The sequence below is a fragment of the Malaclemys terrapin genome, chromosome 16 (genome assembly GCF_027887155.1).
Source record: "Malaclemys terrapin pileata isolate rMalTer1 chromosome 16, rMalTer1.hap1, whole genome shotgun sequence".
In the NCBI taxonomy this organism is placed as follows: domain Eukaryota; kingdom Metazoa; phylum Chordata; order Testudines; family Emydidae; genus Malaclemys; species Malaclemys terrapin.
This window is the reverse complement of record NC_071520.1, coordinates 20,025,325-20,147,220: the sequence shown is the minus strand read 5'-3', so window position 1 is coordinate 20,147,220 and position 121,896 is coordinate 20,025,325. Positions and strand designations below refer to the sequence as shown.

Genomic DNA, 121,896 nt, shown 5'->3' with positions numbered 1-121,896 from the left:
ATTTTTTTCTACTTGTTCCTTGCATGAGACTGGTGTGTGCATGTGACCCCCAGCCTGTGGGGAACACAATGTTTTAGCTGCCCCTAGTGGACTATCCTGAAGTAGGTCTACAATCTCAATATGCCAAGTACTGGAGCGGCCACTGCTCCCTTTAAGAATCTGTTCCACCGCCTAATGGACCCAATAGTCAATAGACTTTTTGTGATATTCAACCTAAACATTCCCCTTCTTAATTATGGGCCCACACCCCCCCTCATTATGTACTTGTTTAATGCTAGAAATTCTCTCCTTCCTGGCTATTTTACATTCTTCATAGCCATTTACCTATGCAGAAACTAGGGATGGAAAAGATTTATTGGCTCACTGAATGCCCCAGAGGAACATGGTGAGGGATTGCCTTGCGACACTCCAAATACTGCAGTATTTTGCAGTAATCACCCAAAACACAGCAGTATTGCTATTGTAAACAACAGTGTCTGGGACAATTACTAAAGAATGCTGCTGTGCTTTCTTACATTTAAAAAAAAAAACTTCACACAGTGAAGGGGGAAGCACTTGGATTTACTAGCACTTGTTTTGTAGCCTCTCTCTCCCCATTAAGCCAAACTGAGAAGACGAGCCCAAAGCCTGCTGAGTAGGTGGATGACCTTGAAAGCTGACAAGAAAGCCACTGTCACTATGCTCATATGCACTGATAGTTGGCTGTGTGCACAGCTACCCCTGTCTCCTTCCAGGGATGGAGCGGAAGCACTGCATTCATAACATTCAGAGTGAGATATCTGCTTAAAACATCTGCGTCGGGGATGTGATAGTCCCCTCTTTAAAAAGCCAAGTGTCTTGGCTCTACAGTCTCCCTGCAGAAAGGAAGAGGTGTGGTTGTTTTTAAAAGTTTGGGCCCTCCTGTGGCTTTCTTCTGAAAGTGGGTTGGTGGAAATTCAAGAGGGGAGCTGGGTGAGGTAATACATTTTATTGGCCCCAACTTCTGGCGGTGAGAGAGACAAGCCTTCCTACACAGAGCTCTTCCTCAGGTCTGGGAAATGACACACTTCTCACCACTGATTTATAGCAGCAGGTATCTGATTGAAAAGAAGGCCAGTGCAGACTGCCCTAAGGAGCCACTCCTGTTTAGAATATTTTCCAGCCTCCATGCAATGTTTTGCTGTCACAAGGCCCCATTTCAGCAGTCATTGGACATGGAAGGAGATAGTTATGGTTTCAAGGTCCTCCCAAGCTTCTCTGCAGAACACTTTCATGGGCTGAGGAACAGTTTGTGCCAATGTTCTGCAACTGTCTCATGAGGAAGGAGACAACCACTGGTCATAGAAGCTTTGTCTAAACGAGTCACCCCACCTCCCACTAGGCAGCCAGGTCTGACATTATCTGAAGCTAAAGAGAAGCCCAGGTCAAACATTGACTAGTCCTCCTATGAGCTCACACACATGACCTGAAGAGCTGAAGCATGACGGTCACTATGGCACTTGCCACCCTGCCATGAGGCAATCAGTTATTTTTAAGCTGGCTGCAGCCTGTAACAACATCCCCATGAACACACAGGTCAGCGATGGGGCTAGAGCCTGGGACCTTCAGCACAAAAGGGCCTGATCCAGTGCCCACTGAAGTCAACAGAAAGACTCCCACTGACTTCATTGGGCTTTGGATCAGGCCTCTGAAACCCAGGCCTCAACCATTTGGGCTTAAGGACTGCCATTAACTCTTCCTCACATCTCTGAGATCCCCCACGGGCTTTGCATGGGGATGAGAGGGGGACAGTGATTGGCCCCTAAGGATGAAATGGACTCTACTGTATTTATTAGCAACCAGTACTTAGCAGCCCTGTAATGAAGACAGGCTGGTGACAGACAGGTCTATTCTCCTCAGGAACGTATACTGCGCCCTTCCATCAGGAATCTCACAACAAAACCCTCAGATCTGAGGAGAAACTGTGTTCATTTCTGCAACATTTAGTCACAAATTATCCAGAAAGTTCACTGCTTAAAGTCAAAGCTTTTCACTGTCTCTCCTTTTTGTCTGCAGACCTTATGGTAACAATCGGCTGTTTGAGGACAGGTTAGGTAATGTGCATGTTAAGAGATTTGAACACCAAGCAAAGCCTAGTGCCTGGAGCCCTCGGACAGCAACTGGAAAGCATCTGACACTGAAATGCAAAAGGAACACAGGAAACCCTCTGCCAGGACACCTCCCTGACTAAAAACACTGCCTTCAATCATTCCTAAAGCCTAATTGTGTTCACTGAAGGGGAGGGGGAAATTATACAGCTCAGACCTACCCGAGCCGGCTCATTGATTCGCCATTTAAATCTGTCCACAGAATTGATCAATAAAGGGGCCCACAGCATAAGTAAATCCAGGGTGTATTATATGACGGTGCTGTGGAGGTACATAGGGAGCATCAGCCGCTCTTTTATGTGTAAATAACACTATGTAGCATAACCCTCTAACCACTATTAAAGTAATCAGTACCTGAGAGTAATCAATACCCAAGTTGCTGCAGGCTTAAGTTCACATACTCTGTTCTCTGGTATTGTTATCCCACATTTAAATCAAGATATTTCAGGGAAAAAACAAAACCTCATTTAGCTGTAGGATGGGAGCCTAATTCTCTACTCTGTTACGCCATTGAAGGCCCTCAAGTTCAGTGGCCAAAAACTGGTGTACCAGAGTCTCGACTCAGGGCCTGTATGTTTAAGATAAAGGCATTTTGTGGGCGTTATGAAATGTTATTTTTTCAAGTCTCAAGAAGGCCATGAACAAACAAGACAGCATGCACCACTAAAGCAAGCATACAATGGTAACCTGTTCCCAAAGATCCAGATGCGTTTGCTAATTCAAAATTCTCCAGGAACAACACACGAGATCAGAGAGCTGTGATATGATCTTGTGTACTTTGGTGTGCAATTCTACTAAAGTCTGGGCTTCATCCTGATGTAACTTGGATCAGAATCTAGCCTTATCATCAATACCTGAGATAGACAAGACTAATACATTTCACTTTCAGGAAGTTATTAATGAAATTCAACATAAAATTGGCTTTCATCCCATTACTTTTAGCTGCCCTCCCTTCTACCTTCCTCTTCCTTTTTGGTGTTTACAGACTCCAGATATTGTAGGCTTATCTCCCTTCCCTCTGCTAAATTGATGCTCAGCCAAGTTCTGCATGTTCAGCCTTTTTACTCCTTCCTTCTAAATTTGGCAAATGTTCCAGCATTCAGATTTAATACTGGCTTTGTTAACATTTAAATTAGGATTAAAATTTGTATTAGAAAGAGACAATAATTGGAGTTCCAATAGGTTCAGGGATGGTAAATCCCCCTGACAGTTTGCTTACAACTGTTCCTAAGGTCAGCCTTCACTTTTTTAAGTTTTGAAGACAAGTGCTGGTCATTTAATGTTGATAGATGTTAAGCTCTTAGGGTAGGGACTGAGGCTTGATTTGTGTGCATACAATGGTTGAGTGCTAACACAATTTAAATGATAATACATTGAAACTGTTATCATCAGGTAGGAAACAACTTAATGATTCCCAAGTAGGGTGACCAGATGTCCCGATTTTATAGGAACAGTCCTGATTTTTGGGTCTTTTTCATATATAGGCTCCTATTACCCCCCTGTCCTGATTTTTCACACTTGCTGTCTGGTCACCCTATTCCCAAGGCTTGTTTTAAAATTAAATCCACTGTTGCTGAGAATCTACAAAAAATCAATGTTGCTGGTTTCTCTCTGGGCTGCATTAAAAAAGCTTGTTCTGAAAGGATTTATCAAACCCAGAGTGAGAAGAGAGGCCAATTAAAGTTTAAACCTATTTCAAGAGCACCAGCAAAGAAAGACACAAGCGGACACACACAGTACAGATTTACTCTAGCCACTAAAACATTTCTTGTCTCCGTTTATATATAGAACTTTTATTAAGTTCTTAATTTTCTTTGTAGTGTAACTGTATGAATCTTTTCAATGCACCATAAAACTAAAGACCTAACCACCTGTGGTAATTAGAGATCCTACCATACTTTTTTTTTTCAACAGCAGACATGTTAATTGTGATGTGCTGACTAATTTCCAGTTTGGGTAATTTAAAAATTCTCTATGTAGCTTCAAATTGATAAAGAATTCTCCACTTCCTGATTGAAACTTTTGCATAGTGCTTCTGGGCATTGTTAAACTGCTGCTATGTTCTGCAACAGAGATGGTTTCATTTTAGTGGTAAATGAAGACATTCCTATCTATATTGTCTGTAAATCACATTGTTGCCAACTCTCATAATTTTATTGGGAGTCTTATGATATTTGTTGTTTTCTTTTAAAGCCCTATCTGCTGGAATCAAGCAATTGGATAAGAATCTCAGTGTGCTTGGTTGCTTGCTTTCTTTCAAGTAAGTTTCTCATGGTGGCAGAGGAAAGCTTAAAAATGTGAACCCTGTGCACTCTACAGATTCAGAAACCAGAAAGCAAATAAAAAGAATCCCAAATGTATTATTATTAAGTAGGGCTGTCAAGTGATTAAAAAAATTAATTGCGATTAATCTCACTGTTAAACAATAATAGAATACCATTTATTTAAATATTTTTGGATGTTTTCTACATTTTCAAATATATTGATTTCAATTACAACACAGAATACAAAGTGTACAGTGCTCACTTTATATTTATTTTTGATTACAAGTATTTGCACTGTAAAAAAAAAAAGTATATTTCAATTCAGCTAATACAAGTACTATAGTGCAATCTCTTTATCATTAAAGTTGAACTTACAAATGTAGAATTATGTACAAAAAAAACTGCATTGAAAAATAAGACAATGTAAAATGTTAGAGCCTGCAAGTCCACTCAGTCCTACTTCTTGTTCAGCCAATCACTCAGACAAGCAAGTTTGTTTACATTTGCAGGAGATAATGCTGCCCACTTCTTGTTTACAATGTCACCTGAAAGTGAGAACAGGTGTTCTCATGGCACTGTTGTAGCTGGAGTTGCAAGATATTTACTTGCCAGATGTGCTAAAGATTCATATGTCCCTTCATGCTTCAATCACCATTCCAGGGGACATGCATCCATGCTCATGACTTGTTCTGCTCAATAACCGTCCAAAGCCATGCAGACCTACGCATGTTCATTTTAGTTATCTGAGTCAAATGCCAACAGCAGAAGGTTGATTTTCTCTTTTGGTGATTCGGGTTCTGTGAGTTTCTGCATTGGAGTGTTGCTCTTTTAAGACTTCTAAAAGCATGCGCCACACTTCATCCCCCTCAGATTTTGGAAGACACTTCAGATTCTTAAACCTTGGGTCAAGTGCTGTAGTTATCTTTAGAAATCTCACATTGGTACCTTCTTTGTGTTTTGTCAAATCTGCAGTGAAAGTGTTCTTAAAATGAACATGTGCTGGGTCATCATCCGAGACTCCTATAACATGAAATATATGGCAGAATATAGGTAAAACAGAGCAGGGGACATACAATTCTCCCCCAAGGGCTTCAGTCACAAATTTAATTAACGCATTATTTTTTTAACGAGCGTCATCAGCATGGAAGCATGTCCTCTGGAATGGTGGCCAAAGCATGAAGGGGCATACGAATGTTTAGCCTATCTGGCACGTAAATAACATGCAATGTCCGCTACAAAAGTGCCATGCAAATGCCTTTTCTCACTTTCTGGTGACATTGTAAATAAGAAGAGGGCAGCATTATCACCTGCAAATGTAAACATATTTGTGTGTCTTAGCGATTGGCTGAATAGGAAGTAGGACTGAGTGGACTTGTAGGCTCTGAAGTTTAATATTGTTTTGTTTTGGAGTGCAGTTATGTAACAAAAAAAATCTACATTTTTAAGTTGCACTTTCACGATAAAGAGATTGCACTACAGTACTTGTATGAGGTGAACTGAAAAATATTATTTCTTTTGTTTATCATTTTACAGTGCAAATATTTATAATAAAAAAACCACTTTGATTTCACTTACAACACAGAATACAATATATACAAAAATGTAGAAAGACATCCAAAATATTTAATTAATTTCAACTGGTATTCTATTGTTTAACTGTGCGATTAAAACGGTGATTAATCGCGATTAATTTTTTTTTAGTTAATTGCGTGAGTTAACTGTGATTAATCAACAGCCCTATTATTAAGCCAATCTCATGATTTTGGGGCCTGATTCCTGATTTTGAATGCTCGGGTTTGGCAATCCTGAAATCTCTCTGTAACATACATTCTGGCTTGAAGGCTGTATCAGTGCAAGTCATTACCCCGATTACACTTTAAAAGAATATTATTGTTGCCCTTGTAATCCCCATTAAACATTTAATAACATTCCTAGATGTCCAGAAACAAGTTATAAATGAAAACCTAGGCTTAGCATATGCTTTCATTTTCCCAGTGATTTATATACAATAAAACACCTGAATTGTCTATTAGAAGTCGAATTCAGTAGAAAGAATGCCTTTGAATCATATATAGGGCCTGATGCGCCAAGGTACTGAGAGTTCTCAACTTCCACTGACTACATTGGCAGTTGAAGGTGCTCAACGACATGACTGCATGTTGACACAGGATTCTGAGAACAGTGTTTGCATAATATCACAAATCTACCCTCAGGAGCAATGAAACCATCATGTTATCAGTTTGTGTCATGACAGAATGAAATATTAACTGGACCAATGACCTCTTCATGCACCATCCTTAAAACAGTTACTTATGGAACATTTCTTTATCCCTGAAAACACATACAAGGCCTTGGAACAACATTGCATCCCCTTTCACAATCAAAATTGAAAGAAGTGTTTGTGGGGTATAATCATGGGATATTATTATTGTGTTTGGAATATGTGTATGATTGTTATTGAGGTTCTGATTATTATTAATATAGCACCGAAAGTGTGCTGAGTGTTTTATAGACAACTAAGAGCTGATATCCTGTAATTGACAGTGGAGGGGTAGACCGGTATGCCTTGCCACAGTGAGTAGACACAGCTGGCTGAAACTTTTTTGGGGGGGGGGGTGAATTTTCAAAACTTTCCTGGAGTTAATCCATTTTGAATGATTGAAATATATAATCTGGTTTCATAAACGAATTGGTTCGAATAGCAAAAATCACCGTGCGGGGGGGGAGGAATCTCATCTGTGTTTTGACCGTTGCAAGCAGTGAAACTTGGAGCCATTGATGGAATATCCTGTGACAAGGTGATCACTGTAGTGTAAATCCTGTTACCAGGCGAATGCGTGCTGTAGTAGGGGTTTTATTGTCTGGTTCCATGGAATCACTGTTCACATGTCTCCTCAGGTGATGTGCTGCTAACTCCCAGAACTGAATGGACCAGAGTGCGCCCTGTGCAGGGTGACTCACAGCTGGCGGCTGCTACAGGCTGTGTCTTTAAATGTGTCAGCTCAGCCCCTTCGCCTTAGGTTGCCGCCGCCGCCGATCTATCTCCCTCTACCTCCCCCACCGTGCTCACCGCGCCTGCGCCACGGCTGCCGGAGCTAGGACTCTCCTCTCCTGCGCTCCGGACTCTGCAGATCTTTTGTCTGAGGCTGGGCAGCGGCGGCTGCTCCCCGGATCGCTCCCGGCCAGCGAAGAAGGAGCCGGAGAACCCGTGCAGAGCATCGGATCCCAGGCGCCGGGCGATTCTAGGGGTGACCCTAGCACTGCTGGCTCCTGTATATAAACAAATGGGGGGAGGAAGGCAACTCTTAAGGTGGACTTGCTCTTAAGGTGGATTTTTTTTTAAGGTGGACTTGCTCTTAAGGTGGATTTTTTTTAAGGTGGAATTCTTTTTGTTGTTTTTAAAGTGGACTTGCTCTTGCATCAGCAGCTTTGGGGTGGGAAGGGCTGGGATTTCATCATGGGTAGAGGTTCTTAGCACAAAGTCGGCAGGACAACTCCTCTTGATATCACTAGGCTGGTAGCAGGGGATGGGAAAGGCCTGTTGTTAGGGAACAGACGTCTCTCCAGCCTCTAACAATGACTAAACCCCAACCCTTCTCCAGGAAAAGGCAGCCCATGGAAGAAGAAGAGGTGGGAGTGAAAAGCCAGATGTGTAGCTGCCGAGAGGTTGATAGAAGAGAGACTTTACTTTTCCAACAAGTCTCCAGCTCCTGATTGTTCTTAAGGAGGGGGGTGGGTGGGTTGTTTTTTGTTTGTCATTCATTTTGGTTTTTAAACTCTATCAAATATTATTATTTACTACCAACCCCCTCTCTCGGATATATACTGGAAATCCAAAAGGATAAAGACATGGAGACAGTAGGAAAGTTTGAGTTCAGCAGGAAAGATCTGATCGGACATGGAGCTTTTGCTGTTGTTTTCAAAGGGAGACACAAAGAGGTAAATAGGTTTTGCTCTTTTGTCTGGGGAGGGTTTACCCCCTTTGTCTCTGGTTGTCCCTATGGTTTAGTACTGTTGTCTCGAATCTTAGTCTATGTATTGTTTTGTTTATTACAAAGCTCCCCAGACAGGTTAGTAGCGAGGTGCCATGTAAATGCATATGCATTATTATATGCTATTGAGGGACATGTATGTGAGCAGAACCCTTGAAAAAGTCTTTGTTTGTGGCTGGCCAAAATAAATAGAGTTTTAAAGTCAGCAACATACGCAGCAGTGAACTATCAATATTGGGTTGTGCTCTGGTGTCCCATAGAAACATAATAGATCAAAATAATCTGCCCCCAAACCAATTCAATTTCTGAAGTGTATTTGTGTTTTTTAAATGTGTGGCTTTTAGAGGAGGGCTGTTGTGGGTTTTGTTTTGTTTTTGTTTTTTTGGATCGGTTACGGTTAAATAAGAGGATAAAATCAATCTGTGGATTTTTCATCATTAAAGCTCAGGATAAGCCCTGGTTCCCAGAATCCATTTATTTGCATTGCTTAAATAAGAGGATAACTGTAGTATAAAATACTGTAATAAGAAAAACCAAAACCTTGGGGCTTTTCTTTTTTGAGCTGACCAGTCTAATTCAGCAAAGGGCAAGTCTGAACAAGTACAGGGTATGTACTGGGATAGTGAATTAGGGCCCTTTACCAATGCTCTGTAACCCCTTTGTCAGACATAATTGTAATCTGGGAGAGACCCTGGTTTCTTAATGTCATTTAATACTGAAATTGACATTTATCTTTTAAACTATACATACACATTTAACTTTCAGAAACCTGGGCTGGAGGTAGCTGTAAAGTGTATTAACAAGAAAAACCTTGCAAAATCTCAAACGCTGCTGGGGAAGGAAATCAAAATACTTAAGGTAAAGGCAGAAACTACTTTTTCCTCTCAGAATCTCAGTTATATGTACGCTGTTATTCCTAGTTTAGCATTCCTGTCTTGTTTTTTCTAGGAGCTGAAACATGAAAATATCGTTGCCTTGTATGACTTCCAGGTAATATATCTGATTACTTGAAGTATTTGAGGGTGGGGGGAAGTTGGGTAAAAAGTGTAGATCTTAGAATGTTTGGACAGATGTTCCACTTAGAGCCTACTTATATTAGGAAAAGTCTCCCCTTTGCAAGACAGGGAAATGTACTAACATGTCCGAACAGATCACTTGTGTTTAATTGTATTCCAGACCACAACACTCTGATATAATTGCTGGGGAGGGGGGACCTACTTTGCTAATGTTCTTAAATGTTGTGCAGTGAAGTTTAATTCATGGTGAATATGTTAATGTCTCATGGTGGCATTATAAACCCAAAAATACAGTAATTCTTTTTGGCACTCCTGCCCCCCCCTTTTTTTTCCTGAGGGGGCACACACATTCCCTATTCTACAATAGTTTGAACGTATATAGGGTATAGAAGAGGGGTGAGGTTGACTTTGTGGGCTATGTTTTGTTCAGTGGATCCTATAAATTGCAGTAGACTTATCTGTAGAAGGTTTCTGCTTCCTGTAAAGTTGCTTTTTTCCCTCAGAGGTCAGCTCTAAGGACTGCTTCTAACAGGCAAGCCCTGATCCTAAGAGACCATAAAAACCAACTCTGTTAGGCTAAAAACCCTCCCTTCTTACTGTTCTTTGGGACAGGTTTTATTGCACACATGATGATGATGATTTTTTTTTTTTTTTAGTGACAGATTCTCAATAGACTGGAATCCTTTTGTATACATATGCAGTTAGATCCCAGCATGGGAGAAGTCGGAATGTGTATTTCCAGCCTAACCTTTCGTGTTTGGGAATGACGGCTTTAGTTGGTGCAATCAGACCACGCAGCACCAGGGTTGCTGTTTTTGTTGCTTATCTGTGGTTCAGTGTGTGTCACGTGGCCTGCAGGCCTCCTTGTTTGTTGACATTCGTCCTGCCCTCCTCCATTGGTGCAGCCAGCCTTTTGCATCACTGTGCAACGAGATCCCCAGCTGGGTGGTAGAGGCTGCCAGCAATGCCTTCTGGGAGCTATAGTCTGCATTCCTCACTTGGTATTAGTGCTCTTTTAGGCAGGACTACATTACCCACCATGCATCTCTCCTTGCTGGGAGATGGGGTAGATGCTGCATAGGGGAGGTTATGCTGGGTCAGGTACAGTACTCGGGAAGGGAAGAGTTTAATGCTTGCATTTTTTTTTAAGGCAGATGAGCATGGATTTTTCAGACCCTGTTTTTTGGGGTGAGGTGGGGGAGTTGGGAATAGGATTAGTTCATGGCAGCATGTCTTGTTAGGGTGACCAGATGTCCTGATTTTATAGGGATAGTCCCAATATTTGGGACTTTTTCTTATATAGGATCTATTTCCCCTCCTCCCCCCGTCCCAATTTTTCACACTTGCTGTCTGGTGACCCTATGTCTTGTGCCAAGAGCCCCACTGTCCTGAAAAGCCTGTTTCTTAAACCTGTACAGGATGTGGAGATGGTTGCAAAAAAGTCTTGCACAGTCACGGGGTGTGTGAGCTCTTTCGGTCTGTAAAGCTGCAGACTTGGAGATGCAGAGATACTAAAGGAAGCAGAATTGGGGGTGGGGGAGAGGTTGCCATGGGGAAGTGGGATCCCTGATTTCGTGTGTGTGCAGTTCTCCATTTGCACTCCCTGCACCCCAATTACTGGTCCTGCCTCTAAATGTTCATTGCTGCAGTTCTCATTTCCTTAAATCGTTACATTGCAGGGTTGACACTGTCAGCACATTCAAAACGTTTTTGTTTAGCTCCTGCTCTCCCTAACTCTCTGGTGTGATAGAAGTGGGGGTCCTAAATAAATGTCTTTGAAAGGAGAAATTGGAGTGTGGTGGTTCTACACCCCACCTTGTTTTGTGGAATGGGAACATTTCTGACTGGTTGTATTTCTCTGAGAGCAAACTTGACGCTTTATTTTTATTTCCCCATGAAAACAGCCAACTGCAATTACTTGCACTTTTATTTCCCTGAAGCATAAAACTGAAGATACTTTTCCCTCACTTTAGTATTTTTGGCCTTCGCTACTGTGAAGCTATAAATAGTTTTTGCTAATCTTCCTGTAGCTCTGTGGCTTTTGTTTCAGTTGCATTGTTGTAGTATTGGGTTTGTTTTTTTTATTATTTCTCCTCTCCGCCACCCCTGTCACCAGTGGCTTCTTTAATTCTTACTCCTGTAAACTCAAGGAAATGGTTGAGAAAATCACAGAGGGTGTAAAGTTAGTGATTGCACCCAAAGCGGATATTTTTGGTGGTTTTTTTTGCATGTGAAAATAAAGCCTGTTGTAATAGTAGATTTCTTCTACAATAACATTGAGTAACTCCATCAGGCTTGCTGCAGCAATGCCACTTACGCCTATTCCCTGGCGCCATTATTTACCCCCTTTCCACCTTCACCCCAGAAAACTGCTGCATTCAGTCCTTTTTGCACAGAGCTTTATGATATTGGATCATGAATAATAATAAAATAAGAGGTTTACTGGCATGATATTTGACATAGGTGAATATTTAATGATGTATAAGAAGACCATAGCTGGGCTTTTAGGAGCTTTGAGGGGAGTGTCTAACCGTAACTTATGAGCCCATTCCAATTTAATGAAAATGAAAAATATGTTCCAATTATTATGTGCTCAACTATCATTGATGTGCTCAGCATGGTCCAGGGATCCCAACGAGACAGTCTCTGCACAAGGAAGGGATGGAATCGGGTTTTATCGAGTTTTGCCTTAAAAATACTCCTTTGTGAGCATGTGCAGAATAGATCTGAGCTGCAAACCTGTCCTTGGAGCAATAAACAGTTGGAGATGTTGAATTTTGGGTTTGCCCTAACTCAAAGTGTGTTACTCCCATTGAATGATCACAGATTCTTAGCCCATCTTTTGGAGAGAGGTGTTTTGGGCACTAGCTCTTGGGAGACCTGGATTCAAGTTCCAACCTGTCACAAACTTCCTGTGTGACCTTGGACAAGTTGCTTAGCATCTCGGTGCTCCAGCTCCCTATATGTAAAATGGGGATAACAGAACTTCCTGTCCTCCCAGGAGTGTTGAGGATAAATGCCTTTGAGGTGTTGAGGCACTCAGAAAGTACTATAATGAGTGCAATATAAATACGTGGATGGGGAGAGACAGAGAGAGCTTTTACAGTGGAGAAAGTACTGTAGTTTGTCTCAATGATCTTTCAAGACACACAGATTTTTGCTCCTGTTTAAAACCCCCAGGGGAGAGCATCCCTTTCATTATCTTTCCGCTCTTTCCAAAAGCCACTCATTTTATTGACCACCATTTCCTGACTCCAGCTGCTTTCAGAAAACATAGCTTGTGTCTCCGTGCTTAAGCCATGGATAGACCTTTTGTGCTGTTACCCTTTTACCTTTGTCCAATGCAATTCGAACAGAGGTGCCTAGTGGCACGTGTGGTTTATAGCATATGGTGCCAATTTGCTGATCTATCCTAAAAGTCTCACCAGATAGGAAATATAGAAAATAGAGGTCTTCAGGCTCTTTTTAAAGAGGGTGGAACGGGGTGTCTCTCCTCAGGGCTGGAGGGAAGAGCAGTCTAAAGAGACAAGGATTTGGAGATAATGATGGCTTAGCAACATAAGGATCAGGATTGGAAATAACTAGGCTCCTTAGAACCAGGTTCGGCACCTGTGTGTGGATCAACTCAACTTCCTCTGTTTGACGCTAATAAATTGAAATCCACGTAACTTGCTGGATGGGGGGACCTGTGTGATGAGACCTTAGAAACCGGGATGAATATTCAGCTGTGGTGAAGGAGTAGTTGAGAGGAGTGGGAGTGGTAAGGTGCCTTTGAGTCTGCCTGATCTTGGGAGTGCTCCATCCTGGGTTGCTTCCTGCCAGCACTAGTTTAAAGGTGCCTGCAGGCTGTTGTTGGTGGCTGGGGTCACTAGGACACAGGGAAGCGTAGGTTGTGCCTTGTTTCTCACGGTTGTGTCCCCTGTGCCAGTTGCTCGGAGCGGTGGTGATGTAGGTGTTATGTCACCTGAAGATTTCACTGTGCTGGGGTGATTTCCTTGTGAGCAGCTCTGCTGGCTTCAGGGCAGCTTGTGCCGGTAACAAAGTGCAAAGTTGCCCTAACACAGCTACCCCAATGTCCTATACCCGTCCGGTCTGCGTAGATGCTAATGATCTTGATAAATATCAGAGGGTAGCCGTGTTAGTCTGTATCCACAAAAAAAATGAGGAGTCTGGTGGAACCTTAAAGACTAACAGATTTATTTGGGCATAAGCTTTCGTGGGTAAAAAAACCCACTTCTTCCGATGATCTTGTCCTTTATTGCAAAGAGAAGGGTTGCTATATAAATACAATTACTAATTGCATTCAGGACATACACCTAATCATGCTGTTACTTCCACCGGGGACCTACTTAAGTAAGGGGGTTATTAATATTTTCAGTAATTCGGTGTGTCCATCACTGCAGCATCAGGCACATTGCAGGGAAAGCAAATGTACCCCACACACCTCCTGGGTGTGGTGTTCTGTCCCATCTAGTGGCATCGAGACCACTTAGAGAGAGAGATTAATGAGTTTGCGCTACAGCCTTAGCTAACAGCCAGTTGGCTTTTAGCTCATGCGGTAGAGGCTCATGCACTAAGCTCCAGAAGTCCCAGGTTTGATCCCACCTGCCCATGACCAGGGTCTGTCGGCGTTATACCAACATCGCCCACTAACTAGGAATTGGAAAAGAGACCCCGCCTCAGTTCCCCACACTACCACAGAGGCTTGGCCGAAAAACTTCACCTCACATTGGTTTCTGGAAAAGCAAGGAAATTCCACCACCTGGATCGAATGAAGAGGAGACAAAGAGCTGAACGGCATCAGCCATCCTGATGGCCCTGCAGGACCAAACTTCCTTGCGGGACTCATGCACATTGAACAGACCATGGTGCAACGGGATGAAAGGCTGCATGAGAGAAGGCCATTGGGCTAGATGATCAGATATCCAGTGCCAGACTCAGAAAGGAACAAAGCCAGCAAAGAATGACCTCATTCTCTTCTTCTGGAGCCTGCTTGTCGGGCAGCAATGCCTCATAGTCAGTGGGATCAAAGGCTAAAATTAGTGTGGGTGCTTGAATGGTGTCCTTTGCTAGAAGGAGATTGGCCAAGTGTGCAGCTTTGGCAGTTTGCCCACATCTTGTGTGTGATTCCCCCCATATAGTCTCTATCCTTTTGACTTGAAAATTGTTTTGTGTGATCTTGTTGTCCTTGGGCTTATCCTCATGCACTACAGGGACCTTCTGCATTGCTCTGGCATCCTTTATGGTGTTGGCCGAGTCCTGTATCACCAGCCGCAAAGCCACCGCTGTGCCTGGCAGCCTCAGATGCCAGCTAATGTTGGGTCTTTTGCTCTTGAGGAATTACTTTTTGACACTGGTATCTCAGGACACAGGACTCCGGTATGCCATTTGAAATCACTGAAAAAAAACCTTGCTTTGTCTGAGAGGTGACACTTCTGAGGTCATTCAGGCCCATCTAAACCCTTCTCTTATTCTGTCCCGAAGTGAAGTTTGGCATATCGCCTTGTGAGTTGGGTGTTTCATGCAGGCATATCTGGATGGCCAAACAATCTTCTCTGTGCCTCGGTTGTGGATGTTAATGGCGGGAATCCCTGCTATGCATGGCCACCCTCTCCTTCCACATGCGGGAAATACCCTGTTGACTGAAGATTGGGTCGGGCTTAATTGTGAAAACCTGGTGAAGATTCCATAGTCTTGTGGAGGAAGGTCTGAGAGTCTAGTGAATCATCTTTTCTGAATTCAGAGGGGTTTAACTGGTGCATAGGTAACTGTTTTTTATAATCTTGTGGAACCAACAAAAATAAATAAATAAATAAATAAATAAAAGGTCTCCCAGATGTCCACTCTCTTCTAAAGGCCAAGGAAACCTCTGGCAAATGTTTCCACTAATTATAACCCTCTGAATAGTGAGGTGATATTTTTTTAGATGGAGTGGCCTTCTTGCAATTTTGAAATTATGATCACTATTTTACTCACCATGTTCTTAAAGTCCCGTGGCTGGGCCTTCTACCTGTGTTTTCCTCACATGATGCCGTGTCTCACATGAGCTGGTGACAGGGAGAGTTAATAGTCTCTGTAGCTTCCTTCTAGAAAAGGCAGCATTACTCAGCCTGTAACGAGGGAGATTAAGGGATGTCTCCAAAGAGTAATCGGAAACTGGAGTGTGGTTGTGTTTTGAATTGGACAGTGAAGCTCCAGTTACTGTTGAGGTGCTGTTCGTGCTGCTGGTGTTTAGGCTGTGTCAGCATTTCCATTATGACAACTTGCACTATGAAATCTTCGTGATTGGACTGTAAAAACATTTAGTCTGAATGGGAAGAGAAGGGGAGTTTGGAGGGCAGCCAGTAGCCTATATGGTATTAGAGTCCCAGGGATGGAGAGAAGAGGGGAGAGAAGACCCCCGACCCCCACCCTACCGGCTCATCTATGGTGTCACCTAATGGTGGTGGGGTAAAATCCTTACACCCAAGAGGAAGGGTTTGGAAAAGGAAGATGTGGCCTATGGAGAACAAAGTGCTTGTTACTCCCTGGAGAAGGGAGAAGTGGGACCCTGTAAAAAGGCTGGGTAGAGACAGATTTGGTGTCTCGTTTATTTTTGTTTGGGGCTTCTGAGGAGATTTGGCCAGTGAATCAAGTGTCCAGCTCACAAATTAACCAAGCAGGTCACAACCATTATCCTTATTTTACAGATGGGAGAAACTGAGTCACAGAGTGCTAGTGGTAGAGCTGGAAAAAGAACCCAGGTCTCCTGAATCCCAGTCCATGCATTATCCTCTAAGCCACTCATGCTTGAAATGTTGTGTCTGGACAGTTTGAGCATCTAGCTGCATTGTAAAGAAAAGAAATTTAGCCTTAGGACAACAGGAGGAATTACATTACATGAGCTAGCATCTTAGTAATCAATTAGACATTAAATATCACTTGTATGGAATGAAAGACGCTGAATTTAAAGCCATTATAGATCCTATTTAGCAAAGCATCTTACATCTACAAGAAAGGAAAACCTTCCTGCCCGTTCCAGTCCATCTTTGTATTCCCAGATGGTGGCAAGTGGGGGCTGCTGGTGAGATGAGAAATCACATTGCAGGTACTGAGAGGTGAAGCAGCATGTCCGCAGAGACAAAAAGATGTAGCGCCAATTTGCAGAGTCTCTAATCCCTTCTTAACGTACACGTCACCAGCAAGTGGGGAATCGTACTGACTGGAGGCTTTTTCAGGCTGGTCCGAATGTGTTTTCCTGTGAAAATCTAGTCGGCACATGATGTATCTTGTAACACAGCAGCAGACAGCAAAGGAACATTGAGACAAGTTATTTCTTCTCTCCCCTTCCTTGCTGTTAAACTGCTGGACGTTTAAGGCTCTGCTTCTCTCTGGCTTCTGACTGTCCGTTTTCTCGTCTACAAGGCCCAGACTTGTTCTAAGGGAGAATCTTGTTTCTCTGTTATAATCTGTATTTTGCAATGACATGAAATCCATTTGATTTCCAGAAACAGACATTTGAAAACTAGGGATGTAGTAAATAGGCATAAAAAGGGAAATTTACAAAGGTCAGTTAGTCAACCAATTCTCATTGACAGTTCAGTAGGAGTTGGGCAAATTACTCCCAGTAGTGCCTTTGAAAATCTTCCCCAAACGTCTATGATTGATTAGATTAAATTAGTTTAGGCCCAAGGTTTAAGATTTGCCATTTAAGTCAAAAAATTTTTTTACAGAACCTATTAACAGAACTGTGCTTATGAGATCTAAAACCAAACCTTCGAGGAAAACAGCTCTTTGTTTGGATTTAAATATACCTCCAGGATGTTTGCAATGGCAAGGATTCAGTATTGTGCTAGTGCAGGAGAACCAGAAGGAGAAACTGACAAGTGTAGTCTCACCACCTGATTACCCAGTGCCCTGTGCCTTGCCTAGACACTTACGCCAGTGCCAAATAGTACCAGCCTGACTTGGTAGCATTTCACACACGTTGCCCCAGCGTGAATCACTGCTCCAGGTGGAGAGGAGTGGGCTCGATCTCTATAACCTGAGTGATATCCAGAAAGGAAATACGGAATAAATAGAGAAAAGCAAATTAGATTTTCTGGTTTTTAGCCTCACTGTTTTGAAAATTTTGCTCTAACGCAGGGATTTCAATCTACACATTGCTTGGTTTGAACGGGACAGATTTCTTTTTACAAATATTGAATGCACCATATTAAGTAACATCTGTTTGTATTAGCTAACAGACAGCTCCCTTTCCCACCCTAATATCAGAGCATTGGAAAGTCCCAGCTGGTTCAGGGTGCTCCTACTTTTTCCTTAGCCAAACTTCCTGCCCTTTCACAGCAGCTGCAATGATCATATCACATGCTCTCGGACATTAGTGCCACTCTAATAACCGGCCAGCTGAGGGCACCAACTGGTATAGTTGGCATCTCAGCAAGCCCCTGACATGATGAAACGTAGCTCCTATAAAAAGCCACTGTCCCAGGAAGTGGGAGTCTTGAACACACTCGGACCCGCGTTTTCTCCTGTAAGCAGTAACTTAATGTCATCTACATCTCGGCAGGACTGCGGCATCCTGTCAAAGTTTGCCACTTTGTCTGTGGGTTCTTGCTGCGACACATTACACGGGTTTTTTTTTGTTTTTTTGTTTGTTTTGTTCCTGTGGTTTGTGTCATAGAAGTGTCTCCGATGCAGCTTCCAGTGGTTGCTTTAGGCGCTTGTTCCATAAAGGCCCAGGCTTGTTCTGAGGGAGAGTCTTGTTTTAATGTTTGGGGCTCTTTTTGAGTGACTGACATGAAGTCTTCAATCACTGAACAAGGTTTACCCAGGGCTTGAAATCTCAGGAATTTGTTAGAAGTACTGCTTAAAACTTCTGTCAGGCCAGGGGCTAAGTGTCTCTTCAAGATCTACAGCGCAATGTGACCCCTGGGTTCAAACTCAGGCTCAGGCCTAATCCCCCTTCCATCTAAACACAAATTGCTGTAACCCACAGCTCGGACCCCAGACACCCTGGAGGAAAAGGGTCTGAGCCTGAGTCCAGCCGGGACCCAGGGTTCAAGCCCTATTGCTTTGCAGTGTAGACACAGCACCACTGGACTTGTGCTGTGGGAGTCCATCGAAAGTATCCCACATGCCAGTTTTCTTTGTCCTCTGGACAATCAAGTTTGGTGGACAGTCAAGTTTTCCCACGCTGCACTACCAACAAAGGACTAGAGTGGCCACATATTGGGAGGGTGCTAGTGGGTGGTTGGACTCAGGTCTGCATGGTGCAGTGTAGATGCTGGAGGCCCTGGTTGGGACCCAGGGTTCAACAATTCCTAAACTGCGGTTGCAAATGAGTGTAGACGCTCAAGCCCTACGTTAACAAATCCCGGGTCTGCTAACTCGAGTTCTACTAACTCTGGGCTTGCATTGCAGGTTAGATATACCCTTACAGGCTACTAGGGCCTGGAGAAGGCGAGACTCTTGTTTGAAGGGATGGCTACATTTTGGAAGACTTGTGTCGGTCAGAAGATGATGGATGGTATCCTTTAGGTGAACGGAGGTTTCATCTGGTTGGGGGCCACCAGGAAACCAGAATGGTGTTGCTTTCATTTGGCTAAGCTGGTTATTATGTCATCTTCTGAATAATAATTAAATGGACATTACGCTATTTATCTTGAGGGGTTTTCAACCAACATGCAACCAGATACTGAGGAGAGCTGCCTAGGGAGTTATTTATACGTGGAGCACTTTCCTTCTCTTCATGAAATCCACTTAGAAACTTGAGAATTGTTTTTCCTATTGACTTCGGGTCACATTGTCCCATCGATTTCGCAAGCAGACGGTACATGGTGTGTGGAAGGGACACCACTGCTTTATACTCCTGCTGATCCCACAGAAGCCCATCTACATGGGTTCCCTGAGATCTGCAGGGGCAAGTGGAGGTGGCACTGTTCCTTTTTCTGATTACCTCCATGCTTCAGGACCTTCCTTCCGCTAAGAAGTGTTCTGGGTCCTGCTGTCACTGAGGGAGACGGGAACGTGCGGGCAAAGTGTGGCCAAGAGTCAGCATGGAAGTGTACTGCGGACAGATCCTGGTCGTCGGCGGGTGGGATCGAACCTAGGACCTCTGGCGCTTAGTGCATGAGCCTCTACCGCATGAGCTAAAAGCCTCTTAGCTAAGGCTATAGAACAGACTCATTTTAATTTTCTCTAAGTGGTCTTGGTGCCACTCGATGGGACGGAACACCACACCCAGAAGGTGTGTGGGTTACAGAAGCACAACCCCTCTTTGTGTGTGGTTGCAGGTCTCTCACAACCCAATATGATCTGGCACTGAGGTATTTGGTTTAATGCCCTGATTCTTTTGCAAACCAAAGCTCTGGATCTGGATACCCCTGAAGTTTGGATCCGAACTCTTGTACCTTGGTCGGGCGAAGGCTTTTCTAGTTGGCTAGTGTAGGTCTTAATTAGGGCTAATTTGGAGTATGCTGGGCCTGGATCCATCAAAACACTGGAAAATGCGCTCCAGGATGGCGAGTGGAGTCTGTTATGTGACTCCCAGCTACTCTCTGCTTTCAACCCCCCACATAAGCTCTTTTGCTTCCTGGAGTATATGAGGTGATATGGGTGTGTCTCCTCCTCCTCCCAGTGTAGGACTTCTGCCAGAAGCAGGTGGCAGCCATACTGCCTGCTGCATGCTTGGTGGTGCATTGCTGGTCCACTCCAGCTGCAGAGCCTGGGTCACAAAGGTCCTTCCTGAAACTTGCCCCTGTTGATATGTCTTTAAAGCTGTCTGTGGGTGCAGTGGCACAGCCGTGTTACCATATATCTGTGCAGAGAGAATGTTACATTCTTGTAAACCAGTTAACATTAACTTGGTGATTTCTCCGCTTTGTCACCCCCCCCACCCACGTTTGTTTGTTTTGCATCCAAATGAATGTTTGCCTTCCCAATAGCTTGTCTAAAAATAGTCCTCAATTCTTTACTGCCAGGGAAATGAAGGAGGTGCGTGGTAGGAACCAGGTGTGGGTGGGAGCCATGTGGACCAACGGGATAGCATGGGGACAGCATTGGGGACACTCTCCATGGTGTTGCCGCATGTTAGGCCAAAAGACATGTGAATGTTTTCCAGCTGTGTTTATTTTACAGCTACTTAGAGAAAGGCGGTTATTGATAAGTGCTCCTGCTATTCAGATCAACGTGGCTATTGTCTCTTATCTTGCTTCAGTCCAAATGCTTGCATCAGGACAGAGCAATCCTTCCATAATACCAACCTTCCCTCCTCTTTGTAGAGGGTAGTCTATTCAGTCTGAGCTCAGAAGGTGGGAGGAGCGAGGTTTAACCATTTAGAGACATTCCCTCCTGTCTAAGGTTGTAGCAGGTGCTGTTGCCAGGTTCCATCACCCAAATCCATCCAGCTGGCAACAGGGACCTACATACTAGCTTCAGGCTTTTCAGGCAGCAAAGGGACAGGACCTGCTAAGTGGGGGTTCCTTTCTCTATCCACAGATGATCTAGAATCCACTCCCACGATCTTTCTGACACTGAGCCAGCTGCTGAGTGGAATGAGAGAGATGAAAAGACTATGGGTTTGTCTGCGCTACAGTTAACCCCCTGCGGCTGGCCCATGTCAGGTGACTTGGGCTCGTGGGGCTGCAGGGCTGTAATACTGCAGTGTAGACGCTCGGGCTGGAGCCTGACTCTGTGACCCTGCCCCCATTGCATCTGCACGGCACTTTCACAGGCTGACACAGGCCAGCCATGGGTGTTTATTTGCAATGTAGACATACCCACCGTGTTCCAGAGGCAGCCAGGGCACCAGAGTCCACTGATTACACCAACAAAAAAAAAAGGGTGCGGTGTGGTGCAGGGCCCATCCACAGGGCCCCTACAGAGAGCCGGGGGTGGGTGGTGGGTAGGGTGGCAGGTAACATTAGGTGGTGGTTTTTTGTTTTTAAGTTCAGCTTGTATCGAACGTTATCTTTCCCCACACCCATTTAGTAACCCTCAGGCTGGGCTCTGAACTATATTGTAGTCTTCTCCTTTTGTTGGTGCAGTCAGTGGGCCCGCATATGAATCTCATTCATAACAGATGGCCTATATATCCCTGGCTATCTTTACTCAGCAGCTGTCTCCAGGTAGCTTGGGAGGCCAGGGTAAGCAGCGCATTCTGCCTCTGTTGTAAGAGGCAGGAGCCTTCGCCGCCAGAGGAAAAGCTCCCAAGCCAGGAGGTCCTTTGCATCTGGGTTTGTCTGTTGGAGCTGATGGGGTGTTGGCTGCATGATCCATCTCCATAAGATTCCTTTCCACACATGAGCGGAAGTATTCCTGTTAGCAAGGCTACCTTCAGCCCTCTGGGGTGACTATGGAACTGTATTTGTCCTGTAAGAGAAACTGTATCAATAGGAAAAGTTTCCAAAAACTATACTTCATGGCCAATAAAGTGACAACCTCTCAGTGACTGTTTTATTAGCTAGAAGGTTTTTGGTGTGGACAGTGCTTTGTCATTCATCGATTTCTAGGCCTAGTCTATGGGAACTGCTTTGTTGAACATTTGGTTATGTACAGTAATCGTAGCTGTTCTGGCTGTGTGATCTTTTCTAGGCAGAGGTGGGTGGTTCGGGTAATCTCCAGGATAGGTTGTCTCCATTTGTTACTGACTGCATCCTGAATAGACTATCTCTGTAAATATAGGCCCCGATGGAAAGGGACTCATTGACTTCAGTGGAAGTTGGATCAGGTGCTTAATGCTTTTGTGAGGTACCTGATTGACAGCTCTGGAAGCTGACGTCTTCTAGGTCATCTCCACCAGCCTACATAAATGTCTTGCCTAGAGGCTTTGTTGTTTTGTAGCGTGAAGTTAGTTTACAATGGAATCATATCATAAGGTTGTTTTGAACGTGAAGGCCTTTGTAGTCCACATTTAGTGACAACATTCAGGTGTGAATTTTATATAGTGGGGTCGGTTATGAGACCCCTACCGGTCTGGGCCAGACTGGTGTAGAGTTCTGTAAGCTGTTACTATTTTGGTGGTCTCCATGGAATGATTTAGAGTCTGTGCACATCTGAGTTGACTGTTGTCCACATTGTCAAACCATCCTCACGATGGGCCACTGGTGAGTGTGTTTCTGGTCTCCACTTTGTGCCTGATTCACCGAGGATGCGAGTCTGTTAAGGCTCCAGCCACCAGCAGGGATGCCTTGGCTGTCTAGCTCAAACTGAAGCATCTCCTGCTATTAGCTCTGGAGGTCCTGAGTTCTGTCCCTGCTGTGTGAACCAAGATGCCGGCCATCATGCTGGGCATCTCTGAGAAGAGACCAAGGATGTGCTCGGCATCAGTCTGACCTACCCCCTCACTTCCCACAGGAGTCTGTTCAGGTCAGTGCTGAGACCCATTAATGGCAGATTTTTCTCTCCCTTGACTTCTAGTTTGTGTCTGGGAATGAGGGAATTTTAACAATAGGCCCCATACAGCAATCCCTGGTGACTTTCAAGATCTGGATTTTGTAGCTGTCAAATGTTTTAAATTCCTGATGGCAAAGTTTTAATACAGGCTTAAAAAGCCATTTACACAAAGGCACTGAGCGTGTGAACTTCCTTGTCCATGCTGCTGCTTTGTATTTCTTTTCTACTCTGTTCAAACTTACTAAGGTCTTTCTATGAAAGGAAAGGTGGGCTATCTATTTTTTCTGGTCTCCTGTTATCACCAGTCCCATACAGACCAGTGGAAATAGTGCATTATTGAATGGGGTTGTCATAGTTGTAAGAAAAATGACCCCTCTACCTTTTGTCTCCTAACCATTTTGTTAAATTTGGCTGTAGGCCAGGCCCTAGGATAGAGACAGGAGAATGATGGCATTGTGAGAGCAAACATCCTTGATGGGTTTTTTTAAAGCAGTGGAATGAGGATGACAAACTAAGTCAGGAAAAACTAATTTTGGTATGTCTGCTTCACTTCTGATATGCCACCTTCCAGTCTGTCTGGAAGGGGAATGTAAAGGGTCACAATATTGTTAGGCCTTAGATGTTGTAACAAATTGAACCATCCTTGATAGTTTCCACAACTGTAGGACATTACTTCAAGGATTCCAGCACAGTGCTGGTCTACAGCAACTTCTGCTGCACAGCTTAATTAAAATCATATTTCCTTCACTATTGGTTTATTTCTCCCAGTGCATGTGTGTTGGTTTGCAGACAATAGATTGTCAGTAACTATTTCCCTCCCCTTTCCTTATTTTTAACACCCAATTAAAGAGAAACTTCACTGCTAGAGTCTCTAATGGCAGAACTACAAATTGGGCAACAATCCAGGGTGATTCATAGTCCTGCTGAACGCCTTTGGTGGTGTCCCTCTGACACTACACCTGGACGCGTATTGCATGTAAGTGGATTGCAGTCAGTGGGCTGCTGTTGCCTGAGAAGAGGACAGAAGTGAAGGTGCTGTCTCCATGTATTTTTTCCCTCAACTAGTGGCAAAATTAGCGGCTGCTACAGAAACTGGCAAACACGAGCCAGGGGCCCTAAGTAGAACCTCAATGGCTTTTATACATCAGCTCTGCAATGGACTAATGACCTGGAATAGTATTCTCGGGATTAACGTGCAAGTGAATGTTCTGGGCACTTCAGTTTGCCTCAAAGGGCCCAAAGCGGTTGGGAGGCCCAAGGTCTGGTCTGCCATATTTTTCTTTCTTTTGTTTCTTAATGAACAAAACCCACCTGCACTGGAGGGATCACAAGTGAAAGGAAACCGGTTTCGGTTCTGGACTTTCGTAAATGAGTTTTCAAGGGGAGAATATTAAGAGTCTTGTTAAACTACTCAATGTATTCCAATCCCAGTGAGCTTTCCCCAAGCAAACTGTATGACTGAAGTTTGGCGTTGGGGATCTTCAGCATGATACCCCACACCTGCCTGACGTAAATAATGCTCTCTAAGGTGGCTAAAAGTAAGGAAAGCCTCCCAGTGTGTACTTGCAAACCCCCTCTAGATAACTACATTTCAAATGCAGCCCTGCCCCAAGCCCCATTCAGTTTGTTCCCTGACCCCAGACGCAGCCCTACTACAGAGGAGCTGGGAGCTATGCATCATAAATGGAAGAGTAACACACACACAGCATATTTTGGATTATGAATCTGTAGCTTTTTAAAAAAATGGGAACGAGGGGAGACAATTTCACTTTCCATCAGAAATGATGGATAACTGCGCACAATCTTGGCATGAATTTGCCTCAAACCTGATCTACAGCAGAAGTGTCCTACTGCTTCCTAACGAGGTTGGAAACACACTGACAATGCTGTCGCTGGAGGAGGGACACTGTATCTCTTAATTAGAGCAGCGAGAAGCTTGCTGTCTGACGAGTGACTTTCAGGTATTTCTTTGCTTCTTCTGCGTCCTAGGCTGGAATGGTGAAACCTGAAGCATAAAGGTCACACTCTGTTGCTAGGCAGGTTGATTGGAGTCTTTCTCATATCTATCCAGGCACTTATATAGCATCTGAGCTGTATTTAAGTGTTGTGTATACACACCAACTACCGAACCAAATCCCTTTCTGTTACATTTCCACTGACTTCAAAACAAATTACAAAGGTGGAAGACCAAACTATACAATAACCTGACAGATCTGTCCCATCCATACTAGCTCCTGTCTCATCAATTATAAGAGGGTTTTGCAAGCATGTATGGTGCTTAACTTGCATAAACTAGAATATGCCTCCATCAGAGGATCTTGGTGTGCTACACTGGTAAAGAATTAATCCTCCCAACACCCTTGCTAGTTAAGTAAGCAGCGTTGTTTTACAGGCAGAGAGATTAAGTCACAAAGAGGTTAAAGGGCCTTGATTCTTTTTTTTCAGATGTTCTGATCTCTCACGGTTCCAGCTGAAGTTCATGACTGTTGCTGGGTGTTCAGCATTTCTGAAAATTGGGTGCTGAGTGACTTGTCTCTGGCTATTCAGGAAGCTTGTGTTACATCTGGGAATAATCCCCAGACCTTCTGACTCCCAGTCAGTGCTGGAAGCACAGACGGTTTTGAATAGAATGTGAAAGCAGGTTGGGTCGAAGCGTGCACTTCTTTTAAATGCAGGGGTTGGAATCCAAGCCCTGTCTCATGCAGTTCTTGTCCTACACAGAAATGCAACAAAGACGCTCTTAAAAATATCACAGTAAATTGCTCATGGGCCGAACACAAGAGACCTTTTAAAATTCAGCTTAGCCTGGTAACTGGAACAGCTGTGAAAGCCGCAAACTGCCAGCCCTTGGGTCTGGGGAGCACTTTGAACCTGGGGAGCCTTTGGAACACACACTACCAGGCTGCTGATCATTTGCATCCCCTCTTAATGCATTGTTGGGGGAAGGCCGCTTACTTTGCATGCGTCTGTTTCTTGGCTTCTATGCACTCCAGGTAGTTAAAGGTCAACAAAAATATATTTAACTCTTGCTTGCAACCCTTGAAACTCTAAATGTCATTTCCACTACACCTCTGAACCGGAACTACAAGAGGTGGGCGAGGCCTTGACAGAAGGAGCTGTTATGACACAGACTTGACAGACTGCAGAGTCCTTTGAGTAGGCAAGGATGAAAGGAGCAATGGGGAGGGGCTGGAGCTGCTTTTAAAGCTCACATTTGGGGGCGGGGGGAGGGGTGAAGATTGATGCCTTTTGAAGTGGAAGCCCTGCAGAGAGAGGGGAACAGTATAGCAGATGCTGAATGATTTGGTAGCTAAGGCATTGGCCTGGGACAAGGTAGAGGGGCTCAGTTCCTTGCCCTGCCCCAGATGTCAAAGCACTTCCGGGTCGATAAGTGGTTGTTTTCAGTGCCTGTTCTTACTTGAGCTGAGAGTGGCTTTTAGGATGTGGACAGATATGTCCTCCGCTTGATTTAAGAGATACTAGCAAGACCCATTTAAGGAGTCTGTAAATAGACTAGAGATGGGGACCCTGAGGCTTTGAGGGCGCAGAAGAGCCTCTGGTTGATGATTATTTAAGGTAACTTTCAGAAGTGACTTTGGTGCCTAAGGCTAATTGAAAGTCAGTGGGACTGACGCCCCTAAATTAGGCAGTTCTGAACAATGTTACCCTTAAATTAATAACATTTTTGGGTGTGTTCTTGTACAGGTGCCCAGAGCTTAAAATAGGCATGTTTTTAGCAATTGAATGCCACTGACTACTGAGTTTTGCAAATACTCTCATAGTTAGTTAGCTTGTCCTGTCCCCACCCTGTGCTGTGTCTTGTCATAGTCCTAGACTGAGAGTTCTCAGGGGCAGGGACAGTCTGTGTTTTATTTGTTTGTACAGTTTCTAGCACAGTGGAACTCTGATTGGGGTCTAGAGGCAGTACCTCAATAATCATATGTTAAAGGAGACACAGGAGTGACGAGGAAAAACTAGGGCCATTGTTAAAGAATGAATGTCACATCTACCTTGATCATTGTCCCATTTTTGAAGACCACATTGCTGGTTCCATAGAGGCCTGAGCAGGATTTGAACTCCTCCAGGAATTTGGAAGAGCTTGTATCTTTGATTCAGTCTAGGTTGCCCGACTCTGATAGAAAATAGTAGTGTAGTTACTATTATCATGGTTCTACTGAATCTGTTACTTCCTTCATAATGCCTGTCTGGCTTTTGCTGGGGCAAGGAGGTTGAGAATAACCCTACTTTCTCATGATAATTCCATGTAGTTAGGAGTAAAAAGCTGCTAGCACTGAATTACTGTGTAATAGCTGCTCCCTTCAATGTATTCTTCTAAATAGCCTTCTCCATTCTTAACCCTGTTCCATAGGGCCGCATACTTGTATGCAGTGTACAAAGCCAAGACGGGGGACCAATGAAGAAGGCATTTTTAAGGCGGGAGAGAGCATTCCAAGGCAGTGCACATAACAAACTCTAGAAGAACAGCTGTCCATTTGGGATTTGATGCCTGACTTGGCTCTCACAAAGTTCCGCATTTGGAGAGAACCAAAGCCACATGCTGACATCAAGCGTTTTAATGTGTTGGTGTCTTTAAATATTGCTCTATGTTCATGTTTATTTAGAACTAAGGCAAAAAAGCTACACTGCTAAACCAAGATTTCAATTTGAACTTGCAATCTGTGTGAACCAGGATTCCCTGGTGCCTTGCTTACATTGTGAGGCCTCAGAGGAAAGGCCAAACGCCATCAGCAGTCTGGGAAGTGTTGGTTTTCTGTATGTCCTTGATTACTGAGTCATGTTATCCAGGATGGGAAATTAGCCAGGATGGGAAAGGAATGGTGTCCCTAGCCTGTTTGTCAGAGGGTGGTGCTGGATGGCAGGAGAGAGATCACTTGATTATTACCTGTTAGGTTCACTCCCTCTGGGGCACCTGGCATTGGTCACTGTCAGAAGACAGGATACTGGGCTGGATGGACCTTTGGTCTGACCCAGTATGGCCATTTGTATGTTCTTATGTTAATGTTAGAATGAAATGTGTCCCAGAACCTTACCTGCATCTTAGCTAGTAGTTCAGGAACTGATTCTTCAGGAGCTCCTGGATTCCTTGATCTTTTTTTCCACCAACCAACTCCTTTAAGATAAATTTTAATTAGAACTGTCTCCAACCAAAAGCCCAAGATTTGAACACTTTGAACTGGATAGGAGTTTAGATCAACATTTGTGTTCTGCCCTCAACCTCCACAGTGGGCAAAACCAAGACTTTCCCTCCAAACACACCTGAGCTGGGGGGGTTGAAATGCAGATCCCAATTCTGTGTCTCAGCACCACCTCCAATTCTGAGCTAAGTGCACGTTTCCTTCCCCTTCCCTCACATAGGTGCTCCTTGTATGGAAATAGCTGCTGGTAATACCTGGGAGCCCTAAAGGAGTACCAAGACCAAAGTCAGAAGAAGGGATAGGCTCTCAGAAATGGATAACTTGCTCAACTCTGTGTGAAGTACTTGGCGCTTACATAGAATTTTCATCATCCCACATCATCTTCATGAATTAATCCTCATAATGCCCATTGCAAGGAAGATATATGATAGTTTCCCATCCCCGGTTTGGGGATAATGAGATGAGGTTTTACCCCCCAAAACTACTAACTTACTTTTTTCTTTCAGGTGCACAATGGCTTTAACTTTTCTGATCTTCAAATGCTTAAATCTTCTTTTGTTTTTTTTCCTTTTCCCCAGGAACTGGCGAACTCTGTCTACTTGGTTATGGAGGTGAGTTATTCTGATACACTGACAAAGCGGATAGACCTTTTATTTGGATAGGGCTTTCCTGTTTCATGGTCTAGTTGGAGCTCCTCTTGCTATCGAATTTGCAGGTGCACGTCCGTGAGGCTGAAGGGGGTATGTGAAGCGCACTAAATGTGACGGGTTGGATCACAGAAACCCCCTTGGGGCTGCCAACTGATGTGCCAAGACTACTTCTGCCTCTGCTTTCCCTGCCAGCTTGGGATGCAGCACTCTGTCTTGTTGAGCCAGACACGCCAGTCTGCTCCAACACAGACCCAGGGTCTGAACCACGTGCCCCAAGGCTGCAGACTTAACTGAAAGCAGCTTAAGAAGTGTACCTATCTTTAACACTCAGATGCCCAACTCCCAGTGGGGTCCAAACCCTAAATAAATCCGTTTTACCCTGTATACGTTTATACAGGGTAAACTCATAAATTGTTCGCTCTCTATAACACCGATAGAGAGAGATGCACAGCTGTTTGCTCCCCTCCCCCAGGTATTAATACATACTCTGGGTTAATTAATAAGTAAAAAGTGATTTTATTAAATACAGAAAGTAGGATTTAAGTGGTTCCAAGTAATAGCAGACAGAACAAAGTGAATTACCAAGCAAAATAAAATAAAAAGCTTCTTTTTACAGACAAGTCTCCTTCTAGTCTGGGTCCAGCAATCACTCACACCCCCAGTAGTTACTGTCCTTTGTTCCAGTTTCTTTCAGGTATCTTTGGGGGGTGGAGAGGCTATCTCTTTAGCCAGCCGAAGACAAAATGGAGGGGTCTTCCAGGGGTCTAAATAGACTTTCTCTTGGGGGTGGAGACCCCCTCCTCTCTCCTATTCAAAGTCCAGCTCCAAGATGGAGTTTTGGAGTCACGTGGACAAGTCGCATGTGCATGCATGACTCAGTTTTTACAGGCATCAGACATTGTTTACGTGCTACCCTGAACGTCCTCAGGTAGACTTCTTATGTGGATTGGAGCCTTCCAAGATTCATTGTCCTTTAAGTGTTTCTTGATTGGGCACTAATTTGCACATTCCTTTCTCGAGAAGCTGACCAAATGCTTTACTAAGGCTACTTAGAAATCAAGCAAGTACACAGCCAATATTCATAACTTCGAATACAACCATGACACATGCGTACAAATAGGATGAATAGATTCAGTAGATCATAACCTTTGCAGAGATATGTTACATGGCATATGTAGCATAAAACATATTCCAGTTATGTCATATATACATTCATAAGCATATTTCCATGAAGCCTTATGGGGTGCACTGTCACACGAAGTTCAAGCACAACAGAGCTCAAGCACTAGGCTGTTTTTAATCTCTCTATTGCTGGAATGCCTGTTTAGCGCAGGCTTGACCTGGAAGACTTTTTATCTTGAAGGGGAATATATGTTACTACCTACTATTCACTAATGAGCAATTTCATGGAAAGAACTACAACACGTTATAGTTGTAGAGCTGCCAAACCTTATATATACTCTTATGTTCTCTTCAAACTGAGCTCTCATTGGATGTTTCCATACTAGCAGGGGAGCATAATTGAGTGAGCTTTGAATACTTATTCGTAGACACTCCCGGTTCCTTTCCTGATCCCATGATGTAAACATCATTATGGAGGGCTGGTCTACACTGGGGGTGGGAGGTGGAGGGGCATCGATCTAAGGTACGCAACTTCAGCTACGAGAATTACGTAGCTGAAGTCGACATATCTTAGATTGATGTACCTTGGGTCCTCACGGCGCGGGATCGACGGCCACGGCTCCCCCGTTGACTCCACTTCCGCCTCTCGCTCTGGTGGAGTTCCGGAGTCAATGGGGAGCGCGTTCGGGGATCGATTTATCGCGTCTAAATGAGACGCGATAAATCGATCCCTGATAGATTGATGATTACCCGCCGATCTGGCGGGTAGTGAAGACGTACCCAGAGTTCCCATCTTACTTAATTTGCTTCCTCTGTTTGTTAAATCTTTGCCACCCTGCCCAATGCTAACTTAAACTTTTGTTGTTCTCTTCTATTTCCAGTACTGCAATGGTGGTGACCTGGCTGATTACCTGCACAGTAAGTAGACCAAAGGAGAGGACATCCTTTATGTTTCAAAGGAAACGTTTTGAATTTTTATTTGTTAGAGTAGTTGGAATTTGTGAAAGATAAGAACATAAGAATGACCATACCAGGTCACACCAATGGTCCATCTAGTCCAGTACCTGTCTTCCAACAGTAGCCAACACCAGACATTTCAGAGGAAGGAACAGAACAGGGCAATCATCAAGTGATCCATCCCCTGTCGTCCAGTCCCAGCATCTGGAACCCAGAGTGTGGTTTTGCATCCCTGACCATCTTGGCTAATAGCCATTGATGGACCTATCCTCCATGAAGTTATCTAATTCGTTTTTGAATCCAGTTATAGTTTTGGCCTTCACAACATCCCCTGGCAGTGAGTTCCACAGGTTGACTGTGCATTGTGTGAAGAAGTACTTCCTTATGTTTGTTTTAAACCTGCTGCAAATTAATTTCATTAGGTGACCCCTGGTTCTTGTGTTATGTGAAGAGTGTGGATTTGATCTTTTCCCCATGAAACAAATATACTATCATTGCTCTTCTTTTCCCTTTGCCAAGTGCTTCTTCATTGGTGAATGTACATGTGCTTTGCAAATAGTAAGTCCATGGAAGCCAACTAGGATTGCTTGTATGCTCTGCAATTTAGGTCAATAATGACTATTGGGAATGGGCTGCTGTCCGCAGTTACCCTGCTTAATCTATAAGGTCATTGTAATTAGACTGTTTATTTGAATTCCACCAATGACTACAAGCTGCTTTAGGCGCAACAGGCATCTTGCTCATCAGCTGGAAAAAAAAATTGCAAACTTGTTTATACTGATGCCTTGCCTTTGCATAGTGTTTCATCTTCCAGGATCCCAAAGAAAGTTGGGTGTTCCTTTTTTAAACAAACATAGGCAAAATGCAGCCACCTCTGGGATGTAACACCCCATGTATTTAACAGCATATGGAACTACTACCCAACAGTACAGAAGTTAAGAACAGTGTGCATCCAATTGAAATGCCAGGGGAAATTTCGAGCCTGCACAGTGTAGAGTGATAAGTACAAACATTTAGAAACTGTTGTACAGCACAATAGTCAGATGTTTTTGACCTGTATGTGTTAATTAGCTTCAGGTTAGTGGTAGCGGCTGTATGTCCTCTTCTTTCCTTACTTTAAGCTGAAAGTAACTTGTGATGCAGGGACTAAGACCCTGATCCTACAAGCTGCTCTGCCAGTCCAGAGACCCACTGAGCAGCTTGCAGGATCATGATTTAAATGAACAACCCCAAGAACTCAAGGCTCCTATTGAAAGACAGACTGGAATGGGGTCTGAATGGAGAGTATGTTTCCTGGATGCTTAACTTGGAGCTTTGCTGGAGCTATGCTGGACTTAAAACTTATTGTCGTTTTTTAAGTATTTTGTTTTTGTCTTGCAGGCTGACTGAAAGATTAAAGCTGTCTCTTGGCTCTCTATGAGCTAAGATCAAGCGTAGTACCTGTTCTTATCAGTTTATTAATCTCTCTTTCTGTGTGGCTTTTGGGTCACGTTTAAACAAACAGTGCCAATCCAGGGTGGCTTCTGCATTTGTTGTTAACATTATGAGATGGTATTAAAATAATAGTAATAATAATTTTACTGGAGGCTTTTTATTTAAATGAGATGATGACTGGACACTGTGGAACTTGAAGGACTAAAAGCTAAATTCACATTTGCCTTGGAGCTAACTTCAGTGTCTCATGAATGATGAATTCAGGACTCATGCTAATGTGCTCCAGCCCATTCATATGGGATAGCAAATGACATTTAACTGTTGATTTTAGTCTATGGAAGGGCATTGGTAGCTGAAGAAATGTGAAGAATCATTTTACTCTTCACATAATTTTGGTAGAGATGAGTCAGAGGGGACCTAGACTTGCATTTTAATTCCGAGTTTTGCATGCTTGGTGTTAGTTCTGTTGTGATGCTTTCACATCCATTAGGTGATGGTGTGCAGAAATGGAACCCCTTTTCTGGAGCAGGGACAGTTTCATGAGTGCCAAATTAATGTGTTTGTACTTAACAGCTTTTTTGCTGAATATAATTGGAACTTTTAATAATGGAGCACTTTAAAAATAGCCAAACCTTAGTTGATTTACTATGGCATTAAAATTGTTGAACTAGACTAACAACGAGCTGTGATCGGTAGCAATGAAATGGGGGTGCAGTTGGGGAGACAAGAGGTGAGGAGTGGCATAAAAATTTAGGAGTCCATGGTTTCAAGCAGTGTCCTGAGCTATGTGCACAAGGCTTTGCTTGTATGCACAATTGCAAAGTGTTGTACGCACAGATGGCTGCTTCTGCCCATTTTGAAAATTTGACTTGTAGGGTGGGATTTTTTTGCAGCAACCTGGGTGAGTTAGGAGCACAAGTCCCACTGAAAGCCAGTGGGATTTGCGCTTCTACATCAGTAGGCAAATTGCACCCATGGTAGCTAACTTTTTTCAGCGTAGCTGACCTGAGCTCTAGAGCAATGGTTCTCCACCTCTGTGGACCCAGTTGTAAACCTTGATGGCCTGTTGCGACTTAGTAAATAGCTTTAGCACAAAAAACATCTGGCTTACTAAATATTTCTTACCCATGATGCATAATATACACCATCCTGGCAGCTCCTGTGGTTCCAGTTCCACAGGGCTGGCTGGGCTCGGCTCAGATCCTTGCACCAGGCATTGCAGCCTGGTGTATGGGGTTGCAGCGCCACTCAGATTTGGCCCAGCCATGCCCCTTCCCTTCCCTTTCCCCCCCGGGCCTTCCACACAACCCTTTGACACGTTCTGGTGACCCAGTTTTGGGTCACGACCCATGGGCTGAGAAACCCTGCTCTAGAGGGTAAACCACTGAGCTATGCGTCCGTGACTCAGAACCGCGCACGTGTATACAGACACCCCCCCCCCCCATTTGAACGTTAAGCTTCCAGCAGCGGTTTATAGAACATGCACCTACTTGTATCGCCACTCGTACGTGCAGACCATGGCAGCACAAAAGTGGAGCACTCTATGCAATTAGGTTAGGCTGCTAATTAAACTCATTTGCTTGCTATCATGACTTGCTTGCTTTGCATCCAAAACTGACTATAATAAGGAGATTGGTAGTCACTTCTAGAAGGTGACGATTAATTTTAGTTGCCATTCAACCTCTTTGTTTTGGGGGCTTTAATGTCCAATGGGCTACTGGTTGCTGCTTTGATCCCTGGGTTACTCAAAGGTGGTTACGTTAGGCTTTTTCCTTCCCTAAAATTACTTTACTTTTTGCAGTTGTGAGGAGCAGCTACCAGGTAAGAATAAATTGAAGGACGTGTGTAGTCTTGCTTCTGACTCTTAAAACCTAGGTGACAATTATGAATAACAGTGGCTAATAAAACCTAAGTGAGCTGTGTGCACCAAAGGGAAAACCTCATCACATGAACTCCATATGTTGAAAAAACTCCACTGATCCTTATCAGAACCTATTTTTAGAGAAATTTCTACCAGCCGATCCCGTCTCCAAATCACATAGGAGACATCTTTTAGGGATGTATTCACGCAATGCCATGCTCGTACCTCAGCATCAGCAGACAGACGTTTCAGATGAGTAGTTTTGCTCTTGAGATTATTCAGGCTGCTTTAGCCTTTTTTAAAACCTCTCTACCTCCTGCCCCCTTCTCCCAAGCTTCTCTGCTTGGTTTGGCATCCAGCCTTCAACAAACTTCCAGAATGTGTTTGCTAACAAGGAAATGAGGCACGGAATGTTCATATCTGTTGCCTCAGCAACATCTGACCGGGCCCCCGTCCTATATCATGCTGGTTTGCCTGTTCCCTGCGAGGCTGTTTGACTGGGTGTTCTCTTATTGCCCGGGTACAGTCACCTGTCATTGTGTGCAGACCCTTCACTGCCCTTCGTAGATGTAGAATTTCTTTTTTTTTTTTTAAAGCTGTCCCCTTATTAAACATTTCTGAACGTTCATGTTTCTTCCAGGGCGTTTCACTGAAGTGCAAAAACCCAAACAAACTTCTGCTCTATAGCCTGAATTTCCTGTTGTACGGAGCTGTTGTTTGACCGCTCTTTAATTGTGGCATCTCTTTTTCCCATCCATTCATGGAGTATTTCGGCAGGTAATTCCTGTTAATGCTAACGTGAGCTACACATGCAAATCCCCTTATCATTGGGAGAATAGGCTCTTAAACCTACTGATCCATTCTGCCCTCTAATTAAAAATGTTGGGAGATATTTTAATTCTCCATTGCATCCAAAGCAACTCTAATTCTCTACCATAAATCAAAAGACGTATGTGTGTTCTTCACTGTGAAATGCGTTGGTTTTGGTTTCCCCCTCATCTTCAGTCCTATCCCTTGGATACGTGGCCTGCTACGACTGCACTGCCTGCAGTGAACAGGAATTTGATTTCACTGTCCGATGTGTCTTTCCTTTTGACAGCTCTGTGGACTTTGTCTTCAGTTGTAGCTCAGCAGGTGTCATGTATCGAAGTGAGAGAGTACAATACAGCTTTACATTGCGTGGTAGGTTAGCAGAGCAGTGGAAAGTGTCACACGAGTGATTGGTCTCAACTCAGGAGTAACTGGATGAAATTTTATGGCCTTTGTTATGCAGAATGTCAGACTAGGTGATCTAATGGTCTCTTTTGGCCTCCAGCTCTGGGCATCTATTGGTAGTGAGGCAGGTAGATGGAGGAGCCAACTTTGTGAAGAGAATTTCTCACCAGAGCAACATGTATCTTTTTTTTTTTTTTTTAGATAGACCATGTTGTGTGAGAGCATGCGGGTTGAAAGGGGCGTGTAATAACTACTATAGGTTGAATTCTAACAAGTTAGGAAAGCTGCAAGAAGGACGCCCCTGAGTTCTTGGGCACCCCTTTGCAAAAGGAGTGAGGCATTTCTCACCCGGGATTGAGAGCGGGGCCCCCACTGTCGGCCTTCCGTGGCTCCCACTGACAAAATTGCGGTGGAAGAGCATTGACTTTAATGGCCTTTGGATCAGGCCTGTATTGAGGACAGACCCAGCTGATACTTGTGGGTAAGATGAGATGTTACTCTTCCCTCCCCTCCCCCAATCCCAAATATCCTGTCCATAAAGTTGTCATGTTTAATTCAGTATGTCTGTGCTAGGGTCATCTGATCCAGGCCCCCTGTGTTTGCTCTAGCTCACCTTGCAGCCTCAGGGCAGGTAAAGCCCTGTCCACAGAGTGCTGACCAGGGTGCTTCTAGATGCTTTCAGCTTTTTCCAGCAGTCTGTGAGCTTGGAGCCATGCGGGCCTCTGACTGACCTGCTGTAAATATTTGCTCTGTTCTACTGACCTGTCTAGCAGTCCCCGAGGCAGTCAGCGGAGTGCCTTATTGCTTGTCGAGCCCACAAAAATAAACGCATGGATATTGTTACTACTTAGATATGGCAGAGCAAGGCTTGTGAAACAGTAGCATGGCCTTGCAGAGAACGCAGGCTAACGACAGGCTCAGGTTGGGGGGTGCCCAATCCCCGTTGCATGTTTTAATACTTTGCCAGCTATGCTATGGTTAGGGCCCTACCAAATTCAAGGCCATGAAAAACACGTCACGGACCATGAAATCTGGCCTTTTGTGTGCTTTTCCCTACACTATACAGATTTCACAGAGGAGACCAGAGTTTCTCAAATTGGGGGTCCTGACCCAAAAGGGAGTTGCAGGGGGGGGTCACAAGGGTATTTTAGGGGGGTCACAGTATTGCCACCCTTACTTCTCTGCTGACTTCAGAGCTGGGCAGCCGGAGAGCGGCGGCTGTTGTCCAGGTGCCCAGTTCTGAAGACAGCACCCCACCAGCAGCAGCGCAGAAATAAGGGAGGCAATACATATCATGCCACCCTTACTTCTGCGCTGCTGCCTTCGGAGCTGGGAGGCCGGAGAGTGGCAGCTGTTGACTGAGTGCCCAGCTCTGCAGGCAGCAGCACAGATGTAAGGGTGGCAATACCATACCAGGCCATCCTGACTTCTACACTGCTGCTGGCGGTGGCTCTGCCTTCAGAGCTGGACTCCTGGCCAGCAGCTGCTGCTCTCCAGTTGCCCAGCTCTGAAGGCAGCGCTGCCACCAGCAGCAGCGCAGAAGTAAGGGTAGCAGTACTGCAACCCCACCTACAATAACCTTCTGACCAAAAAGGAGTTGTGGGGTGGGCACGACCCCTACAATTACAACACCATCAAATTTCAGATTAAAATAGCGGAAATCATGAGATTTATTATTTTAAAAATCCCGTGACTGTGAAATTGACCAAAATGGACCGTGAATTTGGTAGGGCCCTAGCTATGGTGAAGATGAGCTAATGCTCCCTCTGTTTATAGGGACGCTGGCACAAGTTCCTTGCTCAGGATGAGGATTTAACAGCAGAGAAATGTTAAATTGGATCATGCTCTACTTTGCTTGAATGGCCCATGCACTGGACATGTCTGCTGTGCTGTATCTTCTCCCTCCCTCTGCTTATGGGATACTGCCCTGGAGATCAGCCACTGGCTAACCTCCGCACATGACTGCCCTTCAGAAACCTTTCTGGTGGAATAGGGACAGTCCCAGTTTCCCTGATCTGTTAGCCCAGTAGGGCAAGAAAATCTTGCTAGACAGCTAGCGTGGGGACTAAACCAACTAGCCAGAGGGTAAATAGGGAAGTTACAACTGGGAAAACTACCAGCGAAGGGGTATCAACCATAGCTGCTGGGAGGTGGGAAGTTGCCAGGACTTAGGCCGTGTGTTGTTTCTGCCTCTGGCTAGTGGGGTTCTGGAGACCCCTGCTGTAAGGGAAAAGGAGCTCTCTCTTCCCTCCTTCCAGCGACTCCTAAGAGAAGAATGGAGCCAGCAGTGCAGCAAAAAGGGCCTTTGCCACTCTACCCCTCCAGAGCCTGCTGGCTGTTGCGTGGCGGGATGGGGGTGAGAGGTAAACGAGAGCTAGGAAAACTCAGTTTTTCTTTTCTCTCGTGTTTTTTTGCAGTGAGGAAAGCAGTTTTTTCCTTCCCAGCACTCCCCATATTGCAACACGTTCCCAACTGAGAGCGGCCGCGTGAAACTGACGTGACCCTTTTGTTTCATTGCTGCCCACGGTAGCAGCATCTGTGCAGCGGACCTCAGTCTTGTATCAGTTTTATTCTGCTGCTGCTTCGTGGCTCTGCAGCGTGGCAGCAGATGCATTGGAGCAGCCTGTCTGCCAGTTCAAGGCCACAGCCATGATTGGTTTACATACTTCCCATGTTTGGGAGGTTATATCTTCACAAGCTTAGGAACTTGGCACTTAACTTTTGTTTAAGTGAAAGCTTGAATTCTGCACTGCTTTCTCCAAAATGAGTGGATGCTTGTAAATCCCCATCTTGATCTATTTTTGCAGTGTAAAGCAGTAAAAGACCAGCTCCAGGTTATGCACTCTTAACATGTCCAGGGCGGGGAGATGGCTTATAATGCATTTAACTCTCTTAGCTGGTAAATTGTACGGAAACAGCTCAGAGAGGCTAATGCCTTGAAAATGTTGTGGCTTGCTGGCAGAACTGCAGGTCAGAACAAGACTTTTACAAGACTGTTTAACTGCTAGAGGCAAAGGGTATTTAGCTAAAGGAATCTATAATAGCCTGCTAGCTTGACAGCATAAATACTGCTGAGCTTAGAGTCCTACTTTTTTTGTTAGACGGATATTGAGACAGTGGGGCCCATTAGATTTGTGGGTCCAAAATGAATCTTGAAAGAGATTATTTGTGGAGAGGGGAGGGGCTGTCCTACTCTTTTAGTGATGATGGTCCCTGTTCCAAAAGTTCTGTTGTAGATTATTGGGGTCAATGTTGCCTGTTCAGAAGACCTGATGCTGTGGTTGTAGACATGATAATCATGACTTCTAATCAGCTAAGGTGTTGGGAGGAAGGATGGTCCAGTGATTAGGACACTAACCTGGCCCTCGGGAGACCTGGGTTGAACTCTCGGCTCCACCACAGACGTTCTGTGTGATCCTGGGCAAGTCACCTAGTTTCTTTGGGTCTGTTCCCTCATCTGTTAAACTGAGGTAATAGCACAGGATGTTGTGTTCATTAAAGATTGTGAGGTGATCAGATACTGTGGTGATGGGAGCCATATCAAAGTACCATGGATGGATGGATAGATACCGTGAGGAACAGTCTATTCAAGAGAACTGGCATGGAGGAGAATGTAGCCAGTCTTGCTGGACATACTAGACCTGTCTTTTCGCTAGTGTAAATCAACATTGAAATAAATGGAGTATTACCCTAATGTACACCAGGTGCGAATCTCCCCCTTCATGCTCCTGAGAGTATGTGATGTTAAAGATGAGACCATGCTTTTCATGTAAGATACTGTCAGGATTAGTTGGACTAAAATTTCAAGATGCCTTTGTAACAATTGGTATATTCCATTCACCAAGACTCCACGACAAGAGCAGGTGTCTTGTAAATTCCTGTAGAGTGCTGGCTCATGAGAACAGAACCTAGTGGGGGAAGAGAAGCTCTGCATATCTGTACGTTGGCGTTACATGTATGAAGCAATGAGGAGCTGGTTGACTGAGTGACATTTTAGGTCTGCTAGTTGTGAGTCTCCCTGTGAAGATTTGGGAGTTGGGATGTGAGTTTGTTTTCTATTCTAAATGCAGTTCAGTCAGCCCACATTTCATGCTGTCTTAAAGTAAAATATTTAATTTCCTGTGTTGGGCTAAAACTGCTTGTGCCCTGCTCTGTGTTTTCTTAAGGATTCCTCCAGTTTAGCTGAGAAGGTAGAATAGTGTTTTGATGCTCTTGCCAATATGGTTTAAGGCCTTACCAGAGAACAGCTGGAGCAACATGAAAATGGAGCCCCCAATAATTACTGGGGCATTTACGAGAGAGATGATTTTATTCAAGTGAAATGTATTTCTTTGAACCTTATTTGTTCTTGAATGTTAGCATCCACCCAGGAAGGCGTCACACAGTATTGCTATTGAGATTGGTTCTGTGTTCAGTGGGCCAGATCCCGCCTTTGGTAGGTGTGTCTTACAGATGTGCTTGTAAAGCTGTGGGGAAAGAGGATTCATAAACTAGCTGGGGTTAATTTTGGATCAACCTCATTGGATGTGGGATTCCGTTTAGCTTCTTGATCCTTTCAGTATTTCTTTGTTTTAAAATCAAAAGGTCCCAGAAAGCCTGCCTCCCAGCAGAATGCAGTTAGCTGCATGCACATTTAAAGAACTGGATTCATTTTTTAAAAAAACATTGTTGATGAGAGCTATTTATAGTCAGTCTCCTCCCTGTTGGTACATACTGTTGCAGGGACAGATCCTCCGCTGGTGTAAATTGGTGGATCTTCACCATAGTCAGTGGAGCTGCCACTGAAGTCAGTGATGTTATGCTGATTTATAGTAGCTGAGGATCAGGCGCACCGTTCTTTGCATCATTTCAGATATGGAGGAGAATGCAGTTTAGTCACCAATACTTTAAGGGATGCTCTTCAAGAACCAATTTAAAAACAAGCCCCATGTAGTTCCTTTCTCACTGAGTAGCTTGAGGGAGCGTTGGAGGTGCTCGACCCAGAGTTATCCTTGTTCATCTCTGTGGAGAAGCTGCCTTCTGCTTTGCTTAGTGATGGCTGGTGTTACAATCGTTCTGTCTGTTTCTCCTTCCAGCTATGCGGACGCTTAGCGAAGATACCATCAGGCTCTTTCTCCAGCAGATAGCAGGTGCCATGAAAATGCTACACAGCAAAGGTATCATCCACCGGGATTTGAAACCACAGAATATCCTCCTTTCTTATGCTGGAGGCAAGAAGTCAAATCCTAACAACATTCGTATAAAGATTGGTAAGAACCTTTCCTTATATCCTGCTTTCAGAAACGCTTTCCTGGGAACGATCAACATGGCTTTGGAAATGGCTAACTAGCCAATCCAGACTGCTGCAACTGGATAAGAAACAAATGAACTGATCATGGGGGAATTAGGATTAGTTTTTCACTATTGCAGTGGAATGTCTTGAAAGCTCTCCAGGTCAGATCCTCAGCTGGTGTGCATCAGTGTAGTGCTGTTGACGTCAGTGGAGCTGTGCTAGCTCACACCAACTGAATGTCTGTCTCTCCCTCCCACCCCCCGTATCCATTTGTTTTGTTTCTTTCCCTTGTTCCAAAAGAAGCGGATGCTGATCAGCACTGTGCTCCACTGGATAACTATTGTGGTTAAGTCTTAGGGTACGTCTATACTACCCGCCGGATCGGCGGGTAGCGATCAGTCTATCGGGGATCGATTTATCACGTGTAGTGTAGACGCGATAAATTGATCCCCGATCGCTCTCCTGTCGACTGCTGAACTCCAGCTTGGTGAGAGGCAGAAGCAAAGTCGACAGGGGGGGCGGCGGCCGTCGATCCCGCGCCGCGAGGACACAAAGTAAGCGATTCTAAGTTGATCTAAGATACGATGACTTCAGCTACGCTATTCTCGTAGTTGGGATTTAGTTGGGAATTGGTCCTGCTTTGAGCAGGGGGTTGGACTAGATGACATCTTGAGGTCCCTTCCAACCCTGATATTCTATGATTCTATGATTCTTGCAGCTAAAGTTGCATATCTTAGATCGATTTCCCCCTCCGCCCCCCAGTGTAGATCAGGCCTTAAATTCTAGTGCATCAGCTGCCTCCACCCAAGCTCCCCAGGATGTTTAAATGAAATCGTGGGTAGTCATGTGGATTATATATAGTTTGACTTCCTGGCCTAAGGATGGGTGTTCAGATATGGAGCCTTTCATCTCTCAGGCTCTGTCTAGATTAGGAGAATAGCTAGCACATTTTTAAACATGACCTAACCTGTTTTAACTAGCAAGTCTTTTGTTTTTATATATGACCTATTTTGCTACTCTAGTGATGACCTGGATCGTTAGTTCCAATCCATCCCTGGTAGTTAGTGAGTGACAGAGTTCTTATGCTCTGGCTGTTCTGTGACATATGCAAAATGAATTGGGTGGACTCAGTCCAGTTACAAGTTGAGAGGTGTCTTTCTCAGAAAAAACAGTCATTCAGTTTCCTCCCTGGACAACAGTTGTCTAGGCAGTGATCTTGATTTGTCCTGGCCTTTTAAAACATAGATGGGGCATGCTGGCAGAGTGGGGTGGGAGAGGTAGGGAATTTTGGTGTCCCAAGACTGCGATCCTTACATACTTCGTGAACGCTGAGCTCTGATTTAAAAAACAGCACATGTGATGGTTGCCATCTTGGCTGACACCAGGAATTGAATCAGAAACCTCCAGAGCTAAAAATGTCAGTTTACAGCTTGAGCTAAAGAACCAGGTTGGATGTGATGGACCCACATCCTCCGTGGATCAAGCACAGAGGGGGACATGTAACATATGCTGATTGACCGGTTATACGAACACACGCCAGAAACCCAGTTAGTGAACCCAAGGTCTCTCTTAAAGGAGAGCTGTGTAGTTGCATCTTGATTCATGGACATTTGTTGGACTATACTGCAAGTTGACCAAGTTGACTCTGACACCAATTAAATTATACCATGCTCTGTTTCAACTCTGTCTTGTGGAGAAAGCGTGAGTGCCTTTTGGTTGACAAATGAAGTCTGCTGGAGAATGAGGTCTGCTGGAGGTCTGTGTGAAATTTTGCAGCCGCTCAGCTGTAGCTGAAGCGTTCTCCAGAATTCAAGCATGGATGGAAAGTAGAAGTGTCTAATGACCCACAGGCACATAAAAAGGGAGGGCCATCTAAACAGCAGTCCTAGCTAATGTGTGCTGCATTAGTCTTAGTTCGTGGTAACCTTCACACACACTGCTGTTTAACCACCCCTTTTCCTTAAGAAGGACAGTGTGTGGTCCAGGAGTGGGACTAGTCAGACATAATATTCTAATGACAGATGGCGATATAAACAGCCGTGTCAAATATTGCTTGAAATATCTGGTAACCTTAAGGGAACCTCTAAGCATCATATGATCAGATGCTGAGTAACTTGCAGCTGTAAATCCTTTTAGCGTTGATAGACCCTGGCTTTTCTAGGGTGAACTAATGACTCAGTTTTTTTTTATTTATTTATATATATATATACTCAGTGCAAAGCCAGTGCTCTAGCAATGTCTTGGTATCACAAATGCTACATAAATAGTGTCATGCAGCTTCAAACGAGCATGTTCCAAAGATACAGATGGGTGTTCATTATGTTGTGGTACAACCCTGCCTCCTGCCCTATGTCATGGAGTGTAACTACCGCTTCCCCAAATCTGAAGTAGCAGCAAGTAATGAGGGAAAAGCTATCAAGCTATGCTTGGGCCTTCACTGCATTCATAAATCTCAGACTAGATTATGGTGACCAGATGTCCCGATTTTTGGGTTTTTTTCTTATATAGGCTTCCATTACCCCCCAACCCCCGTCCCAATTTTTCACACTTGCTGTCTGGTCACCCTAGACTAGATGCTCAGCTAATGTAAAGAGGCATAGCTCCATTGCAGTCAATAGAGGCTTCCCAGTTTCCACCGGCTGAGAATCTGGCCACTGGATTCCACCTGGAAAGAACAAACATTGAACAATAGACACAGGAAAAATAGTGACTGCAGGCACCTTTAAGTGGGATTCATTCCTTTTCATATAGAATGCTTTTTATAGCTGCATTTTCTCAACCCTTTCTGTTGAATGGAACGTGTAATAATAGTGAGAGAAACTTGGGTTAGCTCGGGGATAGAACACAAGTTCTGTATTCAAAATGGGGGACGTCCCTTGTATTGAGGGGCCACGGAGAAACAGGAGGCCCCACGCTGGGAATTGAGGCAACTGAAGAAAGGTTGGGCTTCTCTAGAACTAGTGAACAAACTTCTTTTCTTTGTATTTGTAGCTGATTTTGGATTTGCCCGGTACCTGCAAAGCAACATGATGGCAGCAACGCTGTGTGGCTCCCCTATGTACATGGTAAGTGCACTCTGCTTATGTATCTTTGTGGTCAAACGGCTGTATTGTATAGGCTAGTCTTCCTGACATGTGGAATCTGCAATGGTTATTTTGTTTATACCATTCAAAGCTCTGGGCAACCATTAAGCCTAATTCTTCCTTTCCTCCTAGACCTCCCCCCAAGACCTGAATTTTGTGTTCTTAAAGCTGTTGTTGTAAGTGAAACCCTAGTGGGAGACCTGATAAAGATTCTCTGAGAGGCAAGATGGCAAACATCTATGCTGCTGTGCTGACATTTGCCTTTCAGGCAACCGTTGGTAAATAATAATAGACTATTGATTGACCCCACTCAGAAATTGCCTCTTCCAGATAGGAAGCAGGGCCCTTCAGCTAAGGCGTTGGGACCTAAAATCCAGTGTTATCCCTTGACTGCAGGCTGAGTAGCAAAGATGCAAACTAGGAATGACGTTGCAGCCATAAAGCCTTTTCCAAGGTGCTGCCTTGATAAAGGGCCTCTTGGACAAAGTGTCCTCTCTTCCATTGCTCTCTGTTCCCAGTGTTGAGAGACAGTGGCCCTCTGTTTGTAATTCAGCCAGCCCGTGGTGTACCTGCTCTATATCTTGATTGGGCTATATGGATACATTTTTTTTCTGGTGTGATATGTGAACATAGAATCATAGAAATGCAGGGCTGGAAGGGTCCTTGAGAGTCATTAAGTTCGGCCCTCAGCACTGTGGCAGGACCAAGTAAACCTAGACAATCCCTGACAGGTGTTCATCCAACCTGCTTTTAAAAACCTCTGATGATGGGGATTCCCCAACCTTGGTAGCCTATTCCAGTGGTTAGCTACTCTTACAGTTAGAAAGCTTTTCCTCATTTCTAACCTAAATCTCCCTTGCTGCAGATTAAGCCCTTTATTTCTTGTCCTACCTTCAGTGGCCTTTGAGAACAATTGATCACAGTCCTCTTTATAACAGCCCTTAACGTAGTGGAAGACTCTTATCAGGTCCCCACTCAGTCGTCTTTTCTCAAGATTAAACATGCCCAGTTTTTTAACTTTTTCTCAGAGGTCAAGTTTTTTAAACCTTTTATATTTATGTTGCTCTCCTCTGGAGATCTTTCCTAAAGTGTTGTGCCCAGAACTGGACATGGTTTTTCAGCAGTGAATAGAGCAGGAAAGTTACCTCCTGCGTCTTACATATGACATTCTTGTTAATACATCCCAGAATTGTATTAACCTTTTTCGCAGCTGCATCACATTGTTGACTCGTATTCAATTTGTAATCCTCTATAACCCCCAGCTCCTCTTCAGCAGCACTACCATTTAGCCAGTTATTCTCCGTTTTGTAGTTGTGCATTTGATTTTTAATTCCTAAGTGAAGTACATTGCACTTGTCTTTATTGAGTTTCATCTTGTTAAATTCAGACCAATTCTCCAGTTCGTCAAGGTTCTTTTAAATTCTAATCCTGTCCTCCAAAATGCTTGCAATCATCACAGCAGCTTGATCCCATCTGCAGATTTTATAACCACACTCTCCACTCCATTTTCCAAGTCATTAATGAAAATACTGAATAATACCGGACCTGCGATTGATCTCTGTGATCACTAGATATGTCCCCCAAGTTTGAGAACTAGTCTTTGAGTACATTTTTCAATCAGTTGTGCACCCACCAGATAGTAATTTCATCTAGACCACATTTTCCTAGTTTGCAAATGAGAATGTCATGGGGGACTGTGTATATCACTAGGCCAGTAACCCTGTCAAAGAAGGAATTAGGTTCGCTTGGCATAATTTGTTCTTGACAAATCCATGCTGGCTATTCTATATAACACTATTATCTTCCAGGTGCTTACAAACTGATTGTTAATCATTTGTTTCAGTATCTTTCCAGGTATCGAAGTTAGGTTGACTGGTCTATAATTCCATGTGTCCTCTTTGTTCCCCCCTTTTAAAGACAGGTACTATGTTTGCCCTGCCCCAGTCTTCTGGGACCTCACCCATCCTCCATGAGTTCCCAAAGATAATTGCTAATGGTTCTGAGATTGCTTCAGCTAGGTCCTTAAGTACCCTAGGATGAATTTCATCAGGCCCTGCCAACTTGAATATATCAAACTTATCTGAATATTCTTTAACCTGTTCTTTCCCTTTTGGGGCTTGGATTCCTTCCCCCTTGTTAATATTAATCGTGCTTTAATACCATTAACCTTTTTAGAGATGACTGTAGCAAAATAGGCATTAAACACCTCAGGATTCTTTGTCATCGGTTATTAGCTCTGCTTCCCCCCCCAAGTAGAGGACCTACACTTTCCTTCATCTTTCTCTGGCTCCTGATGTATTTGAAGAACCTTTTTTTATTGCTTTTTATGTCCCTTGCTAGGTGTAATTCATTTTGCGCCTTAGTCTATCTGATTTTGTTCCTACATGCTTGTGCTATTGGATTGTTTCTTCTTAGCAATTTGTCCATGTTTTCACTTTTTTGTAGGATTCCTTTTTTATGTTTCAGGTCATTAAAGATCTCCTGATGGAGCCATATTGCCTCTTACTATTCTTTCTATCTTTCCTTCGTGTCAGGATAGTTTTCAGTTGTGCCTTTAATATTGTCTCCTTGAGAAACTGCCAGCTCTCCTGAACTCCTTTTTCTTTTAGATGTTCTTCCCACAGGATATTTCCTACCAGTTTTCTGGTTTGTCAAAGTTTGCTTTGTCCTTTATTCTGCCGATCTCACTCCTTCCTTTCCTTAGAATCGTGAAATCTATCATTTCATAATCACTTCCACTCAAATTGCCTTTCACCTGCACACTTGTTATCAATTCCTCCCTGTTAGTCAGAATCAAGTCTAAAATGGCTGTTTCTCTGGTTACTTCCTCCACTTTCCAGAACGAAAAGTTGTGGACAATACATTCCAAGAACTTGGAAATTTTGTGTTTTGCCGTATTACTTTCCCAACAGATGACTAGGTAGTTAAGTTACCAGATCTTGTGTTTTGGATATTTGTTGTTCTAGAAATGCCTCATCCGTCGTCTTCTCCTTATTTGGTAGTTCATAGTAGATCCATACCATGACGGCACCCCTGTTGTCTTTACCAAGAGACTCTCAAATGGTCTGCCTCTCACCACTTTCTGGGCCTCAGAACAAATGTATATATTCTTGATGTATAATGAAACACCTCCCTTTTTGTACCCTGCCTGCCCTTTCTGATCAAATATCTCCCTCTATACAAATATTCCAGTCGTGAGACTTATCCCACCAAGTCCAGTTAAGTCATAATTGGACTTATGTACTAATACTTCCAGTTCTTCCTGTTTATTCCCTATACATTTGTGTATAGACATCTCCTCGCTGTCAGTAAGAGTTGTGCCCCATTAGTAGAGGGATAAAGTGGGACTGATGGAAGAATTGTAGCCTACAAATCTTGATTAGAAACCTCTTCTGCATCAGGCTGAGCTTCAGAGCAGGCTACTGAGATAGAAGGTGACACCTGCTTTCAAACAAAGGAGACCTTTCTAATATGTGTTTACAACATGCTCCGGAGGAGGTTGTAGGATAGCAGAGAGGCTTGTGACTAGTCAAGAATGTAGGGCTATGTTAGGAAGCTGGCATGATGCCTGCACCTTACTGCTTTCCAAATCACCCTCGCTGTTGTCACAAGCACTAAAATTAAACTCCAAACTAGAGAGATTTCAGGTTATAAATATCTGGGTATCTGCTCTCGTGACCCATCTCTCAAAGAGAGAGGTGAATTTTCAGCTTTCCATATGTGACCTGAACAATATACCCCTACAGTCATTAAATCTGCTGCTAAATATATTTCACAGCCTAACCTAATTCTAAAACAATGGCTGTAAATGGAGTCTGCCCGGCTTCTCTTGCGATCCACATCTACTTCGTGCCTTGGTCAAGCCAGTTGCCAGAAGGATATTTGCTTAGACTGCAACCAGACATGCTAAAAAAACCACCCCACACACAATCCATAGCGATGAAATGTAAAGTGGTAATTGCTTGTTCATGTGCATGGAGTCAACTGGTATAAAATAACCTCAGTGTATCACTCACACCAGGGCAGCAAAATTAAAAAGTCAATGCTCTCCCATTAATTCAGGCTGGGGTTTTCAAAGGTGAGATGGAGAATTAGACCTGGTCTGCACTCCAAAGGTAGGTTGGCTTAACTAAGTTGCTCAGGGCTGTGCGATGTAGTGAAGTCAACCTAAGCCCCGTTGGTGACACCACTAGGTCGAGGGAAGAATTCTTCTGCTGACCTAGTTACTGCCTCTGGGAGAGGTGGATTTATTACAGGGATAAAAAAAACCCTTTCGTCACTGTAGTGTCTATGGTGCAGCTGGGCCGCTGCTGTTTTTTATCATCGACATTGCCTGAGATGGCCAACTCTCATTGAATTTCAATGTGGTTTAAGTGCCTACTTTCCTTAAGCTCCTTTTAAAACCCCCAGCCTGAGCCTTCGTCCTGGCACAGGACTCGGCTGCATTACACAGTGGCCTGTAGCTCCACTGTGTTTAAAACTGCATCTGTCGGTGCAAACCAAAGCGAGCCTGACTTCCTCTTGCTTTATTGTTGAAGCCAGTTGTTTGTTGACGTGCTGTATATAAGGGTGATGTAACCTCTTTCCTCTTGAGAAACTTTCCTGAACTGTCTATTTTTAGTGACGCTTTTTCTTTTACGTTCTCTTGAAAGTAGATCAGATATCTGGCTCACTTTTAAAGTGAGAGGGACTGTTTTTTTTGTAAGTACTCTGGGAATTCCTTTTGGGTTTAAAAAGTTCCATGTTCTTGATTTAAAGGTGATTTTTTGGGGGAGGTGGGTGGGTGTGTTAAGTTCTGAGTAAAATGTGTTCTGATTTCTGGGAGGCATTCAGGGGTTTACTCTGCTGCTGTTGTGGGTCCCTGTGTGTGCATGGTGAGTGACAGATAGCAGGGGTGGCCTTTGCATTCCCTATCCGCGTGTCCTCATGCATGCACATAGCCAGCCCTACTTTCTTGCCTTGCCACAGAAGGAGGAATGCTATGTCAGTGTGAGAGTTCAGCAAAGGGGGCTGTGTGTCTGACCCCTCACGAAATCTGGGTCCTCACCCAGAATGGTTCTGAGCATCCACATCTGCCATTGACAACCGTTTCCTTGACTCTGTTTGTTTGGTGCTGAGGCAGGGTTAACCAGCTCCTGTCCGTGCATTGTTCAGAGTGGGGTGTTTTTGTTTTGTCCCCTATCCTCCCAATGCCACCCTCAGCCCAAATGGAACAAATCTTTTCTTGGCCTTTGCTTATGGCACAGCTAGGAAACTGATCCCCTTTCAGTCCTGTCTCCTGTGAGCGTTAGAGGAAGTCTCTTTTATAAATATAGGTTTTAAGCTAGCCTGTCCTTCTCCCACCTTCACCTCCACACTGATCCAGAGGCACATTGCATTCTGAGCTATTGATCATTCTGAATCTATGCTATCTTTAGCTTCTGGAGCAAACCTGCAGTGAGGAGTGGGGTGCATTTTGTGGAAGGTTCCAGACCACAGAGATTGTGGGGAAGCAAGGTGGGGACTGACCTCTTTTTGGATAAACACATGGGCCTGCTTTTGAACTCAAGTCCCGTCCACTGACATGACTACTGCCACATGTCACAGCTGCCTGCTTGGATTAGCCTCTTAAGAAATCCAGGGAGTGGGAAGGGCTGAGTTACCTGTACCAACTGGATCCTTTGTTTGTCGTGGCTGTAACTGGTAACATTGGGACTTGAACTGGAGTGCGTGTGTGCAGTTGCTTTGTTTTACAAGAGATGCCTGTGCTGCTCCAAAGGGACTCCTTTGTTTGCAAGTTGATTCAATAGAGATTGTAATGCCTGAGAAGGGGATGCACTGTTTTGCCTACAATGCATCAGGCAGAAGTAAAGCGGGCAGTGCCTAAAGTAAAACCATGCCTCAAGTAACCAGATTAGCGTTATGAAACCGCCTCCTTGCTAATATGAACGCAGCACTTTAAAGCAGGGGGAAAAAAATCTTTAATCCCTTTTCTTTGGTGGAATCTTGGCCCGGTGCTTTTTTTTTTTAAAATTAGGGGCTTCTGTTTCTCTGGTAGCTGCCAAGAAAAGAGCCGAGGCTTTTTAAACAAAACTCTGTGTTCTTTCTCCACGCAGGCCCCAGAAGTCATTATGTCCCAACACTATGACGCTAAAGCTGACCTTTGGAGCATAGGAACCATCATTTACCAGTGTCTGACAGGAAAGGCTCCCTTCCAGGTGAGTGGCTCTATGGCTATTAATGCTTGATGAGTTTCTTGCTGTTTTTCATCCGTTTTACCCATGCTAGGGGTCACGTACAATACTGAGCCGAGGAACCCAGTCTCCAGGCAAATCAGCCTGTCTGTCTGTCCATCCCACTGAGCAAGATAAGCTCCTTAATTCTCAAGTCCATGGGATGCTCCCATCTTTTTCAGTGCTGCAAATACTGGTGGAGGCTGATGCTTCTTCTCCAGAGTCTGCCTCAGGGCAGCGGTGGAAATATATCCCCATGTGCGTGTGTTCTTTTGAAAGGCCATCTTTTCAGAAGGTTGTCGTGGACCCTGAAAGCAATGATATCCCCAGCAGCTTGCTTTAAAATCAGTTTCCCTTTATGACTGTTCACAGGGAATAATATGTTTTCTGTTGGGCTTGAGGGTGTAGGGACAATAAGGAAGATCAACTAATCGGAAGGGAAATATTATGGCTGATTGGCATGACTCTGGTTTGAAACGGTGCATTGTAGCTGAAATAGCCTGGCTTCTGGAGTAGAGTAGGAAGGTCTTATTGGAGAAGTCTTCTGTGTAAATATTGGGTTTTTTTCAAGGCCAGAAAGGGACCATTATGATCTAGTCTGACCGTTTGCATCTAACACAGGCCTTAGAATTCCACCCAACATGCCCATAACTTCTGGTTAAACTAAAGCCTATCTTTAAGAAAGACACCCATGTTTGATTTAAAGATGTCAAGTGATGAAGAACCTAGCACATCCCTAGGTGAATTGTTCCACTAGTTAATTACCCACACTGTTCACCTTGTTTCCATTCTGAATGTATCTAGCTTCAGCTTCCAGTTTTCTCCTCCCAAGCACCAGTTGCTCACATATGGTTATACTCACCTTATTTTGTTCCTCCTATGCCAAGCTGCGGGGGTCCATGGTTTCCTCCCCCTACCTGTTGAACGCCCCAAATCCTCCTGTTCCATACCTCTTTCCATGGCATTCATACAGCCTTAAAACCTTTCCCTAGCATGATCGCCGCCTTTCTAGCCAGGGGAGCACTGACAAGGGACTTTCTTTTGGAGCCTATGCATTCGAGTTGATGGGTGCATTGGCAGAGTGATGTGCAATTAGCTTCCTGCTTTTCAGAGGATATTTCTACACTGCAGCCGGGAGGTGAGACTGCAGCATGTGTAGGCATAGCCCCAGAGTGCACAGGAATATGGTATGAACTCAGTCCCTACCTCTGTGGTTAGACTGCTATTTTTAGCAAGGTCTGCCTACATGTGCGGAAACTGCACCTCCCAACTGCAGTGTAGACCTACCCAGAGTCTCCGTGTGTGGGCTCCCGTCTCTTTTTAACCCAGGAAGCAAGAGGCCAAGAATCAACCAGGGTTTTCTGCGTATCAATACATCAATACAGAGTGACATGGGAACACCTGACATGGAAACTTCAGTTCTTCTCATCAGATATGAATTGATCTGAAGTCTTGGGGGGGAGGGGGGGGGGGTTGCTAAATTTGGAATCCCTGATCACTGTTGCAGTGGCCATTGAAATCTGATTCTCCCCCCCCCCCCCCAAATCCATCCTAATGACTGACTCACCTAAAATGAAGATAACTAGAAGAAAATTCTGCAGTGACATAAGCCCAGTTTTATGAGCTGCTGGATTGTCTCTGGTTTAGATTCAGAGCTTTCATAATTTAAAGTGAGATCTCGAATATTTATGAAGCTGTGTAACCGGGAAGGATAAGGTGATTTACAAGCCGGTTAGAAATCTTACAGGAAGGAGTGGTTGAGTGTAGCAGTAAACTGCGGCTTTTATTTTGGTGTGGTCTCAGTGCTGAGATGCCAGGGTTATTTTTTCATCTCAGTTTAGGGATCTTCTCTGACAATACTTTCAGGTCTGCCCACCTTGCTCTGTAACGAAAGCGAGCCTTCATCTTCCCTGCGTGTGTAATTTTTGTTTTGACAGTATCTCCTATGGTCTGCATGCAATTTTTGACTGTTTCATAGTTGCTGGTTACATTTTCTTGTTCTCGGTCTCAACAACTTTGTTTAATGGGGAAGGGGGAAGAAAGAACTGTTAGGAGAAAAGAAAAGAAAGATTGTGTGTTTATTTAAAATAAAGCTGTGTGTATATACACACAAAGCTTTGACTCACACACATAAATGAGCTCCTTGCCCACTGTTAAAGTACCTCAAAGCTCCACACAAACTACTGATTTAAATTTCCCTGACTTCGTGGGCCAAAGCAGGCATTGTGTAGGCATTCTGCGCTCACATGCAACCTTGGGACAGCTGACTTCTTTGAAAAGCCTGAGGTATGACCGTTATTATTCAGTGACAAATGCCTTTTTAACTACATGGAAATTTTCCTGTGACGATATTCTTTTGAGAAAATTGTCATGGAAAATATGTTTCCCAGCTTGCTGTACTCAACTCTGCCAGCCTGGGGCTCGGGGTGGGGCTCTGGGTAGGGGGAAGGGCAGAGTCCAAACTCTTTCTATTGTTCTGCCCTCTTACTTATGTGGAGATGAGACAGCCCCCAGCAGTGCTGTGTGATCAGCGATCTGGGTAGCTTGCATAGGGAAATAAGGGGTCACCTAACTCCTTGGCATGAGAAGAGTGACTTCAGAAGATCTTGATTGGAATGAGTGTTTTTCTTTAGTGGGTACATGTTGCACATCTGTCTTGATTTCCGTGCCGCTATCTTTTGGGGGTTGTGCTTTGGCAACAAAATACTGAGCCCTATTTTGTTACTACAGTAACCATTACGAATCTGTTTGATCTGGGAGAAAGCAAAGCCCAGCCCAGATGGTCCTCTGAGTATGTGTGTGTGTGTTGAGATCGTGTGTTTACACTTAAGACCGAGGTTACCAACCGCTTTTCCCAGGTTGTAAGTTCTAGGCAAATGAAGCCTGCCTGTGGCAGATGCTGGGAGAGTTAGTTAAACGTTAAAGGAGTTTATTCCCTCATTTGCACCAGTGGAGGCTTTGCAAGAGGTGCTGCAACAGCTGAAGGTCTTGGAGTTGATAATGATCAATTGTGCAAAGAGGCTGGGAGAGTGGGGGGTGCATGGAATGCAAATGTTGGTAGGTGCAGACTGGACAAAGCGGGGTTCGGTTTTGACATTTCTGAGCGGATTGCAGAGCAGCAAAATTAGCACAGAGAGGGGAGGTGACTAGGGTGCCCAGACCCACCTGGACAGATCAGCCAAGGGAAGAAGGTAAAGAGGCAGCTGCATGCCTCCAGCACTCGTAAAGGTGCCTGCTTTCTACAGTCCATCTGAGACCTCTTGCATTTCACCCTTCTGAGTGGAAGTTTGTTTGTCGGCCACGGTAGCTTATTTAGCCAGTGCCTCGGGAAGGAGGACACTTGCACGTCTGGTTAAGATTTTGTTAGATTCCTCAAGCCGAGCCAGAGAATGGCCGACTGCCATTTCCCCGGGGGCAATGGAATACGGGATCCATCCCCTCCGACTTCTGCCTGCCTTTCACCTGTCATGAGCGTCCAATGCTACATCCGGAGAGGCTCGCAGGGGTGCTGTGCACGTGAAAGGTGGTCCTCAGCAAGAAGATGAGTCTTTAAATGTACAATAGACTTCAAGGGACTTGGGTAGACGGAATAAGGAGTTGTTAGCACGTCTGGAAAGGCTGGGTCCAACTGTCTTGCCTTTCTGCTAGGGAAATGTAACCTGCCAAATCAAGGTAGAAGAGAGTAGGTGGGTTTTCTTCTTCTTTATTGTAGAAATGAAAATGAACAGCAGGCAGGTCACCTGAGCCAACTTCCCTGACGTCACCATTCCTCTCCCCACCCACCACACACACCATGTCTGATTGTCAGACCTGGACAGTTGGTAGCGTGACTGTCCAAGCTGTCCTAAGGAGCTGTGTATATTAAACATGTCCATAAACAAAACAAGGAGCCTGCCAGAGGGGTGAGATTAAGAGGATGCATAATCCCTATCGACACATTTGCTGAGCATTGTATTAATGTTGAGTTGTTAATAGGCCTGGCCTAACGAATGAGGTGGTGGTCCAGAATTGTGGCTTTTCTGCCTTATATGACTGAGGGCTTGCACTTTGTGTTCCCTGCTCTTGCTGTTTTATTTGTGTATGTTACAGTAACATCTAGAAACTCCAACAGAGATCAGAGCCCTTTTGTGCTGTGCCCTGGAGAAATACGTAGACACAGTCTCTCCCTAAAGACCTTACAGACTGAATAGGCAAGGCAGACTGGGAGGAGGGGAGAACAGGCACAGAGTGGAAGAGATTTGCCTAGGGACACGGCAGGTCATTGGCAAAGCTAGGAATAGAATCCCAAACTCCTGAGTCCCAGTCCGGTGGCTTGTCTGTTAGACTGGGGATAGAGCTTGAACCAGGCACAAGAGTTAAAAAATCACTCGATTCCTTACGGTCTTGATTTATTTGTAAGACTTGGTCAGGTCATACAGTCTTGATTTTTCAGAGGAGCAAGTACCACTGATGCCTCTAATAATCAGGGTGCAGGTGGGTGGGTGGGTGTGGGGGTGTGTGTGGAGGGGGGTTTACGGTTTGTGATGCAACTTTTTTAAAGCTTTCAGTGGTACCATCTGCATTCAGCCGATGTAAAATCTTTCCAGGGGAGCCCAGTACCTGGCTATTCATTGTGCTAAGTATTGTCAAGAATCCTGTATCTGACAGTGGAATGTGCCTATGAGAGAGAGAGAGAGAGGTGTCGGAGAATGGCAATAGTTCAAACACTTAAAAGTGCTGGTCTGCCAGCTCTAAAAGAGTTAAACTGTCTGTGTGTGTTGTCATCCCAGCTAGCTGCTAGATGAAAAATTAATTTCCAAGCCTGATGCACTGAGCCTGCTGCGCTATTCTTTCCCACTTAATTCTGCCTAGATAAGTACTAGGATTATGTGCCATTTATAACAACCATAAGGGATTTACACTGTGAAATGAACCTTCAGTGCAATTGATGAAAGAAGGTTTTTAGACCTGGAACTTGAACAAGACTTTTGTTTGGAAAGCAGGCTGGTTTTATAGCCCCAAACTGAGTTAGCCAGAGCCAGTCCTGTATTGTTAGGGATGAGAAATTCCTTTTCTAGACTTGCTGCTGGTTTTTGCAGGATTTGGGGAAACGGTACTGAGTTAAATGCACACCAGAAGCAGCAGGTTGTGACTAGATGACAACCATTTAGTCAGCTAGGGGAAGAGCGTGAGAATGACTGTATAGGGTGGTGCTTAGCGTGCTCACGTAGGATGTGGGAGATCCAGATTCAAGTACCTGCTCCAAAGACTGATTATTTATACACAGTAGAACAGGAGAGATTGAGAGAGACCTGCTGAAATGTAGGGGACCCAAGTTGAGATCTCTTCTCCATTGAATTGAACCTGGGTGTCTCTCGTTCCAGAAGAGTACCCTATCCACTGGGCTGAAGGTGATCTGCCCGCTTCCCTCCCCCAGTGTTTTGTGAATCTAGTCCTCCCTGGTTTTTGTCGAAGTGCCTGAAATCAAAACAAAATGGGTTAGTCAAAAGAAAAGGTTCAGACTCTTATTTTTTTAACTTTTGAGTTCATGGCAACTTTTTGGTTTTGGTTTGACCTGAAACAAAACTTATTTTCAGTTTTTCAGAATTGCCAGCAAATGGAAACAGTCATTATTTGCCCAGCTGTACCTGTGAATTTCTATTCTTGCGGGGGAGGAGAGGGCAGTATATTAGCCCAAAAAAGCATGGGATAGTTAGTGCAGTCAATAGGTTGTTGACGTCCGAGTGCTCCCAACAGTGTGCAGCCTTGATCAGCATTGCCTGTGTAGCAAGATGGTTATTGTAGGTCTAATCTTAGCTTACTCCTAAGAGTGGGGCCGGATGGCTCAGTTGATTAGTAATGGGGTTACACTAAGATGAAGGCCTGTCTGGGCCATTAGTGATCAGAAGTGTCATCTGAGCGGGTTTGGTGGCCAGTTTGAACTGGGTTGGGTAGAGTCAGTCCATTTCCCGGCAGACACATGGTTACATCGTAGTTACCAATGCTGAAGTAAGGGCCCTCTTGGGCAGCTTCAGCTAAGAGACCAAGGTTTAGTTGCGCAGGGATTAAACCACCCTTCCACTTCTAGATGTGCTGCCTCCAGAACCAGTGAGAAGCACATCGCTAAGCCAGTGTGGGGGAAACTTGCAGTAAAACCTGTTCAGAAAATAAATGCAAGACTCCCTTCTCCAAACCTATCCATCCAAACTTTTCATAATCCCTAAACTGCCTTTTTATTAAATTTTAAAACGGGGGAGTTTTGTTAAAGGGTTTTATTTGTGCTCAGAAAACATGCTCCCAATTAACTTGCACTTTAAAGACGTGCTCCTTTGATATACTGCAGCTGTTACTTCTAGGAAGCTTCTGACAAAATGTTTGAAATAGATCAGAGATTCATTGTTTGTCTAAAACAATTGAGCTGTTGAACCAGGGAGTCAATAAAGAAGACAGCCAATCCTTGTATCTCTTGCTGACATGAATATGCACTTAACCTGATCACTGTGGAACTGTATTCCTACTTGTAGGGTTCTGTGCGTGCGTGTGCCCATAGCATTGCTGCCAAGCTCTTCTGTGCCTTGTGTGCCCTGGCTTGTTTGAAATTGGACGAACAATGAGATGCGGATTGCAGAGCGGGATCCATGTGGGGAAGGGTTAAAAAAAGCAGGTTTATACTGAAGTAAATCAGGTTAGACTGCCAGCCTTGGAAACGCCGTCACATGGATTGTCTTCTGCGACGCGGCCACCTCTGCTGAACAGGGGGTCGCTTAACATTTTTGTGAACCTGGAAAACGGAGCATATCGCTGCGCCCCAGTTTTGTCCCAGCTCTTTCCATGAAATAACGAGGGATAAGCTGCCGCAGAAAGGAAATCTAGGACAGCTTTCTTGTTCCACTGAAAGAGAAGCTCTACTTTCCTTTAGGAAGCTGTGTGTGTGCATGAGCGCATGTGCGAGCTTAGAAACAATAGCTTTGTCACGAATTCTGATCAGCTGAAGTTTTGCAGCCCACTAAGGGCCAGAAGTCAACTTATCTCCCATTGACTTCACTCAGCTTTCGATTTGTCCCAGTAGCTGTCGTTAGCTGAGTTTTCACCTTCAGGCCTGCAGGTGCCGTTTGAAACAGGGGCGGCATGATGTGAAGTGTTGGCTAAACACAATGGCAAAACAACCATGCGACTGCTTGTCCGGCCTCTAAGCGTGCTGCAGCAGTGACCATTCACACCTGTCCGTGGTCCGGTTTGCCTGCATTGCCCCCGCTGGCTCCTTAAGCATCTTAGTTGGCCTGAAGTGCTTCCAATTCAGAAATGGAACTGGATGGGAGGAAGAGCTCAAGGTCTTTTGGTAAATTGTCTGGTTCCCTGCTGATCCCCAGGGGCTGGACAAACTGCCTGTGACCTCCCAGTGCCTCCCACCTTTTGCAAACAGTGCATCCTGCAGCAGTGATCGGGCCAGAGCATGACTCTTTCCCTTCTCTCTTCCCCGTTCCCACTCGCCTCTGTCTGTGGTTTGCATGCCAGCCAGCCCCCACTGCTTTCCATTAGAGACCATTGGTCTAGGCTGAAAGCTGCTGCACACTAAGAACACTCTCGGGGCAATTTACAGGTCCTGTATTATTTAGTTCATAAAAAACCAAACAAAAGAGGAACAGCATGAGGAGGCTGTATGGGACTTTGCTTATTTCCTGGAGACTTGATTTTTAACCTTGGACGCTAACCTCTCATAGTGGGTTGCTTTATTTTTTTAAGTCTTGTCTCTCCCAGAATTTGATTTCTTTATGATCATGACCAGAAACTGTCTCCCATCAGCGATAACAGCTGGAGCTTGAGAACTGCTGGCAAAAGACTCTAGGGTCTCGTTGTCTTGATGTTTCCCTGTTTCTCAAGAGAACTGGAGTTCTCCACTGATGCCTTTCACATCAACAACCTCCCTGCCCCCTTTCTTAAGACCCCGAAGCACTAATCCATGTTCTCTGCAGGAGCTGCCATTCATCATTTGGGACTCCTGGCGTCTGCAATTATATAGCCTCCTGGGAGAGGCTATTAGGGCAGCTTAGAACGGAGCTGCAGAACTCATGGAAATGAAGCTGAGCCTTCAGAAAAGGAGAGGAAAATAGAATCAGGTCAGGGACAAAAATACAGAAGGCTGAAATACTGTATTTTCAGTCCATGCCGCAGTCTGGGTATTGCAGTCTGTAGGGTCTCCTGAAATCGAAACTGCTTTCAGTGCTAGTTCAGCAGTAGGAAAGCAACCGCAGTACACTTCAAAGCAATTGTGAAATAGGTTAAAATCATAATAATTCCCCTCCCTGCGTTATTTCAAGCTGCTCTAGACATGTTTTCTTTCTTCTCCATAGGCCAGCAGCCCTCAAGATCTTCGTCTCTTCTATGAGAAAAACAAGATGCTGATGCCCAAGTAAGCATTCTTCCAGCATTACTATTTTTTTCCACTTGCTTACTCTGTCTGTATTTACACCTGTCCTCTTGTGCCATCAGCTCATCATGCTGGGGATATGACTTAAATGTTTGGCCACCTGCCTCTACATTCCTTAACCAGCAGCAATGTGGTCCAGAGAGTGTCAAGCTGCTGCTAGATTGCCCGAATTGGCTCTGTCTCCTCCCACATACACCCATTTTACTGCTGCATGCACCCTAGAACATGCTTGGTATGGAAGCTGCCCTGCTGAATAGAGGCTTTTTGCAAGCGATTTCCAAGGGCCTTGTTCCCCATGTGCAAGTTGGCCTTCCTGTGTCAGGTACTACCTCCTGGGTTCAAGAGCGAGGAGCCGTGGTTTTTCCCTCTTGCAAGCTGTTCCCAAGGTAGCATCGAATACTGCAGGCTCTCCCAGCAGCACCAATCCTGTAACACTCATTCACTGCATGTAGGTCACATACCCAGTTTCCCACGTGCCAGGAAAGCCACTTCCCGAGCCTGTAGCCCTTTCAGAGGGAAATACAGAGCTGGGTGATGTGGCATGTGATGTGGCCCCGGGCATGTGGAAATGGTTGCAATTCCCAGGGTGTGTGTCAGGAGAGCAGCGCTTTCATCCCGGAGTGGTATGAACTCACTGTTGGAATAATGAGGTCGCTGACTCAGAGTCCTTTTTTTTTTTTCTTTTTTTTTTTTTTCAATGGGTGGGAGCTTTTATTTTGATGCTGTGCTCTTAAATGAGAGCCATGCTGTCTCCTCTAGAAACCTCCCTCAGTCTTTCTAGAGATGGACTTAAACCAACACTCCAGATCCTCTGAACCTTGGGAAAAATTGGATCCCAACTTGGGAAGCTCAAACCCAGGATGACATTTAACTGAGGTGGGGGACAAAAGAAAAGTGACTGCACATAAACTGTCCTGTCAGACCTGACGTCATACCCCGAGCTGCTAGACGGAATTGGTGCAGCGGGTGTATAGCTTAATAGTGTGTATAACTTTGTAGGGTGTGAGTTCATTGTGTCAGGGTGCGTATGGTTCACTTATCTGGTAAAGCAGCCACAAAAGAGAGTGCATTAGGAAGTCAAGAAATCAAAGCTTTATAAAGCCAGAACGATGCACAACGTGCATGAATTTCTTAGTTTTGCTTTCTTTTCTTGTGACGAAAATGATGTTTGTGATCAAAGCGTTGAACGTTGTGAGCCCTGCCCCCTCCTTGTGCTCGAAGCCCAAGGGATCATGGGAGTTAGAACAGCCTTATGGTGGGAGGAGCCCGTGGCAGAAAGTGAAGCAGATGCGCCCTCCCCGCTCACCCCTAAAAATAAATCCATGTTCCCCTATGAGTCTGTACATTTTTAATGGCTGGGAAATATAATCGCTTCCAGGAAAAGCCTTTTTCCACCAGTAGGGCCATTCTGCCCTGGCAGCATTGTGAATTGCTGAGCGCTCGGAAGCAGGCAGTCAGTGATTAAAAATGAAACCGGGTAATGATAAAGTGAGCGACAGAGGTTGGCCATCCTAATTTATCAGCGCTGCATTTAAATTAACAAGGCCCTGCTTAAAATCAGACCCACAGCCCTTGTGTTACCGTTTTTCTTCCAACTCATGGATTTTGGAGAGTGTCTTCATAATGTGTGCCACAGTCTGTGCTGTTTCTTGAGTAAACCTCGATAAAACAGCCTTCCCAGCCTGGCTAGTGAAACCCAAAACCACCCAAGAGCCCTCGCCCTCATCTGCCTGGGCAGTGCCAGGCTCTGGTTACATTCTCCTCGGGGCTAATCAGCCGGGCACACCTGTTCCCCACCCACTGGCATAGTCACCAGAGAAGAAATGTAGTTTGGTTGGGGTGGGGGAGAGGGGGGAGAAGGCTCATTAAACTCTCAGTAGAAATCTCTGTTCCTCACGAGCTGACGTGACTGCGGATGGGTAAAATGCCACTCTGGGGCGGGAAGCTCGCACCAGGAGCAGCAAGCCAGACAGCCTCGTTATTTTATTGTAATTTAGTACTGGTCAAAATAACTAACATTCATCACCTGGATTTGCACAGTGAGTTAACACGCTCTGGGTGGGGTGTGGAGGAGGAATTGTTTTTATTGTTCATGTTCATTCGCTTGGCCTAGGCCTTGGAAAAGCAATGCTGTAGGGGAGCCAAGCTTGTAACTTCTGAGAGGCAGGGCATAAGGCGGCAGAGGGGATATCTACACGTGGAGCTGTGGGGTGTGATTCCCAAGGGGAGGAGCCTTGCCCACCCTGGCTCTGATCCAGCTAGCACACTGAGAATGGAGCGTAGCCGCAGCAGGGCAAGTGGGGCACGTGCCTAGCATCTCGAATGGGTATGTACTTGGGGCAGCTAGCCCTTCGTGCCACTGCAGCTACAGTCTATTTTTAGCCCACTACCTCTATCAGAGCTAGCGTGGGCATGTCTCCTCCAGCTGGTTGTTATGCTCTCAGCTCAATGTGTGCATGTACCCTGCCATCTGACCTTAGTCATTGCACTTAACCTGCCAGATTTTTTGACTGTAAAACTGCATAAAAGCTGAACCTTGCTAGAAAAAGGAAGCTGTGTCTTAGAGGAGCTATTTCTGTTACCCATCACCTGTGTGCAATGAATAAATAAATTACCACCACAGTACTCGGGGACTGCAGTCCATAAGCACTGTGGTTCTTGGGCTACTTCTATAGTGTGTTTCCAGGGGTACCATTTTCTGACAACTACCTTGAACACCACATCCTCTTGGCTGTGACCACGTGTAGCCTCAGTTTAATATTCGGGTCTGTCTACACTGCAGTTGTGGGCTGTGATTGCGGCTCATGTAGGTGTACCTGAGCTAGCTGAATATAGCTACGTTGGGTCAAGGAGCAGTGAAGTCATGGCAGCATGGGCTTTTAAGGCAGGCTTTGCAAGCCTACCCAGGATCCAGGGTAACTACTCGTGAGGCTAGCCTGTGTTGAGGTTCTCTCTGCTGCAGCTTTGCTGGGTCTGGGACCTGTGCTGACCACCTTAAAATTAGATCAGCTAAGCCTACATCTTTTGCAATCCTACCCCGTGATTGCAGCATAAACATATCCTTAGATGCATCTTCTCTGGGGGTCCAGATACCCTGCTCTGGGCAGGCATTTATTAATGTTTTGTGCCTGGGAGAGATTGCAAAACACCTCTTTCTGCACAAACAAGGCTGGTTTGATGCTTGCAAAGATTGTGTTCTAGGAATAGCTGGGTCCGAATTCCTCTGAGAGAGGCCCAGGGCTTCGCAGAAAAAATAACTGACTAGTTTCAGAGCCTTCCAATATAGATCTTGCCTAACGGCTTCTGTTTCACTCTTGACTGAGCAAGACAGTGTTAATGCTTGCCAGCACTCTCCCCTCCGGCCCCAGCCGCTCTCCTTTCACTTTGTTTTCATTCATATGTACGCCGGGGATGGGGAAGGTGGAACTAGTGCAGAATTGGCAGGCAGGGGTAAATAGGTATCTGCACCCCCTCTCAAAGTTAAGCTTGTTGCCTGCCTGTCATGGGGGGCGGGGGGGGAGGGTCGACCCTGCTCTGTGAAGGTAGGCCAGAGCAAGCTGTGTGTTCCACAACAGCGGTTGGCTGTGGGCTCTGTGCAGTTACAATCCCTGTGCAGATGGCGCATGGCATTACCTTAGCTGACCCCCATGAGGGGAGGCTGTTCGACTGCAGGGATGGTGCTGTGCCAGCCGTGATAAACGGAGCTAATGCGGACAGAGCCTGGATCTGGCTACATCTCATTTGGAGAGCTCTGCTGTCTCTGGGGACAGGTCTCAGCCATTATTCCCCAGCACGGTCCTTCCTTGTTGCCGAGGGAAATCAACAAAGATCTATCCACTCATGCAAAAGCTAAATTATCTTTTCCCCTCCCTAATACATACAGTGATTCCACGCATCTCACTGTGCGCCTGTGTATCAAGAACTTGGCCCCAGGCCTCTAAGCTCAACCCCCACCACCTTGGAGGGTAGCAAGGGTTGATTGATTTGCTTCTGTGTGCTGTGACTGCCCTTAAAAAAATGGACATAACACACCTTTTTTCCCCCAGGGCATTTGCCTTTAGCCCACTTTCCTTTTTACTTACTGTGGGGAAATACTGCATTAATTTTAACTCCTTGTAGGTGGCAAAGGCTCAGATTTTGGGGCACCCACTGTAAATATTATTGAACGGGTCATTTTTTTAAGGGCGAATGCTGGTCTTATGTAAACTATCTGTGTCTTTTAACATAAAAATGTAATGAAATCAGTAGTAAATTGGTAACGCTGATCTCTGGGACCCAATATGGTTTTTAATAGGAAGCTTCCATCGAATAAAGTGCTCCCTCTTGGTGATCTATTTTATTTACTCTGTGCTATATGTTGTACATGAAATAGAAACCACCGAGAACCCAAACTGATCACTATAAAATCATTCTCAAAAGCAAGGCTCTGCAGATGCTCATGGAAGAGGTCTTTAAACTTAAAGTAGCCAGAGCTTTAACACTAGCAAAACAGGGATTTGGGCGTGCGAGCCACTGGGACAAAAATAAAGTGGTTTCCTCATTCAGTTCCTCTGCAGTGGGCGTGCATTCTGTTTCTAGCCCAGCAGGTGCGAGGTGATGTTTGTAGTTTGCATTAGCTCATATTTAAGAGCTGTTAAAGGGGTCTGTAAGTTTAACTTTTGTTTTGAACTGTCTAAAAATCCTAGCATCCCTAGGGAGACATCCAACCACCTGAGGCAGCTGCTACTGGGTCTTCTGCAGCGCAATCATAAGGACCGCATGGACTTCGGTAAGAGAGTCACCTGTTCTAGTGATTGAGACAAAATGAATGAAAACGGTGTCTGTGTTGACTCCACCTTTTTAGTATCGTTACACTCCAGGTCTCTGTGGGTTTGCTGATGTTACATTGTGCACTGGATAGAACACCAGGCAGTTCCAGCTGCCCGAGGGTCAACATGATCCTTGGATTTTATTTCAGCTGGATGTGCGAACTGCAAAGATCAGTGCTGACCCCAGTTGGCTTTGAACTCTTGCATCAGATTTCCGTTCCCGTTATCGGTGCTGAATGCCACCTGCCTTCCCTCGTGGACACCCACTCCCGGCAGTCTGACCTTCAACTTTTGCAACCTGTTTTGTGTCTGCCAAAATGACGTGACAGATGAACATCTATCTGTGTCCTTGTCACAGTGCGTTAGTCCGCCACTAGTCTGCATGCAGCACCTCACCTCCGGTTCCTCTCCTGTGCCCGCTGCTACTCACATGCCACACGCAATATGTATGATAGGTGATCCATTCTCCCCTCCACCCATGAAGCCAGCACAAGAAACCTCAACTTGCTTATCAGTTCCTTCCCTTGTCAGCAGGGTTTTCACAGAACTGTCCATCTTCCCTTCCCAAGGCTTGTATGGCCCTTCCAGCCCTCACCCTCAGAGTGTCACCTGGCACTTCCTTCTCCCTGCAGATATCTCACCCAGGCTTTGTGCCTGGCTGGCTTGGAGAGCCTGCATCTAGGTCCTTCATCACCGGTGCCACTTCCAGCCAATCCTACTCCTGTGACCTGTGATGCTTATTCCGATCAGGGCTTCACACAGGGCTCCTCGATCCCATGTTTCAGGGGAAAACAAGGCACAGGTACCCAAAGTCCCTGAAAGGGGCCAGCTCCCCTTGTGACAGTTCTGTTTGATCTGTTTCCACCCAGAGCACAGCTGGCAGCTAAACCCTTTTCAACGGGGTAGAAGACAGAAGAAGAAAAATATACCTCAGCGAGGGTTTGGGGCATTATAGAATGCATTCGTACGCAGGGTGGGGAGCAAAGAATAAAGAAAATTAAAAGCTATGTTTTCATTGTCACAATGCCAGTAGCTAAATAGATCCATTTCATCTACCAGCCTCTTGGTCCTGTCCCGTGCAAGCCTGTTTAAGTGGCTTCCCTGAAACTAATCTCCTGGAATAGAAGCCATGTTTCATCTTTGTGCTAAATATTAATGTAGTGTGATGCAAAGTGAATGGTTACATATGCCTTTGCCTCGCTAGCGGCAGTTGCCCTCGGAATGAAGTGGAATGTGTGGCTAGCCACGTGGGTGCACCTGCTGTACGTGGCTGCGTTTCTGAAACGTTGTTGCTCTTTGTCTAGGCTTCAGATAGAAGTGCTTGATTTTTAGAATTGGCCAAGTGGGTTTCCCTGGTGGACAGCATGCTGTCAGTCCCGGTTAATGCAAATTGGTTTGCTGTCTCAGTTGTTCTCGGAGTGGAGCTATCGGTGAAACCTTTCCTTGTATCCCCTGATATCTGGATAAAATGTGTGTATGGATTAACTGGGACTGAACGTAATTACGCCACCCTGGTCATAAAAGTTGGGATGTGGAGCAGGACGCATAGATTAGCGGAAATGTGCGTTTTCAAAGGAGTGCTAACCAATATTACAGATAGACTGCTCAGAGCCTGCTCAATGGTTGCGTATGGGTCTTCTGTTGAGAGTGGAATTCACCTGGTGTGGTGGGTCTCAACCTTTTCCAGCAACCTCGTGTTACAAAAGAAAATAAGTGGGGGATCCCCTTCCCATCTAGCGATGAGCTGAATGGCCATAATCGCCTGCCCCCAGACTGCTTCATGATCCGCTGGGGGTAGTGACCTTCAGCTCTAGAAAGCAGGTGTTAGTAGCGTCTAGCAGTGAGGAGATCTGGGGCAATATGCTTAGATTGCATTGGGAATAATAGCCATGACAGTTGCAACAGATTCTACTGGTTTATGGTTGCTGCCTGGTTCTTCTAACTGTGTGTGGGTTTTTTTTCTTAAGTGACACTCACATAAGATTCACCCCTTTCTGGGGTGGAGTCGCCTATATTCTGTCCATAAGCCTCAGCCAAGCCACTCCTTTATCAGCTGCTTTGCTGTGACTCTAATTCACACATCTTGATGCCACTGGCCGTGCCAGAATGCTGCCAATCAGTCAGGAGAGAGCCAGGCCATGATTTATTGAGAACAGTGTACGTCTGATTCTTTGTTCCTCTCCTCGCTGGCCTAAGTCTTCCTTCCCACTGAGAGCATTTGAACTCCCTCCCTACTTGTGACAAAACTACCCCACCGTCTTCTCTTTCCAGGCTCTCCTTTCCAATGCCAAGCCTTGGACCCTTCTTCAGTCTGTTTTCTATTGGACACACATGGACTGAGTGGGTCTATTGGCTCCTCCCTTTGTCTCTCCGATTTTGGTATTAAAAAAAAAACAAAATCCCTGTTGCTTTCACAGCAAGTGGATACAAAAGCAGGTATTTTATAAGGGAAGGGCTTACAGCTTCTAGTGCTCATCGAATTAGAATATATTTATATTCTGTGTATGGCCAGGATTAAGTAGTGAGGAGCTCTTCTGTGAGGACTGAGTATATTGTTTCCCCTTTCTCCCGGGGGCTCTCAGTGAGGATCAGTTTGCTGATCCTGGTTTCTGTTACTCCCCCTTGAGGTGCGTGGATGGCCTTGTGAGCATATAGCCCCCCTGCGCCACAGCAGGTTCATGTAACAGCATTATGTGATATTTTGAACGTCATTTAATTGGCAAGGAGAACAGCAGCTGGGAGGCTTAGAACCTGGTCTCCATAGTTTGGTGCCTCTCTTAATTCCACCATCATTTAAAGGAAAACCACACGAGTCCCAAATTTGTACGTTTCCTGTTGTTGATTTGGCAGCTGTTTACATCGCACTAACATTTATAAAATCCTGGATGTTGCAACAGGAAATCCTTGCTGGGAAAACAAGCTGAACCCCCTGTGTTTAGCCAGATGATCCGTTGTGGGCAATGACTCAACGCCGCTGAACCCTGGAAGATAATAGTTGTTGACTAATAGAGGAGGGTGACAGTGTGGGGGCAGAAGAAGGTGAGGGATGGGGCGAGTCTAGGAGGGAGGGTTGGAAGTGAGGGATGAAGAAGGTGCGGAAAGTCTCTGCAGTGAGCTAGAACAGGAGCACTGTGGGGGATAAGAAGGGGTTCTACTGCCATCAATCGAGAGCGGGTGCCTGCAGCTGGCATTTAGGAAAGGCCAGGGCTCTCTGCTTGTGACCTGAGTGCTGGATGGACAGCCTCGGAAAAGGAAGTTCCTGCCTATCGCGGCAGGACTGGTTAGACTTTCCAGGCCGTGGGGCCTCCAAGACTGCAGGTTTGACTGCAAGTCATGGAGGCCCCAGCTACCTTCTGTGCTGGTTATAATTTAGCGTGATAAGTGTATAGGCTCCTCTGCTGTGTAGTGTAGAGGAGAAAAAGCTCTGAGTTGATTTGTTGCTCTGAGTTGATTTGTTGATACCCCGATTGCCCAGGGATCTCAGGTTATCTCCCTCTTAATTGTTGGACTACGTTAGGTTTTCTCCTTTTCTTGTGTAACAGAAACCTCCTTCACTTACCCCCTAAATCTTGTCCACACTCATCCCAGTTTTCGGCATGTTCCCTGTTCTTCTCCATGGCTTCTTGCAATGGGAATGATTCCCAATCCCTGGCTGGCATGGCATAGGAGTTCGGTGCAGGTGGGGAGACCATCTTGCCTAGCATCTGACGACCCTCCATCATTTTGGTACCCAGAATAACCCCTCCTTCCATTTCTAATGCAGTTAATAGGCTCTGGACCTGTGCTAGGGTGCATGCCAGGGTTGAAGCTTGCAATGAAATTTGTCTTACTCTTTACTGTCATGTGCAGACAGGAGAAAGGTCCACTAGAACTGGCTGACTGTCTACTCCTCCTCCAGTGCCATGGAGAAAGAGTTGCTCTGCGGTGACCTCTTGAGCCCCCAGAGGAATCAGGATAATTCTCCTTTTATTGTTTTGGCAAGGGGCATTTTCTCCCCCTTATCACCTGCAATCTCCCTTACTTCCTTCACAAAAGCATCCAATCCAGAGGTGTCTAATCGTGCCTTCACCCCTTTGATTCTCCAGGAAGCTGACTTAGCGTAGGTGAATGGGAGAAGACCATGCACTGTATTTTCACACCTTGCAACCTGCATGCCCTTGTGACTTCCCCCAGGACACAACAGGCTTCCTTGAACTGGCCCTCCGTTCAGTCCCCAGCCTGTCTCCTTAGAACAATGCTAAGTATAATTGCAGTCTATGGATAGTCTAACTGGGACAAGCAGACTGCAGATCACAGAATGGAAAAATACCAAATAACTTTCCCAGCTTTGTAAACTGTTTGGACGCATAGCATTTTACTTGCACTGAACCATTATTCCTCTATTTTCAGATGAGTTTTTCCATCACCCTTTCTTGGATGCAAGTGCCTCTATGAAAAAATGTAAGTGTTAATATTTTTATTAAAACTTTAACCAGCCATGATTTACCTTCCCCTAATCCCTAACCCCCCAAAGAGAGAGCTGTCTCGAAGTCCTTTTGGTTATTTGAGCATTGACTTGGTCTTCAACACTGGGTTAAGTTCAAAATCTCTGGATTTTGCAACTGAAATGTATTTGAATCTGCTGAATTATCTGCAAAAGCTGGATTTCCTTGGTCTGTTTAAGGACCTAAAGTGGAAGTAAATCTAGGTGTGTGTGTTGGGGGGGTGGGGAGGATGGCTTTCTTCTTGGAAATGACTGACCTTACAAACGCTTATGGGCAAACAAGGTTATGCTGCTTATATCTCCCTCTCACCTGTGTGTATAAGACAATTAATAACAGTGGATGGTGACCAGGATGTACACTAAGAGTCTAATTGTGAAAATGCCCCAAGCCATGTATCCGTTACCCATTTGTTGGGTTGCACTGAATAGCAGGTACTGGAGAGCAGTGCAGTCTTTTGGACCACGTTTTAACTCCAGGATCTTCCAAGTTCTCTTGCTTTAGAGGGGTTTATTTTGGATACTTGTGACTGAAGCCAGTTGAAAAATTGGAAAATGTTTTCCACTGGTAATTCCTCCCCCCCCTTTTTTTTTTTTATTTAAATCAGAATGTTTTGAATCTGTTGCAATTTTCCAACCAGCTTTACTCATCACCTTTTAAATTAAAAGTGGAATTCAGTGTCCAACCCAGAATCACTATCACGGTACTGGGTAATTTTCCCCCCGACCAAGATGCCCTCCCCCCATCAGAGCTTTATGGAGAGTGCTCGACCATTGCTTTTACAGAAGGACTCTCATTAGGCCTCTTCTTAAGCTCCTGTTTAAATATTGAAGCCAAGATTTTCAGCAGTGGCTGGCAATTTTTGGACGGCCAACCTTGAAGTATCTTGAAAGGGCCTGGTTTTCAGAGGGTGAGTGCGCGGTACTTTCTGAACATCAGGCCCCTTTAATGAGTCTCAAGATGGACTCCCAAAAAACGAGATGTTGCTTGTCTCTCTTGACAGTCTTGCTCTGGTAACACATGGCTCCGAGGCAGGAGTCCTGGTTTATCCTCGATACGCATTGTAAACACTCCCCCACCTTAACTGTGTGCTTAGGTGACCGTACCACGGGCAGGAAAAGATTCTTCTGGTTTAGGGGCACTTACAAGCCAGCCCGGCCCCTTCCACCAGCTGCACCATCGCCATGTGGGGTGAGCCCTGCAAAGCGGGGCTGCCCCACAGGCGGGAAAGGACTCTGCTTGCTTAAGGAAACTCCCAAGCCAGCTTGGCCCCCAGCACCAGCCACGCCGCCACTGTCGGGGACAAGCCCTTCAAAGCCTGACCGCCCTGCAGACAAGGAAGGACTCTGCCTGCCTAGGGAAGCTCCCAAGCCAGCTCGGCCCCGATCTCTCGCCACACCATCACACTGGGGGATGAGGCCCTCAGAGTCTGACCTTCCCACAGGCAGGCAACAATTCTTGCAACCCTGGCTTGCTCACCCACCGGCCCAGCTCTCGTGTCCAGCTGCATTGTTGCCATGGAGGCATTGTCCCAGCCCTGTTCTGCAGAGAACCCCACGCAAGCAGGAGGGGGTTCTCCTGGCTCGGCCTTCGCCTCCAACTGCACCTAGGCTACTGGTGCGGGGTGCTGGCCCTGTACAACGGCCACCTCTGCGGGCAGGTAAGGACCTTCCTTATCTGAAGCTGCCCACCAGCCTACCTGGTCCCCGCCACTAGACATATGTGTAAAGCCTGGGACAGGGAAAGACTGATATTGCTTGAAACAAGGAGAGGGAAGGAATTCCTGTCGTCATCCTCAGAGGTCTTGGACTGTGGTCTTTTGTGGGGAGGCCTGTTGTTTGGGTAGATGGCTCTTCGGGCCTGCCCTGGAGGTCTGTATTCTGACAGTTGGCTGTAGTGGATGCACCCAATGGATGGAGGCCTTCAGAAGATTGAGAGAGTTCATGGGGAGTGTGACTTGGACTGCTAAGAGCTGAGATGAGGGGAGTTAGCTGTGGGAACTTGGGTCCTTTTGATACCTGCATAGGGGAGATAAGGCAGGAAGAGCCAACTTGCGAGTGGTAGGCCAGGGGCACGGAGTATAATATTGCTGTCATTTGAAGTCTCGTCTGAAGCATGCAGGACATCATCTGACAGGGGTCTCCCTTGTGATCCATGCAGTTTAACGCGAGGTCCGTGCCTAGCACAGTTACACTTTGACTTGCTCAGGGATGAAGCCCCCTGGCATTGGGTCTCTGGCATTTCTGTCGAAGAATTTAGAACACCTGTAGCCCATAACCTGCTCTGGCTTCCAGTTTGTTTCCAAGTAACAATTATTGTTATAAAATATTTGTATTGGGGTATCAGGTAGAGCAGGGGTGGTCAACCTGAGCCTGAGAAGGAGCCGGAATTTACCAATGTACATTGCCAAAGAGCCACAGTAATACGTCAGCAGCCCCCCATTAGCTCCCCCACCCCGCTCTCAGCACTTCCCACCCACCAGCAGCCCCGCCGATCAGCATCTCCCCCTCCCTTCCCGCACTTCTCGATCAGCTGTTTCGTGGCAGAGCCGGGGGTTGAGCAGTGATCACCCCCCAGGCACATTGGAAAGTTGGTGCCTGTAGCTCCAGCCCCGGAGTCGGTGCCTAGACAAGGAGCCGCATATTAACTTCTGAAGAGCCGCATGTGGCTCCGGAGCCACAGGTTGGCCACCCCTGAGGCAGAGGCATCAACTAAGATCAAGGCCCTATTGTGAGAGGCGCAGCGCTTAGAGACATACACTTAGACAGTCACTGCCCTAAAGGGCTCACAGTTTACGCAGCTAAGACAGACAAAGGGTGGGAGAGGAAACAGGCCTGTGTAGGCGAGGTGATTTGCCCAGGACCACATGGCATACTGCAGCAGAGCTGGGAATGCAACCCAGGCCTCCTGAAACCATCTAATGGCCTATCCTCTACAGTTCTGAGGTATATTTCCCTCCCACATCCATCCTCCTCCATGGTGAGACAAGGGCCCCAAGCCTGTTGGCCTTCAGGGCATGCTGCAAGAGCTATCTACTTGCTACTGGCTTTAGCCTGAGTGGTGGCTTTGGGGTTTCATTAACTTGTGTTGTGTGTCTTTGTTGTTTATTTAACTCTGCGATGAGAGATGTATCTTATAAGTGTAAAAATATTAATAAAATCCTAAAATACACCCTTCTAGTAAGAATGTCATTTGTCTGTAGATAGATGCTGTAGGGCCTTGGATAGGCGTGTGATATTGGTTACAGTGCATTATCGTAACCAAGCACGAGGAAGCATAATTAAGGCTATTGTGACCAGTAAATACAATTGCGTTAAGTGAGATGTATACTGATCACCATATTTGGGGTTGGGAAGGAATTTTCCCCCAGGTCAGATTAGCAGGGACCCTGGCGGTTTTTCGCCTTCCTCTGCAGCATGGGACATGGGTCACTTGCAGATTTAAACTAATGTAAATGGTGAATTCTCTGTAATTTGAAGTCTTTAAACCATGATTTCAGGACTTCAGTAACTCGGTCAGAGGCTAGGGGTCTAATCAGGGGTTGGGTGGGTGAGGTTCTGTGGCCTGCAATGTGATAGAGGTCAAACTAGATGGTCATGATGGTCCCTTATGACCTTAAAGTTTGTGAGTCTATCTCATTTTCCCCTGTTTATGACTAATGTATAACTTGATGTCTCTTTGAACCTGGCTTGCAAGAGAGATGCCAGGTAGCATGAGCAAATATTATGCATTAATGTGATACATTATACTGGTGAGCTGGTTCAATGTCTGGAACAATATGTTTAGATTAGTACGCTTGACCTATGGCTCTGATACCAACTTTCCGATCTGACTGTGCACACTCATAAAGCAAAGAACAGCAAAATCATCTGTAAATCTAGCTACCTGCATATGTTACAATAGCTACATTTCAAATATGGTATTTTCTGAAACTCAGAGGTTTAAAGGGGAATTTTTACTTACTTCATATTTTGCTTCTGTACCTTGCAACCTCCAAAATATTGCCTCATCAGGAATTGATGCTGATGCTTCAGCAGTTAAAAAACAACAATAACAAAACAAGAGAGCTACAGCTGTTTACAAAATTCTATCCAGCTGGCTTATATGACAAGTGGATGCCAGATGGAGACTTTTTACACCACTTTTCAGCCCCAAATGACCTTTCAAGACAATTTATAAAGCCCCTGGCAAAATAAAGTTTCTGCTGGAAATCATGGCACCCTAGTGGTTGCAACTGCTTTTGCATAGGCCTCGGTCCTGCACTAAGAACCATGCAGGGCTGCGCCTACTTGCTTCTCGGAGCAAAACTGCCCCTTTGGGCCGTGCTCCATTTTGGAATCTGTTGGCGTGAGAATATTGATGCTGCTACCATCCATAACTCCATTGTTGGAACAAGCTGGAGAAGATAATTACGAGAGCTAATTTCTTTGTTACCATGATGCCTGGCAATTTTAGGATTTGGGGTGGGGAACATAATTCGTGTTACTATCTTTCTGCCCACATTCCAGGTGAAAACATCATGTTCCAAAAAGTTTATTCCTTTTAAATTTCAAACTGAGTGAATGCCTTGAGGGCAGAAAACTAAGTGCATTTCTTTCAAGCGGTTGTGTATTGCTGTCATTACCCGATTGTGCCTTTTTTGGGTAAAGGGGGAATCAAACATATATAATTACAGTGGAACCTGACTAATTCACAGAGACTGAAAGCCCTGTTGTAAATGACCAGTTCTTGTGAGTTAGCCTTCCGATCTTGCAATGAAGTCAGTGTGGGGCCCGGCATGAAATAATAAAATAACAATCAAGGAGGTTGCATCCAAAAATGCATTTTGTTCATTTACTTTAGCAGCTGTAATTTAGTTTGAATTCAGCTACATGGTGGAAAAGTCTTCCTTCCTGCCCGTAGATTTATGAAACACCTGTCCAGTGAAAATAGACAAAAATAGATGGAAAAGCCCCAAATTCAGCCAAATTCCCAAATAGTTAAAATGATCATCCAAGGGAAAAATAAACAGTAAAGCAGATACGGCAGTCCGTGTACAGTACACGGTGCAGTATATTTTGTAAAAACAATGAAATCTTGGTAGTGGGAGACCTCACTACAGTAATCATCTTTGAGGCCTCTGCTAAGAGGTGAGGAGGGTTCGCAGTTTCTTTGTGCAGATTTGGCAACTGCCGTTTTTGTACTTCCTGTCACAGTTTGCAGGCTAAATCTGGGGAGATTCTTTCAGGCTTCTTGTTTTCCAAGATTTTGAGAAGGCGGTTGGGACTGACCTGCAAGCTGTCTACATGTAGGAATCCCAGTGATTTCAAAGGAAGTGCTGCATGGGATTGGGCTCTCCACCTACATGTGAGTTCACCCAGACTTTTTGGTTTGTTCCTCAAGCATAGGGCGCGAGAGCCAGCCATGCTATAAGATCTAGGAGGTGGAAATGCATTCTGGGTATTTGATATTTAACTGAGCACCCCAAGCTTCTGACCTTCCTTCCAGAATTCCCATTTTGGGGATACTTTTCTTTCTCAACAGCGGCAGGGCAGCGTGTTATAACAACACGGCCTACTGGGGGTGCAGTCAAACCCACCCTCAGAATAGACATGGGAGTTGCAGAAAAGGAAGCTTTCCTCCCACAGAGATGTCCTGGTGTATGGGCTTAACGCTTAGAACCCTGAGGATGAATAGACAACATCCTTGGGGTTCCAATACAAGGGACGGGAGGCCCATCTCTCTCCTCTCCTTTGCCCCCTGTCAATGATTCTGCTTTCTTTGTAGTATCCTCCCTTTATCTCTGGCTACTGAGGAAGCCCTCCTACCTTCTCTTGGGACACCTCCTTCAGCTCTTGCTCCCTCACTTTGATCCTCACTCCCAACCTCGATCATGGAGACACTTCTTACTGGTATAAGCTGGGGCGGGGGAGTTACAGGCAGGCCAGAGTAAAAGGAGACCTGTATGATGGGAACCATTTTAATTTCTGCCCTGTCAACAGCCCAAAGGATCCCAACCCAGCTCTTCTTGCCAATAGACCATCTCTTCCCCTACCACCCATGCACACACACAATCACTGAACATTGTCCTAAGGGTTAAAGAAATGAAGGTTACCTGGCTGTTAGAATAAACATAAGTCCTTCACTGTAATATTTTAACATAGTTAGCCATGAAGCAGTTTTACTTGGAGAAGAAAGCTTTCTTCTCCATAATTATCCCATCGGGGTAGTCAATTATTTTTTATCAAGGTCCAAATTTCTTACTGAAGGTATAGTCAAGGTCCAGACTCTGGAGAAAATAATTTTAAAAAAGCATAACAATAATGATGATAATAAGTAAATAAAATGATTTTGGGGTCCGTTCAAAAGTGTCTGGCGGTCTGGATTTGAGCCCCGGTCTGCCTATTGACTACCCCTGCCCTACACGGTGTACATGAAGTCAGTATGCCCAGTCCTGTGGATTAATAAAACTAAGGCAAGACTGTAATTTTCTGACAGTGCAGGTGGGAGAGAAAAGAAGTGAAATTACTATCTTCTGGCTCCAGGTAAACCATTAAAATACCAAAACATCTCCCAGGTTACTGGGAACGGTCTGACTTAGAGCTGACCAGTAAGGACATTCGGAGCTAAGATGGTACTGCAAGGGTACCCTAATAAAGATAACGTGTCAAATGGTCGTGTGGGGGAGGCAAGTTTTTCTCATTTAAACTGGACCAAATGTTGGTTTTCCTCCGTTAAATGGCACCATCTGGTATACGAGACAAACCTGATGGGAAAGAAGACTAGAAAAGCCTTTTCAATCATTGCATTGTTGGCTGGTCAGAACGTTTTAACAATTTCTTTCTGTTCCCAGCGGCTTCTGTGCCAATGCCTTCTTATCCAAGCTCAGGCTCTGGTAGTTCCTCCAGCAGCTCTTCCACTTCCCACCTGGCCTCACCTCCCGTAAGTACAACCCGCAGATGTATGGGGGTTTTGTTCACATTCCTGGCAGTGCCTTGACTGTCTTATCCCTTTCTGCTTCGCCTTCTCATTGGATCATCTGAAATAGGTCCTTTGCTTTCACTGCCTGAAGTTGCTGAAGATTGTAACACCTTAGTAATTCAGTCTGTGCCTGTTGCAAGCTCCTATGCAGTATGACCTGGGTTGGGGTCCTAAGTGACTTTCTCTCTCCACGAGGAGTGCTTCAGTTTGTCTTTATCTATTATGCAAAGAGCCTAGAGTGAGCGAGGCTTGCATTAATTACACCAGCTGGTGTCAGTAGAGCTGTAAGACTCCTAAGAACCAGAACAAGTCATTAATTCAGCATCTAGCGCTGGCTGCCAGCTCTCTGCCCTCGAGCCAAGTTTGACAGCACAATCCACCTTCTTTTGCAAGGTGAACCTGCCCAGACGCACGTTCACCAACGTCGTCTGCTCAGACCCAAACCTGCCACAGTCCGGTGGGCTCAGGAGAGTGGATCTGAACTGACGTCTGTGTCTCTCCCCCCCTGCCCCCCCAGTTACTTAACCGCTAAAACTTTCCTCTGAAGGGCTGAATATTAACCTGCCAGCAAAGTGACATTCCCCCAGCTCCCCGAGTGGATATCTGAGACTGTCGGTGAAAGTTGCCTTTTGAACTTCTTTGTGCAGAGGAATATTGGTGGGGTGGGGGAAGAGGGAAATGGTTATGACTCTTCTTGTTCCTTCTTTGCAAGATTGCTTTCTTATTAGGTATTTTGTTCTTCCTAACGTCCCTGGACCAGGGGCTCTGAACGTGCAGGTTACATGCCTCAAATGGTGTTGTGAGCAGGTGTTATGAGATTATGACGGGGGTGGGGTGGGGAGCACATTCCTGGTATGGGAAATGTTGGGAACCCCTGCCCTAAGCTAACCCAGGAGCTCTGATGCGCAGGGTGATCTGGAAGAGGGGCCCTTTGCTCTCCATATCCTTTGGACTTCACCGAGTTGGGTCACTGGGGGCAAGAGTCTTATTCATTTCTCTCCCTCCTGCAATTGTCACCCCTCTTCTCTGGAGAGGAGGGGCTGGCCTAGGTCATGAGAACTCTAGAACTCATGTCACACTTGGCTAGAGAACATTGTGGCAGTCTCTCCTAGCCTGCTCTCTGGCTTGAGCAGCACATGAGTGGTACAAACTCCCTGTCAAGCCATTGTGCTAGCGAGAGGTTTCGTATACTGGCCTTGGTCTAGGGACCCAGACGTGGTCGATATGCTTGCTCCCTAAGGGATGGCAGAAGAGATCCTTCTGAACCACTCACGTTTCCCCGTTCCCATCCTTAAAGTGTCGATGTCATGGCACTCGTCCCTTCTGGCTGAGGGGAAGGTATGATGCAGCTCTCCCTGGAGCCTGTCCTGCCACTGAAAGGACCGTTTGGTATTGACTGACTACTTTGAGCTGCTCTTTATTCCCACAAGCCCTGCTCCCCAGGCTTCACCCCCCCACTCATTGCATCCCATCCCAGTGAAATATATTTGCACAGATCAGTGCCTCGCAGATGACCCTACATTCTATAAACATTCGCCAAATCCAGCTACTGCTGTGGCGTGAGCAGCCGCATACCAGCAACAAAACTAACCCCCTCCCCGCCCCCTCCTCCCGCATCTCTTCCTAGTTCTCCTTGTATTCCTTCTGTGGGGTGTTGGTGGTTTATCCATCTGGAAAGTTTAAGCAAAGAGTGGTGCCTACCTCAGAGAAACTATTCTTATCTGGGGTGCATTTGATGGACCAGTGCCATGTTTTGATGATCAAAAGAGGCACTCTTCTGACTTGGGTTTAGCTTTGAAAGATACGGTTCTTTCGCACTCAGGAAAGGAAGCATCTGTTTGTGGCGAGTTGGTAGCCCCCATTTATCAGCAGAATTTTGGCTCTGGCTTTGCACAATTTAATTTAGAGAATCTAACAGAATGATGAACTAGCTGTATTAAAGCCCGTGTTTGTTTTCTTTGCTTTAAGCAGTCCTTAGGAGAGATGCAGCAGCTGCGGGAGAAGGCTCTGGTATCTCCTGCCCAGGATTCCCCTGGTTTTCTGCATGGGTCTAAGGACTCCGCTGAAAGCAGCAGCAAGAATTCCTCCTGTGACACTGATGACTTTGTTATGGTCCCAGCACAGTTCTCAAGTAAGCCATGCTGTTTGCAGTGTGTTTAGAGACAGCGCAGAAGTGATGCTGTTTGTACACTGAGGACCACTTCTGGAAAGCCACAACACTGATAGAGCTGTACATTTTGACTGTAAAGTGGGAATGTTTTGGTTCCCCAGACTGAGGAAACATCTGGCATGCTGATTGCTTTGTAGTACATTCTGTAACTAAATAGCTTCAAAGAAAGGGTTTGAGAATAAGGAATCTTTCAGGACTTGGATCTGAATTGAGCATGAGAACTGAAAACCCAAGTGGGGGAGAAGCAATGTAGGCTCACAGGTGAATGTGGTGCTTGCCCAGAAACTGTTCTCGTTCCATCCAATCTCAGGCCATCAATTTCATGTTGCAGCACAGGATTGTACCTGGAGGCTGGATTTTATAGTTCAAAAAGTCCCAGCAACAAATTATTTCTTTGTTTACTCAGGAAGTTGGCCTTTTTAAAAATTCTGTCATAAAACGTCTCTTATTCTGTGTGTGTGTGTGTGTGTGTGTGTGTGTGTGTGTGCGCGCGCGCACTGCTCACAAAGTTCGTGCACGTAACAGTAAGTGTGTTCATATAAACACGTACATAAAGAAGAGGACCCCCTTTCAGCAACGCACCTAAGCATGTGCTTAAGTCAATGCCTGTTCAGCAGAGCACTGAAGAACATTCTTACAGTTAAGCATGTGCTTATGGTCCTTTGCTGAATTGGGAATGAGGCTCTCCCTTACTCATCACTCTTGCAAACATTTGGACTTTCCTGTAGGCTTGGAAGGGAGATTGGGCTCTGCAGTGTGTGTCGGTGCATGTAATTAGACTGTGAGAGAAGAACTCAGCGTTGCTTTTACTCTTCCCAATAACAGCAGTGGGAGCCGGGTCGTAATGTCTGACACTGTTCACGTTTCCAGCATTTTGAGGGTTTGGCAGGGGCAAGCTCTTCTGTGTATCCAGCTGCCACCTCACATGGTCAGACTGGAATTTTGCCACTTGGGGCATAGATGTGTTTGAGCCCTACGTGCAAAGCATGCCACTGCGTTTGCAAAGCAGCTAACGGCTTGCACCAAGGGATGCGTGTCTATGTCGAGTCTCTGCCCCTTTCCAAAAATACCTCCTTTCAAACCAAACCCGTCAAAGCCTGAGGCTGTGGGGATCAGAATGAAACCAGCTGCTGACTGCACCGGTTCAGTGAAACGGGGATCTTAAAAGCTGCTTGGTATCCAAGTTCCTCTTGGTCTTGGAGAAGCAGGAGATTAAAATCAGTCACTCTGAACATATAAAAGCTTTTAAGGACGTGACCAAGACCTAATCCATTTCTTCACTTTCTTGACACACAGGTGATATAACTGCTGAGGCAGCAGGAGGGAAACCCGTCCAGGACAGCCTGATGTACAGCGAGTAAGAGCATTAGCCTGTTAAGAATTAGAATGGTCAGCGTCTGGTACAGACTCTGCTGGGCGTGGGGGGATGGAGAAGGGATTTTGCTCACTTAACTCTATTTGAGGCCCTAGCTTTGCTTCAAAGATGTCTCCATCAGTGACCTCTTTGCAACTTGCTTCCTGTTTGCACCATAGAGTCTCCTTAAGGAACAATGTGAAGGGCCTGCCTATACAGCAGGCTGGAGCTGTGTTGTAATGGGGTTCCCAGACATGGGCTGTATTTTTAGCATAGAGAGATCCTTACAATTTTCTTGGCCTTCGGGATGGGGAATTTTAGTGACTCGTAGAGAGAGAACAGGGAGACCATTCCCAGCAGTATGCCAGCATTCACTGGAAGAGGTTTGGGTTGGAACCCAGCCCAGCTTGCTGGCAAGCCGCTTTTCCATCTGCCAGACAAGGTTCCCAAACCCTTTTCTCCTGCCCATATGCAAAGCCTTGCTGCAGACTAGCTGTAGCACTAGAATCCATGATGAGGTCAGTAATAGGAAGAACCCAGACCCTTCCCTTCTGTACCCCTCTGCCAGGGAGCATTTTTTTTCTAGAGACACTGGGGAGGGAGGGAAAAATCTTTATCCGAAGAAAACTTGTCCACAGTCCCTCAACTTTGTCTTGAGAAGGTGGTGTTGTGTCCTATCCACTCTGCAGGCCTGGGAGTCAGGAGACCTGTGTTGTCTTCTAGACTTTGCCACTGGCTTCCTGGGTGATCTTGAGCAAGTCCCTTAACCTCCTGATGGCTTGGTTATACCAGCTGTAAAATGGGGGAGGGTTGGTATCCATACACCTTTGCAAAATATTTTGAGATCCGTGTATGCAAGGGGCTGCATAAGGGATAACGGCTGACAATCTATTACTAGACTGATGAATAATGCAGTGGGTTTGCAGCAGATGCTGCTGTTACTATCCTTCTGTTATTGATTTAATCTAACCTCAGTCTATGCTCAACCAAATTCACAGCCTTCCTGATAATGGGGTTGCAATTTCATTGGGTTTCTTGGGACAGAGCTGAGGGAGAAGGAAGAGTGGTTAAAACCTGCCTCCAATTACTCTTAAAAAAAAAAAAAAACAAAAAAACTCTGAGGACCCAATTCTCATTTACGCTAGGGCTCTTTTAAACTGGGCAGAAATGACATGTCCACCCCCATTAAGGCCCCCGGCAAGGGCAGAACAGTGGCGAGGGGAATGGATTGCTTCCCACAGGCTGTGCAGAGACGCAGTTACCTTACATTCAGTCACATGTGAAAACACCACGAAGCCTTGGGTGGAAAAGCTGCGGGGAGCGGTAAGGAGCAGGGAAGTGCTGTTGCGTCTTAGGGGTGGTCCACACTAACCCCCCACTTCGAACGAAGATACGCAACTTCAGCTACGTTATTCAACTATTCACATAGCTGAAGTCGAACTATCTTAGTTCGAACTTACCGCGGGTCCACACGCAGCAGGCACGCTCCCCCGTCGACTCCGCATACTCCTCTCGCAGAGTAGGAGTACCGGCGTCGACAGTGAGCACTTCCGGGATTGATCCGGGATCGATTTATCGCGTCTAGACAAGACGCGATAAATCGATCCCAGAGGATCGATTGCTTGGACCCGGAGGTAAGTATAGACGTACCCTTAGGCTCTAACAGAACGGCTCCTCTCTCTTCCTTTCCAGGAGCTCCCTGGTGACTTCGGCAGGTGTGGAGAGCCAGGCAAGGACGCCATCCCCTTCGCCCCCGTACAGCACTTCTCCCAGCCCGGCGGGGTAAGAGGGAAGCTGGTGAGATCGTTCACCCCAAAAACAAGTGTTAGGCCTTGATCTAACTCCTGCTGAAATCAAGGCCTCTTTCCACCCATGTTAATTTGGGGGTGGGGTCAGAACCTCCCGGTGAGGCTTGGCCTTGAGTTCAAGGGCAGCAGTTACAACAACAATTTAAAAAAAACTCTGCCGCTTCGGGTTCAGCCCAGTCCTGGGTGTGGAGCCTGAACTCCTCAACGGCATTCCCTCCTCCCAAGAAGGGCAAGGGGAGAAGGAATCTGAGCTGGAGTGAACCCCCTGTGCCCTGGAGACCAAGGAGCGCCCTCAGCCCCCATCCAGAGCTTTACTACTAAGGCGTGAGACTGAGTGCACGTGTAACCCACTGGTGAGACTCCCCCGCTGTGCCCAGCCCACAGAGACTACGAGTGGTACAACTAGAGAACCTGGCTCTTTAGCTCAAGCTGTAGCTGTTCACACTGTTAGCACCGCAGAGCCCTAGTTCAATCCCCAGCGTGCCAGCCAAAGTGGCGACCGTCACCGGAACCCAAAAGCACTGCTTTGGCTGGGACTTTTCCAATATCACCATGGTTTTCGTAGGGTGGGTTATCCACCCTTCAAGGTGGTCCATTGGCATAAGGAATCTCACACTGCCTCCACTGTCTGAGTACAGGGATGACTTGCACGTCTGAGCCTGTCGACCGGGCACCTCTTACGAGTGGGGAAATTCACCCTGAAAAAACTTAAAACGCTAAAGAAGTCCCAGCCTTGCGTTGTGAAAATGCTCCTCACCCAGAGAGAGCCCACAATTACGTGCCATTGCTTAAACCCGTATAAACATAGGGAAGAAATACAGCTCAAAGCCTTGCTGACATGATCGGACTAATTGGCAGGCACGTACCATGGCTCAGAGTTTAACTGCATGAGGCTTCTCATGCCGTCACTTGCTAAGCTTTTTAACAGCTTGTTCTTTAATGGATTCGTGTGCAGCCATGGGATCAGTGTTCATTAGAGGATTCGGGCTCGCTCTAAAGAGCGGTGGGTGGAAACGCACGGAAGGTCATTGCAAATGCTGGCTCACTTTTTACCCTGCCCCTCTCTCCACCAAATCAGGATGCCCGAGTCCCATCGGCGTGGAAGGTGGAAAATCACTTCTAGTTACATGAGGGTCTAACATGTCACTACCCCACTCCCACACATTCATTCCCAATAGCCTGTGTGGAACGGATCCCAAACCCTGCTTCTACAGAGACTCCAAAGAGAAGCCTTCTACCCTCCCAGGAAGGGGAAGAGACCACTGTAATGTAGGACTCCAGCCCAACAAAATGGAGTATGTGGGGGCCTCAGCCACCCCCTGAGGGTGCGTCTGAGCTGGTCCCTGCAAGGTGTCTTCACCGTACTTGAGCATGGGCTCTGCTGCCCTTTGACTGCATGCTGTCGCGCAGGTCTTCAGCGCTTCGCTGCGTGTCATTGGCAGCAGGAGGCAACACTGGCTTTTCACTCTCCCTTTGGCACTGCTTTTTTAGCAGGCTGGAGCGCTCCCTTTGTCTGTGCCTCTTGTCTTGCAATCAGCATTTCACCTCCCTCTCCTGCCCCTCCCTGCGGTGCTGGATGCAGCCCAAATGGGACAGATAGCAAAGGCTGTTTGAGATTGCCTGGTAGTGGAGTGTTTGCCTCCGGATGTCAGTGTGCTTTCTGGAACTACGCTCCTGAATGTTAACCAGAATGTCACCTGACCAGGGTTAACCCATATTAACTGCTAGGCTTTTTTTCAATCACTTCCCCATTGAAGATGTATCCTAAAATTGTGTCTATATACGTCTTTGGATATGTCTCAAAGTGATGGGTTTAATGCCACTTTCTGAGCACTTTTAGTTACAACTAATTAGCTGAACTCTCTTTCCTTCTTGATCTATTGGGCTCTGAGAATTTCTGGACCGCTGTGGGTTGAAAGACCTCCAGATATTTCCAATGTCTAATGCGTACTAGGCTTAGGTTTAGTTACCAGCTATTTGTTGTGTGGACCAATTGGTAAGTTCCCTACAGGTCATCTAAATTTGATCTCCTCGTTTACAGAATACATGCAGTATGGAAAGTTGGCTGGCAGTGGGACTTGATGTACAGTAGCTCTTATATGAGGCCACTCTTTTACTCAGTAACTTCTCTTCTTTGAAAGATGCAGGCCTGAGTTAGAAGTTCAGTCAGGCAACGTGCAAGGTGAAGAGTCCCTCCTTTATCCCTTAAAACTTCAGGTGTTGTCCCCACACACTGCTCTGTTAGCTCCCAGATATCTTAGCCAAATCACTGTTCAATTTATATCTTATTGTACCCATATATCCATATGATATGCCCAGTAAATTCCCCTTACTAAGGTCTCACTGTTCTGCTGACAAACTCCTTGATAGCCTGGACCTTAAATCTGTGTCATCATTCCTGGTTTTTCCCCACTCTTTTTGCATGCACACGCACTAGCTTGTTCTTATGGGGCTAAGCTTATGGGACATTCCTAGCCTGATTATTCCGAGATGCGAAGCAGAAGTTCCCATAGACTTGATTGGGATGCGTGAGGGCTCAGCATCTCTGAAAACCAGGCTCTGAAGTGATTGTCTTGATTCTGTAGTTGCTCTGTTTCTGGAGCATTTGCGCTGACATCCTTGAGAGTTTGGAGAAAATATGAACACACAGAACAGAAGCTAGAACTGCATAGAATTAGCAAACTGTAGATGTTAAGGAGGAGAAGAGGAAAAGCTGGTCATTTCTATGTCTTCCTGTTGTGCGAGAGGGTCTTTTTCAGCCCACTGGTGCTGCCCCAGTGGTGAGTGACTTCTTCATGGGCTATGGACCATGTCCTGGAAATCTACCAGTAAGCTACAGCATATAGGCATTGCCAAACATTGTCACCAGCAACTGCAGAGTATAGCTGGCCTTTGCAAAAAGCGCTTTTGGTCTTTTCTTTTGGCAGCTCTATAAGACAGCAGCTCTAGTCTCTCTCTTTACTTCTTTGTTTATGTTTCTTCTTCTGCATGTGTGAAGCATTTCTGCTCTGGGTTATGTACCAGTAGACCTGTTGGCCGTTTAGCCTCTAAGAGGGGGACCCAGATTCCCTAAGCGCAATGATTTCTGTGTCCCAGACTGACGAAGAGAAGACTACAGAAACCTCCATCGCTGATAAGATCTTACTATAACTGTGCAACAGCTACCTATTTGGGGTTGGCTGCTGTGAGTGACTCTGCCATGGCAATCAATCCTGGAATTCCCTGAAGACCTAAGGGTTTTAGGAAGCTACTTACGCAGTGGTGCGTTTTCATAGTTTTGTGCAGTATAGTATGCAGGCAAAGAGTAATGGAGAAAACTGCCAGCTGAAGGGGATAGGTATTGGAGCCTGAGCCGAGTAGGCTGTTCGGATTTAACCAGAAAGCAGTCTGTCGTTTGCAGGATGAGTCTAAAACACTCAACTCCTCTTGATCTCAATGGGAATTCTGCCCACAGTGTATAGCAAAGAGGCCCTGTATAATTTCCTCTCCAGTAGGTCGCCCTCCCCACACTTAGTTCGCTTGCAGACACGCTCGTAGTCCAAGGGTTGTGTGCCTGCCTTGGAATGCTGAGACTCGTGGAGATGTTGTCTCTTCGGCAATGACGCTGCATGAATCACAAGTAGCTTTGGGCAACAAATGACTCTTCGCCAGTGTAGCAACGGCCGTTTAGCCTTTGTTCAGTGATGTGCTCCTTGGCCGTGGGTCTGAGGCTGCTGGAAAGTAGGCTGGTTGCAGCTTGAAATAGCTGAGATCTAATTTTCCTGGCGGGTGTGGTGCATCGTGTGTCTAACACAGTCTGTGGGCGAGAATCGCCCTGAGGAAGGAGACGTGAGTGGTTTTTTGGAGGTTGAGGTGGCCCTTCCTTTAATGGCTTTGAATTCCCGTCTACAAACTCACAACCTGAGGGGAGGAGTGAGGTGGATGTTGTCCTGCAGAGAGTCTCTTAAGCACGTTGATAAATCAGATTACGTCATCAAACGTGGTGTCCTCACAAGAGTCTTTATTTCTCTTTGAACTCGACAGCCGGCAAGGCCAGTTTTCCAGCAGCAAGTACGAGCACTCTGTCCCCATCCCGGTCCCAACGCAAATCCACAACTACCGGCGGATCGAACAGAACCTACAGTCTCCCAATCAACACGCTTTGCCACAGTAAGTGCAGAGGTGCGGGGAGAAGGTAATGCCACCTCCTGCTCATTGCAGGAGTCTTCAGATCTGCACTGTATATGTCATAAGAAGGTTTTACAGTCTGGTCCGTCTCCATCCCTGTACATAATTTCCTGTATTGCGGGCCCTCTCCCTGGCAGTAGGTGGGCAGCCCAGCATGCCGTGTGCTAACATTATGTTTGTGGCATTTTGACACCAGTAATAGAATCTATTTGTGACAGCATACGTCCCTTCCCCACTGTCAGATCAGTCTCTCTGATGGAATATCCAAGGGAAAGTGGTCTTTTATTTGGCAAATGGCTAAAACTTAGACATTTTTGGTTGAACTACTGAAAATAGATTGAAACTCATTTTTATAAAAATCTGTTCACACACTTAGTCACACCACAAAGCGACGTGTCCTATGTGACACTTCCATGTTAATGTGATGATGCAACATAATTAGTGCATGAGCAATTCATGCCTGTGAGGTAGAGCGCACATTGGGGAACCAATCAGGATGAACCGGATATTAGTCTTGGACCATGAGAGTGATACTTTGCATACTGCATAAATGGATCACACCTCTGAGGAGCACTTGGCGTCTGTCTGTTGAGATTGCCCCACACACGCGTTAGTCTTACAGACTTGTCCTGTGGCTTAACCATGGCACTCCCAGTCAAAGGCCAACTGAAAGGAGAGCCATACAAGAAACATGAGACCTTAAAGAAAGCCCATGTACCAAAGGTGGAATATGTTCAAATTATTGACAAGTCGCAGCGTGTAAGCAGCAAGCAAAGAACCAAGTCTCAGCAGATATATGACTTATTGCCAAGGTGAGTTTCTTTTATGTTTACATTCATTAGGGTTAGCTTTCAGCTGGGGTTTGATATTCCTGTCAGACTGGTCTGCCAAGAGGCCTCAGCCTGTTTTGCAAAGGCTGATAACACCTGAGACGTTATAGGTCAGTCTGACCTAATCTGGAATCAGCAAACAGATCATGGTGTGCCAGTGCTATTTGAACAAATTCTTACATTCTGGGTAAATCCCTTTCTAGTCTTGCGTGCCCCATATTTCCTGGAGCAGAGTTTGCTGCAGCTGTTGGGAGTGAAGCGTGCGAAAAGGATTGACCATCACCCATAATAATCCTTGCTGCCTGCAAAGTCAAGGATCTGGAAAATTTGCAGATATAGAGTGCACCTGTGATATGCATACCAGGGACTGGAATTGCTGGTTCAGATTTACAAACTATAGCCTACCAATATGGGATTAAAGTATCGTGTTCGGCTGCTTTATTCAGCATGAGTGCAATGATTCATAGATTCTAGGACTGGAAGGGACCTCGAGAAGTCATCGAGTCCAGTCCCCTGCCCGCATGGCAGGACCAAATACTGTCTAGACCATGAGACTAACGTATCTAAAGAAAACCCAGAGCATCTTCTAAAAATTATCAGCCTCCTGCAGAACACCATCCTTGTCTCCAGGAGGTCTTGTGCTCAGCAAATTTGTTTCTTCCTCCTCTTAGCAGGTGCAGAACACATCCTCCAAGATCAAAGGGAAAACCTTATCAAGCTAAAAGCTGTAGTTGGGATTCTAGTTGCCTATCAAACATACTTAGAAGGACAGTGACCATCATTCCTTATCAGTCATTTGACCAAATGTCTTAAAGTTTTAGACCCAAATTTGGCTCTCGGCTACTTGCTCACAGCTCCCACATGAGTCAGGGCAAGTTGAATGCCAGGTATTCGGGGTGGGGAAATTTGACCATTTTACGAAATTACCTAGGACCACGTGATGCAGACAGACTAAAAGTTTTATCAGTTAACGAGATAATTTGGCAGTGTGACTGGAAGGTATGTACATAGTGTGTGTAGTTTGTTTGTGTCCAGATGTGACATGTGGTACTGATAGCCATGTGGTAATTTGCATTTATCTGTGGCCACCTCACCTGTTCTCTGCTAATTCCATCTCTCTCACAGGCCTGCTTCTAATGTTCCATGTCTCTGAGCAGTTTCAAGCAGCGGTCATTTTTAAACTGTTTCCTTCTTATGGTCCAAAGATGGACTAGCCCCTTTAAAGTTATGCTGAAGCAAGTTCAGGACAGACAGCGTTCAGTCCTGAACCAATGATATTATTGAGATTGGATACCTAATAAATCATATGGAGTACAAACACTTTCTGCATCCCATTGAAGGGTCTAAAAAATCTTTTCTCTGTGTTAGCCTCTTCTTTCGTGTTTGTGTGCAATACATAATTTTTTGGGGAGGGGAGGGTGTAATACATAATTTTATTTCAAGCCCAGGTCAGTTGGAAGATACCAGAGCTATAAATTTGGAACATCCTCACTTACAGAAAAGTGTTTTTAGAGTATTTTTATACTCAGTTTGAGATCCAGGAATGTACCAATAAATATTTAAATCTTGTTCCATTAAAGCATCGTTCCTGTAAAGCAGGTGGCATAATCAAATATATAATGGTGTTGCTTAAAGAATGTAATGGCATTTATTTGATATGACCTGGATAGCTTCCTCTTGGCTTCATCATTCACGAGTAAAATGTAGATTCATACCAATAGAATCTTTATGCCATCAGATTACATATGCCTGCATTCCTGCACCGTAATCTTACAAAGGAGAGAAAGTATAGCGTGTATTCCTGATAGTATGATGCATTGAGCTGAGTAGTTCTTTCAAATCACTCACCGATCCCTTTCCAAAAAAGCCACCTGTGGGTTGCGACCATCACATATTTTTGGAAATGATTGATTGAAAATGAAATTTTTTGCAAGAGTTGACTGAGAATGAAAATAGGCATTCATGTGAGAAAAGGTTTTTTTTGTTTTTGTTATTCAGGGAATCTGAATGCCATGCCCAATGGCTGCAGAAGGGAATCTTGGTGAAGGAGGTTGCCCTGGTAAAAAGGGAGAGGGGTGGGTGGGTGTGTGTGTGTGTGTGTGTGTGTGTGTGTGACACACACACACATTATAATTATTTTTCCTGGAAAGAAAACATGGTGTGAGATACCAAAACAGTATTCCTGTCTCTTTAAAGGATCAAGATTTTGATGGATCCGCTGTACTCTGTTTCCCTTTCTATTTGTTTGCAGGATCTGGGCAATACTTTAGGAGGATAGATCAGTGTAATTTTTACTCTTTAAGGCTGAGGTTTTTCAAGGGAGCTTAAGGGAGTTAGTAGCTCGGACTCTTTTGAAAATCTGAGCCTAAAAAAAATTCCTCTGTAGTCATTCCAGTTGTAATGGCCGCGCACCGCTCTGTGTTGCTTTGTACCCATTCCTGACTTGACTCAAAGCTCTCTGTGGCGGTAACTCATTTGGCACAGCTGACCTATTGTACAATGCCGTGCATGCCTATGGAGCTATCTAATTAGAAGACTGCCACCCAGCATTGATAGGCAACAACTAGGATAACAAATCATTGGGCGTTTTTGATAGAGTTATTAAAACAAACTGGTAACGTGAAAGATCTGAGTCTCTGGCTTCCAAGGGGATGTGCTGTAAATACGTGTGTGTGTGTGTGTGTGTGTGTGAGAGAGAGAGAGAGGGAGACTAATCAGGAGAACCCCCTGATTTCCCTTTTATAACTAAGCTAACTGTAGTCTTTTTTTCCAGCTTGCATTGTAAGCTCCTTGTTCTGTTTGTATGGCACACAGCCCAGTGGGGGCCTAGTCCTAGGCACTACTGCAATACAAATAATAAACCATTAATGAAGATTTGGCTCGGTGGAAAGTAGCTGGGGGAGCTCAAATGGCTGGTGATGATGTTTTCCTTGCCCCTCTTTAGTGGTGTCTTGAATAACCTGTGCATTATTGCTGTTTCCAATAAGGTCTGGCGCAGTCCGAAGATCAAGCAGTACAAGCCCTCTTGGGTTTGCTAAAATCGGTGCTTCCCCTCCTTTCTCTGGAGAGCATGGAGCTGTGCCATCCCCTAGACGGTTCTCCTTCGGCGGTGCTAAGCCTTACACACCATCCCCGCAAGGTAAGGTGCCAGCCAGCAGAGCCTGGCATGTTGCTACCATCGCAAAATTGGGCACTCATTTCCCTAGAAAAGGAAGATGGCCTAATGGTTACAGTAGGGAGTGGGGATTGTTGGGTTGTATCCCTGTCCTGGCACTGACTTGCCTGACAAGTGTGTGTACCTCAATTTTCCCATCTGTAATATGGGGATAATAATATCCATCGGCTGCATGAGGCGTGAGGTTTGCTTAATGCTTGGGAAACCCCTTGCAGTCCTGTGGTGAAAGGCCCCATGCAAATCAGAATGTTCATGTTACGTGTGAAAGCAAGACAGATGAGTCCGGAATGAAAGGCTTCAGCTGCTTCCTTGGGCCCTGCCAATCAGCCTTTCCCATGGTGGAGTGAACAGTGGAGCTTCGCTCAGGGCCTGCTTATGAAAAGAATTGACATTCAGCCGCTGCACTGAGTCCTTGTTTGGTCTGTTGTCCTGCAGCAGCCTTATCCCGAATGAGGGACAAGGGCAGAGAAACGAAAGAAAGAAGGGCCAGATTTTCAAAAGAACTCGGCAGCTCCCATTGCTATCAGGGGAGGGGGAGGGTGGATTTCCCCCTTGTTCTCAATGGGACCTGCCGGCTTTTGAGCTCTTTAGAAAATCTGGCCCCAGTTGTGTGTCTTGGGAATCCAGAATCTTTTCCAGGTGCTGATTTCAGTTAAAATGAATTTTACCCCAGAGAGTTGGGTCCCCATCCCAATCATTATACATTCGGGCTTATCAGTGTTTAGTGTCGTTACTGATTAATGAACAAGGTATGTCTCACTCAAGTCAGTGACAAAACTCTTGTTGACTTCAGTGGGGCCATTACTTTGGCAAGGTCAGTGGAATCCCCAGGGGTAGCATCGGTATCAGATAACCTGACCCAGACACTACAGGGCGATTCAAGGGCAGGGCGTTTGGGGATAAGATTAGCTCTGTTCTGCATGTGTTGTGATATGGAGAACTAGGTAAAGGGGCGGACTTGGGTTTTACTAGATCCTTTACATCTCTGAAGTCTCCGATCCCATGTTTACAGGACTCATATAGGTGGGGAGCCAATGTTTGCCTGTTTGATTTCTCTAATTAGACCCCAGTCTGTTAGGATGAGCTTTTGATCACGCTTCCTAAAACTCTGACTCCTTTCTCACACTTTCCCTGGAGCTTTTCAGTTCTTTTATCCTACACCGAGTGAGGAGAAGGAAAGAGGGAACTGTCTAAGTGCTTCTTGCTCTCAGATGGGTCTGCGGTGAAACTTACATATCTAATGTGGTTGCGGCATCATCTGGGAAAACCTAATACTGAGTAAACCTTTTGATTGTGTTCCCCTTAAAGTTGGAACGATTCCCGAGCAGCCCGGTCAGACTGTTTTCTTCTCCCCACCTGGAGCAGACATGAGAAGCAGGATCCCCATGCTTGGTATGTCCATATTGTGTTTATCTTCCTCTTCCCTTTCTGCCTCCCTCACAAGAATAAGGGGCCGGACATCAGAAATGTGCTCTCTAAAGGGCTTTGGGTACCATATTATCCTTCTCTGATGCTTGGCTCAGACAGGAAATGTGATGAGAAGAGAATCCTTACCCATTGGCTCCTCCCCCGCCATTCCCCAGCTGTTGCTGTCCTTATACCACGATGGCATGAAATTAACAAGTTTAAATGGTGCTCGTGGGTGGCACATGACACAAACTCTTGCTTGTGTCGTGGAAGTCACGGGTTTGTGCGGTGTGGAATCCCAGTGGAAGTCCTCCTCTTCCCTACCCCCGCGTTCTCCTAAATCCGCCTTGCGAGTTGCTGGGCCAGACAGCTCTGTCAATGTGCAGTGTCCCAGCAGGTGAACTTGAGCAATGAGCTCTGCCCCCTCATTTCATGAGCCCCTGGAGTTTAGGCATCCACAGGTCAAAGCCTAAATCAGGCCTGAAAGTTTGGTGGCACATTGCTGAGAACAGAGTCTGGACTTGACCATGTATTGAAGGATTTGATCTTGAGGTGCCAAGGACAAACTTGCCTCCTCTGCTTTCTTAAGGCTTCCCTGTAGGTCCTGAGATCAAACCAGCTCGCAGAGTTGACCAGAGAATGACACTGTGTGTGTGGGGTGGGGGATGTTTGGATTCTCTAGGTGCCTCAGTGCCTGAGCACTCTTCCCGAGGGATGGGCTGCCGGCTTCACAGCGCTCCCAACCTGTCAGACTTGCATTCCTGCAGGCAGAAGATTACCAAGCAGCATTCTGACCCTCTAGTTCCTCACTTTGGACACGCTCCCGTCAGCCAGCCCCTGCAGGTTCATGGCTTGCAGCCCTGCCGACAGCTGAGGTCCTCACCAAAGCTGTCCGAATTCATGCAGAGAAGTCCCTTGCCAACTATCTTGGGCTCCCCTACAAAGGTAACCTGTGGATTCTGCCTTGCAGCTCAGTCTGGCGGGTTATTCTGGAGTAACTAACTGTGTTTAGATAAAACCGGTTCGGATTTGCCACGGCTGGTTAGTTGTTCCTCAAGGGCTGTTGAGTGATCTGTGTCCAATGAGTCAATGCTCCTGTTCCTAGTGGACATATCTCGCTTGGCATCAGTGTCTGAGCAGTGAGTCCAAGGATCGGAGAGGGCCCTGGCAATGAGCTGCCCTGTCCCTACAGATTAGGACTGAGGCATAGCAGTGGGTTTCTGTGTGGGGCTGAGTTTCACAGTGCGTCTGGGCTTGTAATGCAAGGCTTTGCCCTGCAAGCATCCTCAGGGTGGTAGCCGTAGAGATGGGAGCCCTGATGTCTGCCTGTGAAGCAGACGCTCTGGATCCACTTTGGTCTCCACTTGTACCAGAGAGTTCAGAGTTTAAGACCAGAAGGGACCACCAGATCCTCCAGGCTGCCCTCCTGTGTATCGCAGGCCATTAAATGTCACCAACGTGCTCAGCGCAGGAAGTTGGATTAGACTAGAGCATTTCAGTCCTCAGGAGACTGAGTTGGTCATGAGCCAAAGGCAGAGAACGAGTGATCGAGGTGTCCCCAATGTCCGAGGCCCCTGCAGTGGTGGGAACAGAGTCAGTCAGACGCAGCTCTGAAGCGGCACTTAACATACAAAAACGTGTGAGGCAGCTGCCTTTCCTCTGGGGCAGGAGGAGGGCCGAGATGTTTTCAGCCACGGTTTCGTGTATACAGCTTCATTTACAAAAACCAAAACCGGCTTGATGAGACTATTTACAAATAACTCAGCAAGAAACCCCAACTCTCTCCTTTCTAGGCTATGTCCCCTTTTGAGTTCCCCAAAACTCCCAGCTCCCAGAACCTGCTCATGCTCTTGGCCCAGCAGGGAGTCATGATGGCCCCGACACGGAACAAGACTCTGCCAGACCTGAAGGAAATGGGGCACTTCCATTGCCACCAGGCTGGCCTGGGCTTGAGGCCTGTGGATGAGATTAAGGGCAGGTGAGATATCTGCATGTTCTATCATAAAGTATGTCGTATTGTGATGCTTGGTTGATAGACGTGGGGGAAAAGCAATCCCCTGCCCTTTGACCAAGCCCTCGCAGCTACACTGCATTTTACAGTCATCAGATAATATTCACAATACGCCTGTGTTGCAGGCACATACTACCCTGACTTTTATAGACTTCCTAGGCAGAGGCAGGACATGACCTAAATTAGTGATTTTGGGTGTCCTAATTTTTGGCTGTATAAAGGGGCCTGATTTTCAATCAGTGATGAAGACCCACTTTGCAAATCAGGCTCCTTTAAGGTGTTTCAGGCTGGGCGCCCCAAAACTGGAGCAACCACAATCACCAGGCACTCTTGAAAATGTAGACCAGGGAGAGCTGCGAATGGCCAAGGCCACCCAGCAAATTGGTGTCAGGGCTGGGATGAGGACCCCAGGCTTCTCCCAGCTGGGATCCGGGCTCAGTCAATTACACTAGGCTACCACCAGTTGCACGAACACGCTGATTGCTCCATTTGGAAATGGTTCCCACAGTGAGGAGGGCACCGCTCCTTGTAACAAAATACCCAGCGTCCTGAACGGAGATCCCTTTAAAAACCAGCCATCCTACCACTGAGGCCATTTCAGGGCCTCAACGCTGCTGTGCTGTCATTAGGCTTCTCTAATTGTCCTCCTGAAGCGTGGCGTTCGTGGGGCGAGTTCAGCTCCCTCCTGAGTTCATCCTGAATAGCCCCATAGCGAGTGTTGCAGTTCTGTCTGTTGGGGGAGGGGGTGACTGCAGAGGAAGGAGTGAGGCCTGAAGGAAACCATTTCTGTGGCAGAGCTCCATGGGTGAATGCTGACAGGAAGGGGAGATCAGCGAAAGGAAGGTGGTGATGCAGGTAGCTAGGCTGCTAGCCGTTCCCTGTCCCAGCCAGAGATGCGCCTGTGGCTCTGATATAGCAGCGTAAAGAGCATCACAGGCCCACAGCTGCTTCAGCGTTGAGCCGTTTGCCGCGCAGCGTGCAGAACGGGTGGGGAGGCGGAATGGCACAGATCAGGGAGTGGAAGTTCACTGAAACCTCGGGCCTTTCTGAAACCGTCTTTGTCTTCCTACATGGCCTTTCATTTTCTCTCTAGATCTCTGAGCACCGGCCGCCTCACTGACCTGCTTCTCAAGGCTGCCTTTGGGGCTCAGATCTCAGAAGCTGGCAGTAACGACAGCCTGAACAATGAGAAGCCAATGGAGATCACAGGTATGAGGGGAGGCCTTGGTAGCATGTCCCAAGTTGGCCCGGTTCTTGCTTTCCAGGGCTTTGTGTGAATGGGAGGTCTCTGGTCTCCTTGCCTGGGAGCAGGAATTGACTGCTAGCAGTAGCTGATATGGGGATAACAATGCCTCTTCCTGTGTAAAGCACTTGGAGACCTAGGGATGAAAAGCGCTGTGGAGGAGCTGGGTATCATTATTACTTATTATCTCAGAGGTCTTTTTTATGACTAATATTTTAATGGGAACAATTGAATAAGCATCGGATGCTTTTCAAAGTGCAGCTGAAATATGCCTTCACCCTCGCAGTGTTCCTGTGAGGTAGGGGGACGTATGATCTCCATTTGCCAACTGGGGCACTGCGTAGGAGGGGGCCCTCCTCTGAGGAGCTGCAGGAGTCGACAATCTAGTGGGCAGTGAGGCCACGTAACGCCGCCGGTGCTCTTTGGTTGTGCCCTGTTTGTATACAAGCCTGTGTCATTTCCTTTGTCAGCGGGATGCTTGGAAAGGGAGCAGTGGTGAGAACAGCTTGAGGTTGTGGGGAGAGGAATCCTGCCCTCTGAGTAATAATCCTAGTAAAAGTTGCTCCTTTTCACTCTTCCTCTGTAGCTCCCTCTGCTGCTTATGGAGGAAACCTATACTGTGGGGCTAGAGCTGGGGGCTCTGTGAGCCCTTCCCCAGTGATCTTCACGGTTGGATCCCCTCCCAGTGGGACAACACCACCGCAAACCACTAGGACCAGGATGTTTTCAGGTAAGACCCTGCCCTTCTGCTCTGGTGGGTCTGTCTGGAAGATGGTGATGGCAGGCCTTCATGCCACAGACTTTGCTTTCTGTTGTTGGAGCATTGGCAGTACAAAAAGGTTTAGCAGAATGCATTTGTTCCTGGCCTGAACGCCATTGAGATTATAACCCTGGCAAATACTAACACAAGTTATTACTGAAAGCTCTTTCCGTTGCTTCGAGGATGAATGTGGATGACCAAGAGAGATGCAAATATTTGTTACTTTATTTCTCTCTCTGCTTCAGGAACAGCCCTTTTTAGTACTTTCCTATCAGAACAAGTGTCCATTTGAGTCAGTTCACCCCCTCTAAATAATGCGGTTCAATAGGAAATGACTGTGTGCTTAATAGTTAACTTGGGGAACTGCTATGCTCATCATTATGAGGCTGCATTGCTCCATCAACTGTAGAGTTTAATTATAGGACTGGCTTTAATCCCCGATTAAGGAGACCACCCTGGGAGCCGTCTTTCTTTCTCCCTCAGTCCCTGTCCTAAATGTGGGCTTTTTGGCATTGAGCAGAAAATCCCCAGGATAGCATGAAAATTGATTATAGAGACCAGAGGGTCTGAAGATGAATCATTCCCTAACCTGCTGACAGCGTCCTATACATCATACATAGGCTCCATTCCCCATTCTCTTCAGAGTCCTCTGGAAAAGATGCCGAGCCAGCCCCAAGCGTTTCCAGTCCAAGCCGCGCAGTGTATATTATGACAAGTTCACTGAGTGTTGCAACTGGATAAGAGCTGAGCTTGAAGAGCTGTGACTGATCTTCATTGCCCCAAGTCTATTAACTACTTCAGGTGTTCTAGCTCACGTGCAGAAACGGGAGAGCAGGCCGTCGTTATTGGGAGGGAGGGGGACTCGGAGGCAGTGTGATGCAGGCTGTCATTATTGGGAGGGAGGGGGCTCGGAGGCAGTGTGATGCAGGCTGTCATTATTGGGAGGGAGGGGGCTCGGAGGCAGTGTGACGCAAGCTGAAGCCTTACACAGCCTCGATGCTTGACAGGTTTGGAGTGACCATAAATAGGGTCATTAGACAAGTATAACAACAGAGCACTTGTATAGGCCAGATTAAAGCTGCTGAAAACAGTGGCCTGCAAATTCGGGGATACCCTAAGTTTGAGGTTCTTTTCGTTTGCCTGTTCCATTTGTCTCCCCTCAAAGAGCTGGAAATACCCACATCTTCTTTGCGGGTCCCCGAAAGCTTTGAGGGGTAGTTCTCAAGCAGGGTGGTAAGGGAAAGAAAGCTGCATACAACTCTGTACATGAGTAACTCAGCAGCCAATTATGTGGCTGAGCCCTTTGAAGACTCTGTAGAGCAGCAGATGGAATCCAGAGGGGAAAGGCTGTGTCTTTTCCAACCGCGATGTTCAGTGACTGTAGGGAATCCCATCTTGGCCGAATTTGCATAGCTGGATAGATACTCATTATAGCCAGGATTAGAATCCTCTGTGTCTCAAAGAGAACATTCCGCATCGACAACAGGTGCTGCAATGCAGGTTATGGTGAATATATTTAATTCTCTTATTATGACTGCATGACTTTGAAGGGTCCTTTTGCTATTGATAAATCTTGCAGTAAACAATGTATCTGTGGTGCTCTCTGGGCTTGAGTATGATTGGCCCATGCGGACATGGTTGGTGGTGATCTAGTGGCTGGGGCACTGGACTAGGACTTAGGAGATCTGGGTTCAGTTTCTGGCCCAGCCACAGTTTAATCTGTTCCGTACCTCACTTCCCCATCTGTAAAATGGGGGAGGAGAACAGTTCCACCCAAATGAACCAGGAGCCCTGGAAGTGACATGCTGTTGTCCATAGGGTCAGAACTACTAGAGATGGCAAAAAACGGGCTCCAAGCATACACACTTACGTTGCATGGGATCTACAGCTTTCTTTGTTAGGCATCTAATCAAGAAACCCAATACTCCACTTCCTAGCAGGCTGTCTATGTGGTGGAGGGGATTGTACATCATCTAAGCAATGGCTGTGCTGCAGTTCTGCCTGGTATTAATGTCTAAGTCGTTGCCATGTGTACTTTTCTTCTCAGTGGGTTCTTCAAGCTCTCTGAGTTCAGGAGGCTCATTCAGCGGCAGACACTTGCTGGTGGGAGCTGGTGGGGATGCCATGGAAGCTCCATCTAGTCTCCGGTACACTCTTGTGGATCCTGTTGCAGCTAATCTGGAAGGGGCAGTTACATTTGAGGCACCAGAACTGCCTGAGGAGACGCTCATGGAGGTGGGTACAGCCTGTGGACTTAAAACAGAAATAGGGGTTGGGGGAGGGGGCGAATCACCAAAAGCAAATCCAAAATATTGGATATTGGCAGCAGATGGGGTCAGACCCTCAGCAAGGGAGCAAGGCCAGTTTACACCAGATCTGGCCCATAAAGTTCAATAAGTCAAAAATGCTTTCAGCATATTGGTCCTCTTTGTCTGGGAAGGAACAAAGTTACTGAACTTTTTAGTCCTTGTAGCTGGTTACTGGAGTGACGGAGGGTATAATTTTGCCATTTCTAAAGCTGAAATTGAAGGTTGGAAACCGCACTCAATATTGCACGTTCTTCTTTGACTGAAAATCAGCTGGTTGTGAAGAAAGTCTGGGTTGTTTCTTTTTAAAAGAAAAAAAAAATAGTGTTACTGATGTCTAGCCAGAATCCAGCCAGCAAGCTATTGAATGTATCCCATTACTGTCTTCTGCATGCACTGTGGATTCCGTTAGCGATACAATCTCCGATGAAAGCACCTAAAAGAAAATAAACTGGATGCTTGTGTTGATAGCAGGAGAGAGAGACTCTGAACCAACAAAATAGGCTGTTGAATCATCTTTGTCAAGTTGAAAGGCAGCCAGACACCCCCTTTTTCCCCACAGTGAATGGAGCTGGAAGCATAGCAAATGCTCCCACCGCCCAAGTGCATTTGATATGTAAGTCAGGTTATCCATTTGCAGTGGAGCTGTGGAGTGAGGGGAAAAACTAAGGCCTGGTTTCATCTTTATTCATAATCTTACGGAAGCTCATCTAGGACTATGGAAGGTTTATTACAACTAAGCCTTGACTCCAATATCAAAAAATTGTCCTCTGGTTACATGCAGAGACCTGTGCCTGTTGGTTTAAGAATTAAGGTTTGATGGTTCCATTTTTAAAAAAAAAATTAGAAAAATGAGACTTGAGCTGTCAGGTGTGCACTGAGTTGGTTTCATCTGCTAAGTTTTCTGTAGAGTCGTGCGGCTGAGATTTTAACATGGATGTGATCCATGTTTTGTGGGAGTTAACTGAACTTCCTGCCACCTTAAGAGCCCCAGAAGCATGGGAATGTGGCAGCCACTCCTCCTCTGTAGGCCTGAACAGAATCTTCCCAAGGAAATGTCAGCTTGATCTTGTTAATGCTGTGCAGTTCTGCTTCAAATGTCCGCAGTGAGTCATTTTGGTTTGGTCCTCATTTCTGCTGAATGCAGGCTTTAATAATCCATTCGCATGTTGCAAAACCTCCCTGGCACCCAGCTTTTTTGGCTTATTTGTAACCCCTTTTGTGCCCTGTGAATCTGTCCGGAATGGCAACCTGGCAAATTTTCCACACAGATGCTTTCTGCTGACGTTTTTACAGCACACTGAAATGTTGGCATTTTGAAACCTATTATTTATCTCAGGTTTTGTTGTAAAAAGTAAGTGGATGTTTTTTCTTTGAAAAAGTTCCTTTAGGGGAAAACGAGACAAATTCAGGACTGTATTTAAAAGTTTGATGTGCAGTGCTAAAACAAAGTACATATTGGGGACTGGGGCAGGAGAGGTTCTGAATGATTACTGATGGCAGGGCTGGAAAGTACCATAGGCTCTTTATGGGTAGAGAGAAAGGAAGGTCCACTGAGTAGGATGCTAACCTGGCGGTTGGGAGACTTGGTTTCAATTCCTGTTCCATCATATGTGACCTTGGGCAAGTCACTTAATCTCTCTGTGCCCCAGTTCCCCATCTGTAAAATTGAGATAATAGCATTTCCCTACTTCACAGGGGTATTGTGAGGGTAAAGACACTGGAGATTTTGAGGTGCTATGGAGGCCATGTACGTATGAAACCCCTGAACCATCAAGCTGAACTGATGCGTGGATAAAGAAAGCTATAGAATTGGTTGCTCAATATGAAGGATGTATTTCTCCCTTTGATGGCTGCCCATAACTCATAGACTAAAGGGCATTAACCTGCCGCTTTGAGAGAAGGACTGACCCATTGTATGAATAGAGAGACAAGGTGGGTGAGGTGATGTCTTTTTATAGGCCCCTCCCCCACCTTGTCTCTCCAATATCCTGGGACCCACACGACTACGACACTGCATGCCTCCATTGAATGCATGACAGACCTGCTAGCTCTTCCAATCATTTTGATAGAAAATACCACAAAGGGAGTTCCACGAGGAGTTCCAGCGAGAAGTTCTAACAGGTTTTATAGTCACCTCAAAGAGCCAATAGTTACTGCAGGTCCTATGAGTAGTTAGCCTTCAGGCTATCCTGGGCAGGGTTTATTCAGTAAAACGCCCCAAGAAATGGGAAAGTGCCCCTCTGAGCTGAGCCCATTGCTGTGGGGTTTCTTCCCCCTATTAAATGCAGGTGCCTCGTAGCTCCAGGTGCTGGATCGAGAGCCAGGAGGCCAAAGGCCACGGTTCACCCACCGAACAGGCGCTCAGGCAGCAGTGGGACAAGTTTGCCCGGTCAGCAGGCCTCACTCCTGACCTGAAATAGGAAGCAACTCTGGAGACGTTGGTTCCGTGACGGTGTCGACTCAGACTGAAGACTCTAAGGAGTGGGGTGTTGTGTTGTATTGACAGCCTGGTGTGAGGCTAGTATTTGTGGGGTTTACATACATAGGCATTCAAGCTAGTTACTTCCGGATGTGCCCAGCTCTGCTCTCAATCACTCCATTGCTTGCCCCAGTGACAGCGAGAAGCATTAGGCTTCACAGAAACTCCCCTCGGCTTTGATGGATTCCTAAGCAGTCACACAGAGAGGAAAACTCCTATTGGAAGATTAGCCTGTTACTGGGAGCCTGACTCACCAGCTTCTCTGGGGAACTGCTTGTAAACTGGTGGCCTGAAGCTGTGCTCCGTTAATCTGTGAAGGAGGAGGATTGGTGTCTGGGCTTGGGTCCAAGTGCAGGGATTTCATGCCCAGACACAACAACAGCTCCTTGGAAGAATTACATCCTCAGCTTCTGCTTTCATAACCCAGAGATGAGTCCTCCGTGTGCTAGCACTGTTGCTAATGTGTCCTGCCTCCCTCACACGCTGCATCCTACACGTAACCTCTGTGTTGGTGTTTCCTTCTCCAGCAAGAGCACACGGACATCCTGCGCAGCCTGCGCTTCATGCTTGCCTTCGTCCACTATGTGATGGAAATCGCCACCATCAAAGGGAGCACCAGCGAGATGAGCAGCTCGGTGGCCTCTGAGTACCAGCTTCAGGAGAGCGTGGTGGCTGACCAGATCAGCCTTCTCAGCAGGGAATGGAGGTAAGGCCCGGGGAGAAGCCAGGATTCCTTGACCTTTTCCCAAAAGCACCCTAGCTGCTGTGCGTTGCTTCTCTCTGCCACGTGCCTGGTGTGTGCATTTGGAAAGCACTCTGGGACACTTATTGTAGAGGTCGTGCTATAATTACACCGACCAGCCCGTTGATCTGCTTGCACTGAAATGTGCTTCTTTTGCAGCTATGCAGAACAGCTGGTACTGTACCTGAAAGTAGCGGAGCTGCTGTCCTCGGGCCTGCAGACGGCCATAGAACAGATCAAGGCAGGCAAGCTGTGCCTCTCCTCCACTGTCAAACAAGGTAAGGGCCCCTGAGCACAAGTACAAGGGACCCGTCTGGAATGCTGGAGCTGTGGAAAGGAGCTTGGAATGAGGATGTTGTGTCCCGCCCCCTGCTGCATTGCCTTGAAACTTCAGCAGTAAGAGCAGAGTGCTGAGTTCATCCTGCTAGCCAGTTCCGACCCTCTCTCTTATATACTGAGTGCCCCAGGTGAACACAGTGCAGGCTGTCTGGGATCACTTGCGTGGATAACCAGCTGCCTCCTCTTTGGAGCTCCCAGAGGAGCAGCTTTTACACATGCGTGCACACGCCTGCCCCTTCCCCCATCCACATATATGAGCCATCGCCCCTGAACTCGGCTAGTGGCCTCACACTCAATAGTGAGCGCCACTGATGCATGTAGTCAGCCTTCCTCGCACTCCTCTGCCCCGCTCCACCCACCTGTGCTGGCAGTTTCCTTACACGCTGCCACCCTCTGCCAGCGCGCACACGCAGCCCCACTCTGTGCCAGCAGCCTGCCTCCTCTCTTCCCCCACCTTCTCCCAAGTATTACGTTCGGTTTGCAAAGTTATCCGCACATGAGCCTCCTGGCATTGCTGGCATCCTCAGGGATGCTTTCCATACACCTCAAAGAACCTGTTCCTCCCGTGACATTCAGTTTATGCAAGAACCCAGGTTCTCCCTCGTGCCGCTGTATGAATCCTCACTGCAGTTAGAAAGAAGGCATCTGATCTGAATATCTCGGCCCGTCTCTCTACACAGGTGCTTAATTATACGTGATGGGGGTGCAACTTAATTACATGCTGTGTGTATTCGTAATGCGTGCTTACTTGGCAAGTTGAGTCATTTCTTGGCGATCGTGACTTTCAAGTGAAAGAAACAAAAACACCGGAAGTAACAATACCCAATGGCAACATAGGAAGCCGTTTATCAGCCTGTCATGGCCTTCCGTTGGTTCTGACGTGTTACGCGTCTCTGGCCATCGCACAAGGCGGCCACTAGTCAGTACAAAGCTAGTGGCTGGGTTTTTCTTAGCATTGGGATGCTATTGGGGGAGTCTTTCAAAGGCACCAAGGGCAATTAGACTCCCATCCTCCATTGGCTGCCATCTAAATATGCTTTGTGCCTTTGAAAATCACCTCTCTGCATTAGGGGGGGTGTTGTCAATAACTGTACACCCTCTCTTTCTGCAGTGGCTTTCTGTAGGGACTTAGCTACACAATTTCCACTCGTGTAAATGGAAAGTCACGCCGCTACGTCTCCTCCTTGCCACTTAGAAAACCTTCTCCTGTTCAGTGGCTGAAAGCTTCAGAAAGCCCCTGGGTGCAAATTAGCCTTTGCAGAGCAGTTTCCCCGCAGAGGCCGTAGCGCTCAGCTCTCCCTGCTCAGTGACTCTAGCTGCACTGGGTTTTGTTCAGGCATAGGGCAGTGGCCAAAGGAAATACGGCATCAGTAAATCCCGGTGGCTGGAATTTTACTCCACTCCGTGGATTTTCTGTAACTGACTCTCACTTCCCCTTGAAAGAGAAGATGACCGAGGCTGAAGCTTTCAGAGTGCCAAATCCGCTGTACGTTACTGTACATCATCCACTGCCTGGTGCCACTCAGGTCGTCCACCGGGCTCTCTAAGAACCGAGGATGAGCTTCTGAGACCAGTCTCCAAACTCTGAAGTAGAACATATTCAGGGAGAATTGGAATGAGTTTACAGAAGCTGTGGCCAGCCAAGGCTACGGCTGTCCTTGTAGCCTGAATAACAAATTGTTCTGAGCATTTATAGAGAAGTCTTAACCTCTCTTTTCCCAGATGCTTGTTAGGTCCCTTGCAGATTGTAGCCTCTAGATGTATAGCTGCGCTTTCACCAAAATGCATTGGGAATTAGGCAAGCTATTCCATTCTTCCTTCTCTCCCCACGAAGCACTGCTTAGAATTCAGGGTCTCAAAGTAAATGAGGAAGTGAGAGCAGTTTGAAAGACACACTACTTTGTGATGAACAGTCCCTTTTTAACATGTAAAGTTGAATGTAGGCATTATGGGGACACCGTCAAAGGCACCAAGTCCCATTAGCTCTGCAGGCTGACCTGTGTGCCTTCGAAAAATCTCCTGGTTAGTCTAGGACGTGTATCCGCGCTACTAAAAGCGGCTCAGTCTCTTGCTTCGTTGAACACCCTTTTGGATTGTGCTTGCTGGCCACGTACAGTAACGTTTACATAAATTCTTCTTGCTCTTCTCCATCACGCAGTCCTGGAGCCTTAAAATCCTAGCTGCCCTGCCGGAAGGGAGGTCAGGCTCACCTGGCAGGGAGTAAAGTGCTGCTCAGCAAATCATTGATATATCCCTGCTCCACTCCATTGCTTCAACCACTCTTGGCATTGTAGGCTCCATCAGCTACCATAGGTGAGGCAAGTTTGCATCACGCCACCAGCCATCGGATCAGAGAGGCTCCATTTCTGGAGTGTTTGCTGTTCCTAGTGGCGTGTGAGGCAAAGTACACACGTTGAATTGCCTAAACCAGTGGTTCGCAAACTTTTGTACTGGTGACCCCTTTCACATAACAAGCCTCTGAGTGCGACCCCCTTCCCCATATAAATTAAGAACACTTTTTAATATATTTAACACCATTATAAATGCTGCAGGCAAAGCGGGGTTTAGAGTGGAGGCTGACAGCTTGCAACCCCCCCCTGTAATAACCTCGTGACCCCCCTGAGGGGTCCCGACCCCCAGTTTGAGAACCCCTGGCCTAAACCTTGTTTCAGCTAAAAGAAACAAAACTAGAGCTGGTGGCAGGGGAACTAGAAGCATGTGTGGGTATCTCCATATAAGAGCCTTGAAGCTACTGCACGAGGCTAAGTCAAAGCCCATGATAGTGATGGGCATGTCCCAGTCTGTATGCTGCTGGACGGCTGAAGCTTTGCTTTAAACAAAGCACCTTTGAGACACTCCTCCAAGGAGCGTGGGGAGTAGGTGAAAGAGGCAAAGCAGGAAGTGGAGAGGAACATTTTTGTTTCTTTTGCCCTAGTTGTGAAGAAGCTGAACGAACTTTATAAATCCAGCGTGTCGGCCTGCCATTCTCTGAACATGAGACTCCAGAGATTCTTCCTGGATAAACAGAAGCTCATGGATCGGATCAACAGCATCACAGCAGAGAAGCTCATTTTCAGCTACGCCGTGCAGATGGTAAAGATCTCGCAGCCCTGTAGGAGCAATGTCCGGCATGCATCATGGCTCGGCATGATTGGTCACAGCTCACATACAGGGTGCTGGCAGGTTGTTTTCACGCCTGGCTCGTTGCGCGTTGGAGGGCCGGGAAGGGACATACGTAGCGCTGAGTGAATAATGGATTTTTCAGTTGCTGCCAATTCAGAAAAATCAGACACATGTTTCATTTTGGGATAAACCAAAAACAAATGTTTAGCGAATTGAAAAGTCAGAAAACATTTAGAGTTGAGTTGAATGAAACATTTTGTTTGACTACGACTCGAAATTCTTTATTTTGATCTGGGACACTTTAACAAAAGCAAAAGAGGACTAAGCATGGAGAGGTGATGGTGCCCTGCTTTTAGCCCAGTGGTTAGGGCACTCACCTGGGATGTGGGAAGACCTAGGATCAGTTCCCCTCTCTGCCTGATGTGGAGAAGGGATCTGAACTTGCATCTCCCCCGTTCCAGGAGGAGTACCCAAGCCACTGAGCTATGGGGCATTCTGAGGCAGGCATTCCTCTCTCTCGGTGAAGCTGTTCCACTTTTTATTAAAAAAACATGACACAGTTATGGCAGCGGAAACTTGAATGTGGGTCTCCCACATCCTAGGTGGGTGCTGTAACCACGGGGCTCTAGAGTCATTCTGACTCTCTTTTGCTGGCCCCGTGGCCGTTCGTTGGGGCTCTGAATTGCCACTGTGCTGTCCTCCTCCTCCGGCCGTTTTGTAGCTCCGGCCCGAAATGCGTTGGTGACGTTGAAACAAAACATTTCTTTTCAACGCCATCGAGCCAGTTCGATGTTTCGGTCCCCTCGAAACTATTCGGCAAACTCGGCACAAATTCGTGGATGGGTTTGGATTGACCGAAACGGCGTTTTGGGGTGAATAAACGATTATGAAATGGCGCCCAGCTCTCGGTGCGCATGCTGCTGAGCGTGGCGTGATGGTGCAGCCTCAATACTGCCCCTGCTGTCAATGCTGCCCTCAATGCTACCCTCATGCTGCACAGAATAACGCGGGGGGGCTTCTGCACACAGGTGCAGTCTGCAGCTCTGGACGAGATGTTCCATCACAGGGAGGACTGCGCACAGAGGTACCAGAAGGCTCTGCTGCTGATGGAGGGGCTCTTGAACATCATAACGGAGCAGGGGGACATCGAGAACATCAATAAATGTGAGCAGCTGGGCACTCGGTTTCTTACTAGAGCCCTGTGTATTTTTCCATTGGTGGATCCAGAGTCTCGGTCTCCAGGGTTCCTTCCACCAGGACTAAGTTCTTGTAGACGCACCAAAAATGTCTTTGTTTGGAATAACTCCTTCATTGCTCAGCCACCTGCCTCCCGCTTACAGAGCAGCAGGACGCTGCCGTAAGGACCTGCCGCCCCAGCAGAGAGATTGCTAGGGCTGTAATGCTGTGTGAAGGAGCTGGCTCAGGACATGGGTCTGGCAGAAGCGAAGCTGTGGGTTTGGTTCCTAGGTGGGACTGTTAGTCTGGTCACTCGGGACAGCAAACCGGCAGTAGCTGTTGCATGAAGGTCACTGCCTGACACAATCAGGGCTGCGGCAGCTCTTCCGAATGAACGCCTAAGGGTACGTCCCCCGCAGGCAGAGGTGTGATTGCAGCTCGTGTCGGTTACACCCAAGCTAGCTTTGATCACGCTAGTGCCGCTAAAAGCAGCAGTAATGATGCAGCAGCCACGCTGCGATCAGACCTCCGACTGCAGTGCAGACACACCCCGGGTCAGCTTGTGAACCCTTTGCCAAATCCTCCCTCCCCTCCATTAACCATGGAGCCCGAAATGACTGAGACTGTGGCAGACAGGTTTTGTTCATCAGCAGTCGATGCTGAAATCTGAACTCTGACCTCCTTGTGGCCCCTTCCCCGCAGTCTCTTTGTCCCCCCCACCCCCATCTCTTTGTATCCTTCAGAGAACAAACCAGCCCTCTTAGTTTTCCCACCCCAGGACAAACAGACCCCTCCCAGTTAGCACCCTTCCCCTGTCCTTGTGAGCGGACACTCCGTCCCGCTGGCCGGAGGGTTGGGTGTCATTCTGAGAGCACTGAGCTAGCGTGGACACAGAGCCCGTTCTCTCTGCCCTTGGTCAGTATGGCTCAGTTACAGAACCTGCCTCGGCACACCAGGGCAGCGGGGAAAGTCTAATTAGTACCATGTCAAAAAGCAAGAGAGTGGGTTAAATTCAACTCTGCCTGTGCTTTCACCAGAGCTAAATCTGGCAACTTAACTGCAATGGCAAAACCATTATAGCTGGCTTCCCGGCAGGGGAATTGCACAGCCACCAACTACACTCTTCCCCTGGAGGCACAAAAATTGCCAGTTAGATTGCACCTGTTCCTCAGCAGGGGCGGTGCCATTGTCCTAATCAGCACCTAGGTGTTCAGTGAAGCTAGATACCTTAAGGAAGAAGAGAATTCCAGCCCGCAAGCAATCAGTCAGTTAAATAATAACTTTAACGGCTGATCTGAAGTGGTAATAAAGGCACGGGGTGGGGGGGGACTGCTGCTTTAACAGTGCATGGTAGGCACTGACTGGATTATTAAGGAATGCTATGGCGTTGCAGACACTTCTCATCAAGTCTCAAGCGTATCACTTATTCAGAGACCTAGCTCGCTGGCTAATCCACCTGAAAGGCACCTCTCCCCAACAGAGATCTAGTCACTAACTTTTTTTAAAACTGAGGCTATGTCTACACTACGTCCGTTACAGCGGCACAGCTGCACCAATGCCGCTGCGCCACTGTAGCGCTTCTGATGAAGACGCTCTAAGCCGACAGGAGAGGCAGTAGCTAAAGCTGTTGGCGGGAGAAGCTCTCCCACCGACATAGCGCTGTCTACACCGGCACTTAGGATGGCATAACTCAGTGGTTTTCAAACCGCAGGTTGCGACCCAGGTCAGCACTGCTGACCGGGCCATTAAAAATCCCATTGGTGGTGCTGCCCGGCTAAGGCATGCTAGTCCTTACTTGTTCTGACACCGCGCTGCGCCCCAGTAGCAGGTCTGGCTCCTAGGCAGGGAGGCCACAGGGCTCCGTGCTCTGCCCCTCCCCTGAGCACTGGCTCCAGACTTGCCAGAAAAAAAAGTTTGAAAACCACTGGTATAACTTACGTTGCTCAGGGGAGTGGATTATTCGCACCCCTGAGCGACGTAAGTTATACCGAATTAATTTGTGATGTAGACGTAGTCCCAGAAAGCTGGTCTCTCTCTCCAACAGAAGTTGGCCCAATAAAAGATATTACCTCACCCCTTGTCTCTCTAAAATCCTGGGACTAACACAGCTACAACAACACTGCATATGTTCTTTAACCCAATTTATTTCACAGCTTCCTGAATGAGACAATCTCTCTTGCGTCTCTTGTTAGAGTGTGACCGGCTGTATTTTAGATCCAAATGTACAGCCCAGCTACACACACCTACCAGTATTAATGATTTACATCAGGAATTCAGAATCTTGAGCCTGAAGCTTTAGGAATTAATCCCACCTAACTTTGAACTTCCTGCCTCCATAAGGGTCTGATCAGACCCTGATTTCTTTGTCCCCCAGATTGGGCCTTGGCAAATATGGTTGAGATCTTGAGCCATCCTCACTACGGCGTAAACCACTTCCTTGATTTAAATAGTTACCACCCCACTGATTTTAGAGGCAAATTAGGGCCCTTTCTTTCTGAGAACTCAACGTCCCTATGAGGGACAGTGTCCAAAGTACTGTTCTCTGGAGTCTCTAATGATTCCCACTTCTCATGCTCCTCTATGCATGAGGACGTTTTGAGTCAGGTACTCAGCTGGTGTAACTCCATTGACTTAACAGAGCTGCACCCATTAACATCAGCTGAGGATCTGATAGTGTATATGTCTCCTTATTTTGTTAGCTTTAATATTGCTGGAGGCCAAGAGACTGATTTCCTGTGTCCTTTCTCTCGGACAGGTAAGATGTGTATTGAACGCCGGCTGTCGGCTCTGTTATCGGGGATCTGTGCGTGATTTTAAAAGTGCTGCTTGCTGCAAACCTCACGCCAGCAGATCACGTTCCGTTTCCGATGGCCTGCTGCAGTGGTGGAGGAGGACCCTGGCTGTGGGGAGCCTGGAAGACAAACTGCTTGATCTTACTTGTAATCGTCAGGAAGGTTTTCCGCAGTAGGGATTTGGATTCTCTTTTGGGGGACATATGACAGCAGCGATCGCAAGCACTTCCCCACCATATAAACTGGGGGAAGACAGAGGAGAGATGCAGGGTTTTTCCCTCTCGGTGGAGGGGGCGAAGGATAGAATTTCCCTTCCTCCCACTTCCACTTCAAAGGACAAGGCTGCTGCCTTGCCCTCCTGCTCCGAGCCGGAGTATTTTAGTGCTGCATCCATTGCTGGCAGTGGATGTGCTGAACTGTTAGCAGGAAGTTTCAGGTGGACTGTTCAGTGAATTAAGAAGGGTAGAATTCCAGGCCAGTTGCATACTTCCCCGTCCCCGCTGATAGCCAAGCACTCAGGAACTTGCTGTTGACCTGCAGCTGCTCCCTCTCCACACTCGCCCTTCTTGTATATATCCTGCCACGGAGCACTTCCTGTGTGGCGGAGAGGAGTAAGGTGGGGAAGCTGGATCTCTTTTCCTGGAGCGTTGCTGAAGACAGCTGCAACCTTCCGAAAGACTTCCTGAGCAACGCTGGAACCGTGTCACCACCGAGGAGGCTCCCCTGTACCAAGCATGAGGAGGCGGGTCACATCCCTACCTGGACGGGGAGCAACCAAGGACAAGAAAGTTGTGTATATATATTTAAAAACAACTCTAGCGTTACAAGAAGCCCTGATGGTTTTTCCCCCTGTGGGGTCAGTATCCTAGACCCTTGACTGCACAGCTTGGCCCATCGGTACATATCCAACAGGAGGTGGCGCCCATGCTGTCCTACTTTCAGCTGTTGGTTAGATAACCCTTCCCCCCCCGCCCTCCGAAAACACTAACTTTGTGAATCAAAGAAGCACTTTACACACTATGGGAACTTTGACAAGTTGACTTTGCATCGCACGGTGACCCCAGAACTTCACGACTGCTGGGAATGCTGTTCTTTTGTTCCTCGTGGTTTTATTGCACTACGTGTGTGTATCTATATGAATACATATTCCTCAGGCGAATATGTATCAATATATTGAGTGTGTGTCACTGTATGTATTTAACTGTACTGTATCTTGTGCATGTGCAGCAAACAGCAGTCACACGGTCCATGTGCTGTTCCCCTCCGTGCCAGGCAAAGCTGACTTGAAATCCTGCAGTACCAAGAGTTTTTTTTATTTAAATGTTCTTTTTAAGGACCGTCAGTACAAAGCTCCATGGTTTTTAAGAGCTCAAGAACAGACATTGAGATCTTAAATATTTACAACCGAAAATGCATTTTTTTTATTGTTTTGCTGCTTAATTTTTATAAAACCAACCAACCCTTTTAGTGTTCAGTTACCTTCAGCATTTCTTTTTAAGAGACTGTGTAGCCAAACAGGCCTGTGGGTGTGGGCGGTTGAAGACCTGTTGAGGCTTGGATGCTGCGAGTGTGAGTGTGAGGGAAAATCTGGCTGCCTGTGTGTGTGTGCGTGTGCGCGCGGGCGTGTTTTAATTTATCAGAGTCATGGCAGTATTTTTGTTAGCGCTGAGTGGAAAAAGTAACCTCCGTGGACGAAATGCGAACTTTGGGCTTAGCTTTTGGGATTTAATGACATTTTGCACGTAGTGGTTAAATATTCATTACTTCTCTCTCTCTTTCTGCCACTGTAATTTTTTGCACGTTTTTGTATGACACTCTTTGGCAAAAATATTATGCAAGGAACAACTCTGACGTGTGAACCAGCTTCGTCTGTGGTAAGATGGACGCTTCTCGTGGCAGAACACAAAAGTAAATAAACCCCCGCCCCTTTCCAGGGGAGTTTGATTACGTGAGGTGTCACTTCAGTATCAGGCCTTCATTGTTTCATTCATTCACAGCCTGCTGCTGCGGTGGCTGTGTGCGCCTATTCCTAAAATAGAAACAAACCTGTGGCTGGAGATGTTAAACAAGAAGCAGACCACTTCGGAAAGGATCGCCACCAGTCCTGCAATAGGCTATGCAACGAGTGTAGTACGTTCACCTGGATGCAGTGTGGAAACAGTAAGCCAGGACAGACTTCCCAGCAGACGTGTGCTTTTCACACTGAATGCCATGGATACCCCACAAACTTAATCGCTTATTGCCAAGTTTTAGTCAGTTGCATCCCAGGATTCGTGTTTATGCCACAGGTGTACGATCCGTATTCATGACAAGCTCAGCACTAACCTTCCAGCTGTACTTAATTACTTGAATGTATCAAATTTGGCCACATTCAACGTATATAAATATATATTGCTCCAAAAAAAAGCGGTTTACAGATCTTCAACCAATATATAAATAAATATATATGTGTGTGTGTGTGTACATATTACATATATTTTCTCAATACTTGAAACTTAACCACTGTGCTCGGATTTAAAAAATAAATAAACAATGAGAAAAAGACAAAACAAAAAAAGACAGATGATTTCTTTTGCCATCACTTTGGTGACTTTATTTGTTATCTAAATGCATGTAGCGTGAATCCAACTTTTTTTTTTTTTGGTAAAAATAATATTTATTGCTTTGTAGACAATAAGGAATGCAAAAAAGAAAAGAAAATTTGAAATTGCTAATCTAGTCTATTCACTATCGTTATGGGTTTGTTACTTGTTGCAGCGTTTGTACGTAGCGTCTTAAATAGATTTCAAGAAACCTCAGTCTAATAACACGTATCTTCAGGTTTGTGAGAAAGTGTATGATGTTATTCTTTATAAGGTAATGCTCGATTGTCAACTTTTTTTTTTTTTATTTGTGTTTTGTGTGACTTTTTTTTTTTGGGGCTTTAAATTGTATAACACTGATTTAAGAAAATAAAACTGATTTGAAATTGTCCATGATTGCGTATCCGTTCTCCGGTATCACTTAGTTGGTAGCATTAACGCTAATAATACCTCGCTGTTATTGAACACTTCTCATCAGTGGAGGTCAGTATCCGTTTACAGCTGAGGAATCCCTGTGATAAGCAGATGATAGCTAGATCCCACCAGTCCTGCAAGCACTTAAACATGGACTTAACTTTATGCATATGAGTTGTCCTGGTGGACTAAAGTTTCCCCCCATGCTTAAATATTTGCGTTTTAAGGGATCCTGGAGCAATTTGCTGCACTTTGAGGCTAACATTACATGTCGTGGTTCAGAGGCCTGAGGGCAAGTTAGAAGCACATAGTCAGGTGATGTCCCAAATACTAGGGTTGTGTGTAGTGTTTTACGTTTTGAACGTTTTTATAAGAAATGTGGTTTTTGGTAGTTTAAAAAACTTTATTTCATTGATATGGTAACAAATTCCCTTGATCTACCGGCTTTTCTATTCCAGGTGTCTGGCTTAGGCTGGGGTTTTTGTTGTTGTTTTGGGGAGGGGGTAGAGGGAATTTCAGCCAAAAAGGTTCTGATATTTCCAAGAAAAATTAGTTGTCTTGCCCATGTTAAAACCACCTCTGTCGACATTTCCTTTGAGAGGCTCTAGTGCCCCCATCCTTTGGAGCAGGGTCTTGAAATTTGGCAGGGGGTAGCCTTTGTGCCAGGGGTGTGCCTCTTGCTTTTCCCATGAAAATCTGCCCACATTTGGCCAAGCTATAAGCTTTTGAAAATTTGCAGGTTGCACATGCTCAGTAGAGACTTGCTAGAGATTTGCAGCTAAATTCATGGAAGGTTCCATCTATACTGGGCCTGTTCCAGCCCAGGGCTGAGCAGAACTTCCCTGTAGTTGGAGCTCTGAGCTGCTGCAAGGCCAAGCATCAGAACTGAGAGCAGGGAGCCTGTGTCACCTCTGTTCTAAAAGAACACATGGTGGAGGACGCTGCCTGATTTGAATGCAGAGAGAGGATGGGGAGACAGGAGGGGCAGGGAGAATAGATTAAGACAAGGAGTCTGGTGGGAGGAGATACAAACTGGAGGCTGGCAGAGTGGGTGGGAGAGAAACTGAAGTTGGGGTGTGGGAGACTGGAACTGGCTGGGCAAGGAGACTGGGAACAAGGAGCTGCTGAGAGAATGATAGGGAAATTGGGATGGGGAGTCCTGATGGGTGAGAATAGACCTTGCCGTGTAAAGAGATGGGGACTGGAATGAGAATTTTGAGGAGTAGAGATTGGGATTAGCTACTTGAGAATTGGAGTGGGATGAGGAGCCAGGAGTATGGAACTGGGACAAGATAGGTTGGAGAGGATGGGGTAGAAGGGGTCACACTTGGAAGGAATAGGTTAAAAAGTCTGTGCCCACTGGAGCACACTCCCGTCCAGACCCCAGAGCGCAATCCAAGATTCCTGAGTCTCACCATTCCTCTGCTGTTGGCAAGTCTCCGTGAACCCCAGCAGCAAAGTGTGTTCTCCATCCCCTTCTCGTGCCGGCTCTCATCGGGGATGACAACATCCTGCTGCTATCAGTTACTCGGTTAGCTCCAGTGACAGAGCTCTGTGTGGTAGAGCTAAACTTTCCACCCCTGCTTATGACCCACGTGGATATCACTCGGAGGCCACATCAAGGAATTTCTGGGTTTTTTCCAGTTTGCTTTTTTAAAAAGTTGGAAAATGACACACAATGTTCTATTAAAGGAACCTTATTAAATTGCAAAGTTAAGCACTCAGAGCTAGGAAATGCCATCAGGGTAAATGAAGGTTGCACAGGCATCTTTAATTCTGGCACTTCCTAATTTTTTGAATGGTTGGCTTTGCAACCTAGTTCTTTGTGTGGGCTGTAGTACATCGGAACTATGGGAACAGTTTGATGAAATGTAATTCAAGAATATGCTGGTTCATCAAAGCTGAAACATACGTGCCTGTGTATGTATGAGCAAGAGTGCGCATGTCTGATTCTCAATCTTTCATTCTAAAACCAGATGCTTAGAGCACGTGCCTGAGATGCAGGAGACCCTGGTTCAAGTCCCTGCTCTGCCTGATTTAGAGAGCTCTGTGATGGAAAGATGTTGCTGCAAAGCCACACTTGAACCTGTCTCTCCGACATACCCAGTGAGTGACCTAACCACTTGGCTAGTCTGGATCTCTAGTGTTTTTTCATTAAAAAATTCAAAGGGGCTACTTTAAACCTTGAAATTCTTCATGAAGCACAATTACTGTTTTCTAGTCAGCCCTGCTTAATGCTATCCGTTCCATCTCCCACCCCCGCCTTTCCCACCGAAGGGAATTTGATTCATACCGGCTCTCACTGAGAACGTTTTTTTCCTTGAAATGCTGCTAGCGAATAAGTTCTCGTTTATGCTGACTTGTTCGGGGACTTGCTTTTCTCAGCAGAATTGCTCAGTGCGCAGGATGGTCTTGAGAGGGTGTAGTTCAGCGGTTCTCAAACGGGGTCGTTTTAACGGGGTCGCCGGGGCTGGTGTTAGACTTGCTGGGGCCTGAGACTGAAGCCCAAGCCCCACTGCCCGGGGCCAAAGTCTGAGGGCTTCCACCCTGGGTGGCAGGGCTCAGGTTACAGGCCCCCTGCCTGGGAATGAAGCCCTTGGGCTTCAGCTTTGCCCCCCACCCTGTGGTGGTGGAGCTTGGGTGGGCTCAGGCTTTGGTCCCCCTTCTGGGGTCGTGTAGTAATTTTTGTTGTCAGAAGAGGGTCACGGAGCAATGAAGTTTGAGAACTCTTGGTGTAGTTTAAAGAGATGGGAAAAAGTTCTCTTGGCACAGCTTTGACAAGCATTTTGTAGGTGTGCCCGGTCAGCCTTCCACGATTCCAGCCAAAACAAAGCTCATGTAAACATTGAAATAACAGTTGGCTTAGCCGCTCTATACATTGCTGCCTAGTGTGTAGATCCTGAGGCACGCTCGGAAGCCATGTATTTATTTTGAATGGGTATAAAACCTTGCTCTGTGGGATAGCTGAGATGTGCATCAACTCCCTGTGATATGGTCAGGGCACGAATTAGAGGAGTTGTACCAGTATGTAGCAGAGTCTTTGCATGTTGTAAAGTACCACGGGTTCGGGCGGGGCTTTTCTTTTGAAGCTGCCCTTTGGGGAGTTAAAGGACCGTGGGGAAAACTTCTAGCCAAGCAAACTTCAGAGAAGAACGATGTAAACAGCGCTTTACAACTTTCTGCTGAGTCCACGGGACTCTGTGCATAGGCAGCAAACCACAGGGGAAGGGATGAACACAAGGGAAACCAGTGCTCTCTTCTGTTTTATAAAAGTGTTAAAAATGTGCTTGAGGGGCCCGTGGATTTTGGTGACAGTCGTGTAAATTGCACTGCCTTTCAGACAATCATGAGCTATTTTAGAGCTGTTGCTTTTTTAGTCTAAAAACTTAAGCCAAGACATTTCTCCAGCAAATTTGGCTTTGTTCCCATTTTATATTTCTTAGCTGGTAAACACGTCTGTAAAAACATGTTCAGCCCACTGTCAAAGTTCAAAGGGAGGGTGGTGCCAGCGAGGAAGTGCTCAAGAGGTGGGTGTTTGAAAACCCAGAGGCTACAAAGTTCAAGTGTTCCAACTTTAGCTACATGTACAAATCCCTTCTTCTTTTTCAGCTCCATTTTTTTAAATGGGGAGTTAACTCAATCAAAGCACATTTTAACCACACAGCACCTACTTCAAACTACCATCAGAAAAGTGATAGTCCTCCACCTTCCCCTTCAACCACGCTTTGTGGCTAGTTTTATAGTGAGCTGACCTTAGAAGCGTACTGTTTAGGTCTGTGCTGATGGATGGTGCTCTTGGAACCGATCAGACTTAGTAGCTGAAGAACTTTGAACGACTGATGGATTTTGTGGTGGGGACCTGGAGGGGTGGTTCAGGCAGGTCGCAGGAGATTGTGCAGCAGAATGGCTAATAGACTAAAATGGATTTTGTGGGCAGAGAATGAACACCATTCAGACAAACCCCACTGCTTGGATTTTAATGGACTCTGTGTGCCTTAAATGTACTGCCATGAATGGAGTGTGGTCGATAGGTGCTGGCTTGACAGCGTCTGTCATTCTCCAGCTGGGGATGGCGTGTGTAGCAGGAGGGCAAAATGCACAGTAGTGTTGTGAGGCAGTCTCCCTCAGGGGGCTGAACTGAAATCTCTCGGGTTAGTGTACACATGGGGTTGTCGCTGTCTCCTTACTGTGTGTGGGTCCAGCGCCCAGCACAACCGTTCCCCAGGCCTGACTAGGGCCTTTGAGCTCTACCGCAGTACAAATATGTATGGCTACTGTTCCTCACACGATCCAGCAAATATTAGAAATGAGCCTATCACAGTGAACCCCTCCAACCTGTAGCAGCTCAGCGCCCAGCTGGTGGATTTGCTGTGCTAAATTCATCACTTGCTTCAGGAGGGTTCCAGCAGGGATGAATGTGGGACTGAAAGTTGGGTGTGGGCTGAGTGCTGGCCTGAGAACCAGGCCCTCCCGGGGAGTTTCAAATACTAGTTTTGCTCCAGGCTCTGTCTGTGCCCTGGGGCCAGTCACTTCACCCCTGTGGGACTCACTTTCTCCATCTGTACAATGGGTTGCTTGGAGGCTTAATTAAAAAATCTTGGGTAAGTGTCACTAATTGTGAAGCATGGAAAGCTATTATCAAGATCCCCTGGAGTTGCAGTAGCTCCAGTTGGAAGAAAAACTGGGTCAGTCAGGAATCTTAAAGTTCCTAACACTTGGCGTTAGGAAGGTGAAACTTTCTCATTTCATTTTTTTAATATTTATGCTAAACTAGTGTGGTTATGAACATCTGACTCTAAAGGCCTTTTAGCTCTAAATATTCATCACTTTAATGCCACTGAACTTGTTTTAGTCACACATGGCTTGTTTTGTAGCCCTCATTAAAAAAGTAAAGTAAATCCATTTACTCATGTCTGAATATCAGTGACATCATCGCAGACTTTTCAGAAGCCTTCCGGATCCATCACTAACTTGGAGCTGTCAGCAGCTGACCTTCCAATGATCAGCCTCTCACCATCCATCCATCTTCTCGCTGCTCAGCCCCAGCTATGATGATCCGCCACCATTCCTTCCATAATAACTTTTTCAAGGTTAAAAAAAAAAATCAAACCAAGGCAGAAGACTTGAAATATTGAAACTTCCACTATCATTGTCTATATTAAAATTAAAAAAAAAATCTTTTATTGACTGATTTTCTCTTATGATAGGAGTCATATTTTAGTGCAAAGGGGTAGAGTTAAGGTTAAGTGTACAGCCTTAATACTAACGTTTCTGACTTGAGTACTTGCTTGCTATTAATACTGGGTTTTGTAAACATGGAGTTACAAGTATATTAAAATATTTGCTTTGTGGCATATGTGTTACTATTAAAAATAAAATAGCCACACCTGTAACATTTCATATATAGTTACTGTGGATCTTTAATCAGCTGTGACTTGTTTCCAGATGAGACTGAACAGGCTGCCTTTGTAGATCAAATGTGTCACCTAGAGGGAGCACTCAACTTGAAATGGTCTCTTAAAGCTTTAACACATCCAAGTTAATGAAAGGAGAAGACATTCAACTTGAAAGTTCCACGGAGAGCCACGTGCCACAAGTTTACAACCTACCCCTAGCCTTCCATGCAGAACTTAAAGCCATTAAACGGGTCAGCCATTAAAAGCAGTGAGGAACAAAGCAGAACCATTGCTAATCTATGTAATCATTTGGCATTTTTCTCTCAAAGGTGGCAGCAGCTCCCTTACTGTCTAGCCCACATACAGCTGCTGAGCAGGGCTTCTACGTATCTCTTCTTGGACATCTGGTATCCTTATGGGCAGGGGACTTGGGACATCACTCTAGTCAGGCCTTTGCTGCAAAGCCAGCGTGGGGCATTTCTTTCTCAGCAGGATGTGCCATAGAATGCTGTATTACTCCCTAACTAGCATGTGTTGAGTCCTGTGTAACCAGCAGCACTCCGCTACTGAATGTGTGATTCTGAGCCGTAACAGTCAGGCACAGGATAGGAGAAAGTGGCTTGGAGGGTAGTACGCGATTCACGTAGGAGCAGGCTGCGCTGGAACAACTGTCTGGGTATTGCAGTTGAAGACAGTATGTATAGTCCTCAAGTCAGGCTAATTAGCTGTGCTGCTGGTCTGTTAGGTTCGACAAGGATGCATGTTTCAGAGGGAAGTCTTAACTGTGCATATCAGAGATGGGCCCAGTTCTGGGTGAGCAGTTCCCCTGAGTTCCAGGGTGTTCAGGCCCATCTCCCACATATTGGCACATGTATGGGTTAGACTTATTATACTGGCTGGAAGTACAAATATGGAGCCATTGCTTCAGACCAGATCTGCCATCACTATCATTCAGCCCAAAAGGAAAGGACAGGGTTTAAATTCCACTAATCTTAGAGGGCCAAAGTATCAAAGGAAGGTGTAAGAAGGTGCATGTGGCTATTAAACTGGAAACGCCCCCAACCTGTGCAATGCAAATGGGCATTTGTAGGTGGAAACCATGTAGTTTTGTGTACAAAGGGTCTGTCAGATGTACAGCCTCTCCAGTGTGCTCCTAGAAAGGAGCATTGGGTGAGTGCACCAGAAATGCCCACCAGCAATATTTTGAACTATTGGTTGCAGGGATCTCCCTATATTTTTATTGTAATTATTTTTTTTCCCAATGAGCAGAATTTTGTCCTTGTTGTTTGTATTACAGTAGCACATAGAGATCTGGGCCTCGTTGTGCTGGATAGAGCTGGCTGGAAAATTTGGCAACAATTTTCCATTGAAAAACACAATTGTGTCAAAAAGAATGTGTTGATTGTGACAATTTTTTGGATGGGGGGAAAAGTCAATGTTTTGTTTCAACAGTGTTGATTTGATTCATTTCTATTTTTATATTCTACTCCAATTAATGTAAATATTGTTATGTATTTAATATTGTGTATATAGGATATATTTAACATTTTAATATGGAAAAATGAAATGAATCAAAACAACTCTGTATTGATTTTGTAAGTGATATTGTAAGTGAAATTAAGTGATATTGTCAACAATTTTTTTCCAAATTTTCTGTTTGTAGAAAATGTTGCATTTCTATTCCAAATTGGACCTATTCTTTTTTAAATACAGGAATTTCTTGTGGAAGGGAACTTCTGGTACTTGACAAGTTCTAGTGTGATGTACTGAAATATACAATTTCAATTTAGCTTAAACCTGTTCTTAATCAACTTAAGCTAAACCCTGGTAAGCTTGGTATAAGTCCAAATAAGAGTGTCAACTTTAGCTTTTTGCATTGGTTTAGAATCATGCTGTATGTTAAACTGGTGCACCCCTGCATGCAGGCAAACTCCCACAGCTAATGTCTAACCCGATTAGATAAGAGAGCTGTACTTCCCACTGCCATAGTGCGCTAACTTCCCCCTGTTCCCCCAGCATGCAAACTCTCTCTCTGATAACATGACATCAAGACAAAGCTAAACACTTTGGGTTTGTCTGCTCTGCAAAGGAAAACCCATGGCACTGAATCTCAGAGCGCTGGTCAATGAACTCAGGCTTACAGGGCTAAAAATAGCAGTATAGCCATTTCCACTTGGGCTGGAGCCCGGGCTCTGAGACCTTCCCCACTTGCTGGGTTTCAGAACCTGGGCCTCCAGTCCAAGCCCAAACATCTACACTCCTATTGTTAGCCCCGCAGCCCCAGCCCTGCAAATCTGAGTCAATTGACCTGGGCTCTGAGACTCAGCGCTGAGGGTTTTGCTTTGCAGTGTAGCCAGACCCTTTGACAAGAGTATATAAAATCTCTCCCTACATCCCCAGTTGGGCCCCAATTCAGCAAAGTTCTTAAGCATATGCCTAAATCCATCTCTACTTAGTACATTGTTTAAGTGTTGTTTTTTTTTTTTTTTCCCATTTGAAGTCTACGGGACTTAAAGTTAGGCCCATGTTTATGTTGTTTGCTGAATCAGTGTCTATTTCCTCTGACATAAAAAACAAAATCTGCCCTCTGTATTCCGTATGAATTGGAGCATTGTGGGTGTTTGATCTTTTAATTTTTCCTGGACAATTAGCCGTTAAAGGTCAGGCAATATATAGTATAAAAGAAAGGTAATTATCCCTGGATTTAGTATAAGTCTCCGATGTGAGCCATGATCTTGATATACCAAGTTGTTAACCATCCCTGTATAGATATTGCACAGGCAAAACAATTTGGTTATGGTTAAAATGGTAAATTTCCACAGGACTAGGGGAGCTGCAGTAGGAGTAATCCCCTTGATCTCGCATAAAATGCATTTTAAACATTAAAAACACTGTCCTCTCAAAAACCCCAACTGGACAAACTGAAGAGGCCGGTGCTAAAGCAGAGAAGCCAGAGTCCGCTCCTTGAAGTGTGTGAGTCTGAAGAGAGGTTGGGGTGGGGAGGGGAATTCACAACAAACTTGTAACCTTTATACAGTCTTTAAAAATCAAATAAATAATATTTCTCCGGCCAAATAAAAGATTAGAGCAAATTGCAGACGCAAATAATTTGTTCCCTTCCACTGCTCTTCAGTTCACCCTATCTGATGCATGATAAGTGGTTAGTCAGATTTCAGCCTTCTATTATCTAATTAAAATTAAGGCCTGTGACGTGGCATGGGTTGCTGAGACCTGTCTGGCAGGGCTGTTTGGCTGGGTCCTCCATACGGTAGGAACAGATTGGCAAGGAGGTGATGGGAATGTGCTGTTCTTGCATCCATTCTGAAGTGGAACAGGGCTCCCACCTCAAAACAGTGAGTTCAGGATGCAGTGAACATGGGCTGAGTTTTGATGCCTGCTGTGGAGATTCTCTAAGGCCAACAAGGGAAAAGCTCCTATTCTCTGCCCCTTGTGCCATTCTGTAGCCTCTGCTCCAGCTTTCGGGCATGTGTAGGTTTGTGCCCCTGCTGCTTCTGGCTGGAGGGGCCAGGGGACTGTATAGTGGGAGATCAATAGGCTCTGCTTCCCCAAGCCCTACGCATGGTGGTTCTCAGGGGGACCCTGTGAAATTGGACTTTCTGATGCAATGGGGGGGCTCATCCCCCTATCTGGCTACCAATCCTCTATCACCCTCTATGTAGCGGAACCACTGCCATGAGGCCTTCTAGCATCAGGAATGGATTTGCCTCAGTGAAAGTCATGAGCTGCCTCCCTTCATCTCCATGCGGTAACCAAAGCTTCCCTGTCTTGGTTTTGTCCCCTCAACACTGCAATGAAGGGCTTTCCATTGCCCCTCTAGCAACTCCCCCCGATCTGAGAAAATCAAACCTTAACAAGTAGGAGCAACGGGATTTCTCTGGTGGCCTTATTCACTCCCTCTCTCTGGGCAATGGTATAAAGCACGTCTGTCTCGAAGTTACTCCTGCAGTTCAATAGCTGAGCTGTGGCGTTGCACCAGACTGCATCAAGAGGCAGGTAATTGCAAATAATTTTCACAGGAAGTGTTGCATCCAGAGCCATCTAAAGAGAGAGAGACACACACAACCATAACCACATCCTTTTTTTTTTTTTCCAAGTGGTGGTGTCGCCGTGTTGGTCCCACGCTATGTGAGAAGCAAGGTAGGTGTAATATCTTTTATTGGACCAACTTCTGTTTCCTTCCCAGATCTGAAGAGGAGCTTGGTGAAGCTTGAAAGCTTGCACTGTACCTTCCACCAAGAGAAGTTGGGCCAGTAAAAGATATTACCTCAACCACTTTCTCTCTTTTTTTTTTTCAGTCACATTCTGATCTCTTCTGTTGTAAAAGAGCACCACCTGCTGGTTCCCGTCCTTGTTTTAGATTTGATTCAGGCTCATTACACAACTGCTATAGTATCCACTTCTGGACCCATTGATTGTGAGATGTATGTCTGTTTCTGCCAAAACATTGTATCTGATATTTTGGGTGATATCCCCAAATTAGATGAGTCCTGGGCTAGTGGGGGAAAAACAATCCAAATGGGCATCCACGATTAATATTGGGATGTTAAAGGGAAAAAAAATTTCTAACATAAAAATCTCAAGTTACCTCTAAATTTTTAAAAATTCAATCCAGCAGCTCACCAGCTATGCTCTTGCTCCTGAGAACTGATCCTGGCAGCTTAAAATAACTAATGTTGGCCATGGTTACGCAGCTAACATGCTGAGACAACTACCTTTCATGCTGTCCACTATTGTCTCCTGGAGCTCCCCTGTCTGTCTGTATCCAGCAGCTGTTTCTTGTCCTGTACTGAGACTGTAAGCTCTTTGGGGGCAGGGACTGTCTTTTCATTCTATGTTTGTACAGCACCTAGCACAGTGGGGTCCTGGCCCAGGACTGGGGCTCCCAGATGCTACAGTTATATAAATAATGCAGTTGAAGGCATTGCAACACTAGTAGGTGGGCAATGAATGAGGATATGGCAGGTGCCTGGTCTCTAATACGGCAACCTTTTAAGCACGGTGACCATTTCCATTAGAGGGAGCTGATGTGAGGGTCAGTTCAAATCTGGAAATTGGAGAGTAAGTGAATGCAAAGCAGTGAGAGGGAGCCTGAGCTGGGGAACTCCAGGCCTTCTCTGAGGGTACCCAGAGATAAGGCAAATAGAGCAGAAAGTACTAATGTCTAGTGTAAAGCCAAGACCAACAGAAGGGACGGTAGGCAAAGTAACTATTAAGGTAAATATTGAGAACAGCATGTGGGCTCGCTTTCAAGACTGCTCTGATTAGCTGTAAGAGCTTACACAGCAAAATATGTACAGATCAGTACAAGAACATATGGATTCTCAGAACAGCGCCTTAGACAATCCTTTTCTGTATCTTTTCCGTATCTCAGGTTAGTGAATGGTGTTGATATCTCAGTGGGAAATTTTGTGCCATTAGTTTTTGGACTGGGCCCAATGGACTGAGATAGAGGACCCTGCCTCTCAGCACTGAAAGGAGCAGGGAATGGGAGATTTCCAGTGTGCTAAGGTAAGTTGTTTTATTTTTAAATTGAGTTAATTTAGTAGTACCTATTTGCTGTTTAACCTCAAAACCCCCAACCCTTACATTATACAATACAACTGGCAAGATGGCTGTTCCCTGATTAATTATCATTATATTTAAGCCTTTAAAAAAATTATTCTCTTCTCTGTAATTAGAGGGTGTGACCAGCATGTCTCATTCACTGCATTGCAGTTTTCCGCTGAGAGGCAGGACTGGCCTCAGTCGACAGCTATTTGTAGCAGTCAGATGTCCACACCACAAAACATCATCCCAACTGGCCCCTTCCCATTTTCACCCTTAAAAGAGGTAGCCCTCTTGCAGGGCTGAGGCACGTTGGCATGGGGAGAAGGGGAAGGCCAGTAGCTTTCATCATCACTGGCTGTGCTGTACCTGTTTCATATTTAGGCCCTCTGTATAACCAAATCTGCTCCATAACTTCCCCGTAATTTTGACCACAGCACCCTACAAAGTTGCCCCGTGTCGCTTCCCTGGCAGAGCAATGCAATGCTAACCATCAGTCCCTAGTGTCATGTTGCTATAATCCACACCCCGCTGGGAATCCCTGCACTTCTGCCCCTCCCCCGCTGCCCCTCATTCTGCAGAACGGAGAGGGCAAACCTTTAGATTTGCAGCCCCAGCAGTAGGGACTGTGGAGCCAGTACAGACGGCAAGTGAACCATTAACTTCAGACATGTTCAGCCCAGCGAGTGCAAAGCATGAATATGGGTGGGAGGGGAAAAAAGTGTTGTCAGAATGATTAATTAGCTGAGCGCTGCAGTGCCTTTGAGTAGCAATATCCAGGTAAACCTTCTGAGGGTCCCCACTGCAGAGACCACTGGCCCAATCCTGCGTCCATTAAAGTCAATAGTAAAACTCCCTTTAGACTTAAAAGACTAAGCCCACTGGACACAGGCAGTCTGCTTGCCTGGGGTGCAGGTGGGAGCACATTTAGCTCAGACTGAGTTTGGTATACCTGCTCTGTATAGTGACCACAAGCAGAGCACAGGCCCAGCGCATGCCTGCCTGCTGCAGCGTGCCTTTTCTCTGGTAGCTATGGCCATGGGCAATAGGGTTTTAACACTTGCTAGATCCATTAGACATCAGTGTCATGCAAGCTACCCACCGTTGTCCGAGAGAGGGCAGCAGTTCAAATTCTGCATTCAATACATTCCCACTGGGGGCTGATGGCAGAATTTGGTGCACAGTATTGTATGATGTAGGCAAAAGATACAGTACCTGTGACTAGGATGAGTTGAGTAATTCGTTCAGGAGGATGCACCCAGGGATTTTTCCCAGTGAGATTTTCAAGGGCTAGTGTGAACTAAGTTCTTTTATAAACTGAACCTGAGAGAGCGAGGAATGACACTGACTACATTTAAGGAGCATTTTTGCACTAGAAAAATAATCCATATGCACTAACCTCTCCCTCTGCTCCCATTGAGAAAGTCTAAGCTATTTGTCATGCTGTGCTGAATTGCTGTTTGACACGGGTGTAAAGGTCCCCTAGTCCCTGGATTCACTTGAACCCATAGAAAGGTTTTAGGAGGTTGATTTCATAACTGAGTGAACTTGAGAGTAGCAATTGCAGTTCAGGGCAGGCAGATGCACCATTCAGCACACTTGAATGTTATCATTCCTACTAAACATACATGAAACATTATGCTGTTCTCATAAAAACAGCAGGG

At 45.9% G+C, this 121,896-nt stretch overlaps 1 protein-coding gene across 2 annotated transcripts; it reads left to right on the top strand.

The window, feature by feature from the left end:
- The first annotated feature begins 8,151 nt into the window (after positions 1 to 8,151).
- On the top strand, positions 8,152 to 109,248 carry ULK1 (unc-51 like autophagy activating kinase 1). Of its 2 annotated transcripts, none has more exons than XM_054006583.1 (28): positions 8,152 to 8,329; positions 9,148 to 9,240; positions 9,331 to 9,372; positions 28,507 to 28,539; positions 30,582 to 30,618; positions 40,243 to 40,416; positions 43,431 to 43,504; positions 49,618 to 49,719; positions 58,065 to 58,123; positions 62,827 to 62,909; positions 67,339 to 67,389; positions 74,263 to 74,351; positions 76,359 to 76,521; positions 77,857 to 77,917; positions 79,607 to 79,696; positions 83,746 to 83,871; positions 87,707 to 87,858; positions 89,203 to 89,286; positions 89,984 to 90,246; positions 91,095 to 91,279; positions 92,406 to 92,521; positions 93,142 to 93,285; positions 95,363 to 95,550; positions 98,631 to 98,809; positions 99,005 to 99,123; positions 102,120 to 102,277; positions 103,336 to 103,471; positions 106,239 to 109,248. In XM_054006583.1, the coding sequence occupies exons 1-28, from the start codon at positions 8,240 to 8,242 to the stop codon at positions 106,292 to 106,294; spliced, it is 3,147 nt and encodes a 1,048-aa protein (XP_053862558.1). In that variant the 5' UTR covers positions 8,152 to 8,239; the 3' UTR covers positions 106,295 to 109,248. The 2 variants fall into 2 exon arrangements, with proteins under 2 accessions (XP_053862558.1, XP_053862559.1); XM_054006584.1 differs by having other exon boundaries at positions 8,154 to 8,329; positions 76,362 to 76,521.
- The last annotated feature ends 12,648 nt before the right edge of the window (positions 109,249 to 121,896 follow it).

Bases quoted from the DNA above. Each gene is read 5' to 3' on its own strand.
- ULK1 (XM_054006583.1), top strand. From the start codon at position 8,240: ATGGAGACAGTAGGAAAGTTTGAGTTCAGCAGGAAAGATCTGATCGGA. The intron at 9,241-9,330 runs GTAAAGGCAGAA...TGTTTTTTCTAG, and splicing joins AGGAAATCAAAATACTTAAG to GAGCTGAAACATGAAAATAT. The intron at 93,286-95,362 runs GTAAGACCCTGC...TTTTCTTCTCAG, and splicing joins TAGGACCAGGATGTTTTCAG to TGGGTTCTTCAAGCTCTCTG.